Source organism: Danio rerio, chromosome 4 (assembly GCF_049306965.1).
Source record: "Danio rerio strain Tuebingen ecotype United States chromosome 4, GRCz12tu, whole genome shotgun sequence".
Classification (NCBI taxonomy): domain Eukaryota; kingdom Metazoa; phylum Chordata; class Actinopteri; order Cypriniformes; family Danionidae; genus Danio; species Danio rerio.
The window spans coordinates 42,312,687-42,456,865 of NC_133179.1; the positions used below are offsets into that span (position 1 = coordinate 42,312,687).

The 144,179-nt window shown below is 37.8% G+C and overlaps 4 protein-coding genes, 7 non-coding genes and 1 pseudogene across 15 annotated transcripts in view; 1 reads left to right on the forward strand and 11 right to left on the reverse strand.

Annotated features, from left to right (window-relative positions):
• LOC100007791 (novel NACHT domain containing protein) overlaps nt 1-11,721 on the reverse strand; it is a 60,353-nt gene extending 48,632 nt beyond the window's left edge. For all 3 annotated transcript variants that reach the window (XM_073947452.1, XM_073947453.1, XM_073947454.1), the window contains exon 1: nt 11,680-11,721. The gene's annotated coding sequence lies outside the window, so the exon portion shown is untranslated. The remainder of the gene's footprint in view (nt 1-11,679) is intronic.
• Nucleotides 11,722-30,396: 18,675 nt separating this feature from the next.
• On the reverse strand, nt 30,397-67,109 carry LOC141381645 (protein NLRC3-like). The gene is made up of 9 exons (XM_073947404.1): nt 66,951-67,109; nt 56,850-57,014; nt 43,745-44,023; nt 41,572-43,390; nt 40,814-40,987; nt 40,495-40,668; nt 34,049-34,222; nt 33,175-33,221; nt 30,397-32,558 (listed from the first exon to the last, which is right to left on the reverse strand). The coding sequence occupies exons 3-9, from the start codon at nt 44,001-44,003 to the stop codon at nt 31,975-31,977; spliced, it is 3,231 nt and encodes a 1,076-aa protein (XP_073803505.1). The 5' UTR covers nt 44,004-44,023; nt 56,850-57,014; nt 66,951-67,109; the 3' UTR covers nt 30,397-31,974.
• Nucleotides 67,110-68,547: 1,438 nt separating this feature from the next.
• Nucleotides 68,548-68,668, reverse strand: LOC137494165 (5S ribosomal RNA; annotated as a pseudogene).
• Nucleotides 68,669-71,969: 3,301 nt separating this feature from the next.
• On the reverse strand, nt 71,970-72,050 carry trnas-gcu (transfer RNA serine (anticodon GCU)). The gene has a single exon. It is a non-coding gene; the product is annotated as a tRNA-Ser (tRNA).
• A 2,269-nt stretch (nt 72,051-74,319) lies between these two features.
• On the reverse strand, nt 74,320-74,401 carry trnas-gcu (transfer RNA serine (anticodon GCU)). The gene has a single exon. It is a non-coding gene; the product is annotated as a tRNA-Ser (tRNA).
• A 1,590-nt stretch (nt 74,402-75,991) lies between these two features.
• On the reverse strand, nt 75,992-76,073 carry trnas-gcu (transfer RNA serine (anticodon GCU)). Its single transcript has one exon. It is a non-coding gene; the product is annotated as a tRNA-Ser (tRNA).
• Nucleotides 76,074-76,611: 538 nt separating this feature from the next.
• Nucleotides 76,612-76,693, reverse strand: trnas-gcu (transfer RNA serine (anticodon GCU)). Its single transcript has one exon. It is a non-coding gene; the product is annotated as a tRNA-Ser (tRNA).
• Nucleotides 76,694-77,884: 1,191 nt separating this feature from the next.
• trnas-gcu (transfer RNA serine (anticodon GCU)) lies at nt 77,885-77,966 on the reverse strand. The gene has a single exon. It is a non-coding gene; the product is annotated as a tRNA-Ser (tRNA).
• Nucleotides 77,967-84,119: 6,153 nt separating this feature from the next.
• trnas-gcu (transfer RNA serine (anticodon GCU)) lies at nt 84,120-84,201 on the reverse strand. The gene has a single exon. It is a non-coding gene; the product is annotated as a tRNA-Ser (tRNA).
• Nucleotides 84,202-84,760: 559 nt separating this feature from the next.
• trnas-gcu (transfer RNA serine (anticodon GCU)) lies at nt 84,761-84,842 on the reverse strand. The gene has a single exon. It is a non-coding gene; the product is annotated as a tRNA-Ser (tRNA).
• Nucleotides 84,843-87,402: 2,560 nt separating this feature from the next.
• On the forward strand, nt 87,403-96,039 carry LOC110438038 (uncharacterized). Of its 3 annotated transcripts, XM_073949107.1 has the most exons (7): nt 87,404-87,496; nt 87,599-87,646; nt 87,748-87,786; nt 87,982-88,209; nt 88,289-88,378; nt 88,529-88,794; nt 90,303-96,039. In XM_073949107.1, the coding sequence occupies exons 1-7, from the start codon at nt 87,487-87,489 to the stop codon at nt 90,303-90,305; spliced, it is 684 nt and encodes a 227-aa protein (XP_073805208.1). In that variant the 5' UTR covers nt 87,404-87,486; the 3' UTR covers nt 90,306-96,039. The 3 variants fall into 3 exon arrangements, with proteins under 3 accessions (XP_073805206.1, XP_073805208.1, XP_073805207.1); XM_073949105.1 differs by lacking the exon at nt 90,303-96,039 and having other exon boundaries at nt 87,403-87,496; nt 88,529-89,654; XM_073949106.1 differs by lacking the exons at nt 88,289-88,378; nt 90,303-96,039 and having other exon boundaries at nt 88,529-89,654.
• Nucleotides 96,040-105,089: 9,050 nt separating this feature from the next.
• Nucleotides 105,090-144,179, reverse strand: part of LOC108183681 (protein NLRC3-like) — a 117,778-nt gene continuing 78,688 nt past the window's right edge. Inside the window, exons 4-9 of the mRNA XM_073947451.1 lie at nt 134,121-134,399; nt 130,681-132,499; nt 129,979-130,152; nt 124,385-124,558; nt 107,418-107,464; nt 105,090-106,685 (exon numbers count right to left, since the gene is read on the reverse strand). Coding sequence (XP_073803552.1) covers nt 106,150-106,685; nt 107,418-107,464; nt 124,385-124,558; nt 129,979-130,152; nt 130,681-132,499; nt 134,121-134,379 — 3,009 coding nt within the window. The 5' untranslated portion in view covers nt 134,380-134,399 and the 3' untranslated portion in view covers nt 105,090-106,149. The remainder of the gene's footprint in view (nt 106,686-107,417; nt 107,465-124,384; nt 124,559-129,978; nt 130,153-130,680; nt 132,500-134,120; nt 134,400-144,179) is intronic.

A 144,179-nucleotide genomic window follows, 5' to 3' on the forward strand; every position in this document is an offset into this window, starting at 1 on the left:
CAGGCACTGGTTTGAAGATAGCTGTGGTATGGCACTGAAGCTCAGAGCTTTCGACCATCTTTGGCAATTGCTGCAAAGTGGCCACAATCTTAGGCATGAAATCTAAATTAATGTCCATCTTGCAAAAAGGTTCAGAAGTATGAGCTTTGTTTAAACAAAATTCCAAATCATCAGCCATTTTAGAAAGGGGGCCTGGAGCAAAAACAAACTCTAAGGGTGTCTCAGGACTAGAAGTTCACTTAGGGGGGATTCAAAAAGATTAATTGTAGGCTGAGTCGCAACACTATCCAAAATCTCATGAAGTGAGTCAATAAGCTCTAAGGCCATGCAAAGACAGTCAGGGGCAATGGTATCTTTAGGTGGGGCTTCTGAAGTTAAATTCATCTTGGGAACAGAATCAACCTTTAGACTATTCACTTTAAGGTGGAAAACTAACTCCCAAAATTAAATGATCCCAAGTTCATCCATCTCCTCAATAGAAAGAGGATAATCAAGACATTGATTAAATAGTCATCAGTTTATAGTCCGATAAGCCCAGTCCCACAGCCAAAGTCCAAAATGACGGAGCAAAAGCTCCTACCTCCCAACCCTGCTGACGTTCAGCCACCAATGCTTAAAGACGAAGTGACCGCTCCCTTTCAGTCACTGGAGGAACCATTCGGAGACTCATACTTGACAAAAAACAAAGCAAAAATATGGGGGGAAAAACTGGGGCAAGAGAGAGAGAGAGAGAGGAAAAAAAATGCTGCTGGATCTTGGTAATGGCCTTTGGATTATGTCACGACTGGGTATCACAAAAACAAGGGAAAGATCCAAGTCCAGCAAAACACATTTATTGCCAAACAATAAAGATCCCAAAAAAATGACAAAGGGACAGGCAAGGTACCAAAATCGAGGAAAACATGAAGTGCAAAAATGTAAGGATGGCTGACGTGAAACTGACGTTTCGACACAGTGTCGAGATCCCGTAGCGCAAGTGTTTCGAAACACTGCACCGAAGCATGATCCGAAACACCCAGATCACATGACTAAAGTGTTTCGAAACACTTGGTCACGTGACTAAAGCGATTCAAAGCATTGATCATTTCAGAGGCGTTTCAAGACCCGCAGAATCTGCATTTGACTGTCATGATCAAGTACTTAACTGTGTCTTGTATGGCTTAGTGAACCGTGCGTGTGCACTACAGTACTGTGTTACAAATTTGTTTTGGGTTCGAATCCCGACTAGTCCAAATACTCCAAAATCATGATTTTATATATTTTAACCATGTTACTGTTTTATGGTATAGTCTAGATAGGATACAGCTGCAGATATGCCATCAATTTAGCATCATTTTTGTAACACTGTAAAACAATAATTCATATTTTTACAGTACTGTGATGGGTTTAGGTTTTGGATAGACGTTAATAAAATACAATGGGAAATTTAATTAATAATATAAGTAATTATTGTTAACTTCTGGCCACAACTGTATCTGATCTAGCAACAACCCTGTTTTATGAACAAAACAATACAAATTTATTTACAAGGTGTTTATTCGTATGTCAGAGCAATGTTGAAACAAAACGATACAATAACAAAGCATTACCAACTGGTATTAAAGCATTTCAAAATTACTGATTCAGTCTGGATTCGAACCCATTATTCCCACATGACGATCACGAACTCTAACCGCTCAACTAAACCATTTGCAGATTTCAGGCGACAAAGTGGGATTTCATACCCTAATTTGCTCAACTGTTCTTTGCTGAAGCTGTTTCAGTGAAATACAAATAAAATGACCACTAGGTGTCACCGTAGAGTGGTGTTTCGAAACGTTTCGAAGCTTCGACACATTTGCTTCGATAGTTTCAGTGTTTCACGAAGCCTCCCTTTGCCCACCACTACAAAAATGAAGCTCAAAAGTGAATCAAACACAAACTAAACAGGTATCCAAAAACATAGTAAAGATACTAAACAAAGTGAACAAACCAAACACGGTGAACCAGATCACGAATAAAGCACGACAAACCCAAACAGAACATTGAAAATCCAAAGGCAAACTAAACACAACATAACAGGGCTTATAAAAGACAGAACTAATTAGACAATGAGGGACAGCTGGAAACAAGGAGTGATCACATGACTAGGATACAAAACACAAAAACAAAAACAAAAACTGGTGCCCTTGAAAACCACCAGAGGGCACTGCAGCAGGTGTGACATTTTGCTTAGAACACATCCAATTGGCCACTTCCAGCTTGCTTGAATCCTGATTGGCCTACAGTGTTTTAAAAAGCCATGACACCACTTCCTTGGCAGCCATCTTGTTTTTGGTCACTTGCCTGTGTTTGTTGAAATATTTGAATGTGGTATAGTGCAGAGTTTTTTTGGATGTGTTAGGACTGGGAATATTGAGATTTGTGAGTACTGTTTGCTTTGTTTGACTTCTGAGATTATATTGAGAATTGTGAGTACTGTTTGTTTTAGTGTTTACTTTGTTTATGATACTTTGTTCCACCGGCTTGTTTGACCTTTGTTGCCTGCTGACATTGATTTTGGATTGTCCTTCTAATATGGTTGCCTGTTTTTGTAAATAGATTGTAAATAGTGTATATAATGGGTGTTATGATTTATGTTTTTTTTCCTGTTTTTTCACCCTCCTCTCCGTTTGTTCAACCCTAGGTTTCTTATTGGTTTATTATTCTGTCCATCATCATTATGACGCTCTCCGGTTCCACCAATCCCAGGACGAGCCACAAGTATTTAAAGCCCTGTCAGTCCAGTGTGTGGGGTGCGCCCTGCCTCGGCGTACCCTTTGTGCTCCACGCAATTTGTTTGTGCAAATGCTTCGTCTATTTTGTGATCGCTCAGTTACTGTGATAATTCGAGTTGCTTGTTGAACTTTGTTGGCTTTAAGTAACATATGATGATGGTTGTGTGATTCTAAACTAAGATTTAGCGGACTTATCCGTTTTGTTTTGTTTTAGTTTAGATTGATGTTTTGTTAGATTAGTTTGAGTGTTTTGCCACCCGTGTATTTTTGAGTTTTGTAGTTTGATTAGTTTAGTTCGGGTGTCGTACACACTGAAGATTTCGGTTTTTATTTGTGTTTCTTTTTGACGCCTAGTTTAGATTAGATTTAAGGATTGTTTTGTTTTGTTAATTTCTTTGATTTGGCTTACACTCGTTGTTTAAAGATAATAATTATAAATGTTTGTTTGTTTGTTTGTTTTTTTTCTCCCCCATTGATTGTTGTTACATGTTTCAATTCAATTATAGAGTAAAAGCTTTAAATGAGAGTTACTGAATCTTGCCTCATTATTGATCTGTCGCACACATTACACCTGTCTCACTTAAATGTTACAGCATCCCCATTTAACATCATAAAACACGTAACATTTAATTGGTGGCAGCAGTGGGATTATATTTAAATTTATCTCTTTATGGGATGAGGTGAGATGATGTGTGTTTGACGGCGGATCAATTTTGAGTTTTGAGTGAACGAAGATTAGTGATTGCGTGGAGTTTTAGAGCATTATATCAGTATGGCTGAGTTTGATTTAAACAGTTTCGTTAGTGCACCATCTGTTGAACAATTGGATACCGTTCGAAAAGATAATTTATTAAAAATTGCTGAGCATTTCCAAATTAAAATTAGTAGACAACAGTTAAAGCGTGAAATAAAAGGAGTCATTGTCCGACATTTAAAGGAGCTGGGTTTATTGGTGCTGGCTGAAAGCTCACCTGGCGCTGACTATGTGTCTGCTGACTCTGCTCACATAGGTGCGGAGGAAGTGAGCGAAACAGCTGTTGCGGAGGGCTACGAAGCTAAAGCTGTTTTGCCGCCCTTCGAACCTTTTTCACCCTCAGAGGTTGAATCGGGAGGTGATGTGCGCCTCAAAACTCGCATTGCGAGACTCCAAAAAGAAGAGCGTGAGCGAGAGAGTCATGCTGAGAGAGAGCTGCGACTTGAGATCCGCAGGCTTGAAATAGAGGCGGAGACGCAAATCAAGTTGCGAGAGCTTGAACTGAATGCAGCCAGGCATGCACATGTTTCTCCTGGCCAACTAGCGCAGAATGCGGCTCTTTCATCTGCCGTGACATCATCTGTCGGGACGTTTGATGTGAGTAAACATATTTCTCTTGTACCTCAATTTAGAGAGACTGAGGTTGACTCCTATTTTAATGTATTCGAACGAATTGCTTGCGCTTTGAAGTGGTCTAAGGAAGTTTGGCCTTTATTGTTGCAGTGCAGGTTAACAGGAAAAGCACAAGAGGTATGTTCTGCGTTGTCCTTAGAGGACAGCTTAAACTACGACGTTGTTAAAGCGGCAATTTTACGAGCGTATGAGCTCGTACCTGAGGCGTATAGACAGCGTTTTAGAATGCATAAGAAAAATTCTAATCAGACCTATGTTGAATTTGCGAGAGAAAAAGGTATATTGTTTGACAAGTGGTGCACAGCGAATAAAGTTTCCGATTTTCAAGCGTTACGTGAATTAATTCTCTTGGAGGAGTTCAAGAATTGTATTCCGGAGCGTGTTGTAATTTATCTTAATGAACAGAAGGTAACTTCTCTGGCTCAAGCCTCCGTTTCTGCTGACGAATTCGCATTAACCCACAAAAATGTTTTTCTGTCAGCTCGTACTGAGAAAAATTCTGTTCCATCTGTTGAAAAAGATCAGTCTCGTTTGAAAAATAAAAATGCACAAATTCGAGAGGTAAGGGAGTGTTTTTATTGCCACAAAAACGGGCACATTATTTCTGAATGTTTATTGTTGAAACGTAAGCAGCAAAACGCCGGCACTAAGAGTGTTGCGTTTGTAAAGCCGGTTAGTGTGGAAAGTCGCGAGACTTGTGATGTCGCTTATCAACCTTTCCTTTTAGAGGGATTGATATCTAATGATGACAAGCCTGAGAATCAAATAAGGGTAAAAATGCTTCGTGACACTGGAGCAGGTTATTCTTTTATTACGGCTGATGTGTTGTCATCTTTGGAAAACACTTTCTGTGGTAGTTATGTGCTAGTTCGAGGGATTGAAATGAGCACAATCAAAGTCCCTGTTCATCAGATTTATTTAAAATCTGATTTGTTTACTGGCTTGGTTAAAGTTGGGGTACGTGAAAATCTACCTGTGAGAGGGGTTGATTTTATTCTTGGGAATGACATAGCTGGTGGGAGAGTTATGCCATTGCTTGAGGTTTGTGATAAACCTGACTTTTCTGTGTCCACTGATGAGCTGTCAGAGTTATCTGACATTTTTCCCGTTTGCGCCATTACGCGCGCGCAGACTCGCAAATTTGATGATGCAGATGATTTGATCTCGACATTTATGGCTCCTACTATGTTGAATGATGAGTTGATTGATCCTGGTAAATCCGACGAAAAATCTAAAACGCCAAATGTTGAGAAAATAAAATTGCACGTGACTCGAGACAATCTGATTGCTGCTCAGAAAGATGATTTCTCTCTGCATAAATATTTTTCTTCTGTTGTTCCAGCAGATGCGGCGCGTGAAAGAAAAATCGCTTTCTATTTAGAGAACGGAGTGCTGATGCGTAGATGGTGCCCTGATGCATCTGAAGCTGACTGGTATGGCGCAAGTCAAATTGTCGTTCCTACATGTTACCGGCAAACTGTTCTTTCTCTTGCTCATGACCATGATTTTTCCGGACACCTAGGTATTAAGAAAACTTATCACCGGATTTTAAAGCACTTTTTTTGGCCTCGACTTAAGACTGACGTGACAAAGCACTGTAAAACCTGTAAGGCGTGTCAATTTTCAGGCAAACCAAACCAGATTATTCCAAAAGCTCCATTGAGACCTATTCCGGCTTTAGGTGAGCCATTTGAGCATGTTCTGATTGACTGTGTGGGTCCTTTGCCTAAAACAAAAGCTGGCAATCAATATTTACTGACTGTCATGTGTGCAGCAACACGTTTTCCTGAAGCGTTTCCGTTAAGGAAAATAACTGCTTCTGTAGTGATTAAATCACTAGTAAAGTTCTTTTCTTTATTTGGACTGCCCAAAGTTGTGCAGTCTGATAGAGGAACGAATTTTATGTCTAATCTATTCGAACAAGTGTTGAAAACTCTAAAGATTTCCCACAGAACTTCAAGTGCATACCATCCAGAAAGTCAGGGAGCCTTGGAACGATTTCATCAGACTTTAAAATCAATGCTCAGGAAATATTGCTTTGAAACTGGTAAAGACTGGGATGAGGGGACACCTCTAGTTTTATTTGCTGTGAGAGAAGCCGTGCAGGAAAGTTTAGGATATAGCCCGGCAGATCTGGTGTATGCTCATTCAATTCGGGGCCCGATTAAGATGCTGAAAGAGGATATGTTATCTCAGGAGACTAGTGAAAAAACGAATGTGCTTGATTACGTAAGTAGATTTCGCGAACGTCTTCACAATGCTTGCTCTGCTGCAAAAGAAGCCTTAGTGAGTGCACAAATAACCATGAAATCTCACTTTGATCGGAAAACTGTTGTGCGCGATTTTAAAGAAGGCGATAAGGTGCTGGTTTTATTGCCTGTTGTTGGCTCTTCACTATCTTCACGTTTTTCGGGACCGTACGAGGTAATTAAAAAATTGAGTTGCACAGATTATGTAATTGGTACTCCGGATCGCCGCAAGAAAACTCGCGTGTGTCATGTAAACATGCTGAAAACTTATCATGTTCGAGAGACATCTAATAATGAGGCGAAATTAGACCAGCCGCTCTCTGATGCACCTGTCACTTCGCTGGTCTGTGATGTAATGTCTGATCACGAAGATGATGGCGTGAAAGTTAGACACACGTACGAACAATGTGCACGTTTTAAAAACTCCGAAATCCTGGCTGATTTAGATTCTTCTCTGTTTCATCTATCTGATGCTCAGAGATGTGACATTAAAGCGCTTATAGAGGCATTTCCTTTACTTTTTCGTGACGTTCCTTCTTGCACTACAGTATTGCAACACGATATTGATGTGGGTAATTCAGCCCCTGTGAAACAACATCCGTACAGAGTTAATGCCGTGAAACGTTCTGTGATGCAAACTGAAGTAAAATACTTGCGTGAGAATGGTTTAGCCAAACCAAGCTGCAGTCCGTGGAGTTCTCCATGTCTACTTGTGACTAAAAGTGACGGATCGGCGCGATTTTGTACAGACTATCGTAAGGTGAATGCTCTGACTGTACCTGATTGTTTTCCGTTACCACGCATGGAAGATTGCGTAGATGCACTTGGAACTGCTAAATTTGTCAGTAAGTTGGATTTACTCAAAGGTTTCTGGCAAATACCGTTATCTGATCGCGCATCGGACATTTCTGCTTTTGTAACCCCTGATGACTTCATGCAGTACTGCGTCATGGCATTCGGAATGCGTAACGCACCGTCAACATTCCAACGACTTATCAACACTGTACTTATGGGAGTGCGTAATTGTAATGCGTATTTAGATGATCTTGTGATCTATTCCACTGACTGGTCGGAACACGTTTCAACGCTTCGTGAAGTATTTATGCGTCTTGAGAAAGCATCGCTAACTTTGAATCTTGCCAAGTGCGATTTCGGGAAAGCCACAATAACATATTTGGGTAAAGAAGTGGGGCAAGGACAAGTGAAGCCTATTGGAGCGAAAGTGAGTGCTATCTCTGAGTTTCCAGTACCTACCACACGCAAGGAGTTGCGTAGATTTTTGGGAATGTCTGGTTATTACCGGAACTTCTGTAAAAATTTTTCCACTGTCGTTTCTCCTCTAACTTCCCTCCTTAGCCCTTCACGTGTGTTCCAGTGGTCTGATGAATGCCAGGCGGCCTTTGAAAGCGTCAAATCTTTACTATGCAGTGATCCTGTGTTGGCAGCACCAGTTTATAAGAAGGCTTTTACGCTGGAGGTGGACGCAAGCTCCGTGGGAGCGGGCGCGGTACTCATTCAGGAAGATACGCACGGTATAGAGCATCCAATTTGTTTTTTTTCACGCAAGTTTAATAAAGCACAATTAAATTATTCTACAATTGAAAAAGAAACATTAGCGTTACTACTGGCATTGCAGTACTTTGATGTCTATTTGAGTTCTAGTAATCTGCCCATAACTGTCTTCACAGATCATAACCCTGTGGTATTTCTGTCCCGTATGCACAATCAGAACCAACGGCTCATGCGCTGGTCTCTGATCGTTCAAGGTTACAACTTGATGATAAAACATAAAAAAGGATCAGAAAATGTACTGGCCGATGCATTATCTAGAGTGTGAAGAAAAAAGTGGTTGAAAGTAAAGTTTGTTAAAACTATATTGTTTTGGAATTTCATCCATTATAGTTTTATCTTAAGCAGGGGAGTGTTATGATTTATGTTTTTTTTCCTGTTTTTTCACCCTCCTCTCCGTTTGTTCAACCCTAGGTTTCTTATTGGTTTATTATTCTGTCCATCATCATTATGACGCTCTCCGGTTCCACCAATCCCAGGACGAGCCACAAGTATTTAAAGCCCTGTCAGTCCAGTGTGTGGGGTGCGCCCTGCCTCGGCGTACCCTTTGTGCTCCACGCAATTTGTTTGTGCAAATGCTTCGTCTATTTTGTGATCGCTCAGTTACTGTGATAATTCGAGTTGCTTGTTGAACTTTGTTGGCTTTAAGTAACATATGATGATGGTTGTGTGATTCTAAACTAAGATTTAGCGGACTTATCCGTTTTGTTTTGTTTTAGTTTAGATTGATGTTTTGTTAGATTAGTTTGAGTGTTTTGCCACCCGTGTATTTTTGAGTTTTGTAGTTTGATTAGTTTAGTTCGGGTGTCGTACACACTGAAGATTTCGGTTTTTATTTGTGTTTCTTTTTGACGCCTAGTTTAGATTAGATTTAAGGATTGTTTTGTTTTGTTAATTTCTTTGATTTGGCTTACACTCGTTGTTTAAAGATAATAATTATAAATGTTTGTTTGTTTTTTTTTTTTTTTTCTCCCCCATTGATTATTGTTACATGTTTCAATTCAATTATAGAGTAAAAGCTTTAAATGAGAGTTACTGAATCTTGCCTCATTATTGATCTGTCGCACACATTACACCTGTCTCACTTAAATGTTACAGCATCCCCATTTAACATCATAAAACACGTAACAATGGGATAGTAAGGAGTTTGACGCCATTTTCTTTGTAAAACCTTTTGGCCTCTGTTTTTGTGTTAGGGAAGTGAATTGTACTTTCTTTTATTTCATTTTGATCAGCTAAGTTAGAGATTTAATATAAAGGATTTTTTTTTTCAATAAATCTTTGAATTAATTTTGGTTGTCTTGTCTTTCATGTTGTACAACATCCCTAGACGGTGCGTAACACCATTACCAATATTAATGTGCCTAAAGCACAATGCCTCATGGGTTTCTCAATTTCAGTCATGACACACCAAATCTGGCTTCCAGACAATGGCCAAACATTGGGCCATAGCTTGCCCAGTTCAGGACAAATTATAGGTAAATAACTTGACTGAGACTAGGCCCAGATATGGTCCATGTTTGGCCCTTATATGGAAGCTAGACTTCGTCCAATGTGTTCACTGTTCTCACGGTCTCCCAAGTTTTTTCTTCCAAAGTGACCAGGCAAGACGGGTCTTCACAAGTTTGCAAGTCTGTTCTCTGCGTTGTTGGACTTGAGAAACAGTGGAGAGAAGAAACTCAGCTTCAGGAAGCGAGCTCACCACTACGGAACTCAGCGAAGACAGCCTGACGAGTCACAGACATGAACAACAGCAAATTGACAATGTGAAACACAGACTAGATATAAGCATAGTAATGCACAGCAGCTGTAGCGTGCTGATGAGTCAGCTGAGTGGTGCTAAGCAACGAGGAATCACCAGTTACAACAATACCACGTGACCGCACCGATGCTGAAGATAAACACAGAACATCAGCCTATCACATACCCCCCCCCCCCCAAATCACCCCCCCACACACACACACAACACAGAAAGAACACACAGACCAACAACGTGCATTACTAAGAATGTACCAAGTACAGTATTACCAAACTTAGAAAAGTTATCTGTTATATTTCTGCATTACAGCAAAAACTAATAAATTACAGTAATTGCAACACTAACATTAAAAGCAGAGAAAAAGCTTATACTGCTGATAGATAGATAGATAGATAGATAGATAGATAGATAGATAGATAGATAGATAGATAGATAGATAGATAGTCAGAAGTTTTCAAACCTTTCTCGGGGTAATGACCTACTCCATAGACGCTATAAATCAGCTCAATCCAGCAAAACTTCTTGTCCTGCTCAAAACTCTGACTACACATCATATCTTCATGGTCAAACTGGATTTTGTGGGTTTCCTCTGGGTGCTCTGGTTCCACCACAGCCCAAACACATGCGCTATAGGGCAATTGAGTAAGCTAAAATGCCCGTAGTGTATGAGTGTGAATGTAAGAGTGTATGGGGTGTTTCCCAGTTTTGGGTTGCAGCATCCACTGCTTAAAACATATACTGGAATAGTTGGCGTTTCATTCTGCTGTGGCGATCCCTGATTAAAAAAAGAGACTAAGCCGAAAATAAAATAAATGAATGAATATCAACATTCATTCATTTTCTTGTCAGCCTAGTCCCTTTATTAATCCGGGGTCACCACAGCGGAATGAACCGCCAACTTATCCAGCAAGTTTTTACACAGCGGATGCCCTTCCAGCCACAACCCATCTCTGAGAAACATCCACATACACATTCACACACACACTCATACACTATGGACAATTTAGCCTACCCAATTCACCTGTATCACATGTCTTTGGACTGTGGGGAACACTGGAGCACCCGGAGGAAACCCACGCGAAGGCAGGGAGAACATGCAAACTCCACATAGAAACGCCAACTGAGCCGAGGTTCAAACCAGCAACAGCACTACCTACTGCGCCACTGCCTCGCCCCATGAATGAATGTACTTTTGAAAATGATTTTCCTTATTTTAGAGAATTTGTTACTTTGTTTTCTGCTTTAGTTTTGAGAAATGTCATGATCTCTGAAATGTACAGGTTTAATAGTATTTAGACAAGTGTGTATAAATAATGTAAAACAGGTGACAGTTGTAGCCACAGCAGTTGTTTATCATCAGAATCAGTTAAAGCAGAAACACTTAAGGCAAACAAATGAAGCCGGTCTGACTGCTGAGACTCTTCAGGGTTTTCAGCTCATGTATCTACAAATAAGATTGTGTGATTCCACTGTAAAATAAACTAAATACATTCATGAATACTGTTATTGCAGATTGAGTTTTATTCTGTAGCTTCAGCAAGGGCGCACTCACACTATGCTATCCGAACCGTGCCAGGCCTGTTTTCCTGTATGTTTGAAAAGTTTCAGTACTCGGAATCATGTCAAAAGTGGCTCATCTGTTCTGCGATTTATTTTACTGTTCCACTGCATATCAAACAACTAAAATTATATAACTAAAGAAATGTTCACTGTGCTGAGCTTAATAAACACTCATAAACTCACAGATAACTCATAAACACAGATTTCAGTATCAGAATGAGAAGGTTTTTGTTTTCTGTGATCCTCTTCTAGAAACGCACTTGACATCAAAAGATGTAAATGAAATCCTCAGAATGTCTTCATCTCAGCAGTAAAGTCTCAGAAACACAAAGAGATGATCAACTGATAATCAGACGACACTCATAGATTATATAAAGCACAGAAAGAGCAAACTCTCACCTCAAATAATGGCTGCAGATCTTTCTGTTCCTCTGCTGAACTGTTGAGTTTAGCTGAACAACAGATCTGAATATTCTTTCACCTCTGAAAAACACAACAAACCTGTTTAAGACATGAGGAAATAACCAGCCAGATGAGAAACACAGACACACAAGTAGATAAGAATAAAGCATAGCAATGGAGGCTTTTGCTCAGCTGGTAATAGCAGTGTTGACAGTACAAAAGTAAATCAGTCACTGTAATATAACAGGTCAGTTTTCCAAACGTGCTATATATTGTACTTGTTATAATCTCAGTAACACAAGTTACAATGAATGAATTTTAGCCCCAATTAAGTCGTGTGTTTTATATTGTCCCTGATGAGAAGTGTGTAGAGTTTAAAAGAGTAAAAGTAGAACAACAAAAATGGTGAAGCTATTGAAAAGGCTTCTATAAGCTGTATTTTATATATACGTTTCAGACAGTATTGATCTCTAAAACACTACAGCAGAGCCAGACACAGCGTCATCACTCCAGGAAGGCAGACATGTTGCTCAGCCTTTGAGCTTATTTCAGCTTTCATCTAAGCCTGTGACTGGAGTCTGTTGAAGTGTTTGTGTTTCTCTTCAGTGATTCTGCTTATTAACAGCAGGTCTTCATCATCAGTGCTCGATCATCATTTAATTGTCTGATTAACTCAATGTAGAGAGGGAGCAGACAGACTCTGAGCTGAGGAAATGTTACTCAGAGGAGTTAGTGTGGTAGTGTGTCATTCAATCACAGCTTGTGCGCTGATCTGAGGTATATTTAGCAGATTCTGTAAGATATACAGTTTAATATATAAAACAAACCATGCAATGTAACACCCACACCCATATCTTTTCAAGCATCAACCAATGTCTTAGAAATAAAAGCTCAGTACATACCAAATACTCATATTTATATGTTTACTCTACAGCACAATAATCTCTCGAAAGCTGTGCTGTTTAAACCTTTACAGTATACTGGATATTCAAGGTCTGTTCATCATCAGATTGATACAGTTCTGTCCTGTACTTTTCTATTGTACTTTTGAGCATTGGTAAATGTCCTAAACACATACAGGAGGATCTACGCCAGTGGTGTCAAACTCAAGTCCTGACAGACTCAATAATCTGACAGACTATTAGATGAAACACTGCTGGATCTGGATTATAAGAGACTATCTGTGTGGAACTGATCTAAAAGCTTTATTTGATCACAGTGAACGTCTCTCTGTTCTATTAAATGAATGAAACACATAACAGAATAGAATCTGACTTTAATATTACATAAACTCTCGGAAACTCTTCAAATGCTGAAGGAAATCTGCTAAATGTTCACCCTGTCAGACGATGTTTTGACGAACACAAACCTCTCGCTGCTGAATGTAGAGTCTGAATGAGTTCAAATGAACTGTTCTGATGGTCTGCTGTCTTTGATCATAACAGCACAGTGTACAGTAAGGGTTATCATGTGTCTGTAGCAGCAGAGCTAATGACAAACACAGATCTGGAGATCATGGAAACACACAATATTTACAGCTCAGAGGATGTGAAATCAGACTGGATTGATTATGTTTGATGAATAATAGTGCAGCAAACCCTCACTGGTGATCCTGATATCATTCACAGCAGCTCATATTAAGCAGGACTCAATAAAAGACTTTCTCCAGCTGATTTCCCTGAATATACTCTATATATACTGTCAGGTTTGTGTCTTCATAAGTGTGGATTTTCACTGCTTCAGGATCAAGTATTCTGTGGAAGGAGGCAGTCCTTCAAATAAACCTGTTTTGTAAGTATTGTGCATTCCTCAACAGGTTTCTTCATGTTTCTCAGCACTTCTTTTAACAGAAAACACACACAGCAAAAAATTCCAGTGTTAAATATAGAGTGTGATTTTTTTTGGTGTTGTTCATTGTTAAAACTGGAGTACATTTTAATCCACGAGTGTGAAAACGCATATATTTAAGAGTTTTTTTTTCCAGTGTTAAACTTTTAACCCAATATGCAGTGTATTTATCATTAGTGATGGGAAGTCCTTTTTTTTTTTACTTGAACCGGTTCTTTAGGACAAACAGTGATCAAACCAGTATTTTTTACGAGTCTTGATGATATAATAAATTATATGATATAATAAATTAATTCTCATCAGAAGCAGTGAACATGGTTAAAGTTGTTGCACGTCCGCCGGTTCCTGCCTCAAAATGAGCGAGTTTGAGCCACTTGTACATCCCGGAAGTGTTCAGGAAATGCAAAAAAGTAGCGAAGAAACTTGACACAGAGGAACATTTACACCTCACTGCCAACTAGCGTTTCGGAAGTGTTAATGCAGACCGACAGAGACAGCGCGCAGAAGTATAAATGCACAGCTGCGTGCATTGCCTGCGTCGTGAGTTGCGCCGGTCACTTGACGCAGAAGTATAAACCAGGCTTTAAGCCTGATTTATACTTCTGCGTCAGGTGACCGGCGTAACCCACGGTGCAGGCAACGCGCGTGGCTGTGCATTTATACTTCTGCGCGCTGTCTCTGTCGGTCTGCATTAACACTTCCGAAACGCTAGTTGGCAGTGAGGTGTAAATGTTCCTCTGTGTCAAGTTTCTTCGCTACTTTTTTGCATTTCCTGAACACTTCCGGGATGTACAAGTGGCTCAAACTCGCTCATTTTGAGGCAGGAACCGGCGGACGTGCAACAACTTTAACCATGAGGTAAACACAAAACAAAACTTTCCATCCGGAGCTCCTTCACGGTACTCCACACTTGTAAACAATCGCTCGCGCGGAGTCGCGCCATTTGCGTGCCTCTCGGTCCCGCCCAGACTCGTCAGCGCTACCAAGCCGACCAATCACAGAGCTTACGCTACGCGTCGTTGCGACGTGTAGTTACATTTTTTGAGAGGTGCACGTCAGCGACGGCGATGGCCACATCGAAGGGCTATGCGTCAGCGCCGTAGCATACGACGGTGTTTGACGCAGAAGTATAAATCAGGCTTTATGACGTCACACGACACGCCAAAATAAAAGTCATTTTCTGTTTAGCTTTTTTGCCACTTACTGTTGCAGTCATGAATTATTGATACATTTCTCCATCCCATCGTTTTTCACTTGCTCGTTCTCTCTTTCTCTCTCTCTCTCTCTCTCTCACACACACACACACACACAGATATTCAGTATTTGAAGTTGATCAAAACCTTTAATCTGAACATTTTAAAGAAAAAAAAACTTTTAAGTGAGACATCAGCATTAAAAAATGAATAAATAAAGATTTTTGATTTAACTACGGTTGTTGTATTAAGAATTGGTTGTAAGAAATAATTGTTGGTCAAGCTTCCGCACTTTTTACAAATAACATGCAAACAGAAAAGCAGCAAACAAACCTCAAATTGTGTCAACCCTGTCATGGACAAACTCAAAGTAATAAGTATATTTTTATTGCAGTGTGATTATTAAATAAACTAAATACAGAGGAACATTTGAAAAACAACAGATACAACAAGAAATATTAAAGGGTTTATATAAAAGGGTTGTAAAAGTTTTCAAGTATTCAACTTCTGTTTTCACTAACACTGCAAACTATTGAGCCACCCAATTCTGTTATCAATTAGGTTTCATCATTGTGCAAATTAATGGGAAAATAAACACTTATTGTCCTTCAAATTAAACTAAATTTGCTAATGAATGTAATTATTTACATTGTTTATTGTATTGGAGGAGTGAAGGAAATGTTGGAAGCAACTCAAGTTAAACACCTTAATAATACTGTTTTATTTTTTCAGAATAAGGTAAATAATTAGATTACAGGTCTTCACACAAATCTACAAATACTCAGGACTGTAGTTTTATTTCAAACAGTCATTGAGCTTCATTATATGGACGTTTAAAGGATATCCTTTATAAATACTGAGACAGATATTGCCAAAAGGTATGTATTGTCCACTTATACATCTACTGTTGTAGTGTGTGTGTGTAAGTGTTGTAACATAAAAACATGAACTAATTAACAATAAAATAGTAAATAAATAAAGTGTCAATAAGAATGCATGTCCACCCTGTCCAGGAAGGATTTGTGACCGGGTGGAAATAACAGGGAGGTTTTTTGGTTAAAGACAGCATTTATTCAACAAAGGTTTAACCTGCAGCTGGTAAAGTGTTTCTCTATTTAAGCTCTTTGTACACAGTTTAAAAGCTTTATTTTAATCTCTGAATTAAAAAAAAAGAAATTTAATGAATATTTAACTCTGACAAGATGGACACGTTAAGCTTGACAACATTCAGTTTCAAACATAATGTGAGGAAAAATGGGAAACATAAGTGTAGATAGTTACTGTTTGAACAGCAGATGTTTTAACCTCTGAAGAAAAGCAAAATGGGCACGGAGATGCCAATGAGTACATCAGAGGGTTTCTTAAAGGGGCATTTACCACATCATGACAGGGTGGACAGCGATTTTACGGACACGTGCAAAATGATTAATGATAATATTAAAACAAAATAAAAGTTATTAAAATGATGTTTGTATCAAATAACTTGGTAAAAAAATAAGAATATTTAAAAATCTTTTTTAATTTAATCTAATGTACCTACTTTTTAGACTCACTGAAGTTGTCTGAGCAGTGTGTGGGACATGACAAAATCACATCTGTTCAATGAAAGAATAAGGCAAAAATTGACAACATTTTCTGCTTTAAACACTTAGTCTTAGTGGATTAAAAACGTTTTTTTTAATTGTCTTAGAAATGTTTAGAGTAAGGGTTTTGATCAACTCCAAATACTGAATAAATGTGTGTCTGTGTAGAAATGTATCAACAAGTCATGACTGCACCACTAAGTGACAATAAAAAGCTAAACAAAAAGACTTTTATTTTGGCGTGCTATGTGACGTCACAAGGCTGCGCCGCTCCTGCGCTGTGATTACACTGGAAAGAGGTTTGTTTTAAAGCTTTTACATGAATATAAGGCGATAGATTAAAGTTTCAGGTTTTTACCCGATAGTAAATTATGTACCTGCTATTAACAATATTATTTTAACTCTTTAGAGTACTAATTTACTCACAGTAATGAGGGCTAATGTTTGAATAAAGCAACAGAAAAGTCTGTAAGTGTTTTAATGAAGGTTTAATTTATTAAATAGCATAATGTCATTCCACTCTAAGTATACATCACTATATAAGAAATGGAGTACTAGTTTTGTTCGGGTGATTTGTGGCATTTTGTTTCTTGCTCAGACTTAAGCTTTTACCTGATTTCTGTTTGTTAATGACTCTCATATAAAGAAACTGTTGAAGCAAGTGCTGAAGAGAAGTTATTTTGTTTCTGTTCATTGTTTTATTCATTTTATACAGGACATTTTAATGTTTTGTTCATTTTAAACAGGATAAAGTGTCCAAACACAGAGAAAAACTCCTGCTGAAGCGACTGATCTCCATACTGTTATAAAGATGGTGTTTATTAAAGAAGAGAGTGAAGATGTGAAGATTGAAGAAACATTCACAGTCAAACAGGAAGATCTGCAGGAACAAACAGGTTGGTTTTCATTCTCAAAGACCAACTCAGTCATTTGATCCTCATTCAGATATATTTTAATAATAAGAATACTAAATTAATCCATCTTGCAGCCCTGAGTGTGCTGCCTAGTTCTCCTAAACGCACATGAGCACTCATTGAAAGACAGGAATAAGTTTCTTTCTTGTTCTTATCTCTTTTTGTCATTTTTTTATGTATTATTATTCTCTTATTTTATCCACCTTTTTGAGTTTATTGCTTTTCTTGTTCTTCTCCTGTTTGTAAAGCATCCTTGAGCGCTGGCATTATGTAAAAAAAATAAAAACAATAAATTAAAAAAAGTTTAATTGAGCTGACGATATTTGACCTACAGTATTCTCATAGAAGATATCTGCTATTACAGTGATAGTGTTGGCTTAGTACTTTTCATTTGCATATGTCACGTTGATCACAATTCCCTTTTTTTCATCAACTTCTTAATGGGTTTAAACTTGTTTCTAGTAGTTGTTGCTAGTTTTCACAGATAGTATCTGAGTTAGAATTACATCTTTATTATAACAACTAATTTCCAGGGCTATTGTGTTTAAACAGGATTTCTGCTGGGTCTTAAAATTTCTTAAATTCCAAAATCTAAAATTTTAGGCCTTAAAAAGTCTTAATTTTACCTAAATGTTGTGTTGTAGGTCTTAAGTCTTGTTTTAAACAAGCCTTCATTTTCATTTGTTCATGTTTTGCTACCCAAACTAGCCAAAACCCACACAATCACCAACAATCCATCTCAATAAAACTTCAAAAAGGTAATTTTAACTCTATTTATCATGATGGTTTAATTATTTAACTTACAATAACATTTGTTTAGACGTGCTCCATGTATTTACTGCTGAGGACATTGACCTGGACAGATTGTTGTGCACATATTTTGTTTATTATAGTTTTTAAAACTTTGAAAACATTTGTTCATTTTTTTCAAAAGAAAGTTAATGTTTAGAAAAGTGTATGGATATAAGTAAAGCTTGCTTGTTTTTACACAATATTTACAATCTTTTGCTAATAAATATATAAAATATTGTATGTCTTTATTATTAATTTATTATTGTATTATTAAATGTATAAAATTATAATATTTTTTGATAGAACAAATAAAAATCTTTCCCATCTGGGCCATTTGAAAAATTCTTCTGCCTTTAGCCCTTTATGAGTCTAAAAGTTCATTCATAATGGTCTTAAAAATGTCATAAAAGTCTTGCTTTTTACTTGGCGAAATGTGCAGAAACCCTGGTTTAAATTATATTATTTATATTAACTTATATTATTTCATTTTTAACAATCAATTAAATTACACAGCGGTTTTATATTAAAAGTTTATAATAATATAAAATATACTACATTTTGATGGTAAAATATAACCCTTAAGCGATGGCTGTTATTTGTTTCAGTATTCAAACATTAAATAACAAATGCAGCAAGTGAAATAAAATATGAATATGAAACAACACATATAGCAGGATTTAAAGCATAGAAAGGACTATTATGTTTAGCAAAATACTGCTCTTTTATTTTTTTTTTTTTATCATTTTATTAAGATAACTAACAAGCTGTAGGCAAATTATTGCTTGACGTTTTAGAAAATATTTGCGTAACTATATTAAACATCACAGAGAACAAAAAAAACAAAAACACAGAAACATGTTGCATGCATAATTGTCAAACGTGTGTATAACTGAATCATATAATGGCCTATAGCTCAAATGATGAAAATTGCTCAATTTATTTTTATAAAACATTTGTCAAAATCTAGTGATATTTTTGAGTAAAAGCAATACCGACATTTAAAAATGCATATTTATTTAATTCATTCATTCATTTGACTTGTTTATTGGTGCATATATAGGCTATAATATAAATCATACAACAGTACCTTGGACAGTTACAGTGCCCATCTGTAAAGCTTTCAAGCAAAGTCCAAAAATATTATAAAGAGTTGACTTTCTACCGTAGACTTTTGGATGGCCGACACTACAACACGTCGTAAATGCCCTTCAGGTGGTCTCGCTGGTATCAAATTAACAAGCTGTCTGGGCTTTGAATTAAAAAGTGCAATTATTTCCTCGTTGTCAAAAGAGTTTGCATGTTCGTGTTCCATGGATATAGTGATGGTGTTGTGGAATTTGGACATCGATGATGTTAAGCGTGTCTTTATTCGCTTTACTTGTTGTGCAGCAAAAAAAAAGTCTTTCAGCAACAAATGCAGTTGTTGGTAAAGTCTCCCGAATCAGAGCAAGTTTTGTGCTGTCAAATGCAGCGATTCAAAACGGCAGATCTAGGATTGGCCGTGACCCACCGCTCTTTTTGGGTACGATGAAGTACGGGCTGTAAAACCCGCTCTTCATCTCGGCTGGAGGTACCGGCTCGATTGCACCCTTCGCCAAGAGGGCAGCAATCTCCTCTCGCAAGACAGGGGCGGACAGGGGCTATTGACCCTGGTGAAATACCCGCCCGTGAACTTGGGAGGCCGTTTCGAGAACTGAAGTTCGTAGCCGAGTCTGATCGTGCGTATGAGCCACCGCGAGGGGCTGGCCCGCGCTAACCAGGCAGGCAGAGCCCTCGCTAATGACGTCATCGCAGCAATCGCTGACGTACCGGCAGAGGGGCAGCACGGAGCAGGTGTGCTGATTCGGGGAGCGCGAGGGTCCCACAGAAGAGCTGGAGGAGAGCGATTCGCTCTGGCTCCGCACCCTGACTCCGGAAAAGGGGCTTGGGGGCTGGGAGAAGGGAGACCGTCCCCCCAGCACCCGTGAGCCGCTGGCGGAGCATGTAGACCCTGCGAGCTGAGAGGCGGCGCGTCCCAGACTGGCAGGGCTTGCAGTGCTCGTGAGCCACTGGCGGAGCGCACCTAACCTGCGAGCTAGAGAGCACAGTGTCTCAGACCGGCAGATTTCGGGCTGTCACATCCGGGGAAGTGAAAAAGTGCCCTTTCATTTCATGGCAGTAAAAGGTGCCGTTGGAAATGGCGCCCCGCTCTCCAGCGGGGAAGAGCAAGTTCCCTCTTCTCCAGATGACCTGTTCCAGGGACGCTTCGCGGTCCGTTGCCGGACTTAGCGGCGTTCTGGGCAGGGGGAGCTGCCTGCTTCCGAGGTGCACGACGCGCTCGCTTCGCCAGAGGCATGTGCGGGGGCAGTGCAGCTCTCGTAGGCGGGCGCCTTCGGCGAGGAGCAGGTATGGATTGAACGGCGGGCGGAGCGGGCTACGGATCTGCCGATAAGACATCACCCATCAGACTGCTCTCTCACTGCCTCGAATTCCTGGGTGAATTCGCAGACTGTGTCGCCGACCAGCTTGAGATATGGGTGAGTCAAGAAAGCGGACTTTGTCAACTTCGCGCATACCAGCCAAGTTCTAGTCAGGGGAGGCGCTCCTGGATCACTAGTGTGGACATCGTCCTCCCCAAAGCACACGCAGCGGACTCAGTAGTTTGAAGAGCTTAGTCGGCTGCGGTGCGAAGCTCATAAGCCTGGGTTGGACCCACCCTCGTGCAGCTCGGCCAGCACCTGCGCTTGGTAGCGCTGGTAGGTGGCTATCGCTTGCAAGGCGGATGCAGCCTGGTCCGTAGCTTTGCAAGCTCTGACTCCGGGGAGCAGAAATTTACAGGCTTTGGATGGGAGACGAGGCGGACCCCACCAAGAAGAGGCGCCGCGCGGACTAACCGCCATAGCGCACTCAACCTGAGGAATTGCCACATACCCCCTGGCCGCTCCACCACCAAGAGTGGTGAGGGTGGAGGGACACGCAGCACGAGCAGAAAAAAGGTGCTCTTTAAGACTGTGGAGCCAGGAAACCCCCGCAACCAGAAACGCACAGTCGGAGCGCCGTCCTGAAAAGGACGTGCTGCACGACTGTGTTGCTCTTTTAGCTGCAACAATACGCACCGCTCTGGAGGACCGGACCCAAAGGGACGCCAGGCAAGGGAGAAACCCAGCTCGACCATCTGCCGCTGCGTGGACTCGCTCTGGACCGGGAGACACTCGTTCGCTCGAAGTGGCTGTAGATCAGCAGGAGGAACCCTCATGAACTCGATCAGAAAAGTCTCTGAAGGGAAAAGGATAGCGTCTGCTGGCGCCAGGTGTGCTTATATGCTCAGTTAATTGGCTATGCAGCACACCTGCGCAGGCTTGCGCTGCCAATTCATTCTTAATTGGCCCGTTCAATACTCTTTCAGACGAGCGGCTTCTGAACCGAATCCTCCCATACGTGGATTTAACATCAATCCACTTATAGTGCTGGAGTTCCCCCGAAGGGGAACTGAATGATGACCGCCCGTGGCCTAGTGGTGTTCATTGGCCTCTTCCCGATACGATGAACAGTGTCAATTTTATCCGGTAGAGACGGACCTCCCTCTGGAAAAGTGGCAACACATATGCGAATATATTCAGCTCTGATGTTTTCACCTTCTTTTTCCAGTATTCCGGGCAGTCGCAAATTCCAACGACACGAGTAACGCTCCAAATCTGCAATCCTTGTCTCACAGAACTCCATCTTTTTTTCCTCAGAGCTCACTCTTGCTTTAACAAGGCCAACCTTCCCCTTAACGTCGTTGAGCTCGGCACATATAAAGTCAACAGTTTTTTTTAGCCCTTCTATTTTCAACGCATTGTCCCCAACCATTTTTTCCAGGGCATCCGATCAGTTATTTATTAGCTGAGAAAGCGTGGAGATCACAGAATCATCATCATCAGCTCTACCTTTCTTTGATGGCGGTTTATCTGGGCTCCCAGGTAGCGGTGAAAGTAAAGGGCTATCTCCATGAGCAGCATAGCTGTGGCCTTCCATAAGGCTAGAGACACGTGAAGCACGCAATGTTTCTCCTCCTTTCCTTTTATCTGTCGCTGACTTCATTTTGTTGTGAGAGGTAACTTTGTGAGATGAGATGTGAGTTGTGAGAGGTAACTTTAAAGTAAGATGTTTCTTGTTTAGCTGTTAAAGGTTAGTTTGTCAGCAGAGCACTACACAAGTAGACTTAGCAGGACACCATCTTGGATCCGTCTCCAGGGCTCGTGTGTTTTGTTCATCGGATCCTTTGTTTACATTCTGTGTAGCTCCAGGAGCTCGTGACGTATCTCTGTAACCAATCAGCGTTCGGCTGCGCGTGTAGCTCCACCTTTTGGTACCTTTTCTCGTTTTTGGGACCCTTTAGAAAAGTTGCCGAAAAAGTGGTACGGTTTGGTTCGGTACGCTTTTTGACAGTGGAAACGGCCATAAAAGCGTACCGAACCGTACCGTACCACTCAGTGGAAACGGGCCATTATACTGGCCCATGCCTAATGCTGGTTGATGTGGCCAAGTCAAGTTTTACATTTTTGTTATTTTTCTTTGTATGTATAGTCATCTACACACTTGTTTGTTGAGCAAGTAGTGTTACAGTTTTCTGCCATTTTATTACTCCTGGTTATTTCTCCAATAGTCAACTGAATTGGAAGTGCTAAAACAATAGCATATGAAATCAGGTCACTATGACTTGATTGACAATTGTCGCTGTTTGTCATTGTACTCAGTTTGTCCTGAGATCTGATGCTGAGCATTCTTAGGGCTTTTCAGACTTGAAACTGTTAACCCTGGGTCATTCTAACCCTCGATAAACAGAATCCTGGGTTATCTGTTATCATGTTCCAGACTGCTCATGCTACATCTAGTGTTCATTAACAGATGGTTCACATTCACAAACCCTGGGTTAACATTATTATTTGTATATTTATGTTTTCACTGTCACTGATTGGGCAAACAGCAGGTCACCTTTTTAGATGGCATTTCTACATATTGTCAGGTATATAAAATGTCATCATGTAGGTCTTCAGCTAAGCCTTAGGATATGCACAAAGTCAAGAAAACAAAGACAAAAGTACAAATTAATGAAAACAAGTAGCAAAGTATGTCATCTCGCCATCTCCTCATCACTACAGTTTACAGCAAACTTGGCATTAAGCATTTGCATAAGTTCATTCATTAATTTTCCTTTGGCTTAGTACCTTTATTCATCAGGAGTCACGCATATGTTTCAAAAAGCGGATGTCCTTCCAGCCGCAACCCAATACTGGGAAACATTTGCTTAATTTATATACAATAATGCCAACTCACTTTTATATTCTGGATAAGGCATAAAACAAAAAATGTTTATCCAATTAAATATTGTCGGACCGTCAAGTAACTTAATTTCGACAGGTATCTCAAACTGTCAACAAATTTAAATTTGAATTTCTGCGCAGCCTCTTTAAGAAGACAGATACGTCACTCCTGCGCGAAGCACGCATCTACAGCTGACAGAGAGACTTCATCCTACAAACTCTGCATCAACCTAAACTTCTTTCTGAAAGACCAACATGGCCATGTATGCATAAAAAGAAAGATTGTATCTGAAAAAGCTTCTGCCAAAAATGCAGAATCAAAACTTCTAAACTCTGAATCAATATCGGAATTACTTTTGCACACTGCAGGGCAATGACGTTATGCAGTTCAAAACAACGATCTGAAGGGTGACACCATGGCTGAAGTATTTATTTTAGACAGGTATGTTGTAAATCTATTTTAGCCACGCAAAGATTATGTACTGTAGACTGTGTTCTTGTTTATGAATGGGTTTATATGTACGGAGGTGTTGTTCAGCCACTGAAAACGTCCAGCAAAAGTTTGGCTATTGTCCAGTTTATAGAGAACCTTTTTCAGCATCGATAATATAGTCGGTTAAACAGACTGGAGTATTCGTTTAGTTGTTCAAGTGTGAAAAGAGCTGAAAACAAGCGATGTACGAGGATCAGCGAGCACAACTGAAAATGAAAAGTCACTCGTTGTCTTGGTAACATAAACTAAAGTGTAACATAAAAAGATGACAGGATATTTCTGTTTTAAACAGATCTAACCTTTATTCTGATCTAATTTTTATTTAGTTTAATAACAAAACATAAGTAAATGTGCCCTTCTTCCAAACCAGCTTTACTGAGGTGAAGTTTGATTTATATTCACACATTTGTTCATTTTTGAACAGTGAGAGCCTGTGATACAGTTTTGGAGATATATAATTCCTGCACCCTCTGGCCTGTCAACAACTACGCTTTATAAAGTGCGTGTCTCCATGCAGTTTTCTTACTGGTGAATGACATGATCTGGTGTTATATATAATCAGTGCGAGTTCACGTGTTCATGACTTAAGGAGGCGTGGCTGCGGATGGCAGGGGAGGGCTGTGAAATTTCTTAGCTATTACGCTAATGCTAGCATTCTGGCAGATCACCTACTGCACCTTTAACAGCAGCTCAGATTACAGACCAGGGGGTATTCCAGAAAGCTGGGTTAACCTCCCATCTGCTAAATCCTGAACTCTCGGTTGATTAAACCAAAACCTGCTTACCGTGAGTTATGTCGGTTCTAAAACAGCTGATAAGAGTAAGTTAAATCAACCTCCTGAAGATAACAGTGGGTTAATGCGCGTGCACGGCGCATACCTAAAGGCATTCTCAGCAGATCGCCAAATTCACGAGTCACCATAGAAAGTCTCGGTGAGAAAAAAAGACCAGCGCACTTTACAAAGGTGGAGGTTTTAATTACAGATTACACATCTGCATCAATTAAAGAAATATAAGAAATAGATAAGAAAAGAAAAAATAAATAATAAGAAAATTTGTTAGTTCATTAAATTACACATGCCACCCTCTCTTTTATTGTAATGAAAAATAAAACTTCTCTTTAACAACCTTTTTGAGTATGTTATGTAACCATTCATGCATTTGATTTTCCTGCCATTAATTTCTTAAGGTCACAAAACAAATGTGTATTGACTGATAAGGCTTATAGAAATTGTAATCTTTCTGGAGCTAGAAGAACTCTGTCCAAAGACATAATTAAACACAGAAACATTCTCTGAAAAAATATTATTTGATTACTTGAGCTGTATTAAACACTCTAGAATATTCTTTCTGTCATGCAGCTAACAGAAAGAAGGCTGAGGCATGTCTAACTGCTGTGGGCCACCAGGTGGAGGAGCTGCTCTGTCCTTTAATAAAGGCTCATCAGTGGTTGAGTTCTTTGACTTAAACCACACAATCTGTCACTGTTGTAAGTGATTGTTGTCTGGTAGTTTTAGGTTGTTTTTTGCTTTTTGTTTTGCATGCAGACAAAGTTATTCCTGCCTCAACTAACAAGCAGTGTAAGAATTTGTCTGCACTTTTCCATATTTGAATTAAAAAATTTGTATCACAAATACAATAGTGAATTTTTAAGTAGCTGTAAAAGGTCCATCTTCAAGGATCAAGTCAGATGAGCATCATCTTAAGGTGAGAAATGTATATGAAAAATATGTTATACACTGAAAGGTGCTTTTATAAAGCAGTGTAAAAAATCCTTCATTATATTTCAGGAAATAAAGAAATTAACAGTCCTTCAGCCCAAAATATTTAATTAAAGATATTTTTTGACAAATTATATTACTTAGCACTCTCTTTGGTCTGCTTGGGTCACTGAGATTTCCTCTGGGTCAGGCTGCAGGTAGGGTGTCATCATATAAGGCAGAAAAGGTATCTTCTGTCCTCCAGCAAGTAACAATGTAGTGCCCAGTAATGATTCAATTTTATAATACAAATTTAGTTAAAAGGAACATTGTGTAAAGCAACATTTGTTTTTTTTTACTCTATTTGTATTATACACTTGAATCATTTGCTCCCTGAGATCAGCCATTTAGCCTCAACATAGTGATGAGGTGGGGTCATCACTCAAAACAGTTCAGTGCCAGGCATACTGTACAGATGGTCCTACACACTATTGCCACATTGTACAGTTGCCTAAAATGCCCTGACGTGAAAACAAAGAGCTGCACTGTATGTTTTCTATGGTAAGTGCAGACCCGCAGTTTGTCACGTTTGATTTCAAAAGGTTTGTTAAATGCATTAACGATTCTTTTGAAAAACTACAATGTTCATTCAAATATACAGTTGGTTATGAAAAGAACTATGCATTTATAACTAGGGTTAGGTATCATTTGGGTTTTTTTCCGATACCGGTGCTAAATTGATACTTTTAAAACAGTACTGGTGCCAAAACAGTGCCTGAACCGATACATTTTAGCCACAAAAATTAATCGACCAAAAATAAAAAAAATTATATATATATATATATATATATATATATATATATATATATATATATATATATATATATATATATATATTAATTATCATTCTAATTGTACAATATAAGTATATATTTATAATACGTTTAAAGAAAATATCAATTCATATTTTATATATTTGAATTGCACTCATATATTTATTTTGATCATTTGTTTGTAAGCATAAATGCCAGATTTGCATTATGCTATTAACGTTACATTAGCTTACTACTAACCTGTGGAAAGGCTGTCATCAAAATCAGGGAACACCTTTTTTTCTGGGTTTGTGGCTTGTGACTACTTTGACATGGACATCAGTGATCTAATGATTTGCCTTAATCTGAATAAGACTATATGATTTAGAAGTTTACATGAGTAGCTTTTTGAATGTTACATTCATGATTCTCAGTTACAAGTTAAAGCTCATTGATCAGTAAAATCATTGTGTCACCAGCCTAATATTTACTCCGCAGTTTGTGTCTGTGGTCTTTTAAGATAATCAAAAATCACTGTTTACATATCAGAGTATTGTCTTAATCATATTAAAATCAGAGTATTGGTGTCCATGTAAACGTACTCAAATAATGTGCCAGATGATGCCACAAGCTGTCAAAGACAGTACATTCCTCACCTTTAAGGTGATTCCATGAGCCCTTACATTTCATAAGTTTGACGTGTTTCTCTCTTACACGCAACTTTTGTAAAGTATCTGTTGCATGTTGGTGTGTTAGAATCCTTGCTTGTAAAATAGTTTGCTTTAGTTTAAGCAAATTAGATGAACGCAATCATGCGTATTGATGAAGTGAGTCGCTCGCCGCATGCGCCGTACTGCACGCTTTGCATTCAACATTTAGAGGTAGTATGACACAACGCTTACTTATGAGTGCCTTTAATGCACCCCTTTGTGCTTCTTAAGGGTGTCACACAGTAGATGCGCCACTCAGAGCCGTGGCATGGCGTGCACATGACAGTTGATAGTATCACACACCAGACGTGCACATTCGCATGTTATTTAACCCTCCTGTCGTGTTCGAATCCTACCCCTTACTTTAGTGTTCCCATTGACCGGTCTGTTTTAACTGCTCTTATATTAGCACAAAGATAATTTTTTCTCCACCAAATTTTTATTCAACATTTTTTAGCTGTGAACAATGTCTCAAAGTAGTGTTTACATAAATTTACAGAATTAGACATAAAATAACTGCGATGAAAATAAAAAAAGGCGCTGAAAATATATTACAAAATGAACAATAGATGACTGGAATCAAAATACTTTGTTTCATTACTAATAGACAGCTAACAAAGAAAACTATCACAGGGTCTGACCAAAGAAATTTAAATTTTAATCCATCTGAATGATTTATCAACGAGCAAAGCACGAACAAAATGCTGTCCTTTTCTGTGTTCTGAGAGATCAGATTTTCAGTCCTTCAAGTATACTAATATAGGGAATAGTGACTGAGGCTATATATGGTAAGCACGACCACACAACTAGCTCTAGTTATACTTTAGCCATTTTTGAGCGAGATAATAAAGGTCTAATATAATAAAATAATTGTTGCTAAACTAAAAGTGCTCCTGCTAGACTCAGAGATTGGCTGAACGAAAGAAAGAAAGGAAACAAGATTCCTTCTCTGTGTTTTTTCCAGAGAGAAAAATAAATAAATAAACAAAAAGAATAAAATAAGAAAATAAATATAGAAAGACACACACAGATGGATTCGCATAACAGACACCTGTTTAGTCTGTGAAGATATGAACACTGTGTTATCAGGAAGTTGATTCATGTTAGAGGATCCAACACTTTAATAGCAATTCATAACTTATTGGTTTAGTAGTTAATCCATATGAATTTGTATGATCTCATTCATATAGTTTTGTACAATTTGCTTATCTCCTATGACGATTGGGTTTAGAGGTTGGGTTGGGTGCCATGCCTCCTTTTATAATTTATACAATTTTGTACGACTGAACTCATATGAATTAGCCACTGAACTGACTAAACGTAAAATAGTTATGTTTATTTGTGAGATTAGGCTGGGGGATCAGCACATAAGCACGTAAAAGAGATGTGTACCTGCAAAAGACACTGTTCAGTCTGAAATGAGTGAGTGAGTGGGTGGGTGAGTGAGTTGAGGTTGTGTGTGGGTGGATGTTTTCTGTCAGAAAATATAATCTGGATACCTATTTATTTCCTATGGCGGTCACTTTTGACCGGGAACACCACAGGTGTAACAAGGTTGATTTAAATCACTCAAAATTCAATGAAAGAGGTGCTCATCACTTTTAGATGTTCAAGAGCATAGTGTGGAGGATTTCATAAGGCCATGAGGCTATCAGATGTAAAACACAATATTTATGAGTTATTTAAGTTGTAAATCGGTCAGATTTGACCCGAACACGACAGGAAGGTTAAAATGAAACTATTTAGATGCTATTTAGACTCTGTGGCATGGCAGAGATATGAATAGTCATGAGTCGTGCCTGGGCACCGCAGACAGCCAATGACTTGCTAATTCATGGTGTTGTGCGTCGCCGAGCTGCGCTTCTGGTGCGCAACCTGCTTACATTCTTGTTGCAGCACCGAAATTAGGCACCGAAATTCATATGCTGATTTGATCAAAGGTATGGCACTGGGTTTCGATACCCAACCCAAGTGAATGTAGGTCTATATAATCACCTTGCAATTTTGAAATCATAGCTTTTTTGCTTTGAGTATAGACTATTTAATTCATAAGAGCAGTTCAATCTTTTATGAAGTTTGCTGTATAAAAATATCACATTTTAAAATATTTATAATTATCAGCCTATATATATATCGGCTATCTGCCTTTAAGTCTGAAGAGTTGTTGGTATCGGCAAAAAAAATCCACATCTTCTATGTTAAGCGGCTTTGACACAATTTACATTGTAAAAGCACTAGATAAATAAAAATTAATTTAATTGAATCTGCTTAAATGTGGACTAAACACAATATGATCTGATTTTTTTTTTACATTTAATGTGCATTAAAAATACAGTGTGTGTAGCCAATGTTTCCAGTGTCTTTTCACTTTTCAGCTTTTGATGAGAGTTTTTAAGACTTAATGAAAACTTATGTTTTATTTATTTATTTCAGACTTAATTGAAGAGAATAAGGAGAGTAAAGAGGAGGAACATCATGTCAAAATTGAGGAAAAAACTAATTTACAGACTGATGGTATTTTGAAAAGGAGAGACAAGAATCGTTTAACCTGCACTCAGTGTGGAAAGAGTTTTGGAAAACAAAGCAATCTTAAAATTCACATGAGGATCCACACTGGAGAGAAACCATTTACATGCACTCAGTGTGGGAAGAGTTTTAACTGCTCATCACACCTTAAACTACACATGATGATTCACACTGGAGAGAAACCATTCACATGCACTCAGTGTGGGAAGAGTTTCATCCGCTCATCATCCCTTAATCTACACATGAGGATCTACACTGGAGAGAAACCATTCACATGCACTCAGTGTGGGAAGAGTTTCAGCCGACCACCATACCTTAATTTACACATGATGAGCCACACTGCAGAGAAACCATTTACTTGCACTTAAGCCGCTGTCACACTGGACTTTTCTCCCCATAGACTTCCATTTATAAGCACACATATGCATCATATCGGAAATGGAAGTTCGTGTGTCAAGTTTCACAGTTCACTGCATTGCAAAGTTCAAGCTTGGTGAACTCTGACCTGCGTAATCGCATTGGTTGAGTGAGTGAGACCAATCGAAGATCAAAACATGACCTCTCTGGATAGAAATGTAAAATATGGACCAATCGCTCACTTTTTTTTTAATGTCTAATCATCTTGTTTAATCCCGCCCCTTTTCGCAGTACCGTTCAACGGAATATCGCATGCATAAACTCTAGTGTGACCGCAGCTTCGGTGTGGGAAGAGTTTCAGTAACTCCTCAGACCTTAATAATACATAAAGACCCACACTGAAGAGAAACTATTCACATGCACTCAGTGTGGGAAGAGTTTAAACCGATCAGCAAATCTTAATAAACACATGAAGATCCACACTGGTGTGAAAGACTATATGTGCTTTGAGTGTGAGAAGACTTTTATTACAAACTGCACAAGACGTTTCACATTGGAGAGACTGTACAAGTGTTCACACTGTGACAAGGTTTAATCAGTTAACACATCTGAAAACAGAAGAGGATTCTCTGGAGAGAAACTGTACATATCTGATCAGTGTTTACAGAATTTCACTCATTTGGTTTAAAATGTTTGAAAAGGCTGAGTGACGATTTACTGTTTTCCAACACTCCTACACTGCAGTAGGTGGGGTTGTAAATGTTTTGCACTCATTGCGTTTACCCTGAACACAATGATGGCGGCTGAGAGAAGAACAGTTTCATAAACATCTGGCAAAGAGCACCTCTGCAGCTTAAAATCTCTTTGCAAGTGATTGTACAGGTGCGGATACATCTGTACTCCACTCTTCAGTCTATTCATGTAGCTGGTGTTGTTTTGGATGATGTTCTCTGTCTGACTCCCTGAATGAGAAACAAATTACTGGGAAGACACTGCACATCAAAGAAGGTGGAGCTCCAGGACGGTTGGTTTGCAGTATACCAAGGCTTTACGTTTAGAAAGTCCATTCAATTGTCCTGTGTTGCATCTTTTATTACTAAAGTTTCTTTACTTTTAGGTTTAAAGAAGTGGTCCAATATGATATCATATTTTAAACTTTAGTCGATGTGTAATGTAGCTCTGTGAACATAAACAACATCTCTGAATGTAAAAAGTTCTAAGTTCAAGGCAAAGGGAGACCTTGGTTTTTACAGAGTTAGCTTAGCAAAGCCTACAATGAACGAATTTTGGGGACTACAAAAAATACTTCTGCCCCCTGTGAGATCACAAAAGTTCGTTATTGCGGATCCAAACTGAGCAGGTAAGGCCCTTGGCCAGAGGTGCTGTAACGTTATAGCAGAGATGAAGCTAAAAATGCGTCTAAACGCTGGTATTTCCACAGAGCTTCGTCCGTTTCTGTATTTAAGCTTCCAAAGGACATGACACAAAGACAGAAGTGCTTACAGTTTAATATGAATTATGTTCCAGAGAATTATAATATACACAGCAAGCATGATTTGACAAAACAGCTCCAGAATCTCTCCCAGTTCAGTGCTGGATTCGGCTAAAATCTCCTCAAAGCAGAAGCTGTCAGGTATAACCAGTCAGTGTTTTTATTAGTTAAAATTGATCATGACATGTACAGTGTCTAGCGTTAACGGTATGCTGTAGCAACGATGTAAACAATGGGTAAAGCTGCTTTGCGGGCAAACGATTTAGCTACAAATTCATATTTATCAGTCAAACTGCTGTGAACACACACACACACACACACACACACACACAAGTGCATACACACAGCAGTAAACGTGCATACACCACACACACAGCAGTGAACATACACGCACGCGCTCACACACACAAACACTCACACAATATTGAACATGCACAAACACACACACACTGTTTATCTCTCTCCCTCACACACATACACTCTCTCACACACACAAACACACACTCTATCTCATACAGACACACACAAACACACGCTTTCGCTCTCACACACACCTACACACTCTCAAACACACACACACACACACATCACTGCTGCTGACTGCTCCTGCAGAGGATTCTGGGTAAATCTCTCGTCAGTCTTCGGCTCAGTTTCACTGATGATCCAGGATAAACAGTAAACCCAGCACAGAGCGGCTCAGTGAATGTGGTCTGGACTGAGTGGATGAGGCTCATTGTGTCTCTATAGATGTTGTAGAAGATCAGAGTTCCTGCACTGTGATCCACAAACACTCCTATTCTCCTGCTGAGCGGCTTCACTGGGAGATCAGTGAGTGTGTTATTGTGTCTAAATATGAATCTGGAGGAAGAGCAGCTCAAACTCCAGGACTGAGCATTAAATCCAAACACACACTCATCACCTCCTCCCTTCCTCCTGATGCTCTTATATGACACTGATATATACACAACATTATCTCCACTCCAGTCAATCTCCCAATAACAGCGTCCACACACACTCTCTCTGCACAACACCTGAGAATAAACACCATCAAATCTGTCTGGATGATCAGGATACGGCTGATTCTCTAACACACACTTCACCTCTCTGTTCTCCTCAGACAGTTTGAGTTGAGTGTGTGCTGTGTTTGGATCCAGAGTGAGGAAACAGACATCTGAACACAAGAACACACACATTTATAATCACAGCTGTGCGTGTGTGTGTGTGTGTGTGTGTGTGCTTGTCTGTGTGTGTTTGCATGTGTGTGTGTGTGTGGGCGTATCTGTCTGTGTGTGTGTTTGTGTGTGTGTGCGCGCACATGTTCACTGGTGTGTCTGTGTGTGCATGTTTGTGTGAGTGTATGTGTGTGTGCGTGTGTGTGAGAGAGAAAGAGAGTGAGTTTGTGTGTGTGTGTGTGTGTGTGTGCGCGCGCATGCATGTGTGTGTGTGAAAGCGAGTTTGTTTGTGTATGTTCGTGTGTGTGTGTGTGTGTGAGAGAGAGAGTGAGTTTGTGTGTGTGTATGTGTGTGTGACATGTGCGAGTGTATGTGACATATGTTTGCATGCATGCCTGAGTGTGTGTGCGCGTGTGCTTGCGTGTCTGTGTGTGAGCGTGCATGTGAGCGTGTGTGGTCCTACATTTGCGTGGTCCTGCTGTAATCCTCGTGTGTGTGTGTGTGTGCGTGTGTGTGTGTGTGTGTGTGTGTGTGTGGTCCTACATTTGCGCGGTCCTGCTGTAATCCTCGTGTGTGTGTGCGTGTGTGTGTGTGTGTGTGTGTGGTCGGTCCTACATTTGCGTGGTCCTGCTGTAATCCTCGTGTGTCCTCCATGATCCAGACTGTAAACACACACAGATGGAGAGAATGAGCTGTTTAGTTTCCCCCTCAGCTAATAAGCTAAAGCTAGCACTGAGCTGCTCAGCTACACGCTCCAAACTCTTCAGCTAAAACACACAACACTTGTTGGTTGAGCCGGGATGCACAATGAATGTAACACAGTGCGTTCTTTTCCTCTGCTGTGGGTGAAGCGAGCGCAGATACTGCTCATGTTGATGGAGACACCCTGCTGCAACATTCATTTATTACAGTGATCACACTTAGCTTTGCCATCGTTCTTCAGCACATGCAGCCTTTGAGCACATGTTGCAGTCTATCTCTAAACTATGTTCAGATTATTAAAGCTGCTCGCCAGCGCCCAAGTTCCTGACAGATTAGCAAGTGAAAAATACACAAGTGTGCACAGAGAAGAGGAATCCAGATGTTGATTTTAGAACAAGAGTCTGAACATTAATCCAAGTGTCTGATTCCAGAATCTGAATCCATCTTCAATCCCCAACCCTATTCCTGACCTGATATTGTAGGATTCTTCAGCAGAAATGGAGGAAGAAGTTTCTCTGCTCAGCTCAAATGCTGAAACTGTACAGTGTGTCCCGCTTAATGTCACTGTAACTGAGCCAATACACTCCAACATTTACAGAGGAGATTCATTTCACACTCAATGATTTGCTCTTCATAGACATGACTGGAATACTCTACAAGCTGTATCTTCTGTCTGTCCTCACCCCATAACCCTCACAGAAAACTGAAGCTGATCACAAAAGAGCTTTCTAGTGTCTTTTTAAAGCCATTCAGTGTAAAAGCACAAGGCCAGGGATGCTCCACATACTTGAGTTTGTCCAGTGTGTAGTTTGGATCCTCCAGTTGTTCAGAGAGCAGCTTGACTCCTGAATCTCCTGGATGATTGTAGCTCAGATCCAGCTCTCTCAGGTGTGAGGGGTTTGAAGTCAGAGCTGAAGACAGAAAACCACAGCCTTCCTCTGTCACCATACAGCCAGACAATCTACAAACACAGCAATAGTCCACATCACACAGTTGGACAATCACACATCTCTTTGTGTTGTGAAGATGCTGACTGCTGTTTCTGCTCATGTCAACAGCAGTGATGAACACACACATCCTGATTAGCTCTCCTTGTTGATCACAGTGGGCATAACTGTGTTTAGTTGCAGCAGTTTTGATCCGTGCAGAAAAACGATGTTGAGAAGTGTTTATGATTAATAAATCGTGATGAATTAAAGCATGTTTAATAGTGAAATCGGTTTATCATTGCATCCCTAACCACAATGCAGTGTTAACATTACAAATACGATGCTAACACCACTCCATAGCAGCGCTTCATAACCCTGAGTAAAGTGCAGCGCTAACACTGCTTTCAGATTAAATGTTTAAATGTGTCTTTACCTGCTTTAACAGCAGTGTGAACAGGTGTTACCAGATGTGGAGCCCCTTTAGTGGATAGGCAGAAGAAGAAACTAAACATCTGCAGGGCTGTGATTTATTCTATACATCTGTGATTTATCTATACAAATGTGTGTGTATTGAAGCAGATTGAAGATCATTCATTCATTTTCCTTCAGCTCAGTCTCTTATTGATCAGGGCTCGTGTCTGACTGACAGGGGAATGTGACTGTGGGTCACAGTAAGAGTCGGGAAGAGGGAGGAGGTAGTGAAGGCTCTTACTGGAGGTGGTAGTGAAGGGGTGGCCGGGGATGGGCTAGGGGTGACTCGCGAGAGTCGAAGCTCAGATTGGACCCCTGGGGCAAGTGAGTCAGGCTCCTTTGATCTCCTTGAATGGAGAAATGCTAGGAGAGTTTGGAATGGCTGTGTGGGGGAATATGTTAAATATGCAAATGAATGCCCTTCACCTGTCTGATCTGTTTGCTTTGCTTAATAAAAAGGGCGAGGGTTTCAGCATTCTGTAGTGTTAGATCAGAAATAGTAGGGTGTATAGCGGGGTTACGTTTGGATGCAATAGCCATTTCTGAACACCTCAGGAAGCCAAAATACCCAGAGTAAAAATAGTGCTGGATGCAATGAATGGTTTATGGCAATATCAATGTGAATAATTTGGGACAGGTGTTGGATGCTGGTCTGCTACTGGTGCCAAGAGCCGAAGTTTCTGAAAAAGAAAGCAAGAGAGATTCAGCAATTTGATTTTTGCAACCTGAAACATGTCAGCAGTCATTACGGGGGCCATGTTGAAGCAAACCAGTGACCCTGGTAAAAGCCGCCAAACCTGGCTGAGGGGGCAGTGTCAGTGAATAAGTTATTATCCACCGGAGAAGAATTTCAGTCGCTGTAGAAAAGGAACTGGGGACTGAAGAGAAGAGCTAAAGGAGGTATGGAAGGAAGGGATGCTTGAATTTATTCGAATCTAGGTTGATGCCCAGGAATTCTATAGAAGTGCTAGGACCAGCTGTTTTCTCCTCTGCAAGGGGGATCCCTATATCCTCGAAACCTTTGGGTGATCATCAGGTATTTAGCCAGGGGCGAGGAGAAAATTGTCGAGGAGATGGCTAATGTGCGGGATTTTGTAGTTATTAGATAAAATCCAGCATGCTGCTTCTAAAAGCATGTTAAAATTTTGGGGCTACTTTTGCAGCTTAAGTTAATGGAACTGTAAAGTAAAATTGTGAGCGCCAATTGATGCCAAAAGACGCTACAAGTCTGGGTGGATTGGCATGATGATGAAGGTGAATGAAATATAAATTTTCGCCAAGAGTTGCAACCGGTTATTCTGATAAGGGAAGTGGCTTGGTTTATTTCATGGTAAATCGGCGAGTATTCGTCAGAAGGAATAGTGCTGTTAAATGCTGAGGAATATAGAATTGTGAGGAGCGGAGACCTATAATCAAGCGTTTTTGCTAGAGAATTTTCAAGTCGCAATGTCAATAGGACTAATACAAGAATGCTGGACAGTGGGGCAAGAATGGTACTATCATGAATTTATTTTTGATTTTTTTTTTGATTAACAAATCCACTGTTGCAGGTTCGGTGTTTGCAGATTGTAGATTGGAGCAGAATAAGTTTAAGGAAGGGAGAGCTGAAACGCCTGGGTTAGATCCTTGGGTTAGACCTGAAATCAGAAATCAGAAGTTAGTATCAGGGTGACAACGCAATTCAAAGTAAGTTGAGAAATATGGCATCAAGGGTGTGGGCTATGTGAGTGGAAATGCATCTTTTATGTAGAGTGTGATTGTATTTGAAGTGCATATAAAATGTAATGGTTGGATGAGGGTCAGGTTCTGCAGCCGAATGTCATGGTAGCATGATGTCGCTACGTGCAATGATGGTAGAGGTGAGCATTCATCTCCCCTCAGAATGGCAAATGGATGGAGAGCTGAGGATAAGTGGTATGTTTTGTCTGGTGGTCCTGGAAGTATTTATTGAAGATCCGTTGTCAGAAATGTCCTCCTATTCATAGCCACAGCCAATCAGGAAGTTTGTTTTGTTGCTGTTCACATCCAACTAACTTGCCATTATAAGCTTACATAATTTTTAAATCTGGGCCAAATACTATGTTTTTCATCTGGCCTAAATCTTGTGTGCCGCCTTAAAAACGGTGCTACCTCTGCCAAACCCGGGCCATGTTTGGCCCACATGCTGTATGCCAGTGCCGGATGAATGCCTGCTGTGCCAGCTTTTTGCCAAATCTGGGCCAGAATTCTTTGCTACTAGGGATGCTTTGGTTGTCCATGCTGGTTTAGAGTAGGTTCTTCTACAGAGCTAGCTACAGTGAAGCTGCCTCTTCAAAACGAAGATAGCAGTGGAATGAACCCCAGGGTATTTATAGTAGTTTAGGAGTCATCTGATTGGAGCGTAGTTAATTAGATAATGCGGATCCAGCCGCTAGCAATCATAAGCACGTGATCCTCTCGAAATGAGTTTATACATAAACTTCACTTACAAACAATGGCGGCGATGAGAGCGATGATGAGGTGAATGTTGATCTGCCAGCCGAGAGAGTGTTTTCAGAGAGAGTGCTGAAAGACTCAGAGTGTCTCAGCTGATTAATGGCCTGATCTCAATGTTCAGAGCAAATGTCTGCTAAATGTAAAATCTAACACTCTACATGTCATCGCCAAAGAAGCTCGCCTTTACTAAGTTTAAACTGACACTGCGGCTCATGATGAAGAACTGTACGGTTTTGAGCCGGTGGTCATCGTGTGAATCCTGCTCATATAGTGGGTCGGCTGACTCGCCTGCTTTATTCCACAGGAAATAACATAGGAAAATGTAAATCAGTGCATAACGAGACTGAGGATTTACAATGACACTAAACATTTAAAGAGTGACAGAAGTGAGACGTTTCTTCCTTTCTTTTATTTTCCTATTTAGTTACTGATGACGGCTATGTAGCTTTCAGCCACCTTGAATTAAATTATTTATTATAAAATTTTGTTTGTTTTCTAGCAGAAATATAATTCATTAAATTGACATGCATATAAAAACAATAGTACAAAATAAATATTTCTTTCTGCATCGCTTTATTTGTTTTTGATGCTAGTTTATTTTATAAAGTAAAAGTAGCAGTAAACAGACATTTAATAGCAGATAACTCATATTCAAGCACTTTGAAGGCAGCCTGATGATGAGAAATGTTATTCATTATTAGTATAATTGACATCATTAATGTTTTAACATTATTAGATATTCATTTTGGATTTAAATATCAATAAGTCATTATGATTACAGAATTAGTTAGATAAATATTTTTGTTTTTTGTTAGTCTTGATTGATCATGTTTTCAAATACAATAAATCTGTTAATAAACTTTTTGCAGTGGTGCTCCTACATTTATTCTGGAGCTCCTACATTTATTCTGCCGCTCCTAAATTTTTGAAGTTGGGAACACCGGTGCTACCAAGTAAAAAAGTAAATTTCAAACCCTGCATTAGACAAATACAGTTTTCATGTGTTTTTCTAAACTAGTAGTGTTCTGAAATTAATGAATGCTTAATATTCGTGATAACCATGAAACCATGATTATTTCTCAGACTATAATCCTAAAAACCAAAATCTATAATCATTGCATCTCTGAATCTGCTACTGTAAGTTTGTTGAGTGTAAGACAGAGCAATGTTTGCTTGTTGCTGCTGGACACTTGGCAACAGAAACAGCCAATCAGAAGCTGGGGGCTATTTCATCAAAGTGGTTAAGAAAAGCGGGGATTAAAGTCAAAAGCCTGACTTCAATGAGCTGAACTAAACGTGTTGAAGATCATTTGATCTGACTAGTCTGAGTTCAGTTTAATTAATCTAGATAACTGCTCGTGCACGTTTCTGTCATGAAACCTTAAAAGTCGAGCGTAGATGCATCGATTATGTTGTGCGCTACCATGGCAACTTCGAGAACTGAAAGAGCTCTGAAATGAGACACAGCTGTTCACAGCGAGTGAGCCGCGAAACTGCAGATTGTTCAATAGACTTTGTTATTTTGTTATTTTTTGTTATTATATTGTTATTTAGACCTATTAACATGAAATTTAATATTTGTTATAAAACATAGTAATTGTGCTTGACCGCCGCATGTGCCTGAGAGAGAAGATTTGCGCTTACTGCCAGTTGTTGCTTGCAAGGAAAAGTTTTAATGCATTGCAGGCTCACTGTAACATACAAAATGTTCTAAATGTAAGCACATAGGTTTAAAATAAATAAGGAGCCGTGCACGCACAAGCGGTGGGATATTTAATTTGCTCCCGAATCTGCTGCAAATCATTGCTTTCCATTTGCCACTTGTTTCCCACAGCCCGTGGGAAAATATCTTTACAGTAAAGTGACACTGCTGCACATCACGGATCATCTCCTGATTATTCCACTCATTTAACAGCTTTAAAGTCATTATTTAAGAAATGTAGTCTTCTTCTTTATATTAGTCAGTGTCTTTTTTACCCCCGTGCTCGTGTAAGTTTCCTCTAGGTGCTCCGGTTTCCCCCAAATCCAAAGGCATGCGGCATGCGCTATAGATTAATTGAATAAGCTAAATTGGCCATAGTGTAGGAATGTGAATAAGTGTGTATGGATGTTTCCCAGTGAAGGTGTCTGCTGCATAAATCGCTGTATAAGTTGGCCGTTCAATGCGCTGTGGTAACCCCAAATTAATGAAGGCACTATGCCGAAAAAAAAATAAACGTATATATATATTTCAAGAGAGAGAGAGAGAGAGCTAAGAACCCCCCTCACAGATTTCTGTTTTAAATTAATATTTTCTACAGGATGCTTTACAATAATCTATTTGTGCATATACATTAGATTATTCAGTATGCAAAGTTTGGAATATATATATATATATATATATATATATATATATATATATATATATATATATATATATATATATATATATATATATATATATTGCTATTAAGTGGCTATAAAGTTTTAATCAATATTAAGAGGTTAAGTGAATTTAATGCCATCAAATTATGGCAGGTGAATGTTATCAATGACTTTGATTAAGCTTGAACTTAAGGCTTAGCCTGAGAGTTAGCCTGCCCCGGACCAGGCTAGTTTCCCAGCATAAGTTGCCATGGTAACTAAGTTTGAACTATTGTAAATTTGATTTATGAAACCGAATTCACCATTAATAAACCTGACTTACCAAAATAAGCCTGGCTTTTTCTGTAAGCTTGGTTTATGGAATAGCCTCCTGATCAGCAGGGCTCATGACATGTCAATAACGGGAAGCGTGCATCATGTTAACAGCAGTCAGTGAGAGAAAATACATATTCAAAGATGAAAAGTGTGTGAACTGGAGTGATCAGGAGATGTTAGATGACATGATTTTTTCTTCTTGTGTTCTTTCATTTGTACTTTTGTCTTCTTGAAGCTAATGACCTACACAGCAACATTTAATATACCTGACAACATGAGGAGAGTTCATTTAGCTCATTACCATTATGATGGAGTTATGATTACTCTTACGCCTCACGTCTGTTGAAGCACTGTGTACTTTAGCTCACCATTATTTAGACGCCGTGTCAAGTTAAAGAACCTCCACACCCAGCACCAGTCATATGTGTCAGCTCCAAAGCTGAAGAGAACTCAAAGCAAGTGTTGAACATTTCTGTTTACTGGAGCTCAGAGGCTGTGTCTGGACACCATTAGGCTTTCTGCTGCACTGTATTCAGTTCTGCATTCTGAGTCAATAAACCCTAAGATTACCTGCTTCTCCTCCAATCAGCAACATGACAACACAAAAAGCCCTAATATGAAATAATGTGGGCTATTATGAAATCGTTTAGTAGTTATTGTTGAGAGGAGAGTCATTTACCTCAGTGTTTCTAGTTTACAGTGTTGACTCTTCAGTTCATCAGAGAGAAGCTTCACTCCTGAATCCTGCAGGTCATTGTTACTCAGGTCCAGCTCTCGCAGGACACAATTTGAGGATTGTAGAGCTGAAGACAAACTCTCACAGGACTGAACAGTGAGTTTACACATGACCAATCTGAGAAAAAAGAAATCAAATCAAATTTACAGTGTATTTTTTGTCATTCACTTTATGTGAATAATAATTGTAATCAATCAGTCAATCTATCAATCTATCTATCAATCAATCAGTCAGCCAGTCAGGTAGGTGTTTGAACTCAGACCTCAGTGTGTCCAGTTTACAGTGTTGACTCTTCAGTCCATCAGAGAGAAGCTTCACTCCTGAATCCTGCAGGTCATTGTTACTCAGGTCCAGCTCTCTCAGGACACAGTTTGAGGATTGTAGAGCTGAAGACAAACTCTCACAGGACTGAACTGTGAGATTACAGCGCTGAAGTCTGTGAGGAAAAACAGTAATAATGATTTTGCATTTATCTATTAATCCAGAGCAGAGACAAAAAACATTTAAACGTTGTGTTTTAGTATAAGCAAAGGTAAAATCACCATATGGACTCTGTAAATACTGAATTTAAGGGAGAATCCAGGGCTGTAAAATAAACAAAAGTATTCTTTGCCTAACAATTGACAGTTTTGTGTAATAATTAATTATTAGTTATCATTATTAAAAACTTTCTCCGTTTTCCAAACTTATGTTAACATGTTAGAGCTATCAGTTTTGAAACGCACACCATCTATATATGTATGTATGTGTATATGTGTGTGTGTGTGTGTGTTAAAAGAAAGACAAGATTATAAAAGTAAAAAAAAAAAAAGAATCAAAGTATTGAAAAGAATGTCTGAAAATGGAGTAAACATAAGGAGAACAGATATTGTGTACAGCAGGAGATCAGTGATACATATTTGATGTGAAAGCACAAATAGTCTGTGCTGTTTTTGCACTGCACACATATGACTTTTGGGTTGCAGATGTGTTGCAAATCGATGTGTGAAATGGAAATAAGTGTATCCAGAAAACTCTTACAGTGCTCTTGTGGTGTTTTTGACCACTGGTATCAGTCTCATCAGTGCTTCATCAGATCTTCTGTATTTCTGCAGTTCAAACTTCTCTTGAGTCTTTTCCGACATCAGAAGCACAAACACCAGACCCGACCACTGAGCAGAGGACAGATCCTGTGCTGTAAGATTTCCAGAGCTCAGACTCTTCTGGAGTTCCTCCACAAACTCATCCTTCAGTTCATTCAGACAGTAGAAAAGGTTGATGGTCCTCTCTGCTGAATTTTCCTCCTCGATTTTCTTTTTGATATAGTCTGTCGTGTCTTTGATGTTCTCAGTTTTAATATTCAGTCCCGGCAGGAGCTCATTCAGGTTACTCTGATTAGACTCCAGTGAGAGACCCAGCAGGAACCGGAGGAAAAGGTCCAGGTGTCCATTCTTGCTTTGTAAAGTCTTCTTTACTGCATCCTTATGAAATTTAAACAGGGTCTTTGTAGAGAGGTTCCATGTCAGTTCCTTTTTCCAGGAGTCAAGAAATAGGTTTGCTTTCTTGTTTTTGTGAGTATAATACACATAGAGAGCAGCAATGAACTCCTGAACGCTGAGATGTACAAAACTGTAAACCGGTTTCCCCGAAAAGGTATTTTCCTCCTGAAACATTCGAGTACATAATCCAGAGAACACAAACCTTTCCTTGACATCTAGTCCACACTTCTCCAGATCTGTTTTGTAGAAAATCAGTTGTCCTTCCTGCAGCTGTTCAAAGGCCAGTTTCCCAAGCTTCAGAACAATGTCATCAAAAGACCAGGCATTGACTTCACTTTCAGAATCATTGCTGTATCTTTCTTTTATCTGTTGCTTTTGACACAGTAAGTAGCTGGTGTACATCTCTGTAAGAGTTGTGGGTGTTTTTTCATTGCTCTCTTTATCCAGCAGACGCTGAAGAACAGTGAGAGAGATCCAGCAGAAGACGGGGATGTGGCACATGATGTACAGACTCCTGTATTTCTTGATGTGGCTGATGATGTTTCCAGCAACCTCAGGACTGCTGTTTTTGATGAAGTACTGCTCCTTTTGCTCATCACTAAATCCTCGCACCTCAGTCACCTGATCAATGTAGTTTCGGTGTATCAGACTGGCTGCTGCTGGTCTGGATGTGATCCAGATGAGGGAAAAGGGTAGCAGCTGTCTCTTTAAGAGATTTGTTATTATCCTACTCACTGTCATTTCTTTTTCAACATCTGTAAATCCATCATCCTCTTTGAAGTTCAATTGAAAGCGATATTCATCCAGTCCATCAAAGATGAACATGACCTTACCTTGTTTTTTAGGAAGAGAGCTCAGTCCTCCACTGCTAAAGAAGTACTTGTTTAGCAGACCTATGAGACTGTACTTTTCTTCTTTAATCAGATTCAGTCTACGGAACGGCAGTGGAAATATGAAGACTATTTCCTGATTGTCTTTTTCTTCAGCCCAGTCAAGGATGAATTTGTTGACAGAGACAGTCTTTCCCACTCCTGCGATCCCCAGTGTCAGGACTCTTCTGTTTTGTTGACCTGTGTCAGGCTGAACTTTAAACATGTCGTTACACTTAAATGGTTTATCCTTGGTTGTCTGTTGGTTGTGTTTTGACTCTATCTGAATCACCTCATGGTCATTTACTCTTCCTCCAGTCTCATTATCCACCACATATAGATCAGTGTAAATATCATCCAGAGGCTTCCGATGACCCTTCTGAGAATCACCAATTAATATCTGCTCAAAGTCCAGCTTTAATTTCCTCTTTAGTTCATGGCTGATGTTTGTGTATTCAAGAGAAGGAGTTTTATAGTTCTCTGAAGCTGCACCTTTACAAGAGAGAGAAAAAATCGAAGTAAAACATGATTATGCCCCTGTGCTTCCCTTTATGAAAAAAGAACAATAACACATATAAACAAATTTAGATGAACTAAGACAAACATATAAATGTTCATAATGTGAAATGCAGGCACCCAATTACATGCATTAGCATTATGATTGACCATCACTGTTGTCTATAGTAATGCTGAATTTAAGACTGTTCATCTGAAGCTGTGCAATAAATGTTATGACAATACATCTGACTCAAAAACCATTGCTAGGAAAGGGTTTTAACATGGAAGATTTGAACTCATAAACACGTGAGTCACATTTGTAAAGTTTGACAGGAAATTAAACAATACCTTGCTTCTGTGTATTCTCCAGCTGATCAGCCAATTCATTCTGCTTTATTTTCCTCAGGATGTCCACTGTGATCTTCACAGCTCTTTCTGGTCCAAAACATGACACCATCATATCCACTGTCTTCAACCTGTCTGCATTCTCCATTTCAGCTTTTGAAATATCTCTATGGTCATTCTCTAAGTGCCACTGAAAGTTCTTTAGTTCAGCTTCTACCAGTCCATCCAGTGAGTTCTTGAGCAGCTGTTTAACATTCGCCATTGTGCTTCACCCATTTACAGCTACAGGACAAGAGCAACAACATCTGCATTAGTTTCACTATTAACATATGGACCTAAGCATTTATTTATTATTTAAATAATGAAATTAACCTCCGAGTAGAAACACAAAATATCAAAAAGCTGCATTTTGAAAATTGATTGTCACTATTTTTTAGTTTATTAATAATGTAGATGTTTCTTGTTCATCTACATAACTTGTGTCTTGAGCAGAAGCTCTGTAACTTTTCTTCCTGTATCATCATACAGGAGTGTTTATTTAGATGTTCAACTGGTTAAACACAACCATTTTAGAAAATGAAGAAAACCCGTTTTAGAAAAGACTTCAGATGACATGTAAGACCGGTGTAGAATCACACACATTTGTCCACTGTTAAAAGACCCTGGCATACTGCATTCTAACCTAAAAATGCCCATCACTGGGATCTAGTTTAGGTCTTATAATTCATATGGGGTACAAAATAAGGGCCTATTGTGGACCCTTAAAGGTACAGTTCTATTTAACGTACCTTATTTTTTTAATTGTTTAAATTATTACAAAAAAGTGAAAACTGAAAAAACTATTGACTAATAAAATATAAAAGCTCATCAGATGTACTTGTACATGCTCAGAATCCTTTGAATTAAAATCTTTTTTTTCTATTGTGACACACATGGCCACAAGGACAGCAAGGCCTGCTGGCAATGGGGCTGCCAGAGCTGCCAGATCCACCAAATCCTTCATCACTGCCAGAGCAGCCAGATGCTTCATCACTGCCATAACTGCCAGAGTTGTCAGATCTTCCAGAGTTGCCAGATCCCCTTCCTGAGTCCCCAGAGAGGGTGCAAGATCCTCCAGAATTACCTTAATGGCAGGCACCAGATCCTCTTGAATCCCCCGCATGGCAGGCATCATATTCTCTTGAATTCTCTGAATGACGGGCACCAGATCCTCATGAATCATACAAATGGCCAGAGCCGCCACCTGAGTCCCACGAATGGCCAGAGAAGCCATCTGACTTCCATGAATGGCTACCAGAGCCGTGTGACTTTCCAGAGCTGTCTGACTTCTCAGTGTCTCCTGAATCTAAGCCTCCTGATCCACTGGGGTTATCTGAACTGCAAGTGCCTCCTGAACCTGAGCCTCCTGACCCACTGGGGTATTTCTGTATTTCTATTTTCATTTTCCAAGACATATGTACAATGTTTGGTGCAGATTGAAAATGAAATCCCATCGTTTGCATTTCTCATTTCAAACACGGTTTTAATATGTAAATTGTATCCACATTTTAATGCCTTATAAATTGAAAATTTAAATTGAAAATGCAATACACAATCTGAATTTGATGTGTATAAAGTACAAGCAAAAACGATTATTTATAGTAGTAGTAAAACGATAATTTAAATGTTATTTTTCCTAAATGCATTTACACTCACGTCTAGGAAATTCAGGATTACATTTTCAACATAACACCATGGGATGTTTGTAGCAAAATTAATTTTGAAATGTAATACACAAAACAATTATGCAATATGTAATGTACGAGGCTAAATTATTATATGCTTTTGTTTATATGACAAAACATGTCTTTTTGACTCAAGAAGGTCCCCAGGTAGGAGGTGACGTTCTCGCAACGTTCCCTGAAAGTTCCCTAAAGGTAATGAAAGTCCCGAACCTTTACAGAACATTAGGGAGGTTCTTAAAACGTTCTATTTTAGTCATAAAATAACGTTCCTAGTATGACTTTAGGAGAACGTTCCGTTTTGGTCATTCTATGGTCACATAATAACGTTACAAAGAGAACCTTTCTAACATTAACAGAACGTTTCCACATGGTCCTCATTTAGTCATATTATAACGTTCCCAGTATGACTTGAGGAGGACGTTCTGTTTTGGTCATTCTATGGTCACATAATGTTACAAAGAGAACCTTTCTAACATTAACAGAACGTTTCCACATGGTCCTCATTTAGTCATATTATAACGTTCCCAGTATGACTTGAGGAGGACGTTCTGTTTTGGTCATTCTATGGTCACATAATGTTACAAAGAGAACCTTTCTAACATTAACAGAACATTTCCACATGGTCCTCATTTAGTCAAACAATAACGTTTTGAATAGGACTTTAGAAGGACGTTCTGTTTTGGTCAATCTATGGTCACATAATGACATTACAAAGAGAAACTTTCTAACATTAGCAGAGCGTTTCCACATGGTCCTCCTTTAGTCATATAATAACGTTTCCAATATGACTTAAGGAGGACGTTCTGTTTTGGTCATTCTATGGTCACATAATAACGTTACCAAGAGCACTCCCACAGCACTAATTCTAATAGCTAGTGCTGGAGGTCTCAAAATTCAAAAGCAAACGCGTAAAACGTGTCTTCTATGTTCATGGTGCTCAAGAATGAGCATTATAACTGTAGTGTAGCGTGTAACTGCTTCATTCTGGAGAGTTTGATAAAAACAAAAAAACATACTCGTTTCTGGGAGTCGATTCCTGTCTTCGAGTCAATTCCAGCACTAGGTCCATTGAGGAATCGAGGAATCGACTCTTTTGAAGTCGGTTCCCTAAATTCCTAAACAACGGCACCCATTCTGCCTGTCAACAAAGCTGCTTATGCGGCTGCTTTTGCCAATTTCTGGTAAGGTTATTCCTTAAAAGCACTCGGATATTACATACAACTGTTCCTGACTGTTACAACTATTTCTTTTCTTACTGTTAATTGACATTTGTGTTGGATATTTATTTTATTTTAATGGTTACATAGTAAAATCCTCAGAGTAAAATTTACTTAGTTCAGAGAATATTTGATCCCTCTCTAAATTGAGCAAAATTTACTCAGCAGCAGAGTTAAAGTTAATGAGACAATCATGGGGTTAATTAAGTGATGATTGAGCACTGATGATGAACACCTGCTGTTTGCTCATTGCTTACCTGATTGACTTTATTTCTGTCAGATGTTCACAAAAGTCCATATGAGATTTATTGAGAATTAACTGTCTTAGTTTTTTACATTTTACAAAAAAAAAAAAACGTTTTTTTTCCCCCCCCTGATGTCACCATTGTGGAGAAAAGTGGTTGATTTACTTGGACTCGATTTCTAATGTTAAATTTTTCTACGTTTGATAGGACAAGTATAATGAGAGCAAATATGATCAAGATGACTGATCCTGTATTGATTCTTACTCTTGACATGAGTAACTGTATAAGAGATTATGTTTAAATGATGGTTTATCACATAAGAAGCTAAATTCAGTGTTTATCAGGAGAATGGACCTCAGCTGTGGTTTTATATTTATTGAAACACATTGAGCATCTGAATCACTTCAGAGACACAGACATCAGTAATCAGCGTATCTATCTCAACAGTGGTTAGACTTTTCGTATTTTTGGCTGCAGTGCATGGTAAGAGAATCATACACTGTTAAAAATTGTCCCGTTAAAAAACAGTAAAATACTGGCAGCTGCAGTTGCCAGCAATGTACTGTTATTTTACAGTATGTTGCTGTAAAAATACATGGACTACATTGATTTACACAATACTCAAGTGAACTCATTTTGCTCACTGAAAGCAACTGCCTCAACTTGGTCAACTGCTGAATGAGTTTATGAAGTAATGTGCTATATATGCTTAGAAGCATACTTATAATGATAACTTATTTTAGTTAATTAAAAAAGTTCGGTTTAACTCTAATGTCTTATTTTTCACAACAGCACACATACATGTAAATCTGGAATTACCAGAGAGATTCTGACTGCATCAGCAACTAAACAGCCGCTATCTTTAAATAGAGAAACATGCAGAATAACATCAGCAGTTCATTGTTCATCTTTAACTCATACACTGGCTCTACTCTCCTCCACAACGGTGACACACAGAAGAAATTAGCTTCAGGTTTTACAGTAAAATACAGTTTTTTCCTTGATTTACGGTAATCTACTGGCAGCTGTGGTTGCCAGCAATATACTGTTTTTTTACAGTCTACTTCCGTTGTGTAAATTAACAGTATATTACTGTTAAAATACATTTTTACACTGTGTTTTTACCTCTCACACCTTTAACCCTTTAAACCCCAGAGCAAATACTTCAGTTTTAATTGAAGTGTCCACACTACTGAGTGTTCAAGAAACATGTAGCAAAGCTGAATTAAATTCATTAATTAACTGACTAATTAAATGATAATTGACGATTAACAATGAACAAATGAAGAAATACTGAAGGGAAAAAACAAGAACAGAACATGCAAAACTTTAGTCACAGCTTTATAATGAAATAACCTGAAGAACAACAAATGATTAAATCATTTAAATGATCAGCGGATGATTAAACAACTCTACAAACATCATCACCAGCTACACTTATTCCTTAATACATGTATTTTTGTATAACATTTACTAAAGTTCTTCTTGAGAAAAAGTTAAAGTTTTACGTCACCATCATGGAAAACAGAGTTTGCTTTAGTTGGGCTCTTAGCCCTGTCATTTTTAACAATTATATATCTTGGCTGCTGCAATTGTTAAGAACTTTGTTTAAAAAGCTCCTTTGTTGAGGCAAGCCAGCCAAAAACCTAAATAAGATCTGGTGATGTTCATGTTGCTATTAAATGGCAGAGTCAGTTCTCATTTAGTGTAATAAAATTTACTGCTCCTATTCAATGTTAAATCTATTGTTTTACATTATATGTATATATATATATATATGGCAATGATTTCTGGAAGTTTTTAAGAATATCTTGGACAATAACACTGCTCTATGGTGTAAATCGCACTCAAAGAGACATCAATAATCAGCATATGAACCTCAATAATGGTGACAACTAACAAAATTAACAGTTTAACTCACAAACAGGCAACTGAAAGTCTAAACATAAACAAAAGCAGAATCAAACACAAATAAAGAAAAGTGTGAGACCTTTATACTACATTTATTTATACCGCAATGCATGCTGGGATATTTGTACCGTGCCACTCCCAGCATGCATTGCAGCATGAAACATTTGAGATGTTACCATTGTTGAGATACAAGGTCAGATTCATGAGGTCTGAGTGTGTATTTGTCATAACTGAACTGTTTTTGTATGTTATTTCTTAACTGTTAAGTAATTACGGAGGTATCTTTTCGGTTTCCACTTCTCATTAATTAAATTAATACCTGCAACTAAGCATAACATCTATTGCATACAGCCCTTCTTCTAGATTTATACCAAAACATTTATCAGAACTAATTTCAGACAATTAGATTTCTCTATTTATTGACTTTCCAACTTTATTGCTATAGTACAAACGTTTTGTAAACTCTGTATTACAGCAGTTGGAAAGTCTTCTTAAATGGAGCCAAGGGTGAATAGCCCAACTAAATCAGCCCCTCACTCCATTACGGTGACACAAAAAACACCTTAATTTCTGTTGGATCTCAATGAGAATAGTATGGAAGTCAAATCAGTCAGTAATAAGTGTGTCTGCTGTTGTTTGTGGAGTTGTTTAATGATCCTCTGCTGAGATTGAAGCTGTTTTATTTTATTTGATTTTATTTAATGTTGTAACTCAAGTCACTGTTTGTATTTCTTGTTTATTTTCTTCAGTAATTGTGATTATTAACAGCAGGTGTTCATCAGTGTCTGAATTCACTCATTAGTGTTCATTAAAACTGTCAGGTGAACTATATTAGTTAACTAGTGTATGAAATAGTGAACAAGGACACAAAGTGTGATTTCAAACACAGACTTCAAAACATCGAATCTGAACTCTGTTAGCTCACAGTTTTCTGCAGTTGGTTACTTTCTCGAAAACAAAAATGTTACCCAGAAAGCACTGTTTTTAACAGAATATTACTGTTTTAGTGAAAAAACATTATTTTGCCGTAGAATCTGACCGTTTTTTAACAGCAATTTTTTACAGTGTACACTGTAAAAAATTGCTGTTAAAAAACGGTCAGATTCTACGGTAAAATAATGTTTTTTCACTAAAACAGTAATATTCTGTTAAAAACAGTGTTTTCTGGGTAACATTTTTGTTTTCGAGAAAGTAACCAACTGCAGAAAACTGTGAGCTAACAGAGTTCAGATTCGATGTTTTGAAGTCTGTGTTTGAAATCACCCTTTGTGTCCTTGTTCGCTATTTCATACACTAGTTAACTAATATAGTTCACCTGACAGTTTTAATGAACACTAATGAGTGAATTCAGACACTGATGAACACCTGCTGTTAATAATCACAATTACTGAAGAAAAGAAACAAGAAACACAAACAGTGACTTGAGTTACAACATTAAATAAAATCAAATAAAATAAAACAGCTTCAGTCTCAGCAGAGGATCATTAAACAACTCCACAAACAACAGCAGACACACACTTATTACTGACTGATTTGACTTCCATACTATTCTCATTGAGATCCAACAGAAATTAAGGTGTTTTTTGTGTCACCGTAATGGAGTGAGGGGCTGGTTTAGTTGGGCTCTTCACTCTTGAACTTATTAATTCAGACTCTCCAATTACTATAATAAAGAGTTAACAAAGTGCTTGTATTGTAGCAATTAAGTTGGAAAGTCAATATATAGAGAAATCTCTTTGTCTGACATTAGTTCTGATAAATGTTTTGTTATAATTCTGGAAGAAGAGCCTCCTGCAATAGATTTTATGCTTAGTTGCAGGTATTAATTTAATTAATGAGAAGTGGAAACAGAAAAGATACCTCCGTAATTACTTAACAGTTAAGAAATAACATACAAAAACAGTTCAGTTATGACAAATACACACTCAGACCTCATGAATCTGACCTTGTATCTCAACAATGGTAACATCTCAAATGTTTCATGCTGCAATGCATGCTGGGAGTGGCACGGTACAAATATCCCAGCATGCATTGCGGTATAAATAAATGTAGTATAAAGGTCTCACACTTTTCTTTATTTGTGTTTGATTCTGCTTTTGTTTATGTTTAGACTTTCAGTTGCCTGTTTGTGAGTTAAACTGTTAATTTTGTTAGTTGTCACCATTATTGAGGTTCATATGCTGATTATTGATGTCTCTTTGAGTGCGATTTACACCATAGAGCAGTGTTATTGTCCAAGATATTCTTAAAAACTTCCAGAAATCATTGCCACATATAGACATATAATGTAAAACAATAGATTTAACATTGAATAGGAGCAGTAAATTTTATTATACTAAATGAGAACAGACTCTGCCATTTAATAGCAACATGAACATCACCAGATCTTATTTAAGTTTTTGGCTGGCTTGCCACAACAAAGGAGCTTCTTAAACAAAGTTCTTAACAATTGCAGCAGCCAAGATATATACATGTTAAAATGACAGGGCTAAGAGCCCAACTAAAGCAAACTCTGTTCTCCATGATGGTGACGTAAAACTTTAACTTTTTCTCAAGAAGAACTTTAGTAGATGTTATACAAAAATACATGTATTAAGTAATAAGTGTAGCTGGTGATGATGTTTGTAGAGTTGTTTAATCATCCGCTGATCATTTAAATGATTTAATCATTTGTTGTTCTTCAGGTTATTTCATTATAAAGCTGTGACTAAAGTTTTGTATGTTCTGTTCTTGTTTTTTTCCCTTCAGTATTTCTTCATTTGTTCATTGTTAATCCTCAATTATCATTTAATTAGTCAGTTAATTAATGAATTTACTTCAGCTTTGCTCCATGTTTCTTGAACACTCAGTAGTGTGGACACTTCAATAAAAACTGAAGTATATGCTCTGGGGTTTAAAGGGTTAAAGGTGTAAGAGGTAAAAACACAGTGTAAAAATGTATTTTAACAGTAATATACTGTTAATTTACACTACGGAAATAGACTGTAAAAAAACAGTAGATTGCTGGCAACCACAGCTGCCAGTAGATTACTGTTAAATCAAGGAAAAAACAGTATTTTACTGTAAGACCTGAAGCTAATTTCTTCTGTCTGTCACCGTTGTGGAGGAGAGTAGAGCCAGTGTATGAGTTAAAGATGAACAATGAGCTGCTGGTGTTGTTCTGTATGTTTCTCTATTTAAAGACAGCGGCGGTTTAGTTGCTGATGCAGTCAGAATCTCTTTGGTGATTCCAGATTTACATGTGTGTGTGCTGTTGTGAAAAATAAGACATTAGAGTTAAACCGAACTTTTCTAATTAACTAAAATAAGTTATCATTATAAGTATGCTTCTAAGCATATATAGCACATTACTTCATAAACTCATTCAGCAGTTGACCAAGTTGAGGCAGTTGCTTTCAGTGAGCAAAATGAGTTCACTTGAGTATTGTGTAAATCAATGTAGTCCATGTATTTTTACAGCAACATACTGTAAAATAACAGTACATTGCTGGCAACTGCAGCTGCCAGTATTTTACTGTTTTTTAACGGGACAATTTTTAACACTGTGTACAACATTCATCCATAGTTCCCAGCATGCACTGTAGGGAAAAAAAAAAACTCATCATAGTTGAGAAGCATACTCTTTATGTCTGTGTGTTTTAAGTGTTTCAGATGTTCAATGTGATTTATGGTTTCTTAATACAGTGCTTCTTTTGTGATAAAACATTATTTAAACTTAATAGGTCAAAACCAATTTTACTGATTTGACCAGTGACTAAACCACCACAGAGTCAATTATCCAGAGCTCAATTGCTCTCTTTATACAATGTTTGCCAGAATACACTATTTAGCAAGCAAAGAGAAACTAACATTAACAAACGAGTCAGAGTCCAAGTGAAGCAGCTACTGTTCTCCTCAATAGTGACAGCTTAAACACAAAAAGTGTTTTTGTTTATTTTTTTATTGCTGTTGTAAAAAATTACTTAATTATTAATATTATCTATATGTAAATTTTGTAGTGTAGCACAAATAAAGCCAAACAGGTTGTTAATAAGTAAAGCTGCTGTTTGTGGAGTTGCTTAACGATGCTCTGCTGAGATTTTGAAAGATTTTATGTGTTTTATTTAGTTTATTTTATATACGGCTGTGACTGAAGGTAGATGTAGTTTTGTGTTTCTCTTCTCTGTTTCTGCTTATTAACAGCAGGTGTTCATCATCAGTGCTCAATCATCACTTAATTAACCCCATCATTGGCTCATTAACTTTAACTGCTGTACTGCTGAACTGAGTAAATTTAACTCTGATGATTTTACTGTGTGGAGTCTGGAAAAAGTTTTTTTTTTAAAAAGTTTTGTTTATAAAAGTTTTAGCTTTTAATGAGAATATTTTTTGTCAACGTTTAATAGGAGGTAGTGTAGTATATAGCCTAAAATATCCACTGTACTGTCAAAGACGAATTAAAACCCCTTGTGAAAAAACAACTCAGTTTTCTGACCACACTTCTATATTATTGCTTATTTATTCACTTGCTGGAAATTATAATTGAATTTAGAAGTAGTTTGGAAACAAATTTTTGCGCTTCGCAAACAAAAATAACTATGTAGGCTTATGGATGTCTTCAGTGAAGTGTGTAACACCGTTTTCTTATCAAAAGATATTTGAGTGGCAGTTCTTCAATAATAGATAAGTGGAATGTAGATATGGAGATTTATACATTTTTTTAAATTCAAAATATATTAATTTTGAATTATTTTATAAGACTCAAGCACCACTGTGTACACCTGAAAGTAAAAAAAATTAAATACAAAGTAAGTGAACTTATTTGTAAATATTGTTATTTATGCTTTGTTTCAGGCAGCAGAAAGACAACTGGACGATAGAGAACGTGACTAAGAGACGCACACAAACACACACGGACACAGCATATTAAAAATGAAATTGTTTGACAAATGCTTTATGTGTTCTGCCAATAAAGCCAATTTTAGTAACATTTTATTGATTGAGCTTTCTGTCTTTAACATTCAAGACAACAAAATAACATTCTGTGAAGGTCCGCAAAATAACTCTCTTAAATTGCTCTCTACAAAGTGTCTGAGCCTTGCAATGGCAGCTGTATGAGACAGGTTCATCTAGCAGGTATATAAGGTTTCCATACCATACAGTACATTTGACCAGCTAAACATTAAAGCACAATTTGCAGCGGTCGCCTGTTTTCCCAATGTAATCTGAGCTATCTACCGCACACACATTGCTATAAAGACACTATCTGAAGATGAATTTGCATACGTGAATCAGAAACATTTCCATTCAATAAATGTGCAAATAAAATATGATGCACAAACTTATTAATGATTCCTACTTGTCTTTCTCGTGATAAATAGTTGGCAAAATCTGATATGTAGCGGGGAAAAAAGAAGAAATAGTTCATCAGACGCTGGATTCGAACCGAGTTCATGCTCGAACGTGTCAAAACATGTTGACATGCATCTTAAGAACGCGCCACTGAGACTGTTATGGGTGCTGCAACATTTTACAGCTATAAATCACACTATTTCTTTTCTAATTCACTCAGTGCGATGTTCAGACCCAACTGTGTTAACCGCATCAGCTAAACTCTCCCACTCAATCTTTTTCTTTTGTTGTTAATTCCGGAGAACAAACTTGCAAATAACACCGCTTTTCTCCGGTCTACCTCCGAAAGCAGCACCTACAATTCACATTCTGTTCAAAGTTTCTCTTTTTGCTTGCTTTTGCCATTGCTTTTTAGTTGGGTTTTGCCTAAGTAGAGTCATTTGCATATTCATACGGGGGAGGAGGCAGGGAGGGGTTTTGTGCTCGTGCATGTTGCGCTCAGTTTCACGTTCATTCAGATGTATAAAAGAATATGCGTGAGATTCGGCGTACGCAGTGTTTCATACATCTGAAATTTTTTCTGCGTACGCACATTTACAGCTTAGTGCGTACGCAATGTTTTAGTATGATTTCAACGCAAGTCTTCGTACATGAGGCCCCTGATCTTTTTATTTCTTTATTTCTTTTTTTTTTTGTTTAACGTCATCGCAGTCTAGAAGTGCTTTTGTTCCCACTAAATTTCTCCTTAGCCTGTCTAATTTAGACTTTTTAAAGCAAATATTTAGTTTTTGGCTCCTCCATGTTTCAGCATATATTTAAATCTACAGACCCCTGCAGTGCAGAATTCAGAGAATACAAAACAAAAGATGCTAAATAGAGTTTTCAAATGTCAGCGATCGGTTGTCCAGTAATTGTAGTTTATTCACTTTTAGTTGATCTAGATTCATGCAGCTTCATTTTTTTATTTATTTTTAGATAAAGATATTGAAAGTTAAAAGCTAATGAAAGTATGTTAATTATTATAATTGAAAAAATATTGTTTGGTTTTCATTGTTTTAATGGAAACTAGATATAATCAGGGCTTGACATTAACACCCGCCTACCCGCCAATTGCAGGTAGATTTCAGCTGTGGCAGGTTAGACAGACACCCGCACTAGCCACTTTAGCTGGTTAAAAGTCATTTTCAAATTTTCAGTTTTTCAGGTGGATGCAGCACACTGGTGCTGGATTAGATTCCCCCCAATGTGTAAAGTGTTTGAAGTGTCCAGAAGAGCGCTATACAAATGAAGAATTATTATTATTATTATGATCACGCACATGGTGAGACACAGGTGATCCTCTCTCATTGACTTAATCACACAGCTGATGTAAAATGCAGCTCCCATGCCATTTCCTCACGCGAAGCAACAGTGCCTTGAAACGCAACTGGTGTGATCAGTTCTCTTTGAAATAGACTGGAAAAAAAGAGATGCTCATTTACCAACAGTCCTGCTGCTTTTAAGCCAGGGCTCGAGATTTTTTTTTTAAGCAGCAGCGGTTGCTGCTTTTGCTTTACCCATTCTTTGAACAGATATTTGCTCATGTATACACACAAAAAAAGAGAAACGAACAAGGAGGCATGTAAAAATAATTTAAATCAAGCAATTTTAGCATGCCAATGTCAAATTTATGCATATAAAATATATTTTTCCAACAATGAAATTGTGGCCAGTAGAAAATGGCGAGTGGCTAGTAACGGTGGAAAACTACTAGCCACAGTGGCTGGTGATCAAAAAAAGTTAATGTCAAGCCCTGGATATAATTTAGGCAATTAAACTTGCAATTATGCAGCAAATACATCGCCAGCTATGTGGTACTTTCTGTTTAAATGAACAGTTTCATTGTATTTATATGAATATCCAGTGCTTGGAAAACTGAGACTGAGGTAATAATAAAGAAGAGAAGGCTAGAAGTTGGATCCCTATCATTCATCATCACAAAGCACCCATCAGTCAATAAAATTGAACACAATGATCCATTGATTTTATATCTATAGGCAGTGTTTGGACAACGGAGACTGAAAAATGAATTGAGAAGCAGGGGAAGTTGAGGCCCATCTTGCATCATCGCAGTGCACCCACCAGTCAACAAAATCAAGCAAATACAAGTATGTAAACATGCAAACAGATGTGTGTGTCACAGGACTTCATGTCTGAATAACAGTGACCTTACTTGTTAATTACTTTTTAGTACATGCTTGACTTTTAATTAAGGTATCAATTACTACATTGATTTATACTTAATTTAACCATCATGAACTCATAACATGTTAATGTATAATTATATCATGATTTGGAGGGCCGCATTATCCTTAACCCATTCCTAACTTATTGTAAAGTGTTACCATCATCTCTTTGTATATGATTAAAATATAATCATACATACAGATTTACATAAATCATACACATTTATTGTCAAGAAATTAATGATAAAAAGGTATACTGCATTGTAAATGATGGATTCTGTCTGATTAAAATGGCAACCAAAGACTCAGCATTTTCACTTCTGTTTCTAAAGGAGCGGCACATCATGAGTTCAGTGAAAAACATCTATCACAAACACCCTAAACAGAGCAGATGAGAGTAAAAACAGCTGCAGCAATATCAGAGCACCTGTGGGAGTTTACATGAGTGACTTTACCTGAAGCAGTAGAAACACTGGACACAGAGAAAATAGCAAAGACACCACACTTCTCCTCTTCTCCTTTACGGCGAGTTACAGACTACAGTAAAGCTGCATACTGCGGGTGCCTCTCATTTCCTCTTCCCACTTCCTCTCCTCTCCTTGAAGCCATTTCTAGAAGTTCTGTATATAAAAGAAAATACTTTTAATTGATAAAAAAAACTCTTTTCTGAATATAATGTGTAGTTTGCACAAAACTGAACAATCTGTCAGCATTTTCTCACCTCACCTGTTTGAGTTTTTTTTTTCAGTTGCACTTTATTTTAATCTCATTAACTACTATCTACATACATTCACATTAATCATTAGGTACAATGCACTCATTATTTATATACATGTACACTGTAAAAATTGCTGTTAAAAACGGTCAGATTCTACGGTAAAATAATGTTTTTTCACTAAAACAGTAATATTCTGTTAAAAACAGTGCATTCTGGGTAACATTTTGGTTTTCGAGAAAGTAACCAGCTGCAGAAAACTGTGAGCTAACAGAGTTCAGATTCGATGTTTTGAAGTCTGTGTTTGAAATCACATTTTGTGCCCTTGTTTACTATTTCATACACTAGTTCACTAATATAGTTCACCTGCCAGAGTTAATGAACACTAATGAGTGAATTCAGACACTGATGAACACCTGCTGTTAATAATCACAATTTCTGAAGAAAAGAAACAAGAAACACAAACAGTGACTTGAGTTACAACATTAAATACAATCAAATAAAATAAATCAGCTTCAGTCTCAGCAGAGGATCATAAAACAACTCCACAAACAACAGCAGACACACTTATTACTGACTGCTTGGACTTCCATACTATTCTCATTGAGATCCAACAGAAATTAAGGTGTTTTTTGTGTCACCGTAATGGAGTGAGGGGTTGGTTTAGTTGGGCTCTTCACCCTTGAACTCATTTAATAAGACTTTCCAACTGCTGTAATACAGAGTTTACAAAACACTTTTATTATAGCAATAAAGAAGAAAGTCAATAAATAAATTAATTTGTCTGAAATTTATTCTGCTAAAAGTTTTGGTATAGGTCTGGATGAAGGGCCTCATGTAATAGCTTCTATGCTTAGTTGCAGATTTTTATTTAATTAATAAGTGGAAACAAAAGATACCTATGTAAATACTTTACAGTTAAGTATTAACCTACAAAAACAGTTCAGTTATGACAAATACACACTCAGACCTCATGAATCAGACCTTGTATTTCAACAATGGTAACAGTTCAAATGTTTCATACTGCAATGCTGGGTGTGGCACAGTACAAATATCCCAGCATGCATTGTGGCATGAATAAACGTTGTATAACGGTCTCACAGTTTTCTTTATTTGTGTTTGATTCTGCTGTTGTTTATGTTTAGACTATTAGTTGCCTGTTTGTGAGTTAAACTGTTAATTGTGTTGAGGTTTATACACTGATTATTGATGTCTCTTTCTTTCAGAAATCATTGCCACATGTAATGTGAAACAACAGATTAAACATTGAATAGGAGCAGTAAATTATATTCTATTAAATTAAAACAGATTCTGCCATTTAATAGTAATGTGAACATCACCAGATCTTATTTAGGTTTTTGGCTGGCTTGCCACATCAAAATAGCTTTTTAAACAAAGTTCTTGACAATTGCAACAGCCAAAATATATAAATGATAAATATGTCAGGGCTAAGAGCCCAACTAAAGCAAACTCTGTTCTCCATGATGGTGATTTTTAACTGTGGCTGTTAAAAATTGTCCCGTTAAAAAAACAGTAAAATACTGGCAGCTGCAGTTGCCAGCAATGTACTGTTATTTTACAGTATGTTGCTGTAAAAATACATGGACTACATTGATTTACACAATACTCAAGTGAACTCATTTTGCTCACTGAAAGCAACTGCCTCAACTTGGTCAACTGCTGAATGAGTTTATGATGTAATGTGCTATATATGCTTAGAAGCATACTTATAATGATAACTTATTTTAGTTAATTAGAAAAGTTCGGTTTAACTCTAATGTCTTATTTTTCACAACAGCACACATACATGTAAATCTGGAATCACCAGAGAGATTCTGACTGCATCAGCCACTAAACAGCCGCTGTCTTTAAATAGAGAAACATGCAGAATAACATCAGCAGCTCATTGTTCATCTTTAACTCATACACTGGCTCTACTCTCCTCCACAACGGTGACACACAGAAGAAATTAGCTTCAGGTTTTACATTAAAATACTGTTTTTTCCTTGATTTAACAGTAATCTACTGGCAGCTGTGGTTGCCAGCAATATACTGTTTTTTTACAGTCTACTTCCGTTGTGTAAATTAACAGTATATTACTGTTAAAATACATTTTTACACTGTGTTTTTACCTCTCACACCTTTAACCCTTTAAACCCCAGAGCATATACTTCAGTTTTTATTGAAGTGTCCACACTACTGAGTGTTCAAGAAACATGGAGCAAAGCTGAAGTAAATTCATTAATTAACTGACTAATTAAATGATAATTGAGGATTAACAATGAATAAATGAAGAAATAGTGAAGGGGAAAAAACAAGAACAGAACATACAAAACTTTAGTCACAGCTTTATAATGAAATAACCTGAAGAACAACAAATGATTAAATCATTTAAATGATCAGCGGATGATTAAACAACTCTACAAACATCATCACCAGCTACACTTATTACTTAATACATGTATTTTTGTATAACATCTACTAAAGTTCTTCTTGAGAAAAAGTTAAAGTTTTACGTCACCATCATGGAGAACAGAGTTTGCTTTAGTTGGGCTCTTAGCCCTGTCATTTATATATCTTGGCTGCTGCAATTGTTAAGAACTTTGTTTAAAAAGCTCTTTTGATGTGGCAAGCCAGCCAAAAACCTAAATAAGATCTGGTGATGTTCATGTTGCTATTAAATGGCAGAGTCTGTTCTCATTTAGTATAATAAAATTTACTGCTCCTATTCAATATTAAATCTATTGTTTTACATTATATGTCTATATATGGCAATGATTTCTGGAAGTTTTTAAGAATATCTTGGACAATAAAACTGCTCTATGGCGTATATCGCACTCAAAGAGACATCAATAATCAGCGGATGAACCTCAATAATGGTGACAACTAACAAAATTAACAGTTTAACTCACAAACAGGCAACTGAAAGTCTAAACATAAACAACAGCAGAATCAAACACAAATAAAGAAAACTGTGTGACCATTATACAACATTTGTTTATACCGCAATGCATGCTGGGATATTTGTACCGTGCCACTCCCAGCATGCATTGCAGCATGAAACATTTGAGATGGTACCATTGTTGAGATACAAGGTCAGATTCATGAGGTCTGAGTGTGTATTTGTCATAACTGAACTGTTTTTGTATGTTATTTCTTAACTGTTAAGTAATTACAGAGGTATATTTTCTGTTTCCACTTCTCATTAATTAAATTAATACCTGCAACTAAGCATAAAATCTATTGCATGAGGCCCTTCTTCCAGATTTATAACAAAACATTTTTCAGAACTAATTTCAGACTAATAGATTTCTCTATTTATTGACTTTCCAACTTTATTGCTATAATACAAGTATTTTGATAACTCTTTATTATAGTAATTGGAGAGTCTGAATTAATAAGTTCAAGGGTGAAGAGCCCAACTAAACCAGCCCCTCACTCCATTACGGTGACACAAAAAACACCTTAATTTCTGTTGGATCTCAATGTGAATAGTATGGAAGTCAAATCAGTCAGTAATAAGTGTGTGTCTGCTGTTGTTTGTGGAGTTGTTTAATGATCCTCTGCTGAGACTGAAGCTGTTTTATTTTATTTGATTTTATTTAATATTGTAACTCAAGTCACTGTTTGTGTTTCTTGTTTCTGTTCTTCAGTATTTGTAATTATTAACAGCAGGTGTTCATCAGTGTCTGAATTCACTCATTAGTGTTCATTAACTGTCAGGTGAACTATATTAGTTAACTAGTGTATGAAATAGTGAACAAGGACACAAAGTGTGATTTCAAACACAGACTTCAAAACATCGAATCTGAACTCTGTTAGCTCCCAGTTTTCTTCAGTTGGTTACTTTCTCGAAAACAAAAATGTTACCCAGGAAGCACTGTTTTTAACAGAATATTACTGTTTTAGTGAAAAAACATTATTTTACCGTAGAATCTGACCGTTTTTTAACAGCAATTTTTTTTACAGTGTATGTGTATTTTAGAGATAGTGTATTTCAAGAACCAATAGCAAATAACTTTTGGGTACAAAGATTGAATAGTGTGAAAAAGGAAAATATATGGAAAAACATTAGAGGGAAAATAATAGAAACAAGATTGGAATGTTTTGAATATTTTATAAGACACAAGGCAATTTTTACTGAGTGCATTTTAACAAAGATACAGAGAGAACCAAATGCAACATGTAAGGTTTGTTTTCAAGAAGATGAAGGAATTTTACACCTGTTTTTATACTGTAAAGAATTAGAATGTTTTTTACATGAAATGCCAAAAAATGCTAAAAGATTTATTAAAAGATAGGGATGAAGAACAATTGGAATGGAATACTCTGGTGATGTTCGGATGGAATATGGAAAACAAAAACAAAAAGTTTGTAAATCTTCTTATAATGATGATTAAAAAATGTGTGTGGGAAAGAAGAAATGTAGCAAAACAGGAAAAAGTTGTTTTAAATGTGTGGAATATACTAAAACGAAAAATGGAAAGTTACATAAAAAGTCTGTACTGGTATTTTAAAGGAGAAGATATGTTACCAAGCTTTTATGATGTGTTTAATGATGAAGTGTATAATGTTTTAAATGGTTTAAAGTGGAAAATGCCCAAAGAGGATGTTATTTTATGAAGAATGTTTATTTTAATGTATTTGTTTTGTGAAATTTCTTGAAGTATTTGAATGTTAATGTGATAAGTTTTTGAATAAAGAAAAAAAAAAAAAAAAAAAAAAAAGCAATGCCCGATCTCATCTGAACTCGGAAGTAAAGCAGGGTTGGGCCTGGTTAGTACTTGGATGGGAGACCGCCTGGCAATACCAGGTGCTGTAAGCTTTTCGAAGTCCTTCATTTGTGTTACTACGTCTTTGTTGTTAGTCTAGGGTAAAAGTAATAACATCTAAAAGGTGTGGTACTGTTACAAGATGATGGGTGAAAGTAAAAGACATAAACAACAAAACTGCCAACAAAAGTGATTTAATGTACAAAAAAGTTAAATTAAAATAATGCCCAAATATGTATACAATAAGAAAAAATATTTACAATAATAAAGTAATAAATTAAACAAAGTATCAAACAAAATTAGGTCAACTTAAGAGTAAGGGGACGCTAGTGAAGCCAAATCAAAGAAATTAATATAACAAAACAATTCTAACTCATAAGCAAGCCCCTTACCTCGCTAGAAACATAAAAAGAATTCTATTCTGAACTAAAACAAAACAAATACAATTGGCATTCACTTCTTTACCTGGGGCCTGTTTCAGTAAGGAGTTTCAAACAACTCTGAGTTTAAACTTGAACTGAGTTGATTTACAGAGAGATTAAAAACTTTTTGGTTTCAGAATAGCTGATCTGAGTTAGATCAATCAACTTTGAGTAGACCAACTTAGAGTTGAGCGCGCACACTGTGACTAAAAAAGACATTATCAATGGAGCGCAGATATTACGAGTGACAATGACAACATCTTAAAAAAAAGAGATCACCATTTCTTTCTCCAGCTGAACTTGATCAGCTCATGCAAAGTTATAGCAAATATGTGCGTATATATTTAAAAAGAAGTGATCAAGTGATAGAGGTTGATAACATTTAGAAGGTAAGCAGTACTAAAAATACTTTTTAGAAAGAATAGTAATCCCATTAATCTAGTAACAGTACATGTCAAAGGTTAAGCTAATTATTTATGAAAAAAGAACAAGCCATTGTCGTACGTGACTTTGTTCTGTGTGTGACAAAAATGTAGGCAATATCTATGTTTCCATCCAAATATATTACATAAATTTGTGCAAAACTGGAATAACGCCTAAAAGATGCAAATAAAGCAGCGTTTTCATCCAACAAGTCAAGAGAACACAATCGACACTTCCTGATTAACTTGCGCCAAATATCAACAGTAAAAACAGAATTTACTGCGGTAGAAGAAGCTGCGGCAATAATTTTTTATTTAATAAATGTACTTGCGCCTCAGAAGACAATGCTGACACACAATGAACACGTGGGGGCTTTGAAAGCCATGAGACGCGGATACCTTGACACGCTCCAGACGCTCTGAGGTAATTAATAACATACAATAATACTGAAACAGTTAAGGCATTTTAGAATTACCAAAACAACATTTAAGATGTTCTACAGTGTGCTCAGTCTGCTGGTTTGTCCATGTGCGGTGACGTAAGGCTAATGCCTGTTTCACACCGCAAGCGTCAGCGGCGCGTGAGCAGAGCGTGAGCAGCGCGTATGTCGAGCAGTAGCAGCACGCAGGCGTTTGCCTTTCACACCAGCTGCGTCTGCAGCGCGCAGCTCTTCGGTAGCTGCTGCAGAGATCAAGCTATCTCTGTCTATTCTATCTAGTTACCCATGTCTCTCTATAAACAAATACACTTTTTAAACTTTTCATCTGCACCAAAGCCCCCCCTATGCTGTTTCTTTAACCTGCAAATGTTTATTTTACAAATTTTATAGATGAAATAGTACTGTATGCTTCTCAAGCTAACTTATATGAGAAGTGTCTACAGTCAGAAGACAATCGCCTGTGATATCATGTCATTTGTTTTTTGATTATCAGGTTGCTGTAGACCTAGTTATAATCATATTTATACAATATAGTTATAATGATATTTATACATGATCAAACTAGTGTTACTTTCTCCGCTTCAGTAATGTCCAGCGGCAGAATAACAGCTCGTTAATTCATGCTCGTGCAGATGATGAGACGGACAAAAGTAACCAATGCATGCCATTCTTTTACTTATTTTCGTGTTGTCAGATTCACAGTGCAAACAGCTCCCGGTAGGAATAACTCGAGTGAACATAAAACAAAGCTGATTTAAACTTTCTTCCTCTGCTCAGCTGCACAGAACACAGCGAGCTCACATAATCCAGCATGCGTGTCGAACTACACTACCCACACTACACTTCGCTATGGACTACAAATCCCATAAATATTCTGTTTCCCCTCTCCTACAACACTAGTGTGCAACTTAAGCAAAACTGATACTAAAATTGTTTTACATTTGGTTTTGAAGTTCGGGCCTAAATAAATGTTTGTTGCCGTTTTTAATCGTTTTAAGTTAATTTGAATGACTATATATAAACCATTTGACATTATTAACGCATTTATTGGGTAAAATTGCTACTTTTTACTGTCATTCAATGTGTTTTGGTCATTATCAGTGCACTGTCACTTTAATTGAGCATGAGGAGCGCGTCAAAAATAGACCCAGCGCCGAAACTATCGCTGCACTGCTGCTTCGGCGACGCTCACGCCTCGCTCTGACGCGCTGCTGCTGCGTGCGGTATGAAAGCTCTAATCTGTTAACATGGACGCCGAAAACACACGTGCTGCTCACGCTCTGCTCACGCGCCGCTGACGCTTGCGGTGTGAAACAGGCGTAACGCCTGTTTCACACCGCAAGTGTCAGCGGCGCGTATGTCGAGCAGTAGCAGCACGCAGGCGTTTGCCTTTCACACTAGCTGCGTCTGCAGCGCGCAGCTCTTCGGCAGCTGCTGCAGAGATCAACCTATCTCTGTCTATTCTAGTTACCCATGTCCCTCTATATACAAATACACTTTTTAAACTTTTCATCTGCACCAAGGCCCCTCCTATGCTGTTTCTTTAACCGGCAAATGTTTATTTTTTACAAATTCTATAGATCAAATAGTACTGTATGCTTCTCAAGCTAACTTATATGAGAAGTGTCTACAGTCTGAAGACAATCGCCTGTGATATCATGTCATTTGTTTTTTATTATCAGGTTGCTGTAGACCTAGTTATAATAATATTTATACAATATAGTTATAATGATATTTATACATGATCAAACTAGTGTTACTTTCTCTGCTTCAGTGATGTCCAGCAGCAGAATAACAGCTCGTTAATTCATGCTCGTGCAGATGATGAGACGGACAAAAGTAACCAATGCATGCCATTCTTTTACTTATTTTCATGTTGTCAGATTCACAGTGCAAACAGCTCCCGGTAGGAATAATTCGAGTGAACAAAAAACAAAGCCGATTAAAACTTTCTTCCTCTGCTCAGCTGCACAGAAAACAGCGAGCTCACATAATCCAGCATGTGTCGAACTACACTACCCACAATACACTTCGCTATGGACTACAAATCTCGTAAATATTCTATTTCCCCTCTCCTACAACACTAGTGTGCAACTTAAGCAAAATTGATTCTAAATTTGTTTTACATTTGGTTTTGTAGTTTGGGCCTAAATAAATGTTTGTTGCCGTTTTTAATCGTTTAAGTTCATTTGATTGACTATATATAAACCATTTGACATTATTAAAGCATCTATTGGGTAAAATTGATTTTTACTGTCATTCAATGTGTTTTGGTCATTATCAATGCACTGTCACTTTAATTGAGTGTGAGCAGCGTGTCAAAAATAGACCCAGTGCCGAAACTATCGCTGCACTGCTGCTTCGGCGACGCTCACGCCTCGCTCTGACGCACTGCTGCTGTGTGCGGTATGAAAGCTCTAATCTGTTAACATGGACGCCGAAAACACACGCGCTTACGCTCTGCTCATGCGCCGCTGACGCTTGCGGTGTGAAACAGGCGTAAGGCGAGAAATACCGCTTCATCTTTAAAAAAGGGGAGGAGACTGACAGAAACTCAGAGTTTAGAGAATAAAACCTGCTCCGGACCAGGTTAGATTCACAGAGTATGTTACCACAGTAACTGACTCTGAGTTAAAGTTACCTCTCTTTCAGAAACAGGCTTGACTTACCCTGCTTTCTCGAGTTTAACAAACCTGCCATTTTGAAACGGAAAACCCAGAGTTTCTCTCATTTCAGGGTTAAAATACTCTGAGTTTTCAGTTAACCTCCTTTCTGAAACAGGCCCCAGGTCCTCTTTCAACTCCACTGAAATCCATCATTACATACAGAAAATCATGGTCACTACAGCTAAAAATCTTGTAAAAAATATTTGAAATAAAAGATTCTAAATTTCTTGTACATAAAACATAGTCTAATCTCCTTTGTTTTAAAACTGTATTCACCCACTGCCTTCTTGAGTATTCTCTTTTGGCTCTATTTCTCTCTCTCCATATCTACATATTTATGTTTTTCAATCATGTGTTTCATTTCTCTTCTTCCAACATCTGCTCTATACACCATATGATCATCTACATCTATTCTTTCTAAAACAGTATTAAAATCTCCTAAAACAATAACATTATTCCATCCACTCATTAAAACACTTAGATCTTTAAAAAAAGTAACTCTTTCTAAGTCTTCATTTGGAGCATGTATATTACATATTGTTATTTCTTCATCCTTATTCATAATTTTAATAGTTAAAATCCTTCCATAATTATCTTTAAATAAAACATCAAATGTATATCCTATTCCCCTTCTAATTAATATTGCCATGCCTTTTTTCTTATTTGGGTCATTATTATACAATATTTTCCCATCCCAACATTTTTTTAAATCATTAACAATGTTTTCATTCCATCCAGTCTCTTGTATACATATAACATCACATTTTTTTGTTAAAGCAATTACATTTTCAAACTTCACTTTGGATGACAGCCCTCTTACATTAATTGAAACCAAACATAAGTTGTTCATTAGAAATATAAAAGAAAACAAGCCATCCAAACAAAAGAAAATCCAAATTAAACAAATCATCAATCATTTGTAGTCTTTTTTATGATCTAAAATCTTAGGACAGTTCTGTCAGTTTTTAATTTTGCTTTTGCTTCCTTTCGTAATTTTTGTTTCTTAAGCACTTGCTGAATATTCAATTGTACAGTTTTTCTGCGTCTTCTGTTTATGCTGTCTATTGTTCTGTCTTTAGTCCCAATATTTATTTCTTCATTATCATCATCATCGCTTACCTCTTCCTCAATTCTGCTTTCTGTATTTTCACCTGCTGCTCCTTGTTCTTCTTCCATGTCGTGTCCATCGTCTTTCATTAGATGTTGTGTCTCAGTCTCTGCTGTATCTCCTTCATCCTCTTCACTCATGCCCTGCTCCTCTTCTTGTTCATTCAAATCAATCGGTGGTAATTCCTGTACTTCCTCTTCCCGTTCTTCATTGCTTGATTTCTCCGTTTGTTTGTTCGTTTCCATAACTCCAGTCTCTTCCTCATCCGATTCACATCTGCACCACAATATTGTCTTTTTGCAGCCTTGGCACCGTGGGGCTTTACAGTCCCGCGCAAAATGCCCCTGCTCCAGACATTCTCTACACACAAATTGTGGGCAGTCTTTTTTTTCATGTTCAGCACTTCCACATAATCTGCATGTTTTTATCTGCTGATCATGTATCACTCTAAAATATTTTGGTCCTTCCTCTGTGTCAAACTTGACATTGTAAGGAAGAGTCATGACTTCTTTTGGAAATTTCACCCTGATGAACCTTGTTCCATCAGCCACAGTTGTTCCTGGATAATATCTTCTTCTCAGTGGGAGAATTGGAGAAACTCCCCAGTCCACAAGCTTTTGGATGATTTCACTATCTTGAATATAGTTGGGTAAATTTAAGAAAGAAACCATTCTCTCAGTTGCACAAAGTTTTGATATTTGACAGAATTGTTGGTTAATCATTAGTCCATTCATTAAGTGATCACAGTTCGTTTCATTTTCCATAGTTAGTTCATAGTCAAAATTGGATTTTTTCCTCAGTCCAAACAATTTTCCAATTCCAGTCTTATCTTCCACAGCCTTTATAATCATCGTTACAGTGATATTTTCAGGATCTTTCACAGTCATTGTCAAAGTTGTTTCTTTTTTATATTGTCGCTGAAATCTAGCTTGACTTTTCAGTTTGTTTATCATCTCATTTCTTTGACTTGTTTGTTGGGTATTTTCCAAACCTTCAGCAATTGCTTTACCTTTAGTTTGTTGCATTTCTCCACTTCCTTCTTTGCTTGTGTCTGATTTATTTCTCCTCCTTCTTGCCACAACAGTTGCCCATGTGTCATTATCGTCGATGCCGTTGTTTGAATCTCTTGAATTGTTGTTTTCAGGAGTAGCTTTGTCCATGCTGCCATAGTCCATTTTCAGTTCCAGTTACTTTACCAAAGTGTCCATCCTTTCAAAACGTTTTAACCCCAAACAGATAACACTGTCTGGGGTTTAACTAAAACTAAACAAAATTAATACAATTTAATTTAAGCAAAATCAAGAAAAAAACAATAAAGCAAATCAAAATGGGAGAGCCTTTCTCTCCCTACTGCCACCTCACACTTCCTTGAAAGCAATGACTCAGTCAAATTCAAGGGGGCGTTGCCAGGGTGGTATGGCCGTAAGCGAAATAGGCCGTAAAGAGTTGGCTATTTAAAACAGGCGCAGCACCAGGGAACGAGCGCAGCTCAGCTGGCATCGACACAGCACCGACAGAGAAACAATGCCCTTGAAGGCGAGAAAAAATAATGGCAGCGAAGCTGTGACACGGGGAAGTCTATCAGCTGCCAAATGAAGGACTTCGAAAAGCTTACAGCACCTGGTATTCCCAGGCGGTCTCCCATCCAAGTACTAACCAGGCCCAACCCCGCTTTACTTCCGAGTTCAGATGAGATCGGGCATTTCCAGGGTGAAAATCAGTCCTTAGAGCTGTATTAATAAATCGCAGTCCAATAAAGGAATTAACTTTTTGGCAAATTCTTACTTTATCCGGTGAAATGAGGATAAATTGAAATATGTGTACTAATTAGGGATGTAACGGTATTGTAAATACCGTCATACCGCAATATTAATTTTTTTCGATATTACCGAAGTCGCATGACTCGGTAAAACTATAGGTCTTCTGAGAAAATTTGCTCAGGCGAATGAAGTGAACGGGAGGTAGCGAAAACTACAATTGCCATCAGCCCATGCTTGACCATCATCCCTTGCGGTCTGTTGTCGCTACAGATCCAGTAATGCGGAAATGGAGTGTGCTGCTAGAAGCGGGGATGAAAAGAGCTGGAAAACTCTAAGGCCCTGTTTACACTAATGCGTTTTAGTTTGAAAACGCATAAGTTTTGCTACGGTTACGCCAACCGTCCACACTACGCCGGAGTTCTCGAGCGCCGAAAACGGAGCGTTTCGAAAACGCTGGAGAAGCCGTTTTCATTCTGAAACGCTGCTTTTCCGTCTCAGTGTGGATGATGGAAAACGGAGACATCTGAAAACGGAAGCGGGGCTGCAGACGTTCGCCTCTCTGATTGGGGCTTTTCCTGAATATTAAGTAGCCTAACACACACAGTTCAGTCCTGCATTATCTCCGTGTAAGTTCAGACTTCGCAAGTTTGATCATGGCTGCAGTCTCTTCTTCTCAGTTTGATATGGAAAAGCAGACTATACCGAGGACACGGGTAAATCTTCAAAGGGAACAGTGTACTTTATAACTTCATTCACATCACCCTGTCTTCGTTGTTTCACTTTGTCAACAATAAAATGTAAACATGATTTAAGGAACTGCCTATTTTCATTTTAATATAGCAACTTAGACAGCAGACATGTTGAGGCGTCTTGCTGCATATATGAGCGTCATCTTCACTGTGTGGATATTTATAACAAAACGGAGCCGATAACAACTGCCTCCTTTCAATTTCAGTGAAAATACGAAACACACCCTCTCTTTTGCTGAGTATCAGTTTTAAGAATTGATAATGGCCATTTTAAAAGTATAACATACAATAAGTTTATACATTATAGGAAATAAAGGCAAGCAATCAGTCAATATACAGAATGTACGTGGTTACATTAATCATTAACTTATCTTTGCGCTCAGCCAAAACACGTTACCTGAGAACAAGTAATAGACTCCAATGACCAAAGTCAGGGAATATGTCGTTAGATAAAGACAACAAGATAAATGAAATATCCCGTTTAATAAATATAGTGAGATTAGATCCAGCGGGAGATGTTTGATGAGAAGTCCGACTAGCAGAGCTCTCATCTGGGTAGATGGGCTGAGTGTGATTAAATGTTGAATGTGATGAGTTTTCAACAATACTAAATTGAAACTTTATTTTTTACATGGTTTAATATTTTTTTTGTTATTAAAATTGAAGTTCCTGTTTCAAAGCTTACAGATAGATGGCTAATTTGTATGTCATTGACACTTTTGGCACTTTTTTGGAGTATTTTCATAAGTTTTGTTTTTTTCTGTAAATGATTCAATAAATACCGTACCGTGACATTCATACCGAGGTATTACCGTACCGTGAAATTCTGATACCGTTACATCCCTAGTACTAATATAATGGAATACCTGTCAAATTCACGATTTCTATATCACTCTATGGTCTTCTCACACACACGCGATTGCAAAATGACGTCAGCGCACTGTAAACGCAATGCAACATGCGGTCTGACTTTAACACACTCTTAAACACACTAACACACTAAATAGCAACTATTTTGCAGGTACAACTTGATTTAGTACAACTAAAATCACTTTTAAACTGTTTAGGAATCATAACATACTGTATTTTAATCTTTTTGTTCAAATTTGCTCCTCTATTATTCTGCCAACCGGTCTCGTCTCTGCTCTGTCTCTCTCTCCCAGCAAGCTGGGAGGGGCGGAGCTAACAACCCGCTCCTATGATTGGTTGTTACTTTACCTCAAACTACATTTGTATACATGAATTTTATTTTGTTTATCATATTTATAAAGACTTGTAGATATAATAATAATATGATTATTCTGCTCTAAATAATATTATAAATAAAAATTTTACTATTTCACTAGGGTTACTTATGTTTCTGCAACTATTTTTGGTAAGATGACTTTCAGTTTTGCCTGATTTATACTTCTGCGTCAAGTGACCAGCGTAACCCACGGCGCAGGCAACGCGCGTGGCTGTGCATTTATACTTCTGTGCGCTGTCTCTGTTGGTCTGCATGAACACTTCTGAAACACTAGTTGGCAGTGAGGTGTAAATCTTCCTCTGTGTCGAGTTTCTTTGCGGCTTTTTTGCTTTTCCTGAACACTTCCGGGATGTACAAGTGGCTCAAACTCGCTCATTTTGATGCAGGAACCGGCGGACGTGCAACAACTTTAACTATGAGGTTAATACACAACAAAACTTTCCACCCGGAGCTCCTTCATGGGACTCCACACTTGTAAACAATCACTCGCGCCATTCGCGCGGCTCTCGGTCCCGCCCAGACTCGTCAGCGCTACCAAGCCAACCAATCACAGAGCTTACGCTACGCGTCGTTGCGACGTGTAGTTACATTTTTTGAGAGGTGCACGTCAGTGACGGCCACCGTGAAGGGCTATGCGTCAGCGCCGTAGCATACACCGGCGTTTTACGCAGAAGTATAAATCAGCCTTCAACCACACGGCCACCGCGTCATGTATTTTCCTTCTTCTCTGGTGGAGGCCTGACTGTGGCACATAATTGTATATGTATGTTTCTGCAACTATTTTCGGTAAGATGACTTTCAATTTTGCCGTATGAACGAAAGATCAAATGAACAACAAAAATGGGATTCGATGGACTCGGCCACCCCGTCTTGTATGTACTCACTTTCCTGTTGGGGGCTGTACTATGGCATTTCTGTATGTATTTGCTGCTATTTTCGGTAAAGATGACGTTAAATTTTGCAACAACATCCTTCAAAACGATAAGAGCGTGCGAGTAAAACACTTTCCACGGAAGCACCAGCCTCTTTCAAACGCCAGAGGATTTGAACGACAAGGATGGGATTCGATGGACTCTTCCACCTCGTTATGTATGTACTCACTTTCATGACTTTCATGATGGGGGCTGGACTATGGCATATATGTTTGTATTTCCAGCTATTTTCGATAAAGATGACATAAAATTTTGCAACAACATCCTTCAAAACGCTAAAAGAGTTAGAGTAAAAGAACTTCTGCAGAAACACCATGATCTCTCGAAAGCCAGAACATATGAACGACGAGGATGGGATTCGAACCCACGAAGCAGAGCACAATGGATTAGCAGTCCATCACCTTAACCACTCGGCCACCTCGTCACATATTTTACTTCTTCTCTGGTAGAGGCCGGACTGTGGCACATATTTATATATGTATGTTTCTGCAACTATTTTCGGTAAGATGACTTTCAGTTTTGCCGTATGAACGACAGAGCAAATGAACGACAAAAATGGGATTCGATGGACTCGGCCACCCCGTCATGTATGTACTCACTTTCCTGTTGGGGGCTGGACTACGGCATTTCTGTATATATTGTGTAGGGGATCAACCTACGTTTTAATATCGATCAGGGATTAATTAGCTCATTTCAAAGAATCGGATCCTGAAGATTCGAATCATTGATTTGACTCAAATGAGTCAGATTGAATCAGATCAAAAGATTCACACTTTATCTACCATTTGTCCCGCAAATAGAAGACATCGTATCTTACCAATCTTGTTTATATTATTTACGTGGCCAACGATCATAACATAACACAGTATTGGGTTAACTTTTAGCAAGGTAACAAGATCTACAGCTCGAGGCAATGACTTAGAAGCACATAAACAAGAACACAGTTCTTACAAAATGAGTACAAAGATTTATTGAGCTACACTACGATACATGAAACTAACTACGTAATAAGCAAACAACAAACAAACGCACACACACATTCACACATACACACAGAGGTAGTTCAGAGGATGCAATATGAGTTGACAACGTCCCAAATTAATTCTAATACTTCTTGCAAGATCTTAGAATAACACCTGAGAAACCACAAAAGCAGAGATATGGCTTATCTTTAACTGCTTAAGATCAATCTGCACAAGATCAGCAAGAGACAACATTAGTTTGTGTTACTTGCGCCCTTTTTGCTGAAGTCGAATCTCCCTCGCCGGCTGGCCTTGGGGAAACACGGTGCTCCTGATTGGGTGGTTTCTCGCTTCGATGACGTCTTTGGGATTCACACGCTCGTGAATGGCTGTTGTCCTGGGTTACCGAGGTGACAGACTGCTGAGAGTCGGTTTGCGGAAGTTCGTGCAGCTTCGGGAGTCCCGAAACTTAAGAGGTTTGCGTGGAAGTTCGTAGTAACCCAATCGCGTGGCGGCGCGGTGTCCGGGCAGGCGAAAGGGGGCAGAGAGCAAAAGCATGCGCAAGCTAGCTGATGCAAAAAGCAAAGTTTCTTTGTCGCAGGGTGTTTTTAAGTGACCTGGGCTGGTTCGTCCCCATGGCACTGTCTGCCAATGAGCAGTTGCCATGAAGGGCGGGGCCACGCCCCGTACTGACGTAGGAAAGGTCAATAATTAACAGACTGCATGTAGATTTCACTTGGTAGAACTCTTGCAAGATTGAAACTATCTTACATCAAACGTTACAAGTTGAATACTGTTTGTACTACTAGTTTTTCATTTACACCAACGTATTGCAAATGTCACTAGCTTTCGTTCAATACCAGACATCATAAATTTCAGACACATACAGATTATTTTACTCTGTTATAAGGGTTAAAACAACACATTGATTAACCTAGTTGATTGGAATAAACAGCATATGAGGAACATTATGGCATATTATTCAAAGATACATCTGCCTTAGTTCTAACATTAAGAGATTAGCTTTTGTTCATATGCATTAATGTTTCTAGAGATCTCTTTGTCTCTACGAAATTGTGCTTCTAGCAGGATGTGCCCAAGGCGAGCACATGACCAGGAGTCAATTAAAAGTCTCGTGAAATGGTTTCCGCTGAAGATCCTGTAAGGGCCATTGTTTTTAATTTAACTGATTTGATTAATCATTGGCTAGTTAGCCGAAGGGTACCAGAACATCTGCGGAGAAGTACTGGTCAGAGGAGCCCAAAATCAATTGGCGCTCTGTTATCCTGATGGTATAAGCCCTCAAGCTAGTTCAATGAATGAGACCATTGGAGATGCCCAAGATTTCAGATTCAACTTGTGTTGACCACTGAAAAATGCCGATGAGTTCCTACAATTGGCTGCTGTTTTCGGTAAAGATGACGTTAAATTTTGCAACAACATCCTTCAAAACGATAAGAGCGTGCGAGTAAAACACCTTCCACGGAAGCACCGGCCGCTTTCAAACGCCAGAGCATTCGAACGACAAAGATGGGATTCGATAGACCCTTCCACCTTGTCATGTATGTACTCACTTTCATGATGGGGGCTGGACTATGGCATATGTTTGTATTTTCAGCTATTTTCGATAAAGTTGGCATAAAATTTTGCAACAACATCCTTCAAAACGCTAAAAGAGTGAGAGAACTTATACAGAATCACCATGATCTCTCAAATACCAGAACATATGAGCGACGAGGATGGGATTCAAACCCATGCGTGCAGAGCACAATGGATTAGCAGTCCATCGCCTTAACCACTCGGCCACCTCATCCAGCCTTTCCTTCCTCTCTGGTAGAGGCCAGACTGTGGCACATATTTGTATATGTATGTTTCTGCAACTATTTTCGGTAAGATGACTTTCAGTTTTGCCATATGAACGACAGATCAAATGAACGACAAAAATGGGATTCGAGGAATTCTTCCACCTCGTCATGTATGTACTCACTTTCATGATGGGGGCTGGAATCTGACATTTCTGTATGTATTTGCTGCTATTTTCGGTAAAGATGACGTTAAATTTTGCAACAACATCCTTCAAAACGCTAAAAGAGTGAGAGTAAAAGTACTTCTACAGAAACACCATGATCTCTCGAATGCCAGAACACATGAGCGACGAAGAAGGGATTTGAACCCACGCATGCAGAGCACAATGGATTAGCAGTCCATCGCCTTAACCACTCGGTCAACTCGTCACGTACGTGCCATCTTCTCTGGTGAAGGCCGGACTGTGGAACATAATTGTAAATGTATGTTTCTGCAACTATTTCGGGCAGATGACTTTCAGTTTTGCCGTATGAACGACAAAAATGGGATTCAATGGACTCGGCCACCCCGTCATGTATGTACTCACTTTCCTGTTGGGGGCTGGACTACGGCATTTCTGTATATATTGGCTGCTGTTTTCGGTAAAGATGACGTTAAATTTTGCAACAACATCCTTCAAAACGATAAGAGCGTGCGAGTAAAACACCTTCCACGGAAGCACCGGCCTCATTTAAGCGCCAGAGCATTCGAACGACAAGGATGGGATTTGATAGACCATTCCACCTTGTCATGTATGTACTCACTTTCATGATGGGGGCTGGACTATGGCATATGTTTGTATTTTCAGCTATTTTCGATAAAGTTGACATAAAATTTTGCAACAACATCCTTCAAAACGCTTAAAGAGTGAGAGTACTTCTACAGAAACACCATGATCTCTCGAATGACAGAAAACATATGAGCGACGAAGAAGGGATTTGAACCCACGCATGCAGAGCACAATGGATTAGCAGTCCATCGCCTTAACCACTGTCAACTCGTCACGTACGTTCCATCTTCTCTGGTGAAGGCCGGACTGTGGAACATAATTGTAAATGTATGTTTCTGCAACTATTTTCGGTCAGATGACTTTCAGTTTTGCCGTATGAACGACAGAGCAAATGAACGACAAAAATGGGATTCAATGGACTCGGCCACCCCGTCATGTATGTACGCACTTTCCTGTTGGGGGCTGGACTACGGCATTTCTGTATATATTGGCTGCTATTTTCAGTAAAGATGACGTTAAATTTTGCAACAACATCCTTCAAAACGATAAGAGTGTGCGAGTAAAACACCTTCCACAGAAGCACCGGCCTCTTTCAAACGCCAGAGCATTCGAACGACAAGGATGGGATTCGATAGACCCTTCCACCTTGTCATGTATGTACTCACTTTCATGATGGGGGCTGGACTATGGCATATGTTTGTATTTGCAGCTATTTCCGATAAAGTTGCCATAAAATTTTGCAACAACATCCTTCAAAACGCTAATAGAGTGAGAATAAAAGAAGTTCTACAGAAACACCATGATGTCTCAAATACCAGAACATACGAGCGACAAGGATGGGATGCGAACCCATGCGTGCAGAGCACAATGGATTAGCAGTCCATCGCCTTAACCACTCGGCCACCTCATCCAGCCTTTCCTTCTTCTCTGGTGGAGGCCGGACTGTGGCACATATTTTTAAATGTATGTTTCTGCAACTATTTTCGGTAAGATGACTTTCAGTTTTGCCGTATGAACGACAAATATGGGATTCAATGGACTCGGCCACCCCGTCATGTATGTACTCACTTTCCTGTTGGGGGCTGGACTACGGCATTTCTGTATATATTGGCTGCTGTTTTCGGTAAAGATGACGTTAAATTTTGCAACAACATCCTTCTAAACGATAAGAGCGTGCGAGTAAAACACCTTCCACGGAAGCACCGGCCTCTTTCAAACGCCAGAGCATTTGAACGACAAGGATGGGATTCGATGGACTCTTCCACCTCATCATGTATGTACTCACTTTCTTGATGGGGGCTGGACTATGGCATATGTTTGTATTTGCAGCTATTTTCGATAAAGTGGACATAAAATTTTGCAACAACATCCTTCAAAACGTTAAAAAAGTGAGAGTAAGAGAACTTCTACAGAAACACCATAATCTCTCAAATAACAGAACACACAAACGGCGAGGAAGGGATTCGAACCCACGCGTGCAGAGCACAATGGATTAGCAGTCCATCGCCTTAACCACTCGACCACCTCGTCACATACTTTCCTTCTTCTCTGGTTGAGGCCGGACTGTGGCACATATTTGTATATGTATGTTTCTGCAACTATTTTCGGTAAGATGACTTTCAATTTTGCCGTATGATCGACAGAGCAAATGAACGTAAAAATGGGATTCGATGGACTCGGCCACCCCGTCATGTATGTACTCACTTTCCTGTTGGGGGCTGGACTACGGCATTTCTGTTTATATTGGCTGCTATTTTCGGTAAAGATGACGTTAAATTTTGCAACAACATCCTTCAAAACGATAAGAGCGTGAGAGTAAAACACCTTCCACGGAAGCACCGGCCTCTTTCAAACGCCAGAGCATTTGAACGACAAAGATGGGATTCGATGGACTCTTCCACCTCGTCATATATGTACTCACTTTCATGATGGGGGCTGGACTATGGCATATATGTTTGTATTTTCAGCTATTTTCGATAAAGATGACATAAAATTTTGCAACAACATCCTTTAAAACGCTAAAAGAATGAGAATAAACGAACTTCTACAGAAACACCATGATCTCTCGAATGCCGGATCAAATAAGCAACAAGTATGGGATTCAAACCCACTCGTGCAGTGCACAATGGACTAGCAGTCCATCGCCTTAACCACACGGCCAACACGTCATGTATTTTACTTTTTCTCTGATGGAGGCCGGACTTTGGCACATAATTGTATATGTATGTTTCAGCAACTTTTTTCGGTAAGATGACTTTCAGTTTTGCCGTATGAACGAAAGATCAAATGAACGACAAAAATGGGATTCAATGGACTCGGCCACCCCGTCATGTATACACTCACTTTCCTGTTGGGGGCTGGACTATAGCATTTCTGTATGTATTTGCTGCTATTTTCGGTAAAGATGACGTTAAATTTTGCAACAACATCCCTTAAAACGATAAGAGCGTGCGAGTAAAACACCTTCCACGGAAGCACCGGCCTCTTTCAAACGCCAGAGCATTTGAACGAAAAGGATGGGATTCGATGGACTCTTACACCTCATCATGTATGTACTCACTTTCTTGATGGGGGCTGGACTATGGCATGTTTGTATTTGCAGCTATTTTCGATAAAGTAGACATAAAATTTTGCAACAACATCCTTCAAAACGCTAAAAGAGTGAGAGTAAGAGAACTTCTACAGAAACACCATGATCTCTCAAATAACAGAACACACAAACGACGAGGATGGGATTCGTACCCACGCGTGCAGAGCACAATGGATTAGCAGTCCATCGCCTTAACCACTCGGCCACCTCGTCACATACTTTCCTTCTTCTCTGGTTTAGGCCGGACTGTGGCACATATTTGTATATGTAGTGATCAGCGGTAAAGCCAGGAACTTGTGGAAATTAATTTCCAATATAAACAAATGCTGCAGAGTTAACACTAAACTCTGACCCTTTTCTTAAGCTCATCAGAAAGTGGCAGTTGAGACAGTAACCATCTGTCTTTTGTTTATCTGAAAGACAAAGGTGTTAAGAGCCCAGGACTTGCTTCTTGATCCAATCAACTTTTGACATTGTCTCAAACTCAGAGATACACATGGATCAGTAAACTTGCATGTCACAAAAGAGACACAAATGGAAAATTTCACTTCATATACCTGTATATTCAAATGATCATGTATATATTTAATATGCACTGCTTGAAATACTTCACTGTATGAAACTTTGCTTATTAAGGTTTATATATGAATGCTTGGATAAAGATCAACATTACATAGCGATGTTTAGACTCTATCTATTCCAAATAATGCCTTGGGTAAATTAGATGTGGTTTGGAAAGTGAATTATGCATAGGAAAATATTTAAGACTCTTAAATATTATCATAGTTAACCAGTGGACTATGACTATGCAAATGCAGGCCACATTATGGATGACACCTACCAGTGACCAACTCACAGGATCATCCAATCACAATGCTGGATTTGAAAGGTGACATCCTTCAATCCCGCCTTCCAGAGAAAGTATTAAAGACATTGTCTTAAACAAAGAGTGTCCTGGTAAAAAGTCTGTTAAGTGTGGGTCCTAAAGAGTGTGTCCTAAAAGGTGGTCGAAGAGTGGTCAAAGTGTGGTTCATGGTGGTTTGCGGGGTTTTGTCCTAGACATCAGACCTTTTGCTGCGTGTTCCAGCAAGGATTTGGTAATTGGATTCACAGTGCTTTTTCCAAGGCGTCTGAACCATCGCATCAAGGCCACCACCTCCAAAAATCTGCGTGTCCCAGATTTCCAGGAACTCTACCTTCAAAGAAAAGGCATCGGCGTGTTCCCAGCATCGAACCACCACCTCCAGAAATCTCCAATTTCTGCGTGTTCCAGAAGATACAGATTTCTACGCTCAAGGATAAAGACGTCGGGGTGTCCCCGACATCAGACCACTACCTCCAGAAATCTCCAATTTCTGCGTGTTCCAGAAGATACAGATTTCTACGCTCAAGGATAAAGACGTTGGCGTGTTCCCGACATCGAACCACCACTTCTAGAAATCTCCAGTCTGCGTGTTCCAGAAACTACAGATTTCTTCCACCCAAAGCTCAAGAGAGCCAAATCTGCTCGTTTCATGCTTCAAGATCTGCAGGAAGATCCAACTTCTTCCATCCACTGCATCAAAGGCAGAAACGTAAATATTCCACTTTCCAACCCTTTAAATTAGACCTTGGCATAGTGTGTTTCAGTATAAAATATTCTAATTAATTAGATGTTTAAAACTGATATTCTTTAATAACAAAAACTTGCTCAGTTCTTTGTTATTGTAAAATAAGGTTTACCTTACCTTAACTTAATCACCTTCATCACTTGCCTATGCACTTCATTTATTGTACATTTAGTAATTGTAGTTACCCTTGATTACTATTTTGTTAATAAATACACATTTATTACAATTGTGTCTTCCTTGTGTTGATAATACAGAAAAAGGCTCTACAAGTCAAACGATCTCATTATCCTTCAGATTTGGCCAGATAATAAACTCCTCATTTGTATAATTTAACTAACAATATTTTATTGTTAATTATTTTGACAGTGGAAAGCTGTCTGGTGCCCTGTTTAAAAGGAGTTAGTTATCTGTTATATCTACATCATTTGGTCCCCTACGGGAGATTAAAATATCAATATTAATATCAATACCGAAATATTGATTTTAATATTTGATAAATCCAATCATCACTACATTATTTGGCGCCCAACGTGGGGCCTGGCTTAGATTGAAATTGAGCCTTCTGTTTTATCAACACAATGTTTATGCACTAATAAAACTGCAATTGAGGTAACTTTAGCAGGAAACTATTTCAGTCATCAAATTTAGACAGTAACCAGTTGCAAAGGCAAAAGTGGTTCCCTCTAAGCCTGACTTGATTGTTGTCCCTGCTCAAATACTTGGTACTATTTATGAATAGGGTGTTTATGAAGTGATAAAAGTTTGTGATTTGCCATTAAGTCCTGAACCAACTTTATCATGGCAGAGATTTTCTGATTTCAAAATCAGTAAATTGTAGTCTTGTAATTCTGAATTATAACTGAATTGCTACTTGCATGTATAACAAAGGTTTGGTTCACCTTTTGAGTCTATTTAAATTCAGAGTGTCTTTGTGAAACCGGTCAGGCAACGTTAACACCTCTGACCATTCAGTGATAAGTGCTAAATTAATCAAGCCCCATTCAGTGTGTGACACCCATTGTCTTAGTGGTAGACTAGCCGGCACTTATGTGTTAAACATTCCACAGGTTACCTTGGTTGGGGGGTGCATTTATTTTATATAGAAAACACAAGTTTATATATTAAATAAATATGGCTGATATAACAGTTGAAGCAGTGAGTCAAGCTGTAAAAGCTGCTCCATTTTTGAAGCTTCTTTTTAGCCTAGCACAAAATTTACCTGTACAACCAAATCAGGATATTTCCCTCCCCCAAGATCAGAACAAAGTTTTGTATTTGAAGTTTGAGGAGCTCAAAAACGAACTGGCTGATTTGCGTAGGGATAATTTGAAGCTAAAAGCTGAGATATGTAGATTGTCTTCAGAGACAAAAAGCCTACATGCTATAACTGAGAGTCAGGAAGAACAGCTTGAAGGTGTGAAAACTGACATGGCCGCTCTGCAAACAGAGCTTGTCCAGACCCAAACTGACTTTTCAGCACAAACAGAGGAGTTAAATTCTCTGAGGTCTAGAGAAACTAGGACCAAAGCTGAAGTAAGATCAGCATTGCGTGACATTTCTGAGCTGAGAGAGAAGCAAGAAATGGACAAGGAAGATTGGATAAGAGAAATGGATTGGATTGTGGACCAGATTAGTGAATTTGAGGGAGCCAGACGTTTTTCCCCCAAGCACCCTGAATCCCAAACCGAGCACCCCCGCTCCCTTGATTCAGCAGGTAGGGAACCCCTGTTGTGTAGCTTTGAAAACAGAAAGCGTTATCAAGGTAGTGATAATGTCAGAGCCCGTAGTGGTCTAAGCCCAAGTGCTGACCCATTTAGTAACTATGAAGTTGCATCCAACTCTCATAATACTGTCCTATCTCAACCTAAGTCTCCAAGTATGCCACATCCCAGCGATCATTTGTCATTACTTAAGGAACTGGCATGTGACATTGAAGTGTTTAATCCTGAATCACCAGGAAACAGCATTGAGCTGTACCTTAAAGATGTCCATTTTGCCTTGTCATACCTCCCTGACATTACTATGTCAGATAAACTTTTCATTTTGAGGACGACAACAACACAAGCTGTGCATAGTTTTATTGACAGGCAGAGTCCAGCAATTTCCAATGATTTCAATGAATTGTGCAAAGCCCTTGCAGCAGAATTTACTCTACATGAAAACCCCTATACCTCTCGTCTGTCAGCTTTTAAAATCAAGCAAGGCCGCCATGAGTCTCCTAGAGAGTACTATGAGCGTTTAAGAGAGATGTATTTTGCTGGTAAAGATTATCCTGATGCGGAGGAAGACCCTTTGTTCAAGCACCTGTTTGTTGCTAACCTTTACCCCACAGTTAGACAACAGCTCGCACTTTTCAACATTGAAAAGATTTGGGCAAGTGAGTTGAGGCAACTTGCAATACGAGCTTGGGATAGTGGGAAGGTAAATGCAGATAGAAAGAACAAAGAATATGCTTACATTTCTGAACCTGGACAGGACAGAAAGAACAAAAAGTTTCCCGCACATTTGGATGTAGTGTCAGAACCTGACCAAAACAGGATTCCTAGCAAATACAAATTCTTCCCCCAATCAAAGTCCTTCGACAAGAATGCCAAAAAGCCCTCTGCTGGAGAGAAAAGGCAGCATAAGGACAGAAGGGAGAGTAGACAGAAAAGAAAGAGAGATGATCCAGGAAACAACTGGAATATGGGTAATGGAATTAGGCAGTCCAGAGGTTTTGAAAGTAGGCATGATGATGATTTATTATCAAAAATGCATAACATGCTTCAAGAGCACCTCAAAAGCCTTAATTCTGAGGAGCATAGCTCCACAGACAGAGACCAGGTTACCTCTGCTTGACCAGGTCAGGTCACCTTCCTCACACCTCAGAGAGTGAATGTCAGCCATGGGGGGGGGGGGGGGGGGGGGGTAGCTTAAAACGAACAGGGCCTTCAAAGTCAGCAGACTTTTAATTGCCCCTGTCATCACATTCCTTTAATTCAGGAAAGGAGTCATAATTCTTTGTCTCAGTTGAAATATTCCAATCAGTCTCTAATTGTACATGCAAACTGATATTTTTTCTTCATGCCTTTGACAATCCTCTAGATGGTCAAACCAACAGACAAGACCACTCATAAACTAGTTACTTGGCACCTTATGTAAAATATTGCAAATCACAGCCAATGTTGTAAAATTGTTGCTAGTTTCAGCCTTGCAATCTTTCCTTATAGGACATCCTTCCAAAGAGAAGAATAAGTTGATTGAACCTGTAGTACAGCTGCAGAAGCAGGCAGAACCTTCACATTTTAAACATTTGCTGTTGATTAAAATACAGACCTTACCATACCATTAGCAGGGTAATTAAGATAATGGATGTCATATAGAATGTGACTTGACCCATTAGTTAGTCTGTAAAATAATGCAAATTTTACTTAATGCCAAATTGAGCTTCGCTCCTGATAAAATGGCAAGACATTACATCCTGTCATATTTGGTACCAAGTGAACTTGTTTGGGGAATCGGTCAGTCGGGCAAGGAAAGGAACTATGCATAATATGCAAGTGCACGCAGTGTACATCCTTGACAGTCCAACACCATATTATGTCATTATCAAATTTGGTTTCTTGCTAAAGATGCTTTCGTTTCAGACAAACATTTTTCAGTATTTACTTTTAAAACTTATTGTCATGTAACTGTTAATCCCTTTGCATAAAATTTCCATTTCCACATAAACTCTTCAAATAGTTCTTAAATTATTTGGAAATTCAGTCATATTACTGCTATGCCAATGGTCAAAAGGGAAAGTTAAGTGGTATGTTTTGTTCCTGTTTTACTTTATTCCATTGTCCAGACCAACGACTTCAGTCCTCGATTCGAACAAGGAGGGGGGATGTAGTGATCAGCGGTAAAGCCAGGAACTTGTGGAAATTAATTTCCAATATAAACAAATGCTGCAGAGTTAACACTAAACTCTGACCCTTTTCTTAAGCTCATCAGAAAGTGGCAGTTGAGACAGTAACCATCTGTCTTTTGTTTATCTGAAAGACAAAGGTGTTAAGAGCCCAGGACTTGCTTCTTGATCCAATCAACTTTTGACATTGTCTCAAACTCAGAGATACACATGGATCAGTAAACTTGCATGTCACAAAAGAGACACAAATGGGACACAAAAGAGGCCCCCCATGGCTGACATTCACTCTCTGAGGTGTGAGGAAGGTGACCTGACCTGGTCAAAAGAGACACAAATTTTAATATTTGATAAATCCAATTATCACTACATATATGTATGTTTCTGCAACTATTTTCGGTAAGATGACTTTCAATTTTGCCGTATGAACGACAGAGCAAATGAACGTAAAAATGGGATTCGATGGACTCGGCCACCCCATCATGTATGTACTCACTTTCCTGTTGGGGGCTGGACTACGGCATTTCTGTATGTATTTGCTGCTATTTTCGGTAAAGATGACGTTATATTTTGCAACAACATCCTTCAAAACGATAAGAGCGTGAGAGTAAAACACCTTCCACGGAAGCACCGACCTCTTTGAAACGCCAGAGCTTTTGAACGACAAGGATGGGATTCGATGGACTCTTCCACCTCGTCATGTATGTACTCACTTTTATGGTGGGGGCTGGACTATGGCATATGTTTGTATTTGCAGCTATTTTCGATAAAGTGGACATAAAATTTTGCAACAACATCCTTCAAAACGCTGAAAGAGCGAGAGAACTTCTGCAGAAACACCATAATCTCTCAAACACCAGAACATACAAGCGACGAGGATGGGATTCGAACCCACGCGTGCAGAGCACAATGGATTAGCAGTCCATCGCCTTAACCACTCGGCCACCACGTCACGTACTTTACATCTTCTCTTGTGGAGGCCGGACTGTGGCACATATGTGTATATGTATGTTTCTGCAACTATTTTCGGTAAGGTGACTTTCAATTTTGCCGTATGATCGACAGAGCAAATCAACGACAAAAATGGGATTCGATAGACTCGGCCACCCCGTCATGTATGTACTCACTTTCCTGTTGGGGGCTGGACTACGCCATTTCTGTATATATTGGCTGCTGTTTTCGGTAAAGATGACGGTAAATTTTGCAACAATATCCTTCAAAACGATAAGAGCGTGCGAGTAAAACACCTTCCACGGAAGCACCGGCCTCTTTCAAACGCCCGAGCTTTTGAACGACAAGGATGGGATTCGATGGACCCTTCCACCTCGTCATGTATGTACTCACTTTCCTGTTGGGGGCTGGACTATGGCATATATGTTTGTATTTGCAGCTATTTTCGATAAAGATGACTTAAAATTTTGCAACAACATCCTTCAAAACACTAAAAGAGTGAGAGTGAAAGTACTTCTACAGAAACACCATAAAATCTCTCGAATGCCAGAACATATGAACGACGAGGATGGGATTCAAACCCACGCGTGCAGAGCACAATGGATTAGCAGTCCATCGCCTTAACCACTCGGCCACCTCATCATGTATTTTCTTTCTTCTCTGGTGGAGGCCGGACAGTGGCACATAATTGTAAATGTTTGTTTCTGCAACTATTTTCGGTAAGATGACTTTCAGTTTTGCCGTATGAACGACAGAGTAAATGAACGACAAAAATGGGATTCGATGGACTCGGCCACCCCGTCATGTATGCTATTTTCGGTAAAGATGACGTTAAATTTTGCAACAACATCCTTCAAAACGATAAGAGTGTGCGAGTAAAACACCTTCCACGGAAGCACCGGCCTCTTTCAAATGCCAGAGCATTTGAGCGACAAGGATGGGATTCGATGGACTCTTCCACCTCGTCATGTATGTACTCACTTTCATGATGGGGGCTGGACTATGGCATATATGTTTGTATTTGCAGCTCTTTTTTTTATAAAGGTGACATAAAATTTTGCAACAACATCCTTCAAACCGCTAAGAGAGTGCGAGTAAAACACCTTTCACAAAAGCATCGGCCTCTTTCAAACGCCAAAGCATTTGAACGACAAGGATGGGATTCGATTGACTTGGCCACTTTGTAATAAAATTTTGCAACAACATCCTTCAAAACGCTAAAAGAGTGAGAGTAAAACAAGTTCCACAGAAGCACCAGGCTCTCTCGAATGCCAGGACATATAGCGACGAGGATGGGATTTAAAGAGCACAATGGATTAGCAATGCCAGCTGCTGAAGGATTGTCCATCAATATTTCACAAATGTTGAAGATAAGAGCCAATCGGAGCGATTGGGTCCAACATTGTAGCCAATCACGTTGCAGCGTCTCAACATTTGCAGCCAATCGCGGACCGTAGTTCTCAACATTTTCAACATTTGACCAATCAGAGTCATGGCAATGTTAAAGCTGGGGAAGGAACCGTTCCAAGATTCACCGCTAGGTGTGCAGTCAAACAGGTTAGTCAGATGTCAATCAATTTTCCGAACTGAGCCGAAGGTACACGAAGAAATAACAGGGTCATCTGGAGGCGGGTCAGAGGTCAAAAAAGTTCAGGATTTTTTTTCTGATAGTGATTTCTTAAAAAAGATAAGAAAATCTACATAATTGCACGTATTAATGTTTTAGTGTTTTGTATTTCAAATTTGGATACTTAAATCTAAAACCGTTTAATTTATAGGAGAAAAAATGTCTGAAAAATTCCACAAAGCCATGTCAGACGCTGACTGGATTTCACGTCTGAAAAAGTTTGCCAGCACAGGAGTTTGGCCATCAGATGAGGGCAACAGGAACAGGCCAGCTCCTCGATAAAAAAAGTGGCTTGAGATTTATCAAAGGGTGTTTATTTCGTTTACATGATATAACGTTTGTTGAAATTTGCTTAACTTGTTAAGCTTCAGTACATTCAGTACAGTATCTATGTAAAACATGTCATACTTGTTTTTAAATATTAATGTGTTTTAAATTGCATGTATTTTGAGATTTACGTCGAATAATTTACTATAGTTTGACCGTTTATGAGAGTGATTTTAAAAGGTGGGGGAATGGATTATGAATGTACAATACATGCTGTGAGTTTACCTGCAAGCTGTGTGACAAGCGTGCGTGCGTAAAATTTTAGTACAACACCCTAGTCTTTTGTTTCAAGTATATCAGTATCTAGCAAGATGCCCAAACTTCTGACGTACGAAAACGTTCCTTTATCGAAGTAGTTCACAACTATCCATTAACAGAATTTGTAATGTAGTCAAATGTGTAGTTGGTCAACGGATGCTAGCGACAATGTTTTTCCCCCCTGTAGTTCAGTGTTTTGTTTTGTCTTGGACAAACGCAGCTGCATAAATCCTAAAGTTTTAAATAAAAGTGAAACTATCAACAAAAAGCTTGACCGCTTTCAAGCTACAAATACAAGCACTGTCAGAGAGATTTATAGGGTACCACCTGTCAAAAAGTTTGATGGATTGTAGCCCCGCCCCTAAGGCGGGACTTCCGGTCTAAGCCCCGCCCCTTTTATATAAACTTTATAGTTCCGGTAATTAGATTCTTATCAGTTTAATATAAAATAATAATTCCGGTAATTAGATTTTTATCAGACTAATTAAATTATTGATTCCGGTAATTAGATTTTTATCGGTTTAATATAAAATAATAGATCCGGTAATTAGATTTTTATCGTTTTAATATAAAATAATAGGTTATTTCCAGGTAATGAAAATATTGGTAATTAAATTCTAATCAATCTGAAATAAAATTAATATTATAATAATAACGGTAATTAAATTACTGTTATTAAATTCATTATTTAATTATTATATTATAATATATTTAATAAATTATACTAAATGCATCACTTACCCATATGATGTTGTCTCCATGGTGGTATGAACATACTGACTGTATGTGATAAGGAAAACGTTAGACAACACCCATCAACTGTTTGTAAAAGATAGATTTGTATCAACTGTAGAATATGTATATCTGATTGTATATGTTGGGTGTCTCCCACTAAATACTATATTTTGTTAGGTGATAAGGAAAAATGTTGACCGTTAGACAACGCCTCTTGACATTTGACATAAAAAGGGCCCCTTTACAGAGCTTTTTCACAGTAAACTTGAATCCTCAGTTACACTGTTATAACGTCTGGAACTTCTGAAGAGGGTCAACTCTGCCACTTCTGAACAAGATATGGAATTGCGTGAGTAGAAATTAATATATTATTCATCTGGTTAGCGGTTTGTATACTACCTCATTAATCAGTGTTTGGTATATTTTCATTCTTACAGCTTATGTCTTACAGAAATAAATTCTTCCGAAAGTGACGCCTTTGATGCCATCAATCCTATTTGTAAGTATTATTACATAATTATATTTATTGTTTTGAATATATTTAGACAATAGTTTTTTATTTATTCGTTATTGTTACTTACGTTTCTCTTTTTCTTATAGCCTCTTCGGCTCACACGTTTGATAATCAAACGGAAAAAGGTATGCTTTTTATTTAAAATAAATTAAACTTCTTGATGTATGGTGGATTCGAACCTCCTGTTGCGAGAAGGCTCGATCACCGGTCGAATGCGCTAAGCATATGCCACAGCACTGACGGATGTGAGATCACCATTGTTTAATGTAAGAATGAGTAATAACTTGCATTTATTTATTTTTGTCATTCACCTATTTTAGCGAGAATTGAAGTTATCGACTTGACGGTGGAAGAAGAAGAAAAAAAGATTGCGGTGCAACAAGAATCATTGCGAGAAGAAAAGTTTGATGCAGCGTCGGGGACTTCTGCCCCTAAGAGACCAAGAATTGTTTACACACCATATGTAAATAAAAGGCAAAAAAATTCTGAAACTCATGTGCAAGAAGAATACGAGGACGATGAGGATGATGATGAAGACGTAGAATCAGGTAATAACATATTTTTGTTTGTTTGTTTCAACACTTAATAACAGCCGTAACGTTATGATTTTCATATTTTCACACACAGATCCATGGACACCTCTTGCTAGCCCACTAAGTCCTTATACCAGTCCATCAGAACCAAATCCTTCTGCTATTAATTTTAATTTATCTGAAGGTTAGTGATCCATTTATTTAATTGATTATGACAATATAATAAACATAATTACTGTTGAATGAAAACAAATGAATATTATTTTATTGTTAAGTATTATTTATATATTTATTAGTCAATACTAAACAATATTTTGATTTCTTTTTATTACAGATCCATGGTGTGAACAAGATGCTTTCAACAGCGGTCATCATGAATCAACTCAGGGAGGTGCACATCAGCCGATTTATCCCTTTCAAGCACCCGTAGAAGAAGAAGAAGAAGAAGAAGAAGAAGAAGAAGACCCGGAAGACGCCGAAAGACCCCAGCGCCCACAGCAGAATCAGGAGCCCGGTAGCGTCAGCAAACACAGCAATATCAAAGACTTTTACGAGTCGCCTGCTTATTGTCTGATTCGTGAATATCTGGACAGATATGAGGTAAAAATTAATGCTCTATCGGATTCTATTGGTCAGCAGCAGCGTGCGATAGAAAATGTCAAGGATTTCTTGTCTGAGCAACAGCGACGTATGGATGAAAAAATTGGGGAGCTTCAACAATTGATGGGTAAAAGTGAACAGGGGCATCGGTTAATAACGAAACTACTCATTTTTATTAGGCATTCATTGATGGATGAATAATTCCTAAAAGAAATATTCTCATCATCTGTACGATCGTTCATCATTGTACTACTTAAAAGTCCATATTTTATACTCTGATAAATGCTATACTTGTCTTACGTTTCTAATTTTAATCGACTTTAGTTGTTTAGTGTTTTAACTTTAGATGTTGCTCTATATTCAATTTGTACTCCTTTGGCTTTCTTTTTATTACGAACTTAGTCATTTGTTTAGTGTTTGAGCTTTTAAAATTGATGTAATGCAAATGTATTTTGATTCAACTTTACATTTTGATGTACTTTAAATTGATTTAACTGATAGTGTTTTAACATTTGATGTAATACAAAATCATTTTCAAGTTTTATTCTGCTAACATTTTGATGTACTCCAAATTGTCTTAAATGTTTAACTGTTGATCTATATTAAATGTTTATTCAATTGTGACTGTTTTATTGTGAACTTACTCATTTGTTTAGTGTATGAGTTTAAATTTGATGTAATACCGATGTATTTTAATTCAGTTTAACATTTTGATGAACTTTAAATTGACTCAGCTGTTTAGTGTTTTAACTTTTACTGTTGATCTATATTAAATTTGTATTCCTTGGACTTTGTTTTTATTGTGAACTTAGTGTTTGAACTTTTAAAATTGATGTAATAAAATATTTCATTGTGTTTTATTCTAGCTAATCATATACATTACTTCATAATTGTATTACTATTATTGACACACATCCAATTCTAATAACATGGTTAAATATGTATAAATAAAGATTGAATTGTATAAACACAGTAAATATTAATCCTAAAATAAACAACAAATATAAATAAAATAGATAAAATGAAAACTTAAGCAATCAAATAAACGATAAATGTAAATAAAACAATAAATAAAATACAGAAGAAAAAAGTTAAACAATAAAATAAATCTAATAACAAAACAAAATAATTCTAAAATAACCAATAAAACTAATTTAAACATAAAAGTCTGAAATAAAATAAACATTAGCAAAAATATTTGTAAAATAATAATAAAATAAATCAAAAATTACAATGGATGATGAAAATCGTACAGATGATACATACAATATTCAACCAGACCAAACTCTATCTGTTAGACTGCAAAGAGGTGTCGAAATGGATGCAGACAGAGATGAAGATATATTTTCATCTCTTCAGTATATGATAGATATGTATCCAAATTCTAGAGACATAACATTTAACAATATTCCTATTTCACAAATTACAAATCTGGATGATTTGGAAATGTATATAGAACAGGAATTGAATTTAAATTTGCCTGAAGATGTTGAATCTTTTTTAAACAGTGAACAGAGCGGTGGTGCAGTCACTCAGGAAACTAGTGCTTCTGCTACTGTTAACAGCCAACTGACAGATGATGGTTTTGATGATGATGATGACGACGACAGTCATTCAACTAGCCATGCAACACACGGTAGGACTGATATTGAATCAACACACCAGTCAAATGTCGATGATGAACAACCATCAACCTCAAATGTTGCGGAGCCTTTAAGGCATAGGCCAACAAGACAGATAGACATTGAAACATTGTTGAGAGATGGCGGTAATGTAAACGAATATCATGTTTTACCAAGGCCTCGTTTCAATAGTGTATCGTTGCGTAGGACATTGAATATGAATGAAATAAGATCTCAGGATTTAGCATCGTACCACATACGTTTACACGATACCATGGATGACATTGTGTCATTCGCTAGACAGATTGGCGGTGATGGTAGCGTCATCAATTTATGCCTTCGAACACCGACCCTGAAATCGGATGTAAATGCAGTTTTAACACAGGCTAATAATTACGACGTTAATCTTTTTACAGATCAAATTGCAAAAATTTTGCAGAGCGATGATCGGATATCAGCTAATGAAACTGTTGAGATTGAAGCAGAGGTTGTAATGAACAGACTAGGAGGAGGTCGCCGTAAACTTACGGATTTGGCGTTTGATCAGGTAATCAAAAGAAAAAAGACGAGCTTGTTTATACCTACAAATATTTCAAACAAATTATGTTTCTCTATCTGTATAGCTCATTTTATAGACCCTCAATTACCAGAGTGTGAATTAGAAAACCGTGCATCAATCATACACAATAAAGTGGGTCTTGCTATCCAAGACAAGGTCGGTTTTCACGACATAGCAAAATTTGAAAACATGCTAGACATCAAAATTGTTGTTTTTTATAGGACAAACACCGGTGTGTTACAAACATACGTAAATAACAACGAGCCTCACGACAAAACGGTGTACCTTTATTTACAAGACGAACATTACTACATGATTCTCAATCTGAAATCATTCATAGGTGCTTCCTATGTATGTGAATTCTGCTATAAAGGGTTTGATGACCTTAGGCTACACCAATGTAAACACGTCTGTAACGTCTGCTTCGACAGCGAATGTTACAAGCAACCTAAAAAAATCATTCATTGTACCGATTGTTTACGCTACTGCAAATCGTCTTACTGCTACCAAGCTCATAAGAAACCTGTGCTTCAAGGAGAAAAAGTACCTTGCGACGTTATAAAATACTGTAGGAAATGCAATAGACGGTACGAAAAGAAAAAGTCTAAACACATATGTGCACCAAACCGCTGTGGTGCATGTCGTGAAGATCTTGTCCCTGGTGGAGAACACGAGTGTTTCATTAAGACAGTACCACTCAAGGACCCTCAGAATAAATACATCTTTTACGATTTCGAGACTCGTTATGAAAATGGGAGACACGTAGCAAATTTTGTCTGCGCAATAACATTTTCTGGTGAAAGATTTGTAGCCGGGGGGTCTGAGTGTGTGAAAAAAATGATCGATTATTTCAGAAATCCCAAATACGAAGGCTATTGTTTCATAGCTCATAACGCATCCGGATTTGACTCCTTTCTAATTCTTGAATATTTTTGTAAAGCAGGTCTTCAAATGAACATCATCATGAAAGGTTGTAAATTAATCTTCATGTTCGATGTTTCATTTAAGCAACGCTACATAGATAGCATATCCTTCATACCGATGGCTCTGTCTAAGATGCCGGCAGCATTAAATCTCACCACAACAGAAAAAGGCTACTTTCCGCATCATTTCAATAGATTAGAAAATGAGAACTACATAGGACCTTATCCTGACAAAAAGTATTATGGTTACGAAAACCTATCGGAAAAAGATCAGGCAAAGTTCGATGCGTGGTACGCTACTACTACAGGGGAGGTTTTCGACTTCAAGGAACAGTTGTGCCAATATGGTGTAAATGATGTTGTCTTGCTCCGTGAAGCATGCATGACATACAGAGAATCGTTCATAGAGTGTACACAAATCGATCCATTTAGTTACACAACTCTTCCTAGTTGTTGTATGGGAATTTTCAAGACACACTATCTGAAAGACCACACTATTGCTCTAACCCATGAAAATGCCTACATTCGGCAAAATAAGACATTCTCGAGTGTCTCGATTGAATGGTTGGAGTATTTAAAAAAGACTAGAAACGTTGACATTCATCATGCTCTGAATCATGGTGAAATGCAAATTGGTAAATACTTTTTAGACGGCTACTACGAACAGGGCGATTCAAGGTATGGCCTTGATTTTTTGGGGTGTCTATTTCACGCTCACCAATGCCGTTATGAGCCTCACAAACTCCACCCCATGTCGGGTGTACCCTTTGGTGTTCTCAGACGTCAAGTTGACGAAAAAATTGAAATTCTACAAAACGCTTATGGCTTGAAAGTAGAGATTATCTGGGAATGCGAATGGTCTAAAATGAAACAAACAGACCCTTCAGTGATAGAATTTATGAGCACTTATTCGGCGCCTGAAAGACTGAAACCCAGAGATGCGCTTTTCGGAGGTCGTACCAATGCTTATAAGTTGTATCACAAAGTGGGGGAGGGGGAGACCATTTCTTATTTGGATTTTACGTCGCTCTATCCCTTTATTATGAGTACAAAGACGTATCCAATAGGTCATCCCGAAATAATTTTCAACGACTTTCAGCCGATCGAAAATTATTACGGTCTTATTAAGGCAACTGTGTATCCGCCCCGAAAATTACTACATCCGGTCCTCCCTTACAGATGCAGCGGTAAACTCATGTTCCCGTTATGCAGAACATGCGCACACGCTGAAAACCAAACATCAAGATGTAATCATACGGATGATGAGAGGGCACTTAGTGGGTGTTGGGTCAGTGTTGAACTTTTAAAAGCGATTGAGAAAGGGTATGTCGTGGTCAAAGTCGACGAAGTTTGGCATTTTCCTGAAAGGTCAGACAAGTTGTTTAGCGAATACGTTAAAACGTTTTTACGTTTAAAACAACAAGCATCCGGATACCCTTCAAATGTTACCACTGATTCTGAAAAAGAGACATACATTCGCAAATACTATGAGAGAGAGGGGATTCAACTTGACCCTTCACAGATCACTCATAACCCGGCCCAAAGGGCTATAAACAAGCTAATTTTAAATGCCGTTTGGGGACGTTTCGCGATGGAGTCTCAGCATTCTGTTACGCAACTTGTACGAGACCCTGAAGAATTCACCACGATTGTTTTCGGTAAAACTGATGCATTGAAATATTTTACTTTCATCTCAGATGATGTAGCGTTAGTCCAATTTCACCCTACCGAAGATAGTCATCACATTATTCGTGACATTAACGTATTCGTAGGAGCGTACACAACTTCGTGGGCGAGGTTAGAATTGTACAAATTGATGGATAAACTTGGCGATCGTTTATTATACTCTGACACAGATAGTGTTATTTTTGTATCCAAGGCCGGTGACTGGATGCCACCTCTGGGTGATTATTTGGGCGACTTGACAGATGAAATAGGCGATGGTGATTATATTACCGAGTTTTGTTCCAGCGGACCAAAGTCCTATGGTTACCGTACCGCTTCCGGTAAAGTCTGTATGAAAGCTAAGGGTATAACTCTGAATGCTAAAAATTCCCAAACGATAAGATTAGACACATTGATTGGTCTGGTTGATGGGTATGTTACATCAGGCGATGACTCTAGATACATTTTAGCTCAAGCTGACAACATTGTCAGGAATAAAAAACACCTCACACTCCACAACAAATCAGTCGTTAAAAAGTTCAAGGTGGTGTATAACAAGCGAAGACTTTTACCCGACTACACAACTCTGCCTTATGGCTTTTAATTCAATGTATAGAGGAATGCGTGAAATGGTTGATTTTGATTTCAGGCTTCAACATCCGTTTTCATGTGTCATAAGCGGACCATCCAATTCTGGAAAGTCCTTTTTTGTAAAAATGCTATTGGAAAATGCTGTAAATATGATTTCTAAAAAAATTGATAATGTTGTTTTCCTGTATGACTGTTGGCAACCTTTGTATGACGAATTGCTTAAATTGTATGACATTAAATTCATTGAAGGTATACCTCAGAGTCTGAATGATGATCATCTACTACCCCGTGATAAAACAAACTTGTTGATTATCGACGATATGATGAAAGAAGCAAGCGGTAATTCCGAAATTGAAAAAGTCTTCACGCAATACGTTCATCATCGTAATCTCTCTGCAATTCTTATCGTGCAAAATTTGTTTGTTCAAGGTAAATCCAGCAGAACCATCAGTTTGAACACAAATTATTTAATATTGTTTAAAAACCCCCGTGATGCTAATCAAGTAGCGGTGTTGGGGCGTCAGATGTATCCTGGTAACACAAAATATTTTATGGAATGTTATCAAGATGCCGTCAAGAGTCCTTTCGGGTATCTCATGATCGACTATAAAGCTAAAACACCTGAACAATTTCGACTCAGAACAGGATTGTTTTCAGATCGTCAGGTGGTCTATCTCCAGAAAAAAAGAAGATCGTGATAACGAACCATGTCCGCGAGACTATGTAAACATTTGCCTGTATTAAAAATGTTACATAAATCTACAGCTAAACAAAGACGACTTATTCTCCAGTCAGCATCTGACGATCTCATTTTAGCTCTCTGCGAACTCGCTCTCAACATCCTACACGGAGTTATACCGATCAACAACCAACAATACAGAAAATTGAAAAAGAAGAGGGCTGCGATAAAATTCCTCGCTAATAAAAAAATCAACATTGCGGCTAAGAAAAAGGTCTTTAATCAGACTGGCGGGTTTCTTTTACCGCTCCTAAGCGTCGCTATACCATTTATTTCAAGTTTGATCGGTTCTAGACAGGGCTGAAGGATGGAGTATGCAGAGAAAATGTATCTCGTACCACAGAATCAGCTGGACAAAATACAATCAACAAGCGCTCGTGAAAATATTCAACAGGTTGTAGAGAATGATCTTGATACGGCTATAAGAAATATTTTACTCAGGACTGATTTGGATCAACGTGAAAAAGTTAAACTTTACTCAAACATCTTAACCAGATATTTAACAATTGTTAAACTAGGCGATCGTGAGAGTAGTGTTTTAACGCTATCGCTACCAAACCCTGAAGACGAACATAAAGTTAACTCTGACGAAACACATGCTGAAGACAAGTCAAAAGATGATGTGACGTCTGAAGTTCTAAAGAACGTTCCGACAAAACGTGTGAAAAACAGCAAGTATATATTAGACAAAATGTCTAAAGCTAAAGATCTCAGCTCCTGGTCCGAGTCTGGTGAGTTTGTGTTTAAGGGTAAAACCATACCTGGTTCACACATGCTCGATTTAATAAACAACGTTACAGCTCCGCAACAAGTACGAGATGACCGAAGACCTAAAGGATGGACGGAGTTTCTTCAAGCATGCGCAGAATTAAACATACCTTTTTCGACTGTACCAAACCAACAAGTTCGGAGTAAGATTATTAGTTTAAAAAACAACCCTATTGACGATGATCAGGAGATTCTGTCTACTAAAAAAACTACGCGTAAAAAGAGAAAAAATCAGCAAAGGACACAACTACTAGAAGAGGACATGTTTGTTTCACCTACTCGTGATAAGAGTCGATGGATGCATTTTTAATGTCAACATGTTTCATGTTTTTTATGTTTTGTGTATCACTATCTTGAAATAAAATTCAACAAACAGATGATGATTGTAAGGTTTTTTTTTTTATTACTCATTAAATTCATTTATACATCATGGAAGAAATACAGGTCTGAACACAATGGTTACACAAATACATGTTATCACTGCAAACATTAGCTTTTAGTTTTTTCACAAAAAGTTCTACCATTTTGTCATTTTTAACATAATTTTCACTATACAGATTCATCACATAGTTGTAGTCACGACCCATAGACATATGATACAAGAAAAAAACACAGTGCTGACCACACACATTTGACATAAAATCCTGGACACGTTTTGTAGAATATCTTGTCACTGTACTATTTCTCATTAAAAAGTTTTTAATAGCTATTGGAAATCCATCACTGTCCGGTTTGTTACCGAAACTGTCAAAGAAACATCCGACACCATCTTCCGATAAATAAACGGCTAGCCAGTGTTCCCCTGGTAGTTCTGAAGGGTGTGTGTTAATAATCACCATCGATGGTAAGTTTGTTAACGGTCTTTCAGGTAGTTGATCAGATGCCAGAGTTCCGAGAAAATGGGTGTTACATGTAATTTTGTCCATGATAGCGTTTAGCTGAATGGTGTTCATTTCCGATTAATAGTAATCAACCAGAATCTGTCTTCGGTTAGACACCTCAATGATACTGTCAAACACTGAGTAGATGATGAGGTTTATGGTATTTGGCAATGGCTGTCTGAAACGGGCTTCGAGTCTGATATTTCCAGACTTTATGAGAGAAACGTGTTGACCGCAGTCTTCGTCCGGTGTAAGGTTGAATGCATAAAGAGAATAACCCCTGGCAAATTCAGATCTGCTGATAGACAGTGCATGATTTTTAAGATGTCTGCCGGTAGCTGTTACAAGTTGATAAAATTCTCGTACCACTGAGCCGTCTGTAAAATTTGGCTGTAGAGGTTTAGCAGGAATTTGTTGTCCGTCGACGTAGATGGCTAGGAACTCCAAATCGTAATGTTTGAACGCAAATGGGTTTTTATCATAAGAACCGGTAAATGCATCGTTATCGGTCATCCCCAAGACAATTGATTTCGGTAAAGTCCCCAAAAATAGATTTTCCTGATTTGAAACTCGTGCTCCTTCTGGTATGGAGAAATTTTTCAGACATACCCTGTCAATCGGGTACTTTGCGTTGGTGGATAGCAAAGCCTGAGCATGGGCCAGTCGAACGTTCGGTGCGACTGATACTTTCTTGACAAATAGCGATGCAGACACAATTTTTAATTTATATGCTACGTCATCACTCCTCATCAGACAGAACTCGTCTTTACCTCTGATCATACGAATTTTTATATCGACGCCATTGAGCATTAATTTTTCTTGAAAGAAAATATCGCTGTGAATAGGCCCCATCAGATCAACAATCTTACTCCTGCTTGTGTATGTTGACCTTTTCAGTAGACCCTGATTATTGCCTAAGGGGTCTTTGACATCCATATGACCAGCCGTGTCTTTGAAGAAGAGACCGGCGCTGAATGTTGATTCCAACGTGTCTTTGTCGTAGTTGATGAGACTCTCGATGATACATCGGTACGGGTGGGTGCTTGAGCTTTGAGAGATTAGTCGATCTCCAAGACTCACGTCGACTTGTGAGAAAATGGTGGCGGCGGGGTAATTGATTAAACCGACTTTTGCAGGATCTGCTATTTCACCACCATTAGGCTTTGTGATTTTAAGTCTCAGATGCAACAATGTGTTATTTAGATCGATGTATTCCTCAACGGAGCCTGCTATAAAAAACTCCAAAGGTGACGAATCCGAGATGGCTGATAGAGGAGGTACCTCAACATACGTATTTTTTTCTATAGCCGTCTGTGTTAAAGGTACTGTAAATAAGTCAAGCTCTGACTTAATACACTCTCCGGACATACGATGGAGTAGAGCCATGTTAGAAAATGGTGTTTATGTTTCTCTTAGCGAAGGTATTCCGTCTTACAGTCTTCTTACGCTTCCTGCGTGTGAGTGAAGTTTTCTTGACAGTGGGCTTTTTCTTTATAGCACGACCACGCCTCCTGACCCCTGGTGGTTTAGACATTCTCTTACGGGCCATGACCATAAGACCTGAACCGTCTTGTTGTCTCTCGTCACGATTTCTTGAAAGCACGTTTGAAATTACGTCCGATGCTATGTTTTTTGCAGCCGATTTCAAGTGAGGCTTGGCGATGTTGAACCCTTTTTTTATCAATGGTACAGCCATTCTAAACAGACCTCTAAATAACCCTCCCAGACCTGATCCGTACATGACACCACCGCCTGCATAGCCCGGGAGGCCTCCCCCAGCTTGATTTTGGTAGTAGTTGACATAATCGCTGATTTCACCTTGATGTGTATTGTAATAAGGCATTTTTAAAGAGACGTCTGTTTCACCGGTCTAAAATGTAGCTTCACAATAACTTTACCGTACGCAAATCTTACCTCTCGGTTTTGATCGTCTTTTATTTCTACGTTTATGTCCGTGATGATCGATTTGTTGACCGATGCGTAATGCGGTTTGTCGTATCTGACACTGACGATATCGTTGTTTTCACCGGTTATATGTACGCATCTTAAAAGTGGTACATATGAATCACCGACTGATTGGTAGTCGATGATATCGGTGTAGACATATAATGTGTAGAATCCACCTTTGATGTCGGCTTGATGAGGTGCATATGTGCTGACGGTCCTGGTAAAATCAGCTTTTTCATGGTAGGCCGTTTGACCTAGTCCCTCTTCAGGTCTCACTCCTAATATAGCTCCTAGTTTCTCATAGAAACCTATAAAAATGTTAGGTTTTGCAACCAGATTAATTTTATTTTTTAATTCATCGTAAAACAATATCCCTGATGGTTTGATTGCATCGTTTATCATTTTGATCACAGCCGGTATATCCTTATAGTATCCTCCGGGTATTTGATATCGCCTGGAAACATAGAAACCATGTAGATCTGATTGTACATTTGCTACTAGTTTTTTTTTCTTCTCTTCATTATCATGGTCAGGGTACATGTTTAGGTTGAAGATACCATCAACGTCTGTAATATTATACCAACTTCTAGGATATTCAATTTCAGCGAGCGCTACTTCCCATTCCCCTTTCAGGTGTATAGTTTTAGACAAATTAGTCTTATAACTAGATATACGATTTTCTGGATAAACGGATAAAGAAGCGTTACACGGGAGCGTAACGTAGAACCCGTTGTTGTCCATAGCTTGATTTGTATAATAATAAATAGCCATGAAAGGAAATGTGAAATTTAAGGTTTTTGCAAGTCTACCAGGGTTTTTTTGTCGATATAGCTATTAAATTTCGATGGCCATCCTAACCATTTCACTAAAACAAGTGTAGACCTCCCTTGCTTTTTCTCGCCTAAAATCTTTTCCACTTTGAACGATTTGTTTTTATTTACAAATATTTTCTGTATCTCTTGCTCATAAAAAACTCCATCGATAACATCTCCGTCATAATCTTTGAGCTTGTAGACGGGTGGTTGGCGTGGAATACATTCAGAAACGGTAAAAAATTCTTCGGTATAGTTTTGTTCGTAACCTTTGGCAAAGGGGCCTCTCACTTTAGAAATCCTAACCACGTCACCGACTTTAAATTTGAACACTGGTTTCTGAATCTTTATGTTACCGTAAGAGTTTTGAAACACCGTAGCTTCATTTTCTTTACAGACGTCAATGGGTCTCATCTTAATAGTCTTGTGATAACTGTTGTTGTATCCTGTCATAAGGTCTTGTAAGACATCGATGTAACGCCGTGAATTAGTGGCCGTTAGAAATCGCCACATTCTACTTTTTAATGTTCTATTAAATCGCTCCACAACGCTTGCCTTTAAATCAGTAGCCGTAGCAAAATGATTAATATCATATTTTTTCATAAGATCTTGAAAATGTTTGTTGAAAAATTCCTTTCCCTGATCAGTCTGTAATTTCCGTGGGACACGACCCTCTTCGAGTATAGACTCGAACGCTTTAGTAACTTCGACTCCACTCTTATTCTTCAACACCCGACTCCATGCATACTTGCTGAATACATCGATACAAGTTAGCATAAATTTATTACCGTCGTTTTCCGTAGAATAGGCCGTCATATCAACGAGATCGGCTTGAAATTGGGTATCCATACCATATACCACAACTCTATTTCGTTTGTATTTTATGGGTGCTGTTTTATGTAAAGTGTAAGCGTCTTCCCCGGCCAACCATCCCGATACCTGTTTATCGCTTAGACGGACTCCTGTTTCCTTAAACACAGCATCTTTTAAACGTTTTTTACCACCTAAAGCACCGGGGCTTGATGGGTCGTAATAAACTTTCTTCATTATATCAGACATGGTCCTGTTTCGATGGTTGTCAAAGAATAATGCAAAACATTGTTTGTACGAATCTTTTTTTATTTAAAGCGAGGAAACATTCATGCCATCAATCAGAAAATGGTTACATACGGTCAAGGTAAGAAAGAAATTGGACACACGATGACATGTTTTTATCTAAAATGTAAGTGACCATAGATTCAACAATTTCAGATATATCATCATCATCATTTTTTGCAATCAACGAAATGCATACATCTGTTACATAGGTAGACATACAGAGAACATCACCGACTCCAAACTGATCAGATACTTCAGACATAGCATCTAAAACTCTTTTAATCATAATAGAACATGGTTCGTTAGCATTAATACAAACATCAATCATATTGTCCCATGAGTTATTCATACTTCTAATAACATTCATTTCTTTTTTAAAATTCATCACACGTTTGGATTGTGATAAACGATCATCATTCGTGGAATCATTAATGACTTTACATAAAAGGCCATTTAACTGATTTTTATAGTACTCTAATAAAAAGTTTTCAAGTATCTTGCTAGGTTTACATGTGTTCCCCATTGTGGTGTTTTCAGCTGGTTTGAGGTCTAGCCACTGCGGTGCCAGAAATCGACAGCGTCACTGACGATTTTCTCACAGGAGTCGTCCAGAATCTTGGTTCTGATGTCTTCCAGTCTTGCAACGATGAATGGTTCGCTCCTCAATTCGTGTAGAATACCCAGGGCTGTTCCGTGGATCGTCTGAGGTTGTGACTTTAAGCCAACACGCAGCATAGCCTGTGACACAGCAGTGTGAAACTCAGGTTTGATCAGTTTATTGACGAGTGTTGCAAAGTGAGAGTCGAAGTAGAATGCTGAGGGTTCAAACAGACAGGAGTGTTGCAGCTGGCTGGGGTGGTCGATAGCACAACCCTCACATTCCTTTTTCAGCTGAGCGTTGATGATGTGTTGCATGAGCACAGCGATCAGCGCTTTTATGATCTTGAAACCGGAACTGCAGAAACATCCATCTGTGACGTCAAACTTTGTATCGTCATCTTTTTTGTACTTGTTGGTCAGGTATGTCAGGTTACGGTATCCTAGTTCGGTGCAAAATTTATCCAACCAGTTTTTTTTCATCGTTGTCCGGTTCAGAAGATTTGAATAGCTCAAAGCATGGTAAGTCGCGATCTAATGCAGAAGTTCCGAATTTCGGAAAGCATGGCAAAGCGTTTTCATCAGGAGGAATTGCTTTGATATCCTCAGGCTTGAAGATACCAAATTCTGAAGAGAGTTGTTGAGACATGTTGTAGTACTGTGGTGAACAGTTGTTGATTATGGGTTTTTATGTTCGTAGTAGATGGGCGGAGACAGTTGGGAGTGTTCCCTCCCTCGTCGCACAGACCTCTGGGGGTGAAACAGCTGAACTTTAATATCCTTGTATCGATCATTCATGTCACACCATTTGAACAATTGGTTTATGGTGGCAAAAATTTCAGACAGCTTGTTGACGTCTTGCCAGAGGATGGGGAGCAACATTTCATATCGCTCGTTATGCTCATCAGCATGTATTATACCAGAACGCTCACGAAGCTTTGTCTTATCATCGCACAAGAATATGAAAATACAGTCTTTAGGATTCTTTTCACAGTTGTTTCCAACCACTCGAAATCGATTGTTCGGTTTTTCAGAATCCCACTCGGCGATAAACAACGGCTCCTGTTTAGAATTCTGGATATCCGGCCAGACATGATTGTAGAATAAGAACCAGTCTTTAACTGGTAAGATCAGACAGGGGTCATCCAGACTGTGCGGCTCTCCAGATTCCGTTGTGTACAAGGTAACAACCCGCTGTTTTTTGTCAAATAGGTAATGACAAATGCGTTCGCTAGGCATAGCAAACTCTTTTTTCATGTAACGTTTATTCTCATGAAGAAAATTTGTTAGCTTCAGGTTGGTGATCCTTTTTCTAGGAGCCATCGTCAGCCTTCTCAGCATATGGTCTTCCCAATTTTCCTCCATAGCGATAGGATTACCGTTTAAGTCTGTATTGAGATCGTCGGTCCAAATCTGACCCGGTGTGCTAGTGTTTACTTGAAAGGCAGCCATGACTTTGACATAACACTCAAACTATTTCTTCCTCTATATATACATATACACATGTATGTTGATACCATCTGTAGTGACACACCCGAACTCTATCAGTTATATGTTGCGTCAATACTTTCTTATCAATATTTAACATTAGTTCAAATAACAACTTATCATTCTATCAGCCTGATGTATCTGCCAGGGCGTTGTCTAACGGTCAACATTTTTTCCTTATCACCTAACAAAATATAGTATTTAGTGGGAGACACCCAACATATACAATCAGATATACATATTCTACAGTTGATACAAATCTATCTTTTACAAACAGTTGATGGGTGTTGTCTAACGTTTTCCTTATCACATACAGTCAGTATGTTCATACCACCATGGAGACAACATCATATGGGTAAGTGATGCATTTAGTATAATTTATTAAATATATTATAATATAATAATTAAATAATGAATTTAATAACAGTAATTTAATTACCGTTATTATTATAATATTAATTTTATTTCAGATTGATTAGAATTTAATTACCAATATTTTCATTACCTGGAAATAACCTATTATTTTATATTAAAACGATAAAAATCTAATTACCGGATCTATTATTTTATATTAAACCGATAAAAATCTAATTACCGGAATCAATAATTTAATTAGTCTGATAAAAATCTAATTACCGGAATTATTATTTTATATTAAACCGATAAGAATCTAATTACCGGAACTATAAAGTTTATATAAAAGGGGCGGGGCTTAGACCGGAAGTCCCGCCTTAGGGGCGGGGCTACAATCCATCAAACTTTTTGACAGGTGGTACCCTATAAATCTCTCTCTACTGTCATTTACAGCTCATTGCTGCCTAATGGTGTTAATGGAAGTTTTTACCAGTATTATGTAATGTATGAGTGAATGGTCTTTTCCAGAAAAATTCCAGAACATCGTTGCCTGTGTGAACAGTACATGTTTTAACTTACTGGTAAAGACGTTCCAGATATTTTCTGGATATTTACCAGGTAACACTGTGTGAAAGGGTCGTTTATAGACGTTTATTAGCCTTGGTCTTAACATTAATATTAATTTGTGCCTATTCCACATAAAAAAAAAAACGGTTTAACTCTGTTTTGTTTGGGAACTCGTGTGGTCAGAATCTTTATTGGGCAGCGTTCTGCACAAGCTGTTTAAACAGTGGACTAGTACAGTCAGATAATTTTCCATCGAACTGTGTCATAGCTCATTACCACGAGGTTGACCTGATTTTAGCCCTCCTTGATGCCCACATTGCCCAAATGCACCGCACTGCTTTCGCCTTAGCTCGCCTCCAGCTCCTCTTTGAAAATTAATGACTTCTGGCTACTTTGACAGTCTCGCCAACAACGCTTGAACGCACTGTAAGAGTCAATCTCATGTTTACTGCCTGTTTAGTGAGGTACTTACAATATTTGGCATGCCTGTTTTTTAACCAACTCACTGATTTCACTAACTTCAAGTTGTTGTTAATTGCATCTTAGCAATTTCAAGTCATTTTTATTAATAAAGTGCCTATGCAATGCAGATTGTGTCAAAGAAGCTTTACAGTGATGAACAGGGAAATGATCAAATCCAGATAACAAAATGTAATTGTTGAGAGATGTTTTCAAAACAAAAATTGCACAATTGATTCATTGATAGTTTGTTTGACTGACTGTTTATTTATTGTCTGAATTGAATGATTTTACTCACGTTTTGTTTGTATGCAGCAATTTCAAGTCATTATTAATGTACATTTAAAACACTATGTTGTATGTTGTGCTATGTATTGTGTGTAAGTTCCAGTACGCTTTAAACACTTCAGTCGTGATATGCTAGTAGTAGTAGTAGGTTGTGGATGACCGTGTAACAGTAGATTACATGTGTCTCATAATGTATGATTTGCAGTTGTGTATTGTAAAGGCGAGTACTCTTTAACCACCTCAGTCTTGGTAATGTAGCATAGTGCTGTGTTTGTGTGTTGTGTATGATCGTGTACCTCTGAAACACACTGGTCCCTCTAATGCAGAGAACTGACATGTTGTGTGTGTTGTAAAATTACTGTCCTAATAATTCAATAGGTCCCTATTTAGACCAATTATGTAATAGGCGGGAACATTTTTGGAAGGGCCGTGGCTGTCCTTGTACACCACCATAATATCATACAGTATAATGATCCATTTTAATGTGTGTATAGATAATCCAAAGTGATGTATGAGATCTGCAGAGGAAAACTAAATTTTTGATATGTTTATTATATCTGTAGGACATCGGGAAAGGGGTGTCCCCTTATACCACCACCCAACTTGTTTGGTGATCAAAGTCCTTCTATACCACAAAAACCAGTATGTGTGTGTGTGTGTGTGTAACTGTGGCTGAATGTGCAGATGTGTCCACAGACGTGCTGAATGTGTGTGTGCTGTGTGTGTTGTGATTGAGAGAGCGTCTGGTCTGTGTTCAGAAACTCGTCCTCAGTGTCTCTGTGTTGGTCTTGATGGAGCAGAAGTCTTTATTTCTCTGAGCGCAGCAGGAAAGCTTCAGCTAAACTGTGTGTTTTCCTACTTTAGTCAATCCAACACTGAAAACTCCTCATCTAGTCAAGAGTTACAGGCTTATTACTGGACACAGACATTACTGAGCTTGATTTATTTGCTTTATTAAGCATTATTAATCCACAATTGTGCTTGTGAACATCAGTTAATGCACTGAGAGTCAACAAGAACTAACAGAGAACAACTTTACTGTCATCAACTAACATGAACAGATCAATAAATACTGGAATAAATGTGTTTTTATTGTTCAGTTCAAGTCAAATCATGAAGAAGAAGAAGATCAGAAGAGCAGAAACAAACACCACACTTCATTTCTCCTTTATTCATTGAGCTCCTGGATTTCTCTACAGTTGATTCAAGATTTGACAGAGATTCAGACAGGATTCAGACATTTCCATGTTCATCATCACATTCTAATATCAGCAGTGGATTTGACATTGACTTTTATTATTTGTGCTCAAACAACAGAGAAACAATGAAGAAGATCAATCTGTAGACAAGAATGAGCTGATCTGAACACAGCAGCATCCTGGAGGACACTTCATCAACATCAATGATGACACTGATGAAGACTGACACACACACGCACGCACACACACACACTCACACGCACACACACATAACAGTGAACACATACACACACACACACACACAGGCACACGCGCACATACACTCACGCACGCACGCACACAAACACACACGCACGCACATAAACACGCACACAAAGCACGCACACACACACACACTAACACGCACGAAAGCACGCACACACACACACACACACACACACACTATATGTGTCACTATATATCTCTCACACACACATGCACATGGACACACACACACACACTATATGCCGTGCACACAAACACAAATACAGACTCTCTCTCACACACACACACACACACACACACAAAAACATAGACACTCTCACACTACACATGCACACGCGTACACACAGTAATATATACACACACAGACCAACACATGCACGCACGCACACACACACACACAGACACAAAAAATCTCTCTCCCACACACACAAACACAGACACTCTCTCACACACAAGCATGCATGCGCAAACACACACACACACACTGCTGTGACTGCTCCTGCAGAGGATTCTGGGTAAATTTCTCGTCAGTCTTCATCTCAGTTTCACTGATGATCCATAACTAAGAAACCCAAACCCAAACCCAGGGCAGAGTGGCTCAGTGAATGTGGTCTGGACTGAGTGGATGAGGCTCATTGTGTCTCTATAGATGTTGTAGAAGATCAGAGTTCCTGCACTGTGATCCACAAACACTCCTATTCTCCTGTTGAGCGGCTTCACCGGGAGAACAGTGCGTGTGTTATTGTGACTGAATATGAAACTGGAGGAATCACAGATCAAACTCCAGGACTGAGCACTAGATCCAAACTCACACTCAACACCTCTTCCCTTCCTCCTGATGCTCTTATATGACACTGATATAAACACATCATCATTTCCACTCCAGTCAATCTCCCAGTAACAGCGTCCACACACACTCTCTCTGCACAACACCTGAGGATCATAATCAAATCTGTCTGGATGATCAGGATACGGCTGATTCTCTCTCACACTCTTCACCTCTCTGTTCTCCTCAGACAGAATGAGATGAGTGTGTGCTGTGTTTGGATCCAGAGTGAGGAAACAGACATCTGAACACAAGAACACACACATTTACAACCACAGCTGTGTGTGTGTTTGTGTGTGTGTGTGTGTGTGTGTGTGTGTGTGTGTGTGTGTGTGTGTGTGAGACAGGGAGTGTGTGTGAGTATGTGTGCGTGCATGCGGGCATGTGTGTTGTGTGTGTGTGTGTGAGAGAGAGAGACAGAAAGGGGGAGTGTGTGTGTGTGTGTGTCTGTGTGTTCACTGCTGTGTGTGTGTGTGTAAGAGAGAGAGAGAGAGAGAGGGGGAGTGTGTGTGTGTGTGTCCATGTGTTCACTGCTGTGTGTGTGTGTGTGAGAGAGAGAGAGGGTGTGTGTGTGTAGCAAGTGTTCACTGCTGTGTGTGAGCGTGAGAGAGAGAAGAAGTGTGTATGTGTGTGAGAGTGAGTGTGTGTGTCTGTGTGTGAGAGAGGGCCATGCTTGTGTGGGAGTGTGTGTATATGTCTGATTGTGTGTGAGCGTGTGAGAGAGAAAGGGTGTGTGTGTGTGTGTGTGTGTGAGAGAGAGAGCAAGGGTGTGTGTGTGTGTATGTGTGTGTGTGCGCGTCAGCATGTGTGTGAGAGTGCATGTGTGTGTGAGAGTGAGTGTGTATGTCTGATTGTGTGTGAGCGTGTGCGTGTGAGAGAGAGAGACAGAAGGGAGTGTGTGTGAGTGTGTGTCTGATTGTGTGTGTGCGTGCGTGTGTGTGTTTGAGAGTGTGCGTGTGTGTGTGTGTAGTCCTACATTTGCGTGGTCCTGCTGTAATCCTCGTCTCTCCTCCATGATCCAGACTGTAAACACACACAGATTAACATTCAGTCAGTACACAAACATCAGCTTAAAACACACACACACACACACACACACACACACACACACACACACACATACTTGTTTTTGTGCATTGTGGGGGTCACCTGTCACGGTGGTTACGTAATGGGGACCGCCCTTTCTGATGATGTTAGAGACATAAAAAAAATAGTTTGCCACACAAAAACACAAACTATTTCATAAAATCACTTCAGATTTTGGATATTCCGCAATTTTATTTTTAGACCTGACACAGTGGTCACTTGTGGGGACATTTCAGGTTTTGTGTAGAAGTGGGGTCCGCCACATACACAACCGATTTTTAGACAAAGTGGGGACCAATTCTACAGACACTTTACTGGTTTTGAGACAAAGTAAGGACCAGTTCCAGATACACATTACCGGTATTGAGTCAAAGTAGGGACCAGGTCTACACACACATTACTGGTATTGAGTCAAAGTAGGGACCAGGTCTACACACACATTACCGATATTGAGTCAAAGTAAGGACCAGATCTACACACACATTACCGGTATTGAGTCAAAGTAAGGACCAGATCTACACACACATCACTGGTTTTGAGTCAAAGTAGGGACCAGATCTACACACACATCACTGGTTTTGAGTCAAAGTAGGGACCAGATCTACACACACATTACCGGTATTGAGTCAAAGTAAGGACCAGATCTACACACACATTACCGGTATTGAGTCAAAGTAAGGACCAGATCTACACACACATCACTGGTTTTGAGTCAAAGTAGGGACCAGGTCTACACACACATTACTGGTATTGAGTCAAAGTAGGGACCAGGTCTACACACACATTACCGGTATTGAGTCAAAGTAAGGACCAGATCTACACACACATTACCGGTATTGAGTCAAAGTAAGGACCAGATCTACACACACATCACTGGTTTTGAGTCAAAGTAGGGACCAGATCTACACACACATCACTGGTTTTGAGTCAAAGTAAGGACCAGATCTACACACACATTACCGGTATTGAGTCAAAGTAAGGACCAGATCTACACACACATCACTGGTTTTGAGTCAAAGTAGGGACCAGATCTACACACACATCACTGGTTTTGAGTCAAAGTAAGGACCAGATCTACACACACATTACCGGTATTGAGTCAAAGTAAGGACCAGATCTACACACACATCACTGGTTTTGAGTCAAAGTAGGGACCAGATCTACACACACATCACTGGTTTTGAGTCAAAGTAAGGACCAGATCTACACACACATTACCGGTATTGAGTCAAAGTAAGGACCAGATCTACACACACATCACTGGTTTTGAGTCAAAGTAGGGACCAGATCTACACACACATCACTGGTTTTGAGTCAAAGTAAGGACCAGATCTACACACACATTACCGTTTTTTAGTTAAAGCAAGGACCAGTTCTACACACACATTACCGTTTTTTAGGCAACGTGGGGATCAGATCAGCACCCTTACTAATATTAAATTTTAAACCTCAATCAAGTAATTTGACAGTAAACTGCTTTAGAATTTTCATTTGAAGAGCAGGTCAGTTTATAAAAAATGTAATTTGAATACAGAAGGAACCTCAAGATCCAAACAGGAAATGGCCCAGAATAGATTTAATAAATGTTATATTTATTATAAATAATTTCCACAAAACCTTTAAACACAAAAAACAGTAAACACAAAATCCATGAAACTCTCTTGCATGTCTAAAAGCAGTTCTCATTGGGTATAACAAGCTTCCACATAACTCTTCCATGTCTGTATACACATTTAGTTAAGTGCAATAGCAAATAATATTAAACGGTAAGCTGTCTATGGAGGATGAGGAGTTCTTGCACTTTACCTAAGTTATCTTCCTTTGAGTCTGAAGATGAATGAAGGTCTCAGGGGGTTAGAGTGAGATGAGGGCAAGTAATTAATAATATAATGTACATTTTTGGGTAAACTCTTAAAACCCACCAGTATGTTCTATTTCTGTTTCTGTCGTATTTTAACTATTTGAAAAAAAAAAAAAACATTAAAAATATTAAAAAATATATTAATAAAGGACTGAACCCCACAAATGCACAGAGACCTTCATCATATAACCAAGCCACCAAAACTCCAAATAGACATCATTTGTTAAGCATTAACTCTACATTAATAGTAAGCAGTTTATAAACACAGCTAGATGCTCTTTTGTTGACTTATAAGCATGTGTAATGTGCTCAATTTTTGTGTTTTCATACTTTGTTTATAATTCATTTTTCATTACTAAATGAAGTATTGCATTATTTACAAACTGTCTAAGAATAATTGGTGTTTTTTAAGATCATTAAGAATGAGTAAATTTATACATTTACTATTCAGGCATATAATCAGGGCTAAAAAAAAAAAAAAAAAAAAAAAAGAAAATCCAATCGGTTCACTCTGAGCAGAATTTATATTTTTTCGGTTCTGTTCTTGCGTTCCTTAATAGACAAAATATTCCGAAAACAGTTTTCTAGAAAAAAAAAAACAAAAAACAAAAAAACTTTATTTAATTACAAAGTATTGCAGGGCTCTAGAGTGCTCTGTTTTTTAATGGTGCAACTAAAAAATCTATACAAGGGGTAAGATTAAATGAATTTTCAATAAGTATCATTAAAGATATATTTATAATATGAACTTGCTTTTGGTTATTGATTGACACGCTGTTTAAAGGCGCTACACACAGCCCCACTCCTTGGTATCGAGCGCAGACCCGGCGCTACATTTAGATGTTGTATAATATGAAATAGCAGTAAAATTATAAAAATTGTTATGAAATAGTTTTTCAGTTATGTAGCCGAATAAAAATATTTAGTACACTGCACAGTGCAATTATTATTTAAATTTATTATATCCATTATTATTAATATTAGTAAAATCTTTTTTAAAAATTTACTTTAGGCTATACTGCTATTTGCTCATGCAAAATTAAACACCAGAAAATATATCGTAGGCCTATATTAAGAGCTAAATTACAGTTAGCATCATAATTAGTTCAATTATGTGCTGTAGGCTATTGATTGACCAACACCCCCTGTATACAGTTTACACACTGCAGGTCTACAGTTCTGATGTGTATTTTGAATTACTTGTTTTAAATGACAGTAAGACATGCTATATTTAGTTTTTATAGTAAAATATACATTATAATCCAGTACAAAGTAAAATAATATTTATTAGTGGCCTATTGGCAGCGTATAGCCGTTAAGCTTATAGTCTAAGCATGTCATTTTATTATTATTAACATAAATTACAAAGTAGCATCCTTATGATTTTATTTCGTTTCTGTATATTTTTATCAAACGAAAAATGCAATGAGTTATACTTTGGTTTTAATTTTATTAGAAATTTAATAGCCGATTAGGCAACACTACTTCTACATGTCATTGGCTCTGATTGCGTTTTTTACAGATAACCTATTTACAAAGATTTTTATTAAACAAGTGCACTACCACAAGATATTTTTGTAGGTGTAAAAATCTAAAAAGTATCATTATCATATTCTTGCCTTATTCATCTTTAATATAAATATAAAATTTAACACATTCATTGATTAAACTAGGGATGCTAACGATTACTCGATTGATTTATTGTCGGCAACCCTTTAAAACCGATAGACCTTATCGATGACCGATTAAGCATGGGCATTTAATAAGTTATGCTTTGCTCTTTGAGATGCGTCCACGATTTCACACATTACATAATCAAGTGTGCGCAGTTTAGGCTACGTTACCCTATGGAGTCGTGCACTCTCTTGACTTTGCATATTGGTTATGCACATATTGGTCATACCTATTATGCTCAGATCTCGTTTATCCGCTGGTGCTGCCATTAATCCGCTGGTCAAGTAATCAAAAAGTAGGCTACATGACGTTTAATTATGGGCAGGTTATTAAGACCAAACATTGGTTGTGCAAACTGTATTACGTTCTCTAAAATTTTAAAGTGTTTTAAGCTACATTATCTTTTATAGACTGGCATAGGCCTAAATACGCATCACGGCCAGACATTTATAGTTTATATAAAAACGAGCGTCACCGTCGCATTTGTTCACATGCTTTAAATTAATGCCTTTTGTCTCCCAAATTCATATAATAAAGAGAACGATAAAATAACATTATTAACCGTTTAACTGTAAACATTTCTGTTCAGAACGATTAAAGTTGATCTTTTTTTTTCGGTTTTCGTTTCTGTTCCTGAAAAATGTCATTTGATTCTGTTTTTCGTTTCCGTTCCTTGAACCGGTTTGGAGCCCTGCATATAATACGTTTTTCTGCATGTTAATTAATGCTTTATTAACTCAACTTCATGCAGTTTTGAGATCTAATCTAAAGTGAGGAATATTGATGCTTTAGAAAATCCCTTATAAATGACAATTAAAGGCTCAGAATCATTCATTTATTCATTTATTTTCATTTTGGTTTTCTCTCTTTATTAATTCGGGGTCGCAACAGCGGATTGAACCACCAACTTATCCAGCACGTTTTTATGCAGCGGATGCCCTTCCAGCTGCAACCCATCCCTGGGACACATCTATACACATACACACTTATTCACGCTCATTTACTGCGGACCATTTTAGGCTACCCAATTCACCTGTACCGCATGTAGGAGCACCTGGAGGAAACCCACACCAACACAGGGAGAACATGCAAACCTTACACAGAAATGCCAACTGACCCAGCCAGGGCTCGAACCAGCGACCTTCTTGCTTTGAGGTGACAGCACTACCTACTGTGTATCAAATAAACAATAAGTATTTGCAATCGTACCTAAACAAATACAATTACTGTAAATTTTAAACATTGCTGAATAACAGGAGTGTCGAAATACAACATCATTTGATAAAACAACAATATAATAATTTAACAATACATTACGTGTAAAGCAATTTTATATTTAGACAAGATTGCAATGATTTACTTTTCATTTGATACAGTTTCATTTGAGCATCTTGTAATAAGTAGAAATTAATAGTAATTTTTTTCCTGTATATAATGTAACTGAGCCTTATATTGTCATTTATAATGGATTGATAAAGCATGAATAGCCCTCGCTTTAGATTAGATCACAAAACTGCATGAAGTTGAGTTCATATATATATTTTTTTTCCATTAATTTCAAGATACACAAATGAAACTATCTAATGAAAAATAAATCTTTGCAATCTTATCAAAATATAAAATTACTGTACAGTGCAAACATCACAGAAACACTGAAATGAATATTGTCATATTGTTAATTGTTGTTTTGAAATGATGTTGTATTTTTATTTTGCAATGTTTAAACTTTACAGAATTTTTTAATAAGATTGCAAAGATTTATTGTTCATTAGATACTGAGCCTTAAATTGACATTTATAAGGGATTTATCAACTATAAACAGTCCTTAGGTCACAAAACTGCATGAAGTTGTGTTATTATAGCATTTACTAACACACATGGTTACAATTACTATATGCCTGAATATAACATGCATAAATGCTCATTTAAAATAGTTTATTAATCATTAAAAACCACCAACTACTCTTAAATACAAATAGTTTGTAAATAATGCAATACATAATATAGTAATGAAAAATGAATCAGTAACAAAGCATGAAAATACAATTAAGTCAAGTCAAGAATACAGCGTTTGAAGCTGTATTTATAAACTGCTTCCTAAAGTCTATTAATGTAGAGTTAGTGCTAAACTAATGATGTATAGTGTATACTTACTATAAAAGTGTTATTCAGATTTTTTATCTAAAGAGCCGAGATTCAGTTTTTAATATAAAAATCCAAAGCTGACCAATCTCTGGTTTTTAGAGCCAATGGTTCAGCTTTCACCACAGCATGTACTTCCTGTTTGCTCCAGGATCTTCTCTTTATGGGACCTATGGGTGGTTAAAATATAAAAAAGAGGTTTTAGTTGCATAAATGTTCAGTCATTTTTACAACATGTGCTGTTATGTTAGTTTAATATTGTGATAGAAATTGCTAGAAAAATATGTCTTGCCTATTATTAAAAATACTTAAGATGGAGATGGATTAAAAAATACTTCCTATTAACTTCAAAACTGGTTAATGGGGTTACACTTTATTCCATAGTCCAGTTTAGACATTCTTCTAACTATGCGTAACTCTGCAACTACGTTAATTATCTCACCGTAAAGTATTATGTATTAGAGTATTTCAATAAGACTAACGCTCATCTGATTATCAGTAGAGTATTAGCAGACTGTTAGCTCAAGTTTAGCTCAAAACACTACACTGTAACACATATCTGTTCATTACCAGTTCCTGTATTTTGTGATTTACAAGTGTTTTTTTTTTTTTGTGGTGGTGAATTGCATTATGGGATGTTGATCTCTGCTCTGTGCACTTGATGTTGAAAATTCAACTCTACAGTTTAACAAAGTGACTTTTACTGACATTTTAGTAGTTTGAAATAATATAATGTATAAGAAATAATATATAGAGATAAATAAGTCTTTAGAAAAACAGAAAATGTACCGGCAGTTTATTACAAGGTTTCTGTAGCATAATATACAACAACAACCCAAACAAAAAGTCACTTTTTTTTACTTTTTAAGATTAAAAGTTGTTGGAAGAAAGATCAAGATCCCATAATGCAATTCAAAAGCAGAAACAAACAGATTTCATAAAAACAAATTATGAAAAACTGCTAATTTAATTATTATTACTTATTTTTATTAATTTTAGAGTGTAGAGTATTAGCTGACAGTTAAGGTTACCTCAATAAAACTGACTCTCATTGGTCTCAGTAAATAGTACAGTACAGCAGACTGTTAGGTTACGCTCAAAATTAGTACAATATGAATATAGTAGTAGTAGTAAAGTAAATTATTAAAATAAAGTGTAACCAGATATGCAATTAGTATATTTTTCCAAAGTATTTAGCAATATTGTTTAACTAACATGAAATGAGACATCAAGTGCAACTGTACTGAAATCATCATAGAAGTAATGTGCTTCTGTCCTGTTTTACCCTACATGTTATGTAAATGAGCTTGTGCATTTGGACTTGTACAATAACACAAGTCAGTCACAAATTAACTTTAATGATCATACCTCTCTTTTTTGTGAATGCTGGGTCTGCTTCACTATCTTCACAGACACTGTACCATGGTGATGATACTTGAGGGGACTCTGAAAGTAAAAATCAAGTCTGAGAGTTGACTTCTTTGCATAAAGCTTACCAAAATATTTATTTGATTTTGTGTTGTTCTTTTTAATGGGTAAAAGCGTGTGATGGTAGCTTAAAAATAGTTTTCAAACATAGCACATACATATCATGATAAAAATAAACATTCTGAAAAAAGAAAAATTCTGATCAGAAAAATAAATAATATTTTTACCTTTTAGATTGGACTTCACCTCCTCCAAAATCACGATCCACTGTAACTTTCTCTGAATGTAAAAACCCACACAAAAATACATCATTTAAAACAATATGGTATATGTTTGCAAATACAAATGTGTATATAACATCCAGAAAATCTGGCACTGTATTACATGTTTGTTTGTAAACCCACGATTTGATCAAGATTCCACCCTTTAAAATCTGCTGAGCGTCTGTTTTTAAGTCCCAGAAAAACTGAGTTGTGGGAACAGAGCAGTTCTCTTCTGCAGTCATACAGTCATAACTCACATACATATGAAGAGTTTGGTTGCAAAATGCGATAAACGGCATTTTTTGACATTTGGATTTTATTATTGGAAATCCCTGTTCAGATGTACCTTAATCTATGTGTGAATTGCTGCCATTAATAACATTTAAGAATGCACATTTTAGGCCAAGTACAAAACGTATTTTTTTTCACAAAACGCAATATCCGTCAGACCAGTTTCTTTACAAAGTGCGATATAACAGTTAGAGAGCGGTCAGGATGCGGCGCGAGCTCAGCATCCCCTGGGAAGAGAGTCATCGCCGGTGAAGTGCTCAGAGTTTGCTCATTGATTTAGCGATAGAAGATGAAGTCTTCAACTTCACAAAAAAATAATAAAAAGGCCACAAAAGTGGACCAGAATAAGATACTTCTGCGTCAACAATACACAAATGCAGCAGGGAACGAGTCTCCGCTGATGTCAAGAGAAGGCCTAGGAGCGCCTTTTTTCCTACTCCCCATCACAAGATACCTGTCTGCAAGTGTCCCTTATAAGTTTATTTTTTAAATAATTTCTTAAATGTAGCTGAGTAGCCTATCTGAAGATTTATTTATGTGGTTGCACCTATTATTTAAAATTAATTCTTGTTGTTGTTGATTTATTACAAAGGAACTTAAAGGGCACATGTTGTTATGGAGAAAACGGTTTAGCTTTTTCACAACCAAATAAATAAGCTATTATTATTATTACAGTGAAATAATTCATTAAATATGACATAGCGAGGCAAGTTTGTGTCACGGACTCAGCTCCGCCCGCTCTAATCATACAGGTTTGGTTTTCTGCAGCGGTGTGGAAGGAGCCGCCCTCCACTCTTTCTGTACCAAGCTAAAGGTCATTTATCTAACTAACTTAATCTTACTTATCAAACAAAACATTGATTCACTAGCTTTTGGTAATGGTATTAATGTAGTATAATATAGCCTAAGGTGGATGTAGCGTTTTGGAAAAAAAAAAAAAAAAGTTATGTTATGTAATGTTGTGTACATTCTGGCCAAATCTAACTTAGAATCTTATTATTATTAATCAATCTTTGCATATATTATCCCATGTTTGACAATGTGGGTTGGATTAATATGTAGCATTTTGGCATGTTTTTTTTATTTAATTATAGACATAAAATTAAATAAAAAATATCCTGGATTTGAAAATATTGTGTTCCTGGCCTTCACTGAGCTCAAGTTATAGTTTAATGTACAGAAATTGTGAATGAACTTGACTGTTGATGTCCTGAAAAATAATGTCAAAATAACCAACATTTTTTTAAATGGATATATCTCGTTCTGCAATGAAACTCTTTATATACAGTTGAAGTCAGAATTATTAGCCCCCCTGAATTATTAGACAGCTTGTTTATTATTTCCCCAATTTCTGTTTAACGGAGAGAAGATTTTTTTCAACACATTTCTAAACATAATAGTTTTAATAACTATTTCTAATAATCATTTCTAATAATGGACTTATTTTCTCTTTGCCATGACGACAGTAAATAATATTAGACTAGATATTCTTTAAGACACTTCTATACAGCTTAAAGTGAAATTTAAAGGCTTCACTAGGGTAATTAGGTTAACTAGGCAGGTTAGGGTAATTAGTCAAGTTATTGTATAACGATGGTTTGTTCTGTAGATTATCGAGAAAAAAATATAGCTTAAAGAGGCTAATAATTTTGTCCCTTAAACGGTGTTTAAAAAAATGTAAACTGTTTTTATTCTAGTCAAAATAAAACAAATAAGACTTTCTCCAGAAGAAAAAAATATTATCAGACACACTGTGAAAATTTCCTTGCTCTGTTAAACATCGTTTAGGAAATATTTAAAAAAGAAGAGAAAAATTCCAAGGGGTCTAATAATTAATACTTCAACTGTATATATATATATATATATATATATATATATATATATATATATATATATATATATATATATATATATATATATGAAAGTATATACAGTTGAAGTCAGCCCACCTTTTTAAAACTTTTTTACAAATATTTCCCAAATGATGTGTAACAGAGCAGGGAATTTTTTCATAGTATGTCTGATGATATTTTTTTCTTCTGGAGAAAGTCTTATTTGTTTTATTTCAGCTAGAATAAAAGCAGTTTTAATTTTTTATGAACCATTTTAAGGTCAATATTATTATCCCTCCAATAACTTGCCTAGTTACCCTAATTAACTTAGTGAAGCCTTTAAATGTCACTTTAAGCTGTATAGAAGTGTCTTGAAAAATATCTAGTCAAATAATTTTTACTGTCATCATGGCAAAGAGAAAATAAATCAGTTATTAGAGATGAGTTATTAACACTGTTATGATTAGAAATGTGTTTAAAAAATCTGCTTTCCATTAAACAGAAATTTAGTACAAGAAATAAACAAGGGGGCTAATAATTCTGACTTCAACTGTATATAATTAAAAATATATATTTTATATATAATTTTATAAATATTTTATAAAAAATTATTTTATATATTTTTATATATAATTTATAATTTTTATTTTGAAAAATATAATTTAGACAGTAGTACTCAAGGGTCCAGGGGTCTGTTCTTCGGACCTCGCTTAAATAATCTAAGAATATATTACAGATCCTGGATCTTTTAATCTTGATAACTCATCTTAGGCTAATTTGGTTCTTCAAAAAAGTTTGCGAATCAGATTAAACTGATCTGAGAGGTGTTGTGACTGTGTGTTGTGACAGATCTATCGATCCTCAAAATCATTATCAGCAATACAACGATTGGCTGACGGCACAGCAGCGTGATGACATCTGATTAATGGACAGTTATCAAAATTACATGAAATTCGTAGTAAACGGTTCGTTAAATCTGATATGCAATAACAGAGTTGTGAGTCACGTGCTGGAGCAGAGCAGTTCTCTTCCCCTGTCATATGGTCATCCTTCAATAAAAGCTGAATATAAAAAAATATTTATTAGTTAGACAGCAGTACTCAAGGGTCGCGGTCCCCACTATGTCAGACCTTACTGTGTGTGTATTCAGGACTAAGTGTGTTTCACAGCTTCTCTAACATGCCTCTGGTCCCCACAATGTCAGTGCATATGTTCACCAATTAGGACACACACACTGTTTCATTTCTATATTTTGATTAAGTTAAATAATTACAATTAAATACACCACTACTACAACAACAACTACTATTACTACTACAACTAATAATATTAATAATAATAATAATAATAATAATAATTGTTATTATTATTAAATTTAAACACACCTCATCAGAGTTGTGGGTCTCCTACTGGAGCAGAGCAGTTCTCTTCCTCTGTCATATGGTCATCCTTCCATCCTTCAATAAAAGCTGAATAAAAAAAAAAAATATATATATATATATATATTAGTTAGACAGTAGTACTCAAGGGTTCCGGTCCCCACTATGTCAGACCTTACTGTGTGTATTCAGGACTAAGTGTGTTTCACAGTTTCTCTAACATGCCTCTGGTCCCCACAATGTTACACTAGTGCATACATTCATACATTAGGACACACACTCTGTTTCATTTATATATTTTGATTAAGTTAAATAATTACAATTAAATGCACTACTACTACTACAACAACAACTACTACTACTAATAAAAATAATAACAACAACATTAAACACACCTCATCAGAGAGTTGTGGGTCACGTACTGGAGCAGAGCAGTTCTCTTTCTCTGTCATATGGTCATCCTTCAATCAAAGCTGAATAAAAAAAATAAAAATATATATATTAGTTAGACAGCAGTACTCAAGGGTCCCGGTCCCCACTATGTCAGACCTTACTGTGTGTGTATTCACGACTAAGTGTGTTTTACAGCTTCTCTAACATGCCTCTGGTCCCCACAATGTCAGTGCATATGTTCACCAATTAGGACACACACTCTGTTTCATTTCTATATTTTGATTAAGTTAAATAGTTACAATTAAATACACCACTACTACAACAACCACTACTTTCACTACTACAACTAATAATAATAATAATAATAATAATAATAATAATAATAATAATAATAAAAATAATTGTTATTATTATTATTATAAACACACCTCATCAGAGTTGTGGGTCTCCTACTGGATCAGAGCAGTTCTCTTCCTCTGTCATATGGTCATCCTTCAATAAAAGCTGAAAAAATATATATATATATATATATATATATATATATATATATATATATTTTAGTTAGACAGTAGTACTCAAGGGTCCCGGTCTCCACTACGTCAGACATTACTGTGTGTATTCAGGACTAAGTGTGTTTTACAGCTTCTCTAACATGCCTCTGGTCCCCACAATGTTACACCAGTGCATACATTCAAAAATTAGGACACACACTCTGTTTCATTTCTAGATTTTCATTAAGTTAAATAATTACAATTAAATGCACTACTACTACTACAAGAACAACTACTACAACTACTACTAATAAAAATAATAACAACAACATTAAACACACCTCATCAGAGAGTTGTGAGTCTCGTACTGGAGCAGAGCAGTTCTCTTCCTCTGTCATATGGTCATCCTTCAATATAAGCTGAAAATAAAAAAATATATATATTAGTTAGACAGCAGTACTCAAGGGTCGCGGTCCCCACTATGTCAGACCGTACTGTGTGTGTATTCAGGACTAAGTGTGTTTTACAGCTTCTCTAACATGCCTCTGGTCCCCACAATGTCAGTGCATATGTTCACCAATTAGGACACACACACTGTTTCATTTCTATATTTTGATTAAGTTAAATAATTACAATTAAATGCACTACTACTACAACAACAACTACTACTACTACTACAACAACTAGTAATAATAATAATAATAATAACAACAACAACAACAACAACAATATTAATAAACACACCTCATCAGAGTTGTGGGTCTCGTACTGGAGCAGAGCTGTTCTCTCCTTCTGTCATACGGTCATACTTCAGCAAACCTGAATATAAAAATATATATATATTAGTTAGACAGCAGTACTCAAGGGTTCCGGTCCCCACTATGTCAGACCGTACTGTGTGTGTTTCACAGCTTCTCTAACATGCCTCTGGTCCCCACAATGTTACACTAGTGCATGGGTTCACCAATTAGGACACACACTCTATTTCATTTCTAGATTTTGATTAAGATAAATAATTACAATTAAATGCACTACTACTACAACAACAACTACTACTACTACTACTACTACTAATAATAATAATAACAACAACATTAAACACACCTCATCAGAGTTGTGGGTCACGTACTGGAGCAGAGCAGTTCTCTTCCTCTGTCATATGGTCATCCTTCAATATAAGCTGAAAATAAAAAAATATATATTAGTTAGACAGCAGTACTCAAGGGTTCCGGTCCCCACTATGTCAGACCGTACTGTGTGTGTATTCAGGACTAAGTGTGTTTCCCAGTTTCTCTAACATGCCTCTGGTCCCCACAATGTTACACTAGTGCATACGTTCACCAATTAGGACACACACTCTGTTTCATTTCTAGATTTTGATTAAGTTAAATAATTATAATTAAATGCACTACTACTACAACAACAACTACTACTACTACTTCTACTACTAATAATAATAATAATTATTATTATTATTAAATTTAAACACACCTCATTAGAGGGTTGTGGGTCTCCTACTGGAGCAGAGCAGTTGTCTTCTTCTCGTCATATGATCATACTTCAATGAAAGCTAAATATAAAAAACAAAAAATAATAATTAGACAGTAGTACTCAGGGCTCCTGGTCCCCACTATGTCAGACCGTACTGTGTGTGTATTGAGGACTAAGTGTGTTTCACAGCTTCTCTAACATGCCTCTGGTCCCCACAATGTTACACTATTGCATATGTTCATAAATTAGGACACACACTAAGTTAAATAATTACAATTAAATGCACTACTACAGCAACAACATCTACTACTCCTACTACTACTACTACTACTACTAATAATAATAATAATAATAATAAACATACCTCATCAGAGAGTTGTCGGAGCAGTTTTCTTCTGCAGTCATATGGGCATCCTTCAATGAAAGCTATTTAAAAACAGCTTTGTTATATAAGTCATGTCATGACTATAAAGCTTTCATGACAGTCTTATGAACCCCCCTTTAAAGTAAAGCATTACCCAATTAATTAAACTTTTTTACCCATTAAGACAAGAAGAAGATATTAAGAGATTGATTTTATTATCTCTTATGGATGATGCAAACTCTTTATTTTTGAACAGATTTACCCTTAATCTATATTAACATTAAAAAACTCTTAGCTTTGCTGAATGTATTAAGGATTAATGTATTAAGTGATCAAAATGTCAAACCTTTCTCCAAGGCCAATCACATGCGCCATAGTCAAACGTTATTTCCTCTCCAAAGAAAATATCCCTGATTGCAAAAAGGCACAAATGAGGTTTTCTCTGAACAACGATCTTATTGACAGTGCAGTTAGGGTGCAGATCGTCCTCATGATCGGCATCAATGCTGCAAAACTAAGAGAAAAGAGCAAGCAACATTTTAATTGTGCCCTCTCATAGCAATAAAAAGCTAAACTATGGCATGAATACAAACAGAATGAATATAATATATACATGTACATTTGAATGGGGAAAACACTTAACCACCTGTTCTTGTTTTACCATATAAAGTCAAACATAAAGAGAGTATTTTTATTAATATCTCATCTATGCTTTGCTTCCACAAGCTCTATCATTTGTACTCAACCACAAAACTTCCTTTAATAAATGTGGACAACGCAAACTCTGACCTAAAAGATTTAATGAAACGTGTAGGGTTCAAAAACTACAAAAACCTCACATTAGCATCCTCTCTGTGTGTGAATTATAAATACAGTAAACCTTTTGAAGTGGATCAGAACCTTTCAACAATGTTGTTCTAATACTATTGAACACCTGTTCTTCTTTCTTAGGACAGTTTTAAAGAACTTTTTTTCCACTTCAATTGTTTACAGGTCACACTTTACAATCAGGTTTTATTAGTTAATGTGACCTAACATGACCTAGTAATGAACAATGCATGTACAGCATTTATTAATCATAGTTTAACATTTACTAATGCATCATTCAAATCTAAATTCATGCTTGTACCAGTAATAATGCATTGCAATAATTAATGCATTGTGCGTGTTCAACTAGTAATGAACAACTTTATTTTCATTAACTAAAGTTAACAAACATGAACAAATACTGTAATAAAGTATTATTCATTGTTCATGTTAGTAAATGCATTAACCAGCATTAACTAATTTAACCTTATTGTAAAAGGCTACCAGTTGACAGCAAATAAATAAATAAAACACACACAGTGAACATGTACTTTTATATATGTTTTACACTAAGTTGGAGTTTATTATAATTATTTATCTAAAATAAAACGTTTCTACACGTCATAGAACAATAAATTAAGTACATTTCTAGGACCAGATAGCCCCACATTTTAATTATAACCTCTATATTACTACATTAACGTATAAATAGTATATAATAGTGTTATTTCAGGATTAACGTTAAATGTTTAAAGCAATTAACCATTTAAAAAGTACGATACAAGAACTATGAAAACATACCTTAGTAACCTTCTATATATTCGGTTTCCAGTGAATGGGTCTTGTCAGTGGAGCTGGTGATGTGTTTCTCCGCATCTTTTAATGGTTTTATCCTCCGTCGATCCATTTAGCCGCCCGGTGATTGGTGACTGTCTGACCGCGGCTCATGCACTCCACCCCGGCCTCTGACTCACGTAGCACCGGGCAGTTAGCACGTTAGCACATTAGCGCGAGTAACTTTTACTCGTGTAAACAAGTTAAATTACATACCGAACTGTAGTTTGTGTCTTATCAGTGTTATATTAATACGTAATTTGAAACAACATCGATTAAAACACCCAGGAAATTCGTTAAAACATTTAATTAACTATACCTGATAACTGTCAAAATATGCAACATAAGTATTTGTCATATAACCTATTTTATTACATTATGATGGTGAAAAACATTCTAACTTACCCAAAAATTCGAATAATTTGATGATAGATCTTAATTAAGTTGATTAAAGTCGGATTCATTTATGAGATTGCGCATGTGCAGTAGGCAGAGTGTGTGAACTGCGTCAAGTGTGTGTCAGGGTGCAGTACCGCCATCCAACTACAGGACCGCTATAGAGCAGTGCGCCGACACACACTTACACACTCAATTCAGGTAAATGGTCAAGGTGGGGATCAGTGAAAAAAACTGCACTAGGCATATCAGCAACGCCCCCTGAGTCTTTTAAAGGCAAAACATAGTGGGGACCGGGCGATCGGTCCCCACTATGTTTTTGGTCCCCACTTTGTGAGTGTGCTATCATGCTGAGGTCCCCACCATGTAATAAAAACAAACACACACACACACAATAAGACATGTGGAGTGTGTGCTGAATGCTGGATTGTGATTGGCTGATCTCAGTGCATTAATAACTGCAGTAAAACAACATGAGTGTGTGGAGCTGTCAAATCAGCTTCTGAATGACACACAGAGCTTTTAGATCAGATGTGGAGACAGAAAACAGAATGGAAACACAGAAACAGACAGATATAAAGACTGAAGGATTCATTCAATGATCAATTGACAAAAGCGCAGCACAATAATAAAGCAGAATTCAGTGTTAAATGACTTGAAATATGATGGAGATCTTCATCTTCTGTCAAATGCCTCTTCATCATCTCCAAACAGACTCAGAACTCAATCATTCTGAGCTGAGAGTGTGTGATTAGTGATATGAGACTTGCTGAAATCACTCATTTACACATTCACAACTGTGATGACAAATCTGATTCACTGTGGAGCTCAAAGACAAACACTAGTACTTTGTGTGTGTGTGTGTTATATACTATACATCTTGTAAATGCAGATATTTAAATGTTTTTTTTTAAGCTTTTAGAAAAGTATATTTTCAGTTTTTGTAATAAATGTACATTTGTCATTAATTCTTCCTGCAGTTAAGTGTGTATAAACACAGACCATTGAGAAAATAGATTAAACCTGTTTGTTGTCTGAAAGCAGGGTGGTTCTTTAATTTAATATATAATATGGTCAGATATTCTTGGCCAGAGATTATTCAGAGGGCTGTCACATTTAAGTAAAAATCACAAAAAACATATAAATGAAAATGGCTGTCAGGAAAGAGTTAAGAGCATTCAGCGCTACGACATCAGTGCTGCTCCACATACTTGAGTTTGTCCAGTGTGTAGTTTGGATCCTCCAGTTGTTCAGAGAGCAGCTTGACTCCTGAATCTCCTGGATGATTGTAGCTCAGATCCAGCTCTCTCAGGTGTGAGGGGTTTGAAGTCAGAGCTGAAGACAGAAAACCACAGCCTTCCTCTGTCACCATACAGCCAGACAATCTACAAACACAGCAATAGTCCACATCACACAGTTGGACAATCACACATCTCTTTGTGTTGTGAAGATGCTGACTGCTGATTCTGCTCATGTCAACAGCAGTGATGAACACACACATCCTGACAAGCTCTCCTTATTGATCGAGCCCTCACATCAGCAAACACACTCACACACACACTCAACAAGGACTCGACATCATCTGTAGAAGTGTACAGAGCAAAGACATTGTTCAAAATACACCACATCAAGCTGTAAAGTCTGCTGTGAGGAGGAAGAAGACACACTTGAGCTCAGAAGATCAGCTTAAAGTCATGTATAAAACACAACAGGAAATGAGCTGATTTCATCATTTATATTGTGATTCTGTTGTGGATTAAAACAAAATAAAATCAGACAAACACAAACCCGCTCTCTAAATGTGTTCATCACCTGACCCACAGTCACATTCACACTGATGGTCCATTAGGGGACTTTTATTCTGTCAGGAGAGAAACACCTGATCAATATTCATGACTGCTGACTCCTTCACATTCAGCCTTTCCCAGATATTGTTTTAGATGAGCGAGTAATCAGGATTATTTCAGACACTTTATTATGAGACTTTTATTTGTTTTCAAGAAACTGAAACTGCACAAATATGAGAGCAGCTCAAACCTTCAGCAGGACACAAAACAGCTTGACTTTAGCGTTTAACTCTGCTGCTTTCACACCTCCAGATCCACTGTTCTGCTCTGAAACAGGATTAACACTGGTATAATGTTTATTTGTGTTCTTGCTGCGCTTCACTTTCACACAAAAATGTTGAATGTTGACAACCACAGACAGACACAACCTGGTAAAGTTTTCAAACAGTGAACTGAGACTGCAACTATTAGTGAAATCTATATTAAAGGTCTTCAAATATGATTTAGATTTACAGTAATTGTTTTTCATGTTTAAATCTGATTTATTCTTGTGTTTAAAGCGTTTGTCATTCCTCTACTTCAGTGTCTCAGACTCATTCAGAAATGATTATTAAATGCTGGATTAATGCACAAGAGAGTTTGGCGAACACGTTTTACACCATTTCAAATATATATTATATGTGCCGCTGTATAAGACACATACAGCGCTCAGCATAATGGAGGACAGCCCATTCTGAAGTGATGTTTTGTGACCTTGTCCAAACAGCAAATTTCCATGAGGATGACACGGCTCTTCTTGCATACTCCAAGCCGAAGTCCAGCGCATCAGCACTCGGCAGAGCATATCAACAGAGTCCGCGGCCTTAACTTAGGCCCACCACGCCGCCGCTCTACCAGACACCAGCAACAAACCTGAGCCGCTCCCCAGTTTGGCAACCACTGGCCCAGATCAAGCGAGTGCCAGGCCGCCGCTCTACAGGCGAAGCGCCACCATCGGCCAATTCGCCATGACAGCGTGAGTATGTCTCCGCTACGGCCTCGTCCATCCCCCACGCACGGAACATTTCCATTTAGTTGTGCCCGCAATGCCATTGCTCTTGGCACCCCAAATTTAGGAATAACAAGCCTATCCGCTCGTGAGTGTGACGTCACGCGAAGCGGCTTCCAGGTCCAAGCGCTGTATTTAACTGCATGGGGAGACTCACAAAATGGTAATTATAACGTTTACAAAGCGATTTATTACTTTCGAAAATCATGATCACAATATTATGTCTATGCCTCATATATGACGCAAGTGATTCATTTTTATAAATTGTTAAAATTTGGTATTTGTTATGCAGCAAGCCCAAAATTGGTTATGTACACTATGACATCTTATAAACTAACTTAATGTGTAATATGATTAAAATTGATCTTAAACTAATAATTTCGCAACTTACTGCACGGGGAGACTCATGAAATGTTAATTATAATGTTTACAAAGTGATTTAATACTTCGAAAATCATGATCGCAATACATATGTCCACACCTCATATCTGATGGCCAGAAAGTGATACATTTTTAAAAATTGTTAAGATTTTGGCATTTGTTATGCAGCAAGCCCAAATAGGATTTTTTTTATAAAATTAACTTTATCGTGTGATAAGAATTAAAAGCGATTATAAACGAATAAATTTCTCAACTCAAATAAGTGGCAGCTTGGACCCAGAAACAGTATTACATACGTCACCAACAGGTTACCACTTAACAAACGGACTCTTCCCTCATGCCGCTTGCAGATTAGCCAGGTTTGTTAAGGCCTTGACGTAGTTCCAGTGTGAGGCTGCCTCCGCTGATGTCACTAACGCCGCCAGCCCCGTCTCTCTTCTCTTTTCCTTCCACCTGTGATCCTAGGGCCATCAGTAGCGCGAGCATGCCTCCGCAACTGCTCTAGCCCCCAACTTTCTTCAGGCCCTGACGCAAGTTCCAGCATGAGGCCACCTCTGCTGACGTCACTAATGCTGGCAGCCTCTTATCTTTTCCTTCCACCTGTAATCCTAGGGCCATCAGTAGCGCAAGCATGCCTTTTTACTATTTCAACCCCTAAACGTTTGCTAATCCTGGTCATTAACCCCTTCAAGTAGTTTTATTATAAGGTTACTGCCGCACAGGGACCACTCCCACTGGGGACGCATACCCTATTATGTACTACTGCAAGCGCCGTGACTGCTTCTACGGGAGATGTACACCGTATTATTATGCACCACTGCTAGCGCAGTGACCATTCTCACTAGAGACGCACACCTTATTTATCATGCACCACTACAAGCGCAGTTACCGCTCCTACAGGAGTCACACATCTTATCATTTTGTATCATTGCAAGCGCAGTGACTGCTCCTACAGGAGTCGCACAGCTTATCATTTTGTACTATTGCAAATGACTTACCGCTCCTACTGGAGTCAGACTCCTTATCATTATGGACTACTGCAAGCGCAGTGACCGATTCTACGGGGGATGCACACCTTATTTCAATCTACTGCTAGTGCAGTGACCACTCCTACAGGAGACGCACACCTTATTATCATGCACTACTGCTAGCACAGTGACCGCTCCTACGAGGGACGCATACATTAATATTATGTACCACTGCAAGCGCAGCGACCGCTCCTACGGGAGACGTACATGTTATAATTATGCACCTTATTATTATGCACCTCTGCAAGCGCAGTGACCGCTCCTATGGGAGACACACACTTGATTACACACTACTGCTAGTGCAGTGACCACTCCTACGGGACATGCACATCTTATTATGCACCATTGTTAATGCAGTGACTGCTCCTGCTCATGGGAGCAGACACTCTTGCTGGAGACATTCATCATGCACCACTATCAACACAGCAACTGCTTCCTCCCGAAACACATACCTTACAACTCAACAGCACCCCTCCAAATTTTTTAGACCAGAAAACTTTGGGGGGCTTGCACATTGTCTGGCTGCTGACCTGTAACCAATAGCGTTTTTTATGGAGCGTTCTGGGGCCGAGCTAGATATTCCGCTCGAATCCCAACTCCTCTTTGTTTCCTAATAAGGGGAACAACTCGAGTTGGGGTGTCTCTTCGAGCTCAGAGCCCTCCCCCCAGACAGCATGCCAAATATGCTTTATACTTAAACGAATGCAAGTGTGAACTCGTGAAGTGATGTTTTGTAAACAAATTTCGGGACAACCCCTATATATACCAAAGCTGTCTTACCTGCAGCATCTCACGACTTTAGCATTTGTCCACCACTTCGTCACCTCACCTCTTGCATTGCATTCCCGGTGGGAGCGTTCTGGGGCTGGGCTAGATACTTCACTCGAATCCCAACTCCTCTTTGTTTCCTGATAAGGGGAATAACTCGAGTTGGGGTGTCTCCTCGAGCTCAGAGCCCTCCCCCCGGACAGCACGAGAACATTTATTTTGGCGCTCCTACATTTATTGTGGAGCTCCTGCATTTAATCTGGCACTCCTACATTTATTTTGGCGCTCCTACATTTATTCTGGCGCTCCTGCATTTATTCTGGCGCTCCTGCATTTATTCTGGCGCTCCTACATTTATTCTGTCGCTCCTGCATTTATTCTGGCGCTCCTGCATTTATTCTGGAGCTCCTGCATTTATTCTGGCGCTCCTACATTTATTCTGGCGCTCCTGCATTTATTCTGGCGCTCCTGCAATTATTCTGGCGCTCCTGCATTTATTCTGGCGCTCCTGCATTTATTCTGGCACTCCTGCATTTATTCTGGCACTCCTGCATTTATTCTGGCACTCCTACATTTATTCTAGAGTTCCTGCATTTATTCTGGCGCTCCTGCAATTATTCTGGCGCTCGTGCATTTATTCTGGCGCTCCTGCATTTATTCTGGCGCTCCTGCATTTATTCTGGCACTCCTGCATTTATTCTGGCACTCCTACATTTATTCTAGAGTTCCTGCATTTATTCTGGCGCTCCTGCAATTATTCTGGCGCTCCTGCATTTATTCTGGCGCTCCTGCATTTATTCTGGCGCTCCTGCATTTATTCTGGCGCTCCTACGTTTATTCTGGCGCTCCTGCATTTATTCTGGCCCTCCTACATTTATTCTAGAGTTCCTACATTTATTCTGGCGCTCCTGCATTTATTCTGGTGCTCCTGCATTTATTCTGGCGCTCCTGCATTTATTCTGGCGCTCCTACGTTTATTCTGGCGCTCCTGCATTTATTCTGGCGCTCCTGCATTTATTCTGGCGCTCCTGCATTTATTCTGGCGCTCCTACATTTATTCTGGAGTTCCTACATTTATTCTGGCGCTCCTGCATTTATTCTGGCGCTCCTGCATTTATTCTGGCGCTCCTACGTTTATTCTGGCGCTCCTGCATTTATTCTGGCGCTCCTGCATTTATTCTGGCGCTCCTGCATTTATTCTGGCACTCCTACATTTATTCTGTCGCTCCTGCATTTATTCTGGCGCTCCTGCATTTATTCTGGAGCTCCTGCATTTATTCTGGCGCTCCTACATTTATTCTGGCGCTCCTGCATTTATTCTGGCGCTCCTGCAATTATTCTGGCGCTCCTACATTTATTCTGGCGCTCCTGCATTTATTCTGGCACTCCTGCATTTATTCTGGCACTCCTGCATTTATTCTGGCGCTCCTGCATTTATTCTGGCACTCCTACATTTATTCTAGAGTTCCTGCATTTATTCTGGCGCTCCTGCAATTATTCTGGCGCTCCTGCATTTATTCTGGCGCTCCTGCATTTATTCTGGCGCTCCTGCATTTATGCAGGATGTACAGTTAATAAATCATCTGATAATTAATACTCTGGGTGGTTATTTGTTAACTACAGGTATAGTATGAGCAGTGTGAAACATAATCACTGATAAACCATAATTCCTGTCATCTGGGGTTTAGTACCACCCAGGGTTAACATGTTCAAGCATGAAAAGCTCTAATATGAAATAGTGTGGGCTATTATGAAATATTTTTGTAGTTATTGTTGAGTGGAGAATCATTTACCTCAGTGTCTCCAGTTTACAGTTCACAGTCTTCAGTCCATCAGAGAGAAACTTCACTCCTGAATCCTGCAGGTCATTGTTACTCAGGTCCAGCTCTCTCAGCACACAGTTTGAGGATTGTAGAGCTGAAGACAAACTCTCACAGCACTTAACAGTGAGATTACAGCTCTGTAGGCTGTGAGGGGAAAACATAAATAATGATTTTGCATTTATCTATTAATCCAGAGCAGAGACAAAAACATTTGAATGTTGTGTTTTAGTTTGAGCAAAGGTAAAATCACTATATGGACTCTGTAAATACTGAATTTAAGGGAGAATCCAAGGCTGTAAAATAAACATCAAATTATTATTTACCTTACAATTCACAGTTTTGTGTGATAATTAATTATTAGTTATCATTATTAAAAACTTTCTCCGTTTTCCAAACTTATGTTGACAGATTAGAGTTATCAGTTTTTAAAGGTGAGATTATATTATTGTATTGCGTAAAAAGAGAATCAAAGTATTGAAAAGAATGTCTGAAAGTGGAGTAAACATAAGCAGAACAGATACTGTGTACAGCAGGAGATCAGTGATACATCTTTTATGTGAAAGCACAAATAGTCTGCGCTGTTTCTGCACTGCACACATATGACTCATGGGTTGCAGATGTGTTGCAAATCGATGTGTGAAATGGGCATAAGTGTATCCAAAAAATTCTTACAGTGCTCTTGTGGTGTTTTTGACCACTGGTATCAGTCTCATCAGTGCTTCATCAGATCTTCTGTATTTCTGCAGTTCAAACTTCTCTTGAGTCTCTTCTGACATCAGGAGCACAAACACCAGACCCGACAACTGAGCAGAGGACAGATCCTGTGATGTGAGATTTCCAGAGCTCAGACTCTTCTGGAGTTCCTCCACAAAGTCATCCTTCAGTTCATTCAGACAGTGGAAGAGGTTGATGGTTCTCTCTACTGATTTCTCCTCCTCTATTTTCTTCTTGATATAGTCAGTCGTGTCTTTGATGTTCTCAGTTTCGAGCTTCAGTCCTGGCAGGAACTTCTTCAGGTCACTCTGATTAGACTCCAGAGAGAGACCCAGCAGGAACCGGAGGAAAAGGTCCAGGTGTCCGTTCTTGCTTTGTAAAGTTTTCTTGACTGCATCCTTATGAAGTTTAAACAGGGTCTTTGTAGAGAATTTCCATGTCAGTTCCTTTTTCCTGGAATCAAGAAATGGATTTGTTTTCTTGTCTTTGTAAGTGAAAAACACGTAGAGAGCAGCGATGAACTCCTGAACGCTGAGATGAACAAAACTGTAAACCTGTTCCCCTGAAATGGGGTTTTCCTCCTGAAACATTCGAGTACATAATCCAGAGAACACAGACCCTTCTTTGACATCTAGTCCACACTTCTCCAGATCTGTTTTGTAGAAAATCAGTTGTCCTTCCTGCAGCTGTTCAAAGGCCAGTTTCCCAAGCTTCAGAACAATGTCTTCAAAAGACCAGGCCTTGGCTTTAGGTTCAGAATCGTTGCTGTATTTTTCTGTCATCTGTTGCTTTTGAGACAGTACGTAGCTGGTGTACATCCCTGTGAGAGTTGTGGGTGTTTTTTCATTGCTCTCTTGACCCAGCAGAGGCTGAAGAACAGTGAGAGAGATCCAGCAGAAGACAGGGATGTGGCACATGATATACAGACTTCTGGATTTCTTGATGTGGCTGATGATGTTTCCAGCAACCTCATTACTGCTGTTTTTGATGAAGTACTGCTCCTTCTGCTCATCACTGAATCCTCGCACCTCAGTCACCTGATCAATGTAGGTTTGGGGTATCAGACTGGCTGCTGCTGGTCTGGATGTGATCCAGATGAGGGAAGAGGGCACAAGCTCTCTCTTTAAGAGATGTGTTATTATCTTACTCACTGTCATTTCCTTATTAACATCAGTAAAGCCATCAACCTCTTTAAAGTTCAATTCAAAGCGATATTCATCCAGTCCATCAAAGATGAACATGACCTTGCCTTGTTTTTCAGGAAGAGAGCTCAGTCCTCCACTGCTAAAGAAGTACTTGTTAAGCAGACCTATGAGACTGTACTTTTCTTCTTTAATCAGATTCAGTCTACGGAACGGCAGTGGAAATATGAAGACTATTTCCTGATTGTCTTTTCCTTCAGCCCAGTCAAGGATGAATTTGCTGACAGAGACAGTCTTTCCCACTCCTGCGATCCCCAGTGTCAGGACTCTTCTGTTTTGTTGACCTGTGTCAGGCTGAACTTTAAACATGTCATTACAATTAAGTGGTTTATCCTTGGCTGTCTGTTGGTTGTGTTTTGACTCTATCTGTATCACTTCATGGTCATTTTCTCTTCCTCCTGTCTCGTTCTCCACCACATATAGATCAGTGTAAATATCATCCAACTTCTTCTTACGACCTATCTGTGAATTACCAATCAATATATGCTTATAGTCCTCCTTTAACTTCTCCTTTAGTTCATGGCTGGTGTTTGTGTAATCAATAGGAGGGGATTTACAGGTCTCTGAAGCTGCACCTTTACAAGAGAGAGGAAAAAAACAATAAAGTAAAACATGATTATGCCCTGTGCTTCCCTTCATGAAAAAAAGAACAATAACACATATAAACAAACTTAGATGAATGAAGACAAACATATAAATGTTGATAATGTGAAATTCAGGCCCCCATTTACATGCATTAGCATTATGATTGACCATCACTGTTGTCCCTAGCAATGAAACACAGGCACTCATGAAGTCATTTGTTTCATCATTTAAATGACGTGGCACCTGTATGGTATGTTGAATTAGCAGGGGTAGGTGATTTGACTTACATCTTATATTGTGTTGATGTAAACAAAGTTGATTACTCAGAATAGTGCAAGATGTTTCAAAAATAATTCTCCAGAATTAAAGTTTTTTGAATTACTTCATACTCTGCTGATCATTTGCTGTCTCAATGTTTCCTGACCTTTCAATTTATTTATTTTTATTTTTTTCCCAAACAAAAAGTGCAAACAAATATAGAGATTATATATATATATATATATATATATATATATATATATATATATATATATATATATATATATATATATATATATATATTTATTTATTTATTTATTTATGTTTTGTCCCCAGAAAAAAGGCATTTTGATTTGAAGAAAAAAAGTTGCAGGAGCTCAAGCCCTTCAAAGCAAGATCCAAGAACAACTTCATTATTATTTAAGAAATGCACAGTGTGAGCCGACTTTACAATGTGTTCTAGTTCCAGTAATGTTTATTTTACAACTGATCTTTGTTCTTGTTTTCCTTTGCTCTTCTCTTTATACATATTTGTTCATTCTGTCTGTGCAAATGAGTAATAAATGATTGTTTTGATAGTATTATCTTTGTGTGCTGCTAGGATGGAGGTCTTCTATCTTTGTAAAGCATAAATTGTGTAAAAGACTTTATAGAGATCTTGTAGTTGGATTATGATTCTGCTAATGCTTAATTATTTCAACAGCCATGCAGACTGCTGATGACAAAAAATGAGGGAACACTACAGGAATCCAATTATTATATAAACTTTAATGAGAGTAGTATTCATTCATTCATTCATTTTCTTTTCGGCTTGGTCCCTTTATTAATCTGGGGTCGCCAAAGCAGAATGAACTGCTAACTTATCCAGCACATGTTTTACGCAGCTGATGCCCTTCCAGCTGCAACCCATCTCTGGGAAACATCCATACACACTCATTCGCACTCATACTCTACGGACAATTTACAGACACTGTGAGCTGGCTTTACAATGTGTTTCTGTTTCAGAAATGTTTGTTTTACAATTTATTCTAAGCTTCTTCATTCTTTTTTTTGCTTTGTTCATTAACATAGATATGTCTTGTGCTTCCCATTACACAAAATAATAATTTACATATAAATAAAGTAACAAATTCAGATGAACGAAGACAAACAATATATTCACATACATTAGCTATATACAAAATATTAAATGTATTTAAATGCATTGCTTAGAACTGTTCAATAAATGTTATGACAATACATCTGACTCAAAAACCATTGCTGGGACAGGGTTTTAACATGAAAGATTTGAGCTGATAAAAATGTAAATCAAATAATCACATTTGTAAAGTTTGACAGGGAATTAAACAATACCTTGCTGCTGTTTTTTCTCCAACTCTTCAGCCAATTGATTCTGCTTGATTTTCCTCAGGGTGTCCACTGTGATCTTCACAGCTCTTTCTGATCCAAAACATGACACCAACTTATCCACTGTCTTTCGCCTGTCAGCATTCTCCAATTCAGCTGTTGAAATCTCTCTATGGTCAGTCATTAAATACCACTGAAAGTCCTTTAGTTCATCGTCTTTCAGTTCATCCAGTGAGTTTTTGAGCAGCTGTTTAACATTCGCCATGGTGCTTTACCCATTCACAGCTACAAGACAAGAGCAACAACATCTGCATTAGTTTCACAATTAACATATGGACCTGAGCATTTATTTATTATTTAAAAAAGGAAATTAACCAGTGAGAAACCACATTTCAGAAAGCTAAATATTGAAAATTGATTGTCACTACTTTAAGTGGTTTTTACTAAACAGCAGGGCTGGATTAACCAATGGGCCTTATGGGCACAGGCCCAGGGGCCCGTGCGCACTAGGGGCCCATGCGAGGGGGGAGAAAAAAAGACAATTTCGGAGTGTCTTTTTTGGCTAATTGCAAATAGCGCATGTAGTTGAAATAAGCTATTCAGGGTTTATGCCCATCGATGCCTGATTAATAGAGAAAACATGAGTAAAGAGCTGTTGAACATTACCTTGTAAGGCGCACAGCATCATCTTTTGACGCGATTGATCATCAACTCGGTTCGAATCCACCATCTGCTGAACTCGTGCTACTTTTTTTTTCTCCCCATTACATATCAGATTGGAAATATATTTATTTTTAACAGGAAGGAAACATTTTTTTTAAATAATGCAAATGTGATATAAAGTCACAAGTGTCTCGTGGGTATTTAATAATGTTTAGCCTTATTATAGGTGCCTCCCTCTCTGCAAAACACTATATTGCTCAGACAACTGTATTTCCTCTGAGCAAAAAAATCGCGATCACATATTAATATTATTATTATATTTAAACTGCCTTCTTTTCATTAACTAAACAGAATGCTGTAATTGGTCAAGCCCAGAAACGTCAGTTTTGTAACAACCCGCACTAAACTGAGCGGACTTTAGTCTAACGTTATATCTGTCATAGATCAAAAATGAGTGGACAAGTGGATTTAGCAAATGCGAGAGAAAGAGGAGAGGAGGTATCTTTATTGAGGCATTTTCCATACACACCATCTTTAAACAGACCCATGATCAGGAGAATGAGGGTACAGAAGAAGACGTTATGGTAACTTTAAATGATGAGTCGCTAGCATTAACCAGGCGGAGGAGGCTAACGGCAGCGCAGCGCGGACTGGATTAAACGTGTGAGAGACAGACAGAAAAGGAGAGAGAGAGGGTGAGAGAGAGTAAGAGAAAGGCCCAGAAGAGGAAAGAGACGGGAGAGAAGAGGTATAGTGAGTGTGATTTCGGATATTTTTAGGTTTATAATCAAGTCTTTATCACGAGAAGAGTAGAGAAAATACAGGGAGAGTAGGAGTGAGACAGTAAATCAGTGTTTGAATTATGAAAGACTCAGATTCATAGAACTCAGGTTCATAGAACTGGATTGGAGAGGCATTGTGTGTTATATGCCATGGCAATAATATGCTTTATAAGTTTTTATAAGTATCTATATATATATATAGTTAGTATTTTTATTCAATGCTTTGAAAAATAAGTTAAATCTTTATAGACTATAAATACATATGTACTATTTATCATTTACTTAAATATGTGGGCAACAAATTATAGATTCATTTTATTTAAAAATTATTATATTATTCTTATTTTTTATATTCAACTATGGGGTGCGGCCAGGTAGGGGCCCTTACAAGACAATGTGCCCAGGGGCCCCTGAGTTCTTAATCCGGGGCTGCTAACCAGGAATAATGATGTTTGTCTACTTTTGTCTTGAGCAGAAGCTCTGTAACTCTATTATCTGTATCATCATACAAGAGTATTTAGATGTTCAACTGGTTAAACACAACCATTTTAGAAAACTAATAAAACCAGTTTTAGAAAAGACCGTAACACTTTATAATAACTACACACTATGAATCATTTACTAAGCATTAGCATCTAGTGAATTCATCATATGTTAAGCATTAACTCTAAATTAATAAATGTTAGTAAGCTGTTTATAACTGCAGCTATAAATGCTCTAATCTTGACTCATAAGCACCTTTATAATGTGTTTAATAATTGTATTTTCATAATTTGTTAATAGTTTATTTTTCATTACTAAATTAAGTATCACATTATTTACAAACCATTTGTATTTAAAAGTAGTTGAGGGTTTTTAGAATCATTCAGAATAAGTTAGTAAATGATTAATAAACTATTGAAATCAATATTTCTATATCTTATTATTCAGGCATATACTAATAGTTAACTAATATTTTTATAAATGCTTTATTAACTAAACTTCATGCAGTTTTGTGACCTAATCTAAAGTGAGGACTATTTATGCTTTATAAATCACTTATAAATGACAAAAAAGGCTCAGAATCAAATGAACAATAATCTTTTTTTTAAAAAGTAAAATTACTGTAAAGTTTAAACGCTGCCAAATACAAGAGTGTCAAAATACAACAACAACAAAAAAAAACTGGATAAAACAACAACAATATAATAATTTAACAATATAATAAGATGCAATGTTTAAACTCTACACTGATTTTATTTTAGATAAGGTTGCAAAGATTTATTTTTCATTTCAAGTATAGTTTCATTTGTGTCTCTTTAGAAATTAATAATGTAATTGTTCCTGGTTAGAATTTAACTGAGCCTTTATTTGTCATTTATAAAGGATGTATAAAGCATGAATAGTCCTCACTTTAGATTAGGTCACAAAACTAGATAATAAAGCATTAATACATTAATATACATAGTAACCATTAATATATGCCTGAATAATAAGACATATAAATGTTGATTTCAATAGTTTATTAATCATTTACTAACTCATTCTGAATGATCCTAAAAAACCTCAACTACTTTTAAATAAAAATGGTTTGTAAATAATGCGATACTTAATTTAGTAATGAAAAATAAACCATTAACAAATTTTGAAAATACAATTATTAAGCACATTTTAAAAATGTAAGTTAAGAATAGAGCATTTGTAGCTGCAGTTATAAACTGCTTACTAACGTTTATCGATGTAGAGTTAATGCTTAACAGATGATGAATTCACTATTTGCTAATGCTTAATAAATGATTCATAGTGTGTAGTTATCATGAAGTGTTACCGAAAAGGCTTCAGATGACAGGTGAGACAGGTGATGACAGGTGAGGTATGTCCACTGTTAAAAGACCCTTGCATACTACATAATATGAGTACAAATACCCATCACTGTAATGGTACCCTGAAAGCAATCTTTCTGAACCTCTAGCTTAGATCTTATAATTCATGCAGGGTACAAAATAAGGGCCTATCATCGACCTTTAAAGGTACAGTTATACTTAATGTACCTTATTGGTACATATTTATCTGACAGTGTTGTAAAATTATTGCAAAAAAGTGAACACTGAAAAACACTAATGACTAATATAATATAAAAGCTCTTGGCATGTATTTCTACAAGCTCAGAATCCTCTGAATCATGTTGTTTTTATTGTGACACACATGGCCACCTAGACCTCAATTTACGCTGTTTAATCCAGACATGGGGAAAAAACCTGGATGATCATTGTAGCAGCTCGAGAATGTACCCAGGTGGCAAGAATTCTTGTCCAGGTTTGTTATAAAGCTGGTAGAGCAGGCGTTTATCCGACACTGGCTTACAGCATGTGGGCCAAACATTGTCCAGATTTGGCAGAGGTGGCACCGTCTTTAAGGCAGCATGCAAGACATGTGCCAGATGTTAAAAATTGATATGTGGGCCATGTACTTTTAAAATACATTCCAATTATTTTTTTGAGTAAAGAAATATTTTGGTGCACAATATTGTTTCCATGCATCTTCCTGTTTGCATTTTCTAATGCCTTCATTTTAATCCAGGATACAATCCAGATTTATTAATCTATTGTTTCTTGTATGTTGTGAAATAACTGAATTTAACCTACATTACATATATTTTATTAACTAAATTATTATTTTACAAATTATATTATTATTAACCATGACTAACATTACTATTATTAATGTGCATAAAGCGCCTCATGGGTTTCTCAATTACAGTTATGACACACCAAATCTGGCTTCCAGACAATGACCAAACATCGGGCCATTGCTGGCCCAGTTCAGGACAAGTTAAAGGTTAATAACTTGACTGAGACTACACTGTTAGACCTTACCAGGTTTTTTTTTTTTTTTTTTTTAACAGTAGAATACTGGCAACACTGTTTTTGTGATTGATCCCTGTGATGATGTGCACATGTTACCTTACTGAGGTGATGAAATTTAATTTTGGCTTAGTTGCCAGAAAGATACACACAACTGTTAGCATCTGTACATTATGGCAGTAAGCAATATCCAATAAATACATATACTTAAACAAAAGTAATGTAAGAAGTTATATGAGGAGAGGCTAACTAGCTAACAATGTAGCTTTCAAGTACACAGTTCAAGATAACAATATAAGTTAAAACACAGCCTTATTTTAGAAACCCTCAAAAACATTTGAACACATTTTACTTACTCATTGTAGATTCTTATTTAAAGCCTAAAACATCAGACTCTATATCTGAATTGATGGACAGAGAATAGAGCACACTCAGCAGTAAACAAATCAAACACCTGGCTCCCTTAAAGGGCCAGCATTTTCTGAAAACTCTTTCTAACACCTTTGTGTTTAGAATAAGACGGACAGCCTGTGGGAGTGTGTGGTGATGCCTAAATCATTATTTTCTGCCTTTAAAATGCACGTCTCTATAAATAGCATCATAAACCGTCAGAGAAGATGGGACAGTAATAGTTGAACAGTAATTTGCTATTTATTGTCAGTTACTATCTGTAATGAGTACATAAAGTAAATTACTGGAATTATCACAATCATGCACATATCATTGAATAAAAACAATAAAAATATACAAACTTCATCCAAAGCAAAAAAAAAAAAATAATAATAATAATAAATAATCTGATCCTCATGTTGTTCCAAACCTGTAGTAATAAAAATTAATAAATAAAATAACCTGATTAATACATTTATTTAGGAAAGCCTTTATACTATACTGTTAATGCCACTTTTACCTACTTTATTTGAAGTTTTCCAAACAAATTCATTGAGTCTCTGCAAAAATGTATGTACGTGCTGTTTAAGATATTTTTTAAATAACACATTTTTACTAGTTATTTAGCAAAATACTAATATTCAGCTTAAAGTGCAATTTAAAAGCTTAACTATTGGCTAAACTAGGCAAATTAGATTAATTATAGAAACGTAAACAAAGTTATAAAAATGATTGTGATAATTTGGTTGCTCCTATTACAGAAAAACACTGGCTATTTTACAGTTATTTACTGCATAATCTACAGTAAGGGTTAACAGTGTAGGCCCAGATCCCAGGTAGGAGGCGACATTCTCGCAACGTTCCCTGAAAGTTCCCTAAAGGTAATGAAAGTCCCGAACCTTTACAGAACATTAGGGACGTTCTAAAACGTTCTCTTTTAATTATAAAATAACATTCCCAGTATGACTTCAGGAGGACGTTCTGTTTTGGTCATTCTATGGTCACATAATAACGTTACAAAGAGAACCTTTCTAACATTAACAGAACGTTTCCACATGGTCCTCATTTAGTCATATAATAACGTTCCCAGAATGACTTGAGGAGGACGTCCTTTCCTGGTTATTTTATGGTCACATCATGTTACAAAGACAACCTTTCTAATATTAACAGAATTTTTCCACATGGTCCTCCTTTAGTCAAATAATAACGTTTTGAATAGGACTTTAGGAGGACGTTCTGTTTTGGTCATTCTATGGTCACATAATGACGTTACAAAGAGAAACTTTCTAACATTAACAGAACGTTTCCACATGGTTCTCCTTTAGTCATATAATAATGTTTCCAATATGACTTAAGGAGGACGTTCTGTTTTGGTCATTCTATGGTCACATAATACCGTTACCAAGAGCACTCCCGCAGCACTAATTTTAATAGCTAGTGCTGGTGGTCTCAAAATTCAAAAGTAAATGCATAAAACGTGTCTTCTATGTTCATCGTGCTCAAGAATGAGCATTATAACTGTAGTGTAGCGTGTAACTGCTTCATTCTGGAGAGTTTGAAAAAAAATACATACTCGTTTCTGGAAGTCGATTCCTGTCTTCAAATCAATTCCAGCACTAGGTCAATTGAGGAATCGAGGAATCAACTCTTTTGAAGTCGATTCCCTAAATCCCTAAACAATGGCACTCATTCTGCCTGTCAACAAAGCTGCTCATGCGGCTGCTTTCACCAATTTCAGGTAAGTTTAGTCCTTAAAAGCACTCGGATATTACATACAACTGTTCCTGACTGTTCCAACTGTTTCTTTTCTTACTGGTAATTGACATTTGTGTTGAATATTTATTTTATAGTAATGGTTACACAGCAAAATCCTCAGAATAAAATTTACTCAGTTCAGAGAATATTTGATCCCTCTCTAAATTGAGCAATATTTACTCAGCAGCAGTTAAAGTTAATGAGACAATGATGGGGTTAATTAAGTGATGATTGAGCACTGATGATGAACACCTGCTGTTTGCTCATTGATTACCTGATTGACTTTATTTCTGTCAGATGTTCACAAAAGTCCTTGAAATTTATTGAGAATTAACTGTTTTAGTTCTTTACATTTTACAAAAAAAATAAATAAATAAAATTCCCCCCCCCCCCCCCCCTAATGTCACCATTATGGAGAAAAGTGGTTGATTTACTTGGACTCGATTTCTAATGGTAAATTGTTCTTTGCTTGTTAGGACAAGTATAATGAGAGCAAATGTGATCAAGTTGACTGATCCTGTATTGATTCTTACTCTTGACATGTGTAGCTGTATAAGAGATTATGTTTAAATGGTGATTTATCACATAAGAAGCAAAATTCAGTGTTTATCAGGAAAATGGACCTCAGCTGTGGTTTTATATTTATTGAAACACATTGAGCACCTGAATCAATTCAGAGACACAGACATAAATAATCAGCATTTCTCAACAGTGGTTAGAGTTCTATTTATTATTGGCTGCAGTGCATGGTAAGAGAATCATACGACATTCATCCATAGTTCCTAGCATGCACTGTAGGAAAAAAAACTCACCATAGTTGAGAAGCATACTCTGATTCTTTATGTCTGTGTGTTTTAAGTGTTTCAGATGAACAATGTGTTTTAAGATGTGAAAAAAGGATTGGTGAGCTCCATTTTCTTAATACAGTGCTTCTTTTGTGATACAACATTATTTAAACTTAATAGGTCAAAACCAATTTTACTGATTTAATCAGTGACTAAACCACCACAGTTCAATTATCCAGAGCACAATTGCTCTCTTTATACAATGTTTGCCACAATTCACTATTTGGCAAGCAAAGAGAAATGTTCGAGGTTACAGAAGTAACCCTTCGTTCCCCGAGGAGTTAGGGTTAGGGTTAAGGTCCGAGGGAACAGAAAACTTACAGGAGACGAGGCGGACCCCGCCAAGAAGAGGCGCCGAGCGGATTAACCGCCATCGCGCACTTAACCTAAGGAATCGCCACATACCCCCTGGCTGCTCCACCACCAAGAGTGGTGAGGGTGGAGGGGCACGAGCAGAAAAAAAGTGCCCTTCAAGTCCGCGTGAGCCTACTGTGCACCTCTAGTGCACAGTAGGGAACGCCCCTCTAGTCGGTCCGGCCGCGGAGCTAGGGGATAAACCATCTCCAACCCACGGCCGAAGCAGCCCAGAAAAGCACGGCTAACACATCCGTTTCAGGATCCGTTTTGACAGCGCTCACCTGCCCAAAGGGGGCGAGCGGGTCTGGATCATCATCGGACAATGAAAGCCCACTCTCCGATGCCGCGGTGGATATCTGGTCTCCGGTGTCATGGAGCGTAAGGGCTACCATCTGTTAGACGGATCATCTCCCCCGCTCGAAGCTTAGATGGAGCGCTTGGAGGAGCAAGAGGTCCGTGGGCGACGGATTATCTCTCGTTGAACCCTCAGATCTGCCCGAGTGCCCGCTGCAAAGCAGGGGACAACTGGGGTTGTTTGCCCTTTTGCAAAGGCTAGCCGCGATCTTTACTGCGCAACAGTCATAGCATCGCAATGACGACATGAACTGCCCGCGAGCAGCGCATTAACATGCTGGAGCATGTAACGCAGTGTCCGTCAAATCCACTTATAGCACTGAAGTTCCCCAAACGAAGGGGAACTAACATTAGCAATCAAGTCAGAGTCCAAGTAAAGCAGCTACTGTTCTCCTCAATGGTGACAGCTTAAACACAAAAAGTGTTTTTATTTTTTTTTTTTATTGCTGTTGTAAAAAAATTACTAAATTAGTTAATTATTAATATTATCTATATGTAATTTTGTAGAGTGTGGCAGAAATAAGGCCAAACAGGTTGTTAATAAGTAAAGCTGCTGTTTGTGGAGTTGCTTAATGATGCTCTGCTGAGATTTTGAAAGATTTGATGTGTTTTATTTAATATACGGCTGTGACTGAAGGTAGATGTAGTTTTGTGTTTCTCTTCTCTGTTTGTGCTTATTAACAGCAGGTGTTCATCATCAGTGCTCAATCATCACTTAATTAACCCCATCTTTTTCTCATTAACTTTAACTGCTGTACTGCTGAACTGAGTACATTTAACTCTGATGATTTTACTGTGTAGAGTCTGAAAAAAGTACTGAGCTTTTGTTTATTAAAGTGTTAGCTTTTAATGACAATATTTTTTGTCAACGTTTAATAGGAGGTGGTGTAGTGTATACACTGTTAAAAATTGTCCCGTTAAAAAACAGTAAAATACTGGCAGCTGCAGTTGCCAGCAATGTACTGTTATTTTACAGTATGTTGCTGTAAAAAACATGGACTACATTGATTTACACAATACTCAAGTTGACTCATTTTGCTCACTGAAAGCAACTGCCTCAACTTGGTCAACTGCTGAATGAGTTTATGCAGTAATGTGCTATATATGCTTAGAAGCATACTTATAATGATAACTTATTTTAGTTAATTAGAAAAGTTCGGTTTAACTCTAATGTCTTATTTTTCACAACAGCACACATACATGTAAATCTGGAATCACCAGAGAGATTCTGACTGCATCAGCAACTAAACAGCCGCTATCTTTAAATAGAAAAACATGCAGAATAACATCAGCAGTTCATTGTTCATCTTTAACTCATACACTGGCTCTACTCTCCTCCACAACGGTGACAGACAGAAAAAAATAGCTTCAGGTTTTACAGTAAAATACTGTTTTTCCTTGATTTAACAGTAATCTACTGGCAGCTGTGGTTGCCAGCAATATACTGTTTTTTTACAGTCTACTTCCGTTGTGTAAATTAACAGTATATTACTGTTAAAATACATTTTTACACTGTGTTTTTACCTCTCACACCTTTAACCCTTTAAACCCCAGAGCAAATACTTCAGTTTTTATTGAAGTGTCCACACTACTGAGTGTTCAAGAAACATGGAGCAAAGCTGAAGTAAATTCATTAATTAACTGACTAATTAAATGATAATTGAGGATTAACAATGAACAAATGAAGAAATACTGAAGGGAAAAAACAAGAACAGAACATACAAAACTTTAGTCACAGCTTTATAATGAAATAACCTGAAGTACAACAAATGATTAAATCATTGAAATGATCAGCGGATGATTAAACAACTCTACAAACATCATCACCAGCTACACTTATTACTTAATACATGTATTTTTGTATAACATCTACTAAAGTTCTTCTTGAGAAAAAGTTAAAGTTTTACGTCACCATCATGGAGAACAGAGTTTGCTTTAGTTGGGCTCTTAGCCCTGTCATATTCAACATTTATATATCTTGGCTGCTGCAATTGTTAAGAACTTTGTTTGAAAAGCTCCTTTGTTGTGGCAAGCCAGCCAAAAACCTAAATAAGATCTGGTGATGTTCATGTTGCT

Bases quoted from the DNA above. Each gene is read 5' to 3' on its own strand.
- LOC141381645 (XM_073947404.1), bottom strand. From the start codon at position 44,003: ATGGCGAATGTTAAACAGCTGCTCAAGAACTCACTGGATGGACTGGTA. The intron at 34,223-40,494 runs GTAAATGACTCT...CTGTGTTTGTAG, and splicing joins TGTAAACTAGAAACACTGAG to ATTGTCTGGCTGTATGGTGA. The intron at 33,222-34,048 runs GTATGTGGAGCA...GTGTGTTTACAG, and splicing joins TACACACTGGACAAACTCAA to TCTGGATCATGGAGGACACA.
- LOC110438038 (XM_073949105.1), top strand. The intron at 87,647-87,747 runs GTAAGTATTATT...TTTTTCTTATAG, and splicing joins TGATGCCATCAATCCTATTT to CCTCTTCGGCTCACACGTTT. The intron at 88,379-88,528 runs GTTAGTGATCCA...TTTTTATTACAG, and splicing joins TAATTTTAATTTATCTGAAG to ATCCATGGTGTGAACAAGAT.